Genomic DNA, 121,896 nt, shown 5'->3' on the forward strand with positions numbered 1-121,896 from the left:
CATGCACACAGAAGTGCTTGCACCCAGACACTGCTCATGATAGACTATGAGTTTAAAAATGCAACAAACATCCCCATGAAAGCATGAAGCAGCACATCACCCTGACAAGAATGGGGATGCCCGAACACATGCTGAATACACACACAAATCACACAGAGAAACCTTAGGCAGAATGCAGATACGCCTCTTCTCAAATATTCCAGGTTCTTTTTTAAAGCTAGCTGGCCTGACCATTGAGCAGAGTATGGCAGACTTCCTCAGGCAATAGATTCTGGGGTCCTGTGAAAGGGATGCAAATTGTCACATGATGTCCATGTCACGTATTGTCAGTGTGGGTCATCATGAACTCTCTCTCTATATATATTATATTATATTATATTATATTATATTATATTATATTATATTATATTATATTATATTACCCCCACCCCAAAATACATTCATTCTCTTCGTCTCTCCCTCTTACTCTCTCTCTCCTTTTTAACAGGATAGAGCAAGTGAAAAATAGACATCAAGCTTTGCATAGTTCCTTTGTTCAGGAGAGTTACATCACAGCTGTCTTAACCATCTAAAATCATTATGGTCTCGCGGCTGGCATATAAGGACAGAAGAAGCTCACAAAGTATATGCTCTCTATATAATAAGTGATGGGATCTACTCTATCTGCCTATGTTGAACTTCTTTTTTAAATGGAAGGGAAATAATGAGACACATTCATAGCATTTGAGTCCACGTTCTGTTTCTTCGCCATGCAAGCTCTCAAAGAAATGCAAAGCACCAGTTCAAAGGCATCTTTCCGAGTGCAACTGCAAATTCACGACATGCTGACACATTCAAGACTGGATACCTCTATTGGCAAGGCGGGGGGGGGGGTGAGTGCAGATGGGGGAAATAAAGAGAGAGAAAAATCACAGAACAAAATATAGCACACAATAATCTAGTACTTCAATGTGAGGTTTACTTCATTCATTTTGCTCACTGGTGGTCCCAGAGTGTAATGCGTACCGTAAATCTACTCAGTTTCTTCTGAGCAGCTCAAACATTACTCAGTGTAAATGATGCAGAGACTCAATGCAGCTGAATGTATAAATTGGATTGAAAAGTTTGACACACTGAATTAGATGATGCTATATAATGCATCGCTAGGCAATTGATATGTACATTATGTGCAAGGTTAACTGAATTGTAGCCTTTTCTTTTACATTATTAAGGAGCATCACCTTCAGCTCCCTGTCAACGTCCCCCCCCCCCCCCAGGATGCAGGCTAACATGCTTAGGTACATTTCTGCACCAAACAACAGATTGCAGGTGTGATCAAGATCAAGTCCAGTAGTATACTGTGGGTGACTGGTTCCCTAGAATTGGTCTGTTCTAGATGGGGTTGCACTCCCTCCGAAGGACCAGGTACATAGTTTCGAAGGACTCTTGGAACCATCTTTGACCATGAAGGACCTCATAGCCACAACAGCAAAAAATGCCTATCAACAGCTTTAGCTGGTGCACCAACAGTACCTTTTCCTGGACCAGGATAGCTTGGCCACTGTGACTCATTCATGTTTAAACTACTGTAATGTGCTCTGGACCATGGTACCTGGTGGACCGACTTCCCTTTCATTTTCCAGTAAAGGCATTAAGATAGAAGCCAGTTAGTCTTACCATGGTCTGGTGTTTATCGGCTTGTGGTGATGCAGAGGTGTTCCTCCCTTCTCTGCCACTTAATAGTGACCAATCCATCAGGTTACCCGCAGTTTCCACTCCATCTTATTGTTATAAGAATTTTAACTTTAAGAACAGGTCCCTGAGTTTGCTCCCTCACCCACCCACCTCCCTTTTCCCCATGATTGTTTTTTTAAATTGATCAGAAAGATGCTCTGGGAGAGCCCTTTAGATGGAAGAGTTGTCCATCCATTTAAATACTCTTAAAATAAATACATATAATAACAAAAAAGTGAAAGCAGGCTTCAGATCACTTCGTTGTCAAGTGTCTTTTGAGTCAAAAGTGCAAACAGACCAAAGAGAGCAGACAAGTCCTTCAAAAATACATTTAAAATTGCCATTTTTCGGTGATTCAAATTATTTTAAGTCTTTCAGTGATGATCTGCAGTCATTTTAATATATATATATATATATCCTCTGTTATTACTAGCATTCCTCTTCTGATCCAAAGCTGATTGTAGTTCTGGCTCTTAAATCTTTGTACTCTGCAATGTTATTAAATATTAGACTGTAGTGTAATTTGTTTTCTAACTGCTTTGCTTAGAACTTTGCTGCCACTCACCACTAGGAGTCTTTTAGCACAAGACTGGGAGCTTTAATCATAATTTGCTCGACAAAAAATGCAAAATTAAAGAGAGAGAGGGAAGAAAGTTGACTGTTAGCAGAGTGCGTGATTGATAACGTTGTGTAATTTGGGGGCATTTAATATTATAAACTGAATGCTTCGCTACTCCAGCCTAATAGTGACATATTTAACATTTTAAGCCTGCATATAATAATTTTATGGGACAAAATGGATATTATTATTAGATTATACTGTGGCACTTTGTCAAATCCTTGTATATGAACATAGCACACAGAGGGAGAAAAACTACAGCCAAATAATTGCAAGAAGCAGATTTCTTTTGAGAGCAGCAATTAAGTCCACCCCTTATATCTTACTAGGTCATTGAATCATCCCATAGGCTTCAGGTTAATGACTATTATAAAGTAAGGTATCTGTTGCAATACTGAAAAGTCCACTGACTGAAAGAAAGGGAAATACCATGGCAAAATTTCAAGAAGACATATGTGAGCTTCACCTGGAAATGAGTCAGCCCCACCTAGTATGGAAAGATGGCTGCAGCCCTGACTTAGAGGGAAACATCTACCATACGGTTACAGCAGTTCCATGCTCAGGGGCGGCCCATCCCATGGTGCAACCTGAGGCAATACAGAAAGGTCCCAATCCTCCCCACTTGCCACCCATGTTGAAGCCTCACTTACCAGGTTTCCGTGGCTGGAGTTTCCAGATTCTGAAGAGATTTTGTGAGAGCCCGGCAAGGTCATGTGGGCACTCCAGAGGTCTTGCACAAGCTTCCCAAAACCCAGTAAGCAAGGTGCTCTGACTTGCTTACCAGGGTCTTGGGAAGCTCACATGATCTTGCAGCCCTCTTGGGAGATCTCACCAGAACCCAGAAGGTGCCAGCCGCTTCTCCTCATCCACAGAGGAACCCCTTGAATTCCACCACCTGAGGCAGCTGCCTCAGTCTGCCTCATGGGCAGGCCAGCTCACAATACCATTGTGGTAGCCCCACATCCGACACTGTCTCTCCCTGCAAACAAGCAGGGATCCCTCTCTCTCCGCCTCTTATCCCAAAATGGGTGCTAGCTGTTGTGACCCAACAAAGCACTTCACCGGCTGCTGCTGTACTATGGGCGTTCAACATCCAAGAACACCATAGAACAGGCTTCTTCAACCTCGACCCTCCAGATGTTTTGAGACTACAATTCCCATCATCCGTGACCACCGGTCCTGCTAGCTAGGGATCATGGGAGTTGTAGGCCAAAAACATCTGGAGGGCCAAGGTTGAGGAAGCCTGCCATAGAATGTTCTAGAATCCAGAATGCTGCCCCAGAGCCATCCTCCCCACACCAGCTCTGCTGTCCCATGGTGCAAGGGTAAGGAGAGGTTGTGGCTGCACAGGGTCGCAAGTGGAACCAATCCTGCAACCCCACAGGCACCCATGCAGCTCCAATCTTTCTGCTGCCCTGCTCCATCCAGGTAAATGGCATACAGGTGTCAGGTGGGCTCTGTGGTGCTGCCCCACCGTTGCTCAAATTGGATTGGCAGAGAGCATTTGGTGGAGCAGAGAGGAGAGGATCCCTTATATAGATAGGAAATAGCAAGAATCTAGGCAGGCCAGTGTTCACCTTACCAATTTAGGGTGCTTACAGACTTCAGACCTTATATCACAACCTGGTCAGTCAGGTTCTATTTTTCTGTGTGTAAAGTTGGCAAGTTAGTGTGTACCTGTTCCAATTTTTTTCAGTCATGATAAATATAGTGGTACCTCAGGTTAAGAACTTAATTTGTTCCGGAGGTCCATTCTTAACCTGAAACTGTTCTTAACCTGAAGCACCACTTTAGCTAATGGGGCCTCCCACTGCCGCCACGCTGCCGCTGCACAATTTCTGTTCTCATCCTGAAGCAAAGTTCTTAACCCGAGGTACTATTTCTGGGTTAGCGGACTCTGTAACATGAAGCATCTGTAACCTGAAGCGTCTGTAACCCGAGGTACCACTGTATTGCTATGCTGCTATCTGTCCCCACCAGGAGGTGGAGCTTGACCAAATTTATTGGGGCTGTATTTCCACTGCCCTCCACTAACTTTTCTCATTCTGGGCATGCAAGCATGTATTTCTGTACCTTTGTGTAGTAACCTTCAGCGAGAGTGTCCCAGACAGTGCACAAGAGCAAAAATTAGCAGCCTTACTGAGCCATGTTTCACAATGAGCAAAATTGACAGTTGTGCTATTTGTGGTCAAGGAAATGTACATTTCCAACGTGTATTTGTGTATTGTTGTTTTTTAAATCATACCTAGGTCTTGTGAATGATAAAGAGGTCTTGTCCACATCTTCCTCTTATTACTTAAAAAAAAGAAGTCCCAATAGCTCAAGATTATTAAAAGCCTGTTATCTGTACCACAGGTACAGTCTCCCAGGTAGTCTTCCATATTTACCATGTGGAGACCTTGAGGCGATTTCTCCTTCAAAATGGCATGTAGCTTTTCCTTCCTTTGGGATTGCGGACTGCCAGAAATGAAATAGCAAGGTTGTGCTCAGATGAACAGTAAACTGACATAGGCAGTGCTTTATTCTGGGGGTACTCAAGGCTATGCAGTACCGACACCTCTTCTTTTATTTGTTAAAAGTGTGACACTTGCTGTAACAACTTCATGGTGAGTACCAGCACCTTTTTTTGGAAAGGGGGGGAAGCACTGGGCGTAGGGATGTAGTGACAGAGATCATCCACCAAAATATCACCACATGTGACGAACCACCCTCAAAAAATAAAATGAATATAATAGCACAAAAAATGCACCAGTAATTACTACAGATGTACAACGTGTATGTGTGTGTGCTTAACTTATCAAAATTCCAAGGGTAAGGAGGAATCTGGATTACAGTGGTACCTCGGGTTAAGAACTTAATTTGTTCCAGAGGTCAGTTCTTAACCTGAAATGGTTCTTAACCTGAGGTGTGCTTTCGCTAATGGGGCCTCCTGCTGCCGCCGCACCACTGGCGCGCGATTTCCATTCTTGTCCTGGGGCAAAGTTCTTAACCTGGAGCAACCACTTCCTGGTTAGCGGAGTTTGTAACCCGAAGCGTCTGTAACCTGAAGCGTCTGTAACCCAAGGTACCACTGTAAATGTAAAAAGAAATCAAAAGTATGGGCAGGCATTTTGAGGATGATGACATCACACAGATGCTGCAATAAAAGCCGTGGACACAAGCAGCACCAATTCCACATTAAACTTCCATCTGAAGGCATCCTTCCTTACCTGCGTATATCATGATGCAAGGCAGCTCTAAATCCAAGTTACAGCTTAATTACAAGCGAATGCAAGCCTCAACTTTGAAAGATTGGAAGGCTTTTAGAGACAGATAGGGAAAAGAGAGTATTCATAAGGCTAATAAATACTTTTCCACTTCTCAGAATAACTCTCCTCCCCTGAGGACTTTTTATGGCGCTGCACTCCAGATGATGGAGATAACAGATGACATGGCATGAGTTTATCTTACAGGAGGAACAAACCAGGGAAACATGATCTATTTTCTTTATAACTTTACCAACTTCTTGTAGAGAAATACCTCTTTTAAGCTAGGTTGAATGACCTGCTCGTCGGAACGTGTGTGTTTCAAAAGAACAAATATAATGCTAGTCTTTATTTTACCAACTGTGATATACATTGTTAATTTTTTTGGTAGAAAAATATTCAAACTGGTAATCAGAAATTCATGAGGCTATTTAAATATTAAATGTGCTTTCACAGAGGCTTGGGGCATTACCCCCACTTCACTGTCATCCAACGTACAACGATGAAGTGTACAAACCGCATACTGGAGAGTGCTAGATGTGCCAGCCCTCCAGCAACCTCAAAGGCCTGCTGCAGCAAAGCATCTGCTTAGGAAATAATAAAAAGGAAGGTCCTCTGAAGTGCTGCACCAACCATTTTAAGTACTGGTAGAAAAGCCAGGTTTGCACTGTCTGGTGTGAAAACTTCATTTTCCAGAGCACTCTGCAAGGCGTCTTGTCGCTTGCCTATTTGCTAACATCTACCGCCACATCTTTGGTAGAAGAAGAAGAAGAAGAAGAGTTTGGATTTGATATCCCGCCTTTCACTCCCCTTCAGGAGTCTCAAAGCGGCTAACAATCTCCTTTCCCTTCCTCCCCCATAACAAACACTCTGTGAGGTGAGTGGGGCTGAGAGACTTCAGAGAAGTGTGACTGGCCCAAGGTCACCCAGCAGCTGCATGTGGAGGAGCGGAGACGCGAACCCGGTTACCCAGATTACGTGACTACAGCTCTTAACCACTACACCACACTGGCCCTGGTAGCAAATTTGAGACAGATGAACAAATGAGTTAAGCCAACACACACCTCATACTTTCTGTTCCCTGTGTTAATAGGACAAGACGCTTAGAAAGGAGAGACAAATTGTCTTTCCGGCCTTTTCCTTGTCATTGGGCCATCATATCCTTTTTAACTGGCCATCCCTTGTCATTGCTTTCATTGCCCATGGTCAATGGAGATTTTAAGTAGACTGACTTCTTATAAAGTGCCCATCTTTGGGCTTTCAGCATGGTTTTGTTGGTACTGTGAACACCCAAGGAGACACAAGTGAGGAATAGAAGCATAGCATGTCCTCAGCAGAGGAAACAGACATGAGTCTGTATCCAGTCAATGGGGTATAGGATCCTGATCTCCTACCCATTGTTGTTGAGCACAACTAGTAGAATAGATGAAAGTTTTAAGGTAATATATTTATGCTCAATTTTTGCTCATTAATTTTGCTGCTAGTTCAAAAAAAGTCCTTTAAGATATCTACAATTACCTCTCGAATGAACAAATACTCTACTGTGTTTCCCATGCACAAGCAGGATTCAATGTAATAGATATGCTACAGATCTTTCCTCCATTTTGAAAGGATAAACAACATAATAAACCAAAGCTTTTCTGTTTTTGTTGATGTTTTTCTCTCTAGTGGTAATAACATCACATAGCCATCCAAATGCGTTGACCAGGGTAATAAATTGAAGGACCCAGAATATACAAATCACTGTCATATGTGGATCTAGAACTCAGACTTATGAAACTTGATTTGGGCATTTTAGAGATCTTACTGATGCAGAAGCTCACAAGTGAATCTAGTATGTGTTTCGGAGATCTTCGTAAGTGAACATTTCTGGAAGGATATCATTGATAGAATCAACGCAGGTTCATCTTTGAGACAGGAATTTTCACCTCACTTTATTTTAGGTAAAATCGTAGTGATTTGGACACTCCCCAAAGCTGCTGTGCTCTGGATTTTTAGAAAATCACTACTGGCAAGACAAGCTGAATTATGGAGATCATTATCTTCAACCAGAATAGTGCCCTGCATTGAACATTTTTTAATTCTGCTACCCCCCCCCCAAAAAAAAATTTTATGTATTAGGGGAGTGGAAAGTCAGAAAGAAATCCAAATAATTTGGGAAGTATTTCCAGTCATATCCCTCTAATTGAGTGTTAATCTTTCACACATTATGTGTCTCTCATCTGGTTATATTCAGTTGGTGGGAATGGGCAGATATTGGTCACTCTTCTTTCATGTATGTGGCATAGCAATGTCTCCAGGATGAGTGGGCTGCAAAGGAGCTATTGACACGCATTGTGTGAACCAGATCACAAAGCATCAATGTCACCCATTTCAAACGTGCATGCGACTGTTCTGAAATTATGAGAACTCATGTCTTCCACTCCAACCTTTTTTGTTTGTTTTTTGATCCCCTAAGGAAGATGCTGTCAAGCATGTTTCCCCCCTCAAAGGATCATGGGGCACTGCAGTCTGTTAAGAGTTGCTGGGGATTGAAATTCTGTGTGAGGTAAACCACAGTGCCCAGAATTCTTTGGAGGAGGAAATGTGCTTTAAATGTACTTTAACAGTATGGTGTGTACACAGAGCCATTCACTTGCAGTAGAAATCATCTAAGGAATACAAAGGTGAACGCAAACATAGCATTTTGGAAAGGTGCTGTTACACATGTGTCTTGATTTTGGTCCTTGTAGGGCAGGCTTCCTCAACCTCGGCCCTCCAGATGTTTTTGGCCTACAACTCCCATGATCCCTAGCTAGCAGGACCAGTGGTCAGGGATGATGGGAATTGTAGTCTCAAAACATCTGGAGGGCCGAGGTTGAGGAAGCCTGTTGTAGAGTATTTTAATGTGTGTCAGAGCAGAAGGTGAATTGCTATGGCTCATGTTTGTTTTTTTAATGGAGGGCAAAAAAAGGGGGGGGGAGAAAGGAAAACAAAAGGAGAGATTCAGAAAGGTATAGCTGATACACCATCTGCAGTGCTCATAATCGAACCCTTTATTGTCTAAGGTACATTAGACTGCAACACTGTAGAAAACCTGTTAAGGAAAAGAAACAGATTGATAGAGGTAGTAGAAAAGTCTCTGTAACAGTCAGAAGATGGCTTACAAAGTGTGTCATGCTACAAAATTATCAAGTTTCCTAAAAAAAGGGGGGAAGCTATCTGAAACCCAAAGAACTAAATAAATAAGAACACAAATCATCCTAAGCACTAGGGTCTAACTGAATTAACAAATCGATACAATATGGATGATAAAGGAGGAAATTACAATGCTTGGGATTCACACGTGAAAACGGCTGCTCTTTAATGACTGCTCCCCCTCAGCCTCCCCATTTCTTGTTTAATTAAGTGAAAATCTCATTTCTGTGCTATACACAGCATATAATTATTTAAACTGATTTCCCCTGCTGTTGTTCTTCATGTAGCTAAATTATGATTGTAAACTTTGCTGATTAGTACCCTGGTAATGGCAGTGACAGCACTTTCTCTGCGTCAGACAGTCCTGAAGTAAACAGTCTCCAGGAGGAGCTTTTAAAGTCTTAATATTAACTAAGATCCTTTCATATCAGCTTTCAAAAACAAAAAACAACCCATCACACACACCCCCAAAAAACCCCGTCAACAACAAAACACAATCAACCAACATAAATAATTACAGCTGTACATGACACTCATATAACTTTTGAGGGACAGAAGGGTTTTTTAATAACTACAAACACACAAAATAGGCAAAGCAGCTACCTTGGTGCATTCCTGAATCCTTACCTGTTTGCTTTAAACAAGGAAAATAAGTGCTTGATAAAGGGGAAAGTAGCACTTGAGTGTGAATCCCAAATTGATCAAGTGTTAATCAAGACAGAAAATGAGCTGATTGGGGGGGGGGTGTCTTGAAAGTGGAGTGGGGTACAGGAAGGGGAGGTGAGTGTGGAATGTGTCTATACAAATTTCTGCAAGATAACTTCAAAAGACAGCAGATTACAATCACTTATATAGGCATTTGCACAGATATTCTTAGCTATACCAGGATTACAGCAGACATACAGTTGGTGTATGAGGAATCAAACAAAAATCCCAAACCAGTAAATTGCATACAAACGTTTCAATTGCATTATCGTCAGCAACTGTAAAGCAAGAACGGTCAAGTAATCTGCAATTAAGTAGAAACCCAAATCAAAGAGAGACAAAAACAAAATTAGCACAGAAAAAGTACACATTTAAAATTCTTTGTGTAAGAAGCCCATTTACTTCAAAGACAGCACTATCCCATTATTTGTAGAAAGTAAACGGTTGCTCTCGATCAGTATTAAAAGGTTAGCGCCATTTCTGTACATGTAAAATTATTGCTTTTTTTTGAAAAATATATTTAGCATGCTAGTTTTTTAAAAAAAATCCTTTTTCTGCCTTTACAAAAATGTTACAATTTAAAAAAACCTAGTAAAGCTTCTTTTTTTTGCAAAAAGTTTTTCACAGAATATTTTTTTTCAAGGCAGCATTTTTATGATGATGATGCATAAAATTATACGTGCAAAATCTGAAAATCTGAATTATTACCATCACACATAGTGCCATAGCAATGAAGGGAAAGAAAAATATTTATACCTGTGGAATTTATTTATTTTTAAAAAAATGAATTGCAGACACTGGATGGTTAACAACCTGCAACCGCACCCTTACCTTGAAAACCTGCATTGAAAAGAACTACTGTAGAAGAGGTATATAAAGCTTCCTTTCTCTCCCCCTTACCCCAGTGATTACCAAGTACAAGACATGACACATTAGATGAACACTGACCTGTCACCACGAAAGAAGCTATTCATCTTTTTTCTCTCTCTCTTCAAAATGTCACAAGGGCCCAGAAAGGGTAACTGGCTTGCTGCACAGAAATACAGGCACATAAAGTACCCTAAGGGCCTAGGTCTGCCTGAACTCTTATCTTTCTTTCTTTTCTTTCTTTCTTTCCTTCTTTCTTTCTATTAAAAGCATACAAATCAGCAGCTTTAAACAGCTGAATCATCCCCCCCACTCTTTTTAATTTTATTTTTAAAAAGCATGCACATTTCCTTTGTGATCAGGTCACAGAAAGTAGCACTGAAAGAAAGAGCAGGATAAACAAACAATTAGAAAGGCCCTGAGAGTAAAACAAAACAAAACACAGAAGCCTGTTTTTCTTCTTCCTCTCCTTTTTAGTGTTTGACTAGCCATTTTCTTTTCTTTCTGAAGTGAAAAGAGAAGCATTTTTAAGAAGTGTTTCAATTTCCATATTCACATACTATTAATGGTGTGCAGTCAAGGATAAGCCCGCTGGCAATGCAAGTGGTCCCCAAACTATCGTGAAACAACCTCACTGCAGAATGATGGTCTTTCTCTTTAGTCCCTTCCGTCCTTCATCAAGCCTGGCTTTCACAGCACTGAATGACTCCTCCATTTTGCTTTCTTCCTTTTGGGGGGGAAGGGGGAAAGTTGTGTCCCCCCCCCCCCAGCATGACAGCTAATGGCAGTTTCATTAATCACTCCATCCCACATTCCCAAATCCGTGTGTGTGTGTGTGTGTGTGTGTGTGTGTGTGAGAAAGATTCAAGCAACCATGAGAGAGGATTTTGTTGCAGTGCTGCCCTCCAAATCATATAAAGTTTAATTTTTCCAGTGTCTGAAAAAAGTTATCTTGATTAATATAGATGCCTTGCGCCACCAGAAAGCTTGCCAACGCCACTGTTTGTTATAAAGGAAATAAGGAGCTGTGGGGACTGATTAGTATGTCAATTTGTATATATCTTCTGCAGCTTCTTCGTTTATTTTAAAAATGATTAACAGTTCGGAGGCATCGCTTTCCAGCAAAGCACAGAGCACAGATTTCATTGTAGCACAGTTGCTCCTGGGACCGCATGCTTTGCAAGGAGGTTTTCCAGCTGTTCTTCCATAGGGTTGTGAGAATAATTATTTGGAGGCTGTAGGAACCGTCGATCAAGGTACTGGCTGTTGTCAAAAGGAACCCGGTGTACACATTGGACATGCGTCTTTAGGTTCCCTTTCTGAGAGGCACTGTATGGACAATATCTGCACTGGAAGGGTCTCTCGCCTAAATGGAGGGAGAGGGGAGATAGAACAGGGAAGAGGCAGAGCATTTTATTATTCTTATTTTCTCGTAACACTTTTTTTTTATTATTCTTGCTTCCATTTCTAGGCTAGCAGTTGAGCAATCTCACATTCTTTACTGGCCCCAGCTACCTTTTTATTAGCATTATGCACATTAACGTTGACCTAATACATCACAAAGAGTTATTTTTAATCATCTCCAGTGAGAGCACAGCATGTCAAGTTCCTATAAACTCTATGACATACTAGAATAGCAAATAATAGTGACTGAAGGAGCATTTAAGAAAAGGTTAAGAATAGCTAGAAGAAGGGGGGAAAGACCAGAGGAAGGGGGAAGCAAAATTTTACGGTAACTGAGGGGATTTATAAGTAAATGATAGGGTAGTTTTTAAATTGCTTTTGGTGGCAGGACCAGATTGAAGTTCATGTGAGCTGAATAGCGAACTATATTCAAGGATCCAAAATGTCTTACGCCATACTACAAGGGTGAGGAAATCTTTTTAGTTCAGGGACCACATTTCAGAGACAGACTAGTGAAGATAAATTTCACATTTGTGCTGTAGGCTATTTTTTACACACATAGAGACACACAAACACACTGTTATCTGTTTTTCATCCATACAACCAAGAGGCATTATAAGAGTTCAAGGATACTTTTCCAGCCAAGCGAAAACACTCAAGTTGTGAAGCAGGGCCAACAAGGGGAAAGGTCTGAGGGCCAACAAGAGATGTTTTGAGGGCCACATTTGGCCCCAGGGTCTAAGATTTCCACCCGTGCCAAAATACCCCATCTTCCAAGCACAGAAGCATGCCATCTTCCCCATCCATGAATCAATACATTGATACAGTGTAGATAGTTATTGGATTCTTCGTGCCGGACAGCCTGCTAGTAATTTAGAATTTCTCTTTTGGCTTAAAATGTAATCATTGCTCATGTGACAAGATCTACCACATGCTTGGGTGAGATTTTAAAGGAGCCCTAAGAAAGCAGGTTGGGTTCACTCTGTACACAGCAACTGGGGAACCCATGGCTCCCCAGATGTCGATGGGACTCCCAAATCTCATCCGCCTCAGCCAGCATGGCCAATGGTCAAGGATTATGGGAGTTGTAGTTCAGTGTCTGGAGAGCCACAGGTTCCCTGTCTCTGCACTGAAGGGAGATCCCAAAATTTGGTCAAATCCCTGCACAGTATAACGCCTCAGCCTCCAGGAAAAAGTATACTTGACAAGGATTTATTTTCTGGCGTTGAAGAATATAGTGGAGGAGGACCAAACACCTTTTAATGGGAAGAGCACATTTTGTTTAATGATCTGTTTTAATGGCAAGTTGTTTTGATCCTGTGTTTAGGACCAACCTTATTCCATTCTTATGGGGATATTCATGCAGCCGCAACAGACACACACACACACACACACACACAGAGAGAGAGAGAGAGAGAGAGAGAGAGGCTCAAACCAAAAGTGAGAGTTTACATTCACATGCAGTTTGAACTGCACAGGAAGCCACTTCATACAAATGGCTTATCCACAAAAAACAACCCTCATGTCGCTGTATTTCAAGTGGCCCCCCACACAGCTGCTTGTTTGTGTGAATCAGCCCTCCGCTCTCCTCTTTTAACGAAATCTACTGATTACGGTCTCTCTGCTGGCAATAAGATCTCTCGTATCAATATGCATAGTATGCATAGTATAGATTGTCTGCAACAATCTATTGCAGGGGCAACCCGGCCAGATAGTTGGAGTGTGAATAATAAACTTATTATTAAAATTATTATATGTGTTGAGGCGACGGCTAATTACACAGATGTGAGCGGCAATCGAAAAGTGTCCCTTCCTGTAAAAGAGACCTTATGGTAATCGTCAGATCAAGCTAGGTTTGAGAGCATAGACTGTATATATGCCTCTAATAAGCTAGGGCAGCACAGCCCTCTGCAGTGGTGCTTGATTTGTGGAACTTATATTTGTGGAATTTCCCCTCTGAAATACTCTTATAGTATATCCTGGTGGTTTAAATCGGTTGCTATGCATTTTTAGCTGTGTTTTTTATTTATTTGCTTCACTTATTTTTTTGACCCTTGAGTTTTTTATTTCGTTTTATAGAACTGCTTTTGTGATTTTATTACCGATGTTGCTGGTACTTTATTGTGTTCTGTGATTTATAATTATATGATGTATTATGTACACTGTCAGGTGTGACAAAAAGCAGCATAGAAACCCAATCAATCGATCAAACAATCCATATTTTTGTGCCCTGCTCTAGGATTGCCTGTGGCAATGAAGAGTGGGTAACAACTATTTTCAAAATAAAGTAAACAGATATGTAAGAGTTTTGACCAGTTTCCATAAAAGGAAAATTACCACCATGGAAAAGCAGAAGGGGCTGTTCCACACCCAAGTAAACCTCAAAATAAAGTCGCGATGAAATGGATGCCTCCAGCTCTCTGGCAATGGCATTCTGAGCAGCCCTGTCCGAACAATGTGGCTTACAATCCTGATTGCTAAAGCTCTATGGCACAATGCATCTTATGTTCATACATTAACCTTAAGCTAAAGCCTTGATGAAGGGAAACAGACCATTTTAAATTAACACAACGTAAGACTCAACATCCATGCAAAAAGAACCACCATTCCCAGTAAATTTCAAGCCGTGCCTATGGCAGTCCTGGGAAGAACTAAAGAAGAGCCTGGGCTGGTTGACATAACGTATTAAGCATCTCCCCTTTGTTAATAGATTTAGGGAGAGAAAAGCATCCTAATTAAGGCCGGCCTAAGATTCATGGCATTTACCAGTCAAATGTCTGCTGTGAGTTGGGAAGATTTGCAACAAAATTAAAGGGGTGAAACAGGGAGGGGGAGCAGCTGTACAGACTGCAGTATATTTGAAATGTAGGAAACGGTAACTGAGTGAAAGATGTGATAAAACTTATTTAGTTGGTTGCTGGATTCCTTGCAGTAAACTGAGAAAGATGCCTTATATTTTTGCACAGCTACATCATGCCTAAGAGATAGGCGAACAATTTCAAGAGGTGATGCTCATCGTTAAATTAAAAAAGAGAGAGGCCCTGCTATCTCTCTCTCTCTCTCTCTCTCTCTCTCTCACACACACACACACACTCTCACACAAAATATCGTACTGAACTGGGCTACAGGTGCACTAGGGAATATGGGAAGGAAGTCTGTGGTGGGAGGGAAAAGGAACAGCTTGATCCAGTCTCCCTGGATAAGAATTGCCAGAGAAACAAAAAAAAGGGAGAAGAAAGAGAGAGCGATGGAAGAAGGGACCTTGGCCCGAGGGTGTAATTAGGTATCTATGTGGGACAGCCATCTTCGTCAGTGACTCCTCGGGAAGGCTTGCCCTACAGGTCCAGTTGTAATTCACCCACAGAGGAGAATTAACACATAGCGGAGAAACATGAAAGGGGTTAGCAACTGTCCCACAACATAAGATTAGCAAGAGGGCCAGGAGCTCAGGCAATGAGTGGGAGGGGTGCACAATAATTCTTCCCTAAGCAGACCACATTAGTGGAATTCTCTCTGGGTACAATACTGGAGAAGGCCATAGCTCAGAGCAAAGCTTCCCCACACTTGTGTTACTACGATGGGAACAAAGCCCTCAGTGCTAAATTAGAATATGTAATGATATTGTGTGAATGTCTGCATTTCCATAAGAGAAAGTGCTCTAAAGAAGCAAGAGGTTTTTGTTTTGTTTTAAAGGAAGTTTGAGAAAAAGTTTCCCTGTTACACGGAAGAAGAGATGAACTGCAGCCATTACAGGATGGGAGGCCAAGGTAATACTAAAGCTCCACCAAGAGATAAAGATGCCAAGTATCTGAAGCTAGTTTAACTGGCTCCAGACCAAATGACTTCAAATCAATTATTTGATTGCATTGCTCATAAAAGCTGCCTGTCTGTTTCGCAAGCAGGTATTCAAACAACCTCCAAACCAAATGGGGATGCTTCTGATTAAACAGCATGCTTTTGCCATGGGAATATGGAAAGCCACTGTGGTTATTGCGGTTCTTCAATATTTTGCCCCTCACAGCTGCCAGTGAGTTTTAGAAACATCACCTTAAATTTCTTTCTGAGATCCAACCTATACAACTATATTATTGGCATACTTGGGTGGCTGGTTTGTTTTTTAGGAACACATTATCATGAATTACAGATCGTGGTGTCATGATGCCCTTAGACACCTTCCAAAACTAGGCTAAGCACAAACATAGGGTTGTATCTAAGGCTAACCCTACTTGGGAACAGTGAAATGTGTGAGTCTACTCTGAATAACATAGCACTGGATACAACCAACAGTGAACTGCTAAGCTGACTCAAGAGAGAACTACCCTATACTGTTACACTACATAAGCTGCCACTGAATCTCTTGGAATTATACAGAAGATGCTGGGGTGTATCTCTTGGATTCCACATGGCTTATTTGCCACACAAAGTTTGGGCTGCCAGTGCAGTTATGGCAGCTTGATGGCCAGCAACCAGTGTAAAGGATGGTGGCAGGTGGGTGGGGGGAAATAAAGCCACCAATTTGCTATGAGCAAATTGACCCGTTTACAGATGTGATAATAGGGATGAGTTAACTAGCACCATGAAGAAAGCATGGATCAAGCAAAGAACTGAACTCTTCTTAAAGAAAACAAAACACTGGTACTCTGAAATTCTTGTCTGCCTGCAAAAATCAAACTATTAAAAATAGCAGGCTTGGATGCAGGGCAGCCCTCTCCACATGGAACGGCTTCTTCATGGAAGGGCTTATCCAGCTCACAGAAGGGCTGGTGACCCAGCAAAAGCTCACAGAACAGAAGGGGGTGCTATTTGCTTTTTTCTGTAGCTTGCAGGCTCCTATAGTACTTCCCATATTTATCCACCGGGTCCTCTAACCCCCCCCCCCCCAGTGGAGTTTTAATGCTGCATACAGGGAGCTGCATGGTGATTTGGGGGAAGGAGAAATCAGCAGAAATGGCATTCCCTCTCCCACTTCCATAAGTCAGAACTGGTTATAGGATATCTAGATCTAACCAGATCTGGATCTGGTTTTGCATTTTAATTAGCTGGAACCAGCACTTCTTGACGCATCTTTTCATTTCTGTTTGTGCCTTAGATAGCACTTCTCTTAAAAATTTATTCTACATTGTAAAACAAAAAACCCAGCAGTAAATAAGTGCAAATGAATCCATACACACAATAAAGTTAGTGCAATGCAGAGTAACAAGAGAGGCATGAAAAGTGAATCACTGAGCAAGTGTGTTTCCCCTTGTACAAGGGAACTTCCCCTTCCTCTCTTCTCCCCATGCACTCCACCCCCCCCAAAAAAAGATTAGATTTTGAGGGTGGGTGGGGGACTGCAAAGGAGAGGAGAGAATGTGGAAGTTAAGATGCACAAGCAGAAGAGCAAGCATTGGATACAACTCTGTGCAGACCCAAAGCAATTCTCTCCTCTCTTCCTCCGAGAAATCTGCAGAAGAAATTAGAGATGTTTCTGTGTAAATATAGGCAAACTCATGGTATTTTTAAAAAAAGTTTATGATAATGAATGGCTGAGTGGATGGACTTGCCCACATTCAGCTAAAAATTAAAGGGTGCCAAGATGTGGTCTTCTTTGCTTCAACATGTCAGTTGAATCGTCTGTGAGCAAAAGGAAACACAAGCAGTCCAATCCAAACAGGATCTACTTGTTCCTTTACTGTACTATAATATTTATAGCTGTGTAGGTGACAAATTAGATTGCCATTTATTTGTTCATTATGCATTATTTTGATTAATGGAATTCTTGGGCTCAATCTAACTATCTTTAAAAAAAAAAATTGCAATAAACTATTAACCATAAGGCTAAAAAAGCCAAAGAAAGCAGGCATATTATTCCATATGTCAATGAAATGTCAAAAAGAGGACTTTTAGCTGAAGATACCAAGGTTGGTAGCTTCAGTATTCTTTAGATTGCTACCTTAGCACTAGTACTTAACACTGCAAAGGAAAATTGTCAAGAAAAGACAAAATATTTTGTAGTAATATTTGCCTGTGTTTTCCCTTTGATCACATTTTTCTACTCTTTTTCAAACACATGAAAGTCTAGATGTATGATAAAATGTATTCATCTCTACAACCAACCATTGAAATGTTTTCTACTTAAGAATGTTTAGGCAGCTAATGATTTATTGTGAACTTCCTCCCCACCTAATTATCTTCCAAACTTTTTCATTTTAACAGTTTTTGAGAATATGCCTATTAATTACCATACTGTAAACATGGTATATTTTTGTACGCCTTTGGAGTTTTGTGGTAAATGCCAGGTTATTTTTTATCTAATCTACAGACTTCCTCAAACTGTTACTGACCAGTCCCACTGAAAGCAGTTCAATAGCCCAAATCCAGAACCAAATATGTACTGCATTGTACACATGGGACTCAGCTAAACAGCTGCAAATAAAACATTCTAAGTGTGTTGTAAAGTGCATTACAGTGGTACCTTGTTTTACGAACTTAATCCGCTCTGTAAGTCCGTTCTTAAACAAAAAACATTCTTAAACCAAGGTGCGCTTTCCCTAATGAGGCCTCCCACTTCCACCATTCAGCTTCCGTTCTTAGACCGAGGTAAAGTTCTCAAAGCAAGACACTACTTCTGGTTTTGCGAAGTTTGTACATCAAATCATTCTTAAACTGCACCGTCCTTAAACTGAGGTACCACTGTATACAAATGTGACACTAGATGGTGAGCTATGGCAAATTCAATATATTTTTCAAAACTTTTTTTTAAAAAAAGCTTTTTCACAACATTTTTATATGCATCTAGATTCCACCATGGAGGTTTTGGCATGTGGAATTTAATCATATTAATGGAGGTGGAAGATTTCCCCCACATATTTTCACATCCATGTTCATTCTTTAAAGTGTGAGAGCAAAGCCAGGGTAGATATCTAAGTTTCTACATCAGAGCGTGTTATTTATTAAACCATGACTAGCATGGCTAGTTTCTGGTCTGGTTAATGAACTATGATTAAGGCACTAGGCTGTGTTCAGCTGATCAAATGAAACCATGATTTATAGAACATGGCTTAGGATTACATGTGAACCAGTTGAGAAGTTACTGCAGTTATGTTCTGGGATTCCATGATTTCAACCAATCTCAGTTTATTTCCATCACATAAAAAGTAAAAATTTTGCATTATGCTTTGGGACATATGCGTGTTAAAATTGCTTCAGAATGATTGTATTGCAAATAAGAGAAGATAGCCTCTAATGCAACACAATGGAGTTACTGTGGGAGGGGGCACCTTCTAAATCAGTTTCTGTTCCACCCATAGACAATTTCTTGGAACATTTTCACGTACGGCATGAAAGTTTACTTTGAACCTCTCCCACACTACTTATGTGCACATTTGAATGTGGTATAAAGGTAGAATGGAATGTGAAACACACCCATTGTAATTATATTATTAGACTTGATTTACAAACATGAGATATGCAAAGACAAATGTAAGCTCCCCCCTCCGCCCACCGATCCCCTTGTGAGGCTTATGGAGGGAGAAGAGAAAGAGAAACATTGGTTGCATTAGCTGCATTCCATCTGCAAAAACACTGGAATCGACCCATAGACATTTACCAGCCTTTTAAGATGAGGATTAAACTCATCTAAAAGACTCTAGTTCAGTTAAGCAATCACAAGTGACTGTAATTTAATTGGTTTCACAAAACTGACAGTCTTTTTCAGGTGTCATTAAGCTGGATACTCATTTCTTTTAAAAGCCAGTATCTTACAATGAGTCTTGAATGGGCCAGTAAAGGACTCAGTTCTGATCACCTGGGATCATTTCCCTACATTCTGAAATGTGGCAGTGGTACAATTATATCCACAGTGCTAAGAACCACCAAACCTTTACTGAAAACCATTTTAATCTTTCTTTCCAGAGCTATTGCTATGGTATGGAGCATGGAGAAAATCTGGAAATCATGGCACTGCCATAACCAGAACTGACCTTGCTCCAGTGTCCTGTATAGTTATTTCTCCAATTAAGAAGTTTATAACAGGAAAACAATGGTGTTACCAGCATGCTGGAGGCACTGAGATCCCTTCCCCACCCCTGAGAATGAACTAGAAGTTGATATTGTGGATAAAGTGCACTTTTGTCTATTGCAGTGAAAAAGATGAGAGTAAACACAGTTAACGTATGCATTTTAATTAAGGACACGGACAGGGCAGCGGACACATATGGGAAATGGAAGGACAGCTGTGATAAAACAAGAAATAGAACTGCTGCAAAAGGTCCATCACCTAGAACTAGGATCCCCAATGTGGTGCTTCATAAGTAACATCATAAGAACATATCCTTGTCCCCGCCATGTACCAACCTAGATGGACTCTTTTTGTCCCTCTAGTCCAGTACTGCTCTTCTCAGCAGCAGTATCCTTCAAGCATCTCAGAGACTTTTCATATCACATTTTGACTGGAGGTACCAGGGATTTATCCCAGGTCCTCTTCCATGTAAAGTTTGTGGTCTGTCAGTCAGCTGTGGTCTCTGCCCAAATTATCGGGTTGGCTATTGTTTGAGATAAAATGGTGGACATAAGAGACTTGGGACTCAGCTACATTAGTAAAGAAAAGGTGTTTTAAATGTGTTATAACACTGTGACACCAGATGGCACTGTGAAGTTCCATCTTTCAGCAACATGATTTCCCATTATGAGGTTCACAATGCATTTTCCCGAATTTTTTTAAATGTATCTAGATCCAGCTCCAGAATGTATCTAACGCAACACAAGTGTCCTTCTCTTCTTACTTTTTAGAGGTGTTTAACTATATGAATTACCTGCATTTAGAAGTGTTTACCAACGATTATTATTTTCACTGCTTTGAAAGTTTTCCATTACCCCATGGACATTCCTGACAGCCATTGAGGAGAATGGAAACCTTCAATGTGATGCTAATTCTTCCCTTGATGAACATTTCCAAATGTTATGGGCAGGATAGGATGAAGTTATTTTCAAAGGCATCCCAGAATCAACATAATATACGCACAGGTCCATTTCCTCATGTGTGTGCTCAGGATCAGGGCATTGCAATCTCTTGTTCCAGATCCTGTGCAAGGAATCCTGGGTGCAGTTCTCCAAGCGCTACTGCCATGCTGAAACTCATGGTGGGGATGTTGTAATGGAAAAATTGATAAATTCCTCTGATAGCTTATTCAGTATTTGCCTGAGTGTGTGTGTGTGTCAGAATTTATTTCTGTGCTAATAAAGGATCACATTCAGAACTTGAAAAAGCAACTGAGCTTGCTTGCCCTAGATGTTAGGTCCAGGCTATGCATGGATGGGCCAATGGGAACTAGGTGGTCTGGAACTGACTGGAAATAAAAATGAAACCAAAAACACCAGGGAGGAAGAAAAAGCAAGAAACATAACGTCCAGGACAGCATTAGTGAAAATAAGGAAATTTAGAGGACAGCCAGGAGCTTGTCAAGAGAGGAAAACACACCACCACACAGAGTCCACAGAGATTGAAAGATAAGCGTCTTTCAAAAGATAGGAGCTATATAATACTGTGATAGGAATACTCTTCAGAAAAACACGGGCTATGGATGTTGCTGCATTTCAGAAATTAGAGAAGTGGGCAGATATGCACTGAAAAACTTATCTAGCGAAACCAGGATAGCAATTTTATATGCCGTTACAAAAATTACCCTCCCTCCCTTCTCAATATATTTTTAGCAATTTTGTTGACATTTGCTAATAAATTGTCTCATTTGTGTAAGGCCTTTCCACAGATTTTAGCATCTAAAACCAAACACAGCACGGTTATTGTTTACTTACACTCTTATCTAACGAGTCAGTGCTTTACTGATGAGTATCACGGTGTAACTTTTTTTTTTCTCCCCAGCTACCACATTAAAAACCAAATACCCAATTAATTGTAAAACATACTTGTTTTGGGGCGTCTGCGGAGGTGGTGTGAACGTCAGTACCTCGGAGTCCATTAGACTCAAATACCACTGTGGGAACAAGGGGGCTTGTTAACAGATTAACATTCAAGCTTCGTTAGTGCGCGTACAATATTCGAGTCCATTACAGATTAAACCACATTTGGGGGAGGGTGGGGAAAAAGCAGAGACACCAGCTCCTCGCCCGTAGCCGGAAAATACCAATTTACCGTAACACTTACTGTAAGAGAGTGTGCTAATGGCAGCCTAAGGCCATTGCCCTTTTTAATTCAGACTTCAGTGCTGAAGAAAGCAATCACTGACAACATTAATTATCAGTGTATGTGTAAAGGGACCCTCTTCTTGAATTACTTACCATTTGGCCTCTGTCATTTTGCATCAGACTGGCTTATGTATGCATCATTCACACTTCTCCAAAAAAGAAAAAGAAATATTTTTTTAATAAAAAAAACCCTCTGCTAGTCTCACTGTCTCATGTAATGCTATTAAGGTAACTTGACACACTAGCAGCTTCAAGCTTGCGACGTTCTCCAAATCACACAGCTTGAAAAGGGCTGAGATTTAGAGTTTTATCATTGTCCAAATAAAATAAAAAAAATTAAACCCCAGACCTCTTTCAGTCTGCAGCAAGGAGACAGCAAAACAAAGCTTTATGTTTGGATCAAAAAGGTTCTTTGATTTCAATTTGTGCTGATGGCAAGAGAATTCATTAGCATATTCATTCCAGAGTATTCTGCTCTCTAATTAAAGTGGTGGGTTTATTTTAAACACACACACACCAAAACCTTACAAATAAGCTTATTTCAATTGTGCTGCAGTGCTATGCCAGGCATGTGGGGAGGGAGGGGGAATTGAGTACCTGAAAAAGAACAAGATCAGCGCTAATCAAATATGAAATTAAACAAAATGGGGAATCTTTCTCTTTACAAAAATCAAAAATCAGGTTAGCAAAGGAAATTAAGAGCAAGGCGAAATATTGTAAGTAAGGGCTTCTCCCACCCGCTTGATGGAATGGTAAAGAAAAATGTACCTGTGTGAGACCTCATGTGAGTTCTGAGGTGGCTTGGTTGGGTGAAACCCTTTCCACACTCTACGCAAAGATAGTCTCCTTGGCGTGTTTGTGTCCTAAGCATCCCTATGGTGGAGAGAAGAGGGGAGGGGGGAGAGAAGCGAGGAGTAAGGGAAAGTTGAGAAGAAAACATTATGCCAGAGGAAAACATCATTAGTATGTCTAATGTGTCATTATGTGAGGCTACCTTCAGGCCCTGGATGACAACTGTCAGCCTTCATCTAGGCACCGGCTGACAGGCCAGGCACACACAGGACGGCAAGGATGCATAAATTACATTGAATTAAAAAATGCTCCCCATGATGTGCCCGCACCAGGACTGGCATGTCAGGTGTGCGCTTTTCATAGCAGCTGGATCTACTTTTCAGCCATCACCCAGCTTTGTCAAGCAGTACATCAGGCAAATCAAAGTGACTCCAGCGTGGCGGAGACAAGTCACATGGATAATAGGAAGTGAGTAGAACCAGAGCCCGACTGTCCCCCCCAGGCTGCAATACCTTGGAGACAAATGCAGAGTGAGTGGAGCCATCACAAGCTGATCAAACCTTTAGCCCTGCCTTACCTGCCTGCTGGTGCTGCTTTGACCCCAGAGCTCTGAGGCACAGGCGGAAGACATCTGTGAATCAAAGTGTCATTACGGACATTTGGAGATAGTAGCAACGCAGCAGTCCTCTGCCAGCTTTTGATAAACATGTTTTCTAGGCCATTAGCATTTGTGGAAAAATGACTCAAACCTCTTCTTTTTTTCCAAAGGTCAGTTTACAGTATCTGACTTAAAGGGCTGGTCTTTGTCTTTTACGGCTGATCAAAAAGGACACGTTTGACTTTTATTGGGTTATTTATTTTCTCAAAAATATTTGAAGCGTCTTCTTTGCTATTTTGGTTAGGCAGCATCTTCAAAAGGGGTGGGAAAAGGTTTTTATTTGCCATTAGCATGTCCTGCCTTTTAAAAGAAAAAAATCATTTAAGGGGCTGTTGCTGAAAATTTTGAACCCATCAAAACGCTGCGGTGGTGAGGAGGAGAGGAGGATCAAGGGTAGAATAACAGAATTTATCTTTTTAATTTTCTTTTATGGAGAGACAGAGATATAATTAAAAATAGGCATCATCTGCCTTGGCACATTGAAACTGAAAATGTATCATCGTGGAACATCCAAGTGGTAGAAAAGCCATCCAGACATTACAGAAGTAAACACACATGTACGCATTAGGGCAGTGCTAATTATGGATCGCTTGTGGCCAACAAACCACAGTCCAAAACCATGGCTAGAATTTGGCCTGTGAATTTTGTCTTCACCCAAATCCATTATCCTGTCTTAATCCTAGCTCATTCTGGTGCTCCAACCCAGCTGCCCAAGCTGGTTAGAGAGAGGCAGGGGGAGGCAGGGAGCTGCTCACATGGGTAAATGATTTCTGCTGGCCCTTTTCCAGATCTTCTCTCTATCCCCTCCTCACAGACAAGACCCGCCTCTCTCCCCACCTCCAGTCTGCATTTCTTGCTCCATTGCAGCCTTGCAAGGAAAACAAAACAAAATCAAGGGATGGCAGGCAATCCAGAATTCAAGCTGAAAGTAATAACGGACTGCAAAACTCTGTGGGTGGGTGTTAGGATTTTAAGACTTTTTAAAGGGCAAAAATTCTCAAATTTTTCAAGAAGGGGTAGAGATGAGGCAACATAGAGCTGCAGTATCCCTTTTACAAGAAATAAATAGTGCCACTTTCAGCTGCGGCAGAGGTACGGTATGTGGCAACAACATCTCACTGCAAACAGAAAGGCCCAGTGGGAACTATGCCGCATCATGGCATGACTTTCAATAAAAAAGGAATGGCTGTTCCTACTGGCCATATCCAAAGTATATTCTAAACCCAGTTCTCAGAGTTTGGTTCCACTGGGAGAGGCATGTGCAGAATAGGGGTTACCCAGTGAGTTCTGAGGACCTGGATTGTAATCCGGGAGTCAAGTGGGGACAAGTTGTGCTTTGAACTCCAGAAATCTGCTTCACCAAGGGGAAGCAAGGCCGGCTCTACCATGAGGTAGAGTGTGATACCCGCCTCGGGCAGCAGATGCTTTGGGGGCAGTGAGTTGACAGAGCTGTGTGTGCATGTGTCGTGCAGCCTGTCCTACACCCCCTAAACAAGCTGTTCTGCATGGATTAAAAGCAGGGTGCGTTCTGAGGCACTGCATTCACTGTAAAACATGAGCTTCACGGTGGACAAGCTGTTATATAAACGGCTCACCAAAGAAAGTTTAGAAACCACTGCTCCGTGGGGATCTCATAAATGTGTGTATGAGGTGTATAAATAGTGTATATGAGGTATTTTGAACCACCTAGCCAGACTCAAAGGCTACCTTCTGAGGCCCATCTCTGGGTGCTCCCACCAAATGCAGGGGAAATAGGCAACTGCTTTTTAGTGATGTCTCACGGATTGTAGAACGCCTATCTCAGATATGCTCATGTGGCCCCCAAATGTTGGTCTTTTTGGCGCCAGATGAAGACTTTTTTCATTCTGCTAGACTTTTTTGTCCTTTAATTTGAAAAGTATGTTGACGCTTATAATATCCTTACACTGCTACTCTTCACTGTTGTTTTATCTGTGGCTTTTAAAATCAATTTTAGATTTTACTTTATGTCTTATTATTATATTATGGTTGTTGACCTCCATTTTGTGAGTTGCCAAAGGAGCTTTAGCTACTGGGCTGTACAGAGAAAGCAGTTAACAAATGAATACATACACAATGTGCTACATAAATATATACTATTATCTCACCACAAAGCAGTGCTGGAGGGCAGAAAGCAGCCAATCAACTGGTCTTAAATCACACAGAGGAGAAACACTATTAATTTATAACTAATGTTAACAATCCCTTTGCAAAAATCTGGTTATATACCTTGAGAGTGTGTTTTGTCAACCGTTGATGAGAAAAAACATTCTCAAGGTTTTTATGCACAAGGGTTTATGCAGATCACAATGACACCTTTGTGGAATTATCTCTCAAGATAAATTATATAATATTAGGAGTGTATATATGTATATAAATATTAGTCACTTTTATTTACATAAATTTCAATTTCTCATCATACGTAGGAATTTCTGTGAAACCACATGGGGAAATTACCATGCTGCCAGTGTCACATTTAATACTATGATAGCAGTAAATAACACTAACAGTAAAATAGAAAAATAACCTCCACAGATTTGAGGCCCCTGGTTTTTGTTGTTCTAGTTTTTAGAAATTCTTAAGCAAGCATCAAACTGCTGAATGCCTGACATAATACAAATGCTAATAGCTTGCACTGATATTCTGGCAGTACTTGTAACTATTTCTCTGCGGGATTGGGAAATCACTGTGTTACTAGAAGGAAACAAAACTGTGCACTTCTCTCCTGAGAATAGAAGGCCAATTTAAAATGTAAAAGCCAAAGCTCCAAACCTGCCCCAATTCCACTGCATACTAAAGCATTCATAAGGGAATCATCTACTGGGGCCAATAAAGCTCTACTGCAAAAGAGAAATAAACTGAATATTCAAAATTAGAAGATGAATAATGCTCCTGCGTGTGAGAGAGAAATACAGAGAGAGAGAGAGAGAGAGAGAGAGAGAGAGAGAGAGAGAGAGAGAGAGAGAGAGAGATTGTATGTGAACTACAAAAAAGCATTCTTTGCTTACAATGTAATATTGTGACCCACGCTGGCAAACACATGCTAAAATAATTTCAAATTTCTACTAATTATAATCTGTGGGTTGGGTAGAACTATAATCACTCAACTATTCTTCTGATTGAAACCTGAATGAAACTACTCTTGTCCAAGCAAATTTAGTGTGTCTAAATATCAGCACCAGCACTTGCTTCAATACAGAGATCAGAAAAGACAATGAAAGGTAAACTAAAACACAAAAGCAACCATTTGAATTCCTAGGATTTGTTCTTGTTGTTGTTGACAAAAATGTGTGTGAATGGGGAATGCAATGCCCAATGAGTATGCATGAAAGTCTGGCAATAGAGTGCCAACTGTGCTGTAGGAAATATCCTAACAAATAAACATTTTGCAATTCCACCCTACTTTTAAAAACAAGGTAAAGGTAAAACAGCCCTCCTAATTCATTTTAACAATTTTTACATTTTCTCACAAACTGAATGTCAATACTGGTGTTCTGAAACGGGTTAAAAGGCTACCTAAAACCTTTCCTGCCCACAGACTATTTCCCACTTTCCTTTCTTGTTAAGAATTTATTTTTTTTATGATAGGCCAGGAGTATCTAGTGTTTTCAATCTAGATTAGGGGAGCATGTGAAGTGCCAGCAGTAGGCAGAATGGCCAGTCTAATGGCCAAGGCTGGATCCTGTGATTAACAGCTCAACATGGCACACATATCCCAACTCCAGGAAATTAAAGGGTGGCCTGTGGCTAAGAAAAATTTCTGTGCCCAGATCCAGAAGCATGGGTGCACCAGCAAGTCTAATGGCATCATCATCAACTATCTGGTAGCCATGTGTGGTTGGAGCCTGCATGGCCTTTTCTACTTGTGGGAAGCTAGAATATGGAACTGGTGGGGGGTAGAATTTGGGAAACATTACATGGGGTGGGGTGGGAGTAGCCACAATATGGCAGTATAATCAGCAGCCAGGAGTCACAAGAGCAGAACCCAAACTGTACCTCTTCCCCATGCTGTAACTGACCATTTCAGAAATGGGGCAATGTTGCCATGGAGGAAAGTCAAAATGTAGGCTGATTCCCATGCCTGAAGTTTCTGGTGTTATTTTGCAACATGGGGGAAACTGTGTAGCAGTGGTTCCAGAATTATGAGTGGCCCATCCTTAAATAAGTTTTTTAAAAAAGCAAAAAAACAAGCTGTGTGTTTTAGCCATAATTCCTTATAGTACCCACCAGATACTGCTCTCCAGCCCTTTCCAAACAATTGCTAATGACTCTGCTGTATTATTGCATTCTTTCACAACTGTCAAAAAGTAAAAGCTCGTGCCTTACTCAGGACTATATTTGTATCCACAACTGTCCAAGGTCATTCTTTCACCTCTTTGGTCTCCATTTTTTGGAATACACTTCTAAAAGCCTTTCTACTCAATAAAGGTAAAGGTACCCCTGCCCGTACGGGCCAGTCGTGTCCGACTCTAGGGTTGTGCGCTCATCTCACTTAAGAGGCCGGGAGCCAGCGCTGTCCGAAGACACTTCCAGGTCACGTGGCCAGCGTGATGAAGCTGCTCTGGCGAGCCAGCACCAGCGCAGCACACGGAAACACCGTTTACCTTCCCGCTATAAAGCGGTACCTATTTATCTACTTGCACTTAGGGGTGCTTTCGAACTGCTAGGTGGGCAGGAGCTGGGACCGAAAGATGGGAGCTCACCCCGCCGCGGGGATTCGAACCGCCGACCATGCGATCGGCAAGACCTAGGCACTGAGGTTTTACCCACAGCGCCACCCGCGTCCCTTTCTACTCAATAGACAGGTATAAATGAGGGGTGTTGAGATGTGTGTGTGTGTGTGTGTGTGTGAGAGAGAGAGAGAGAGAGAGAGAGAGAACAGAAGGAACTTTTCTAAGGACATCTTTTAGATTTATCTAACTAACAGTTAGTTAAAACTTTCTTATTTAGCCGGTAAGGAATAACAGCTATATTTAGCTTGCTAAGAGAATTAGCAATGAAAAGCCTTAGGATTCCTCAATGGATGTTTACACGAGGGCAATGAACAAAAGGAAGCAGATTTCCGTATTAGTTTATACACACAGAATCCCATAGGAAAGTCAAATCCTTGAAGATGAGGTACCTGCTATTCCCTCACCCATTTACTCTCTTCTCTCATGCATGACCATCTGCATCTGTTGTTTTATTATTGTCTTTATGTCGTGAAATAACTCATTGTACACAACTCTGACATTCCAAATAAAATGGGCAGGATAAAATATATTTTAAATAAAACAAATAAATAAAATGTGTCAGTTAAGCTTCAGCTTGGAGAAAAGGTATGCTTGGTATTAACATGAGGGACAGCACCTCAACAAGCCTAGCTTAGACCCTTAGCCTCCTAACTGAGCACATGTACCTCTGCCTCTGCTCCAGGGCTTCCTTTGCCACACCACTTTTTAAGTGTATAATGTATGGCTGCCCCAATGATGGAGGATGCTGCCATAGGTAAACCACCATTGATTTCTCTTTGTTGTTTTCATACAGTGGAAAGATTTGGAGGCATGCAATATATTCAAAATAAAGCACCAATAATGGCACACGGTTGCTAGTAGTGATCAGTGATAGATTTTGGAAGTACAAGGACATGAGACAAATTTCCTATTTTTATTTCCTGTTTTTATGTTGTGAACCGCCATACTGATGAACAAACAAATAAGGCACAAACTCTGGCTCTGCTGGTAAATCTGCATTCTTGCCCTACTGACACCCCCCCCCCACACACACACACCTTAAGCACCAACTGTGCTCCCTATGACTTTCCCTTACTCTGCCTCCCCCCATTTTTAATTCAAACCCTGAATCGCAATGCACAGCCTTACCAGTGCGTTCAATAAAGCCTGTTCCCTCAAAGACTCTTCCACAAAGAAAAGAAATATAAAAAATCTTAGTTCTTTGCACTGAAGACTAAGAACATTTGTACATCTACCTTCTGCTGAGAAACATGTGTGTAGATGGAACTTTCACCAGGATCAGCACCAGAGAAAGGGGAGCATTGGCACAGTGCTGTCAAGGGGTTCCCACCCTCCCAACACCCCCTCATCCCTTGGGCCAGGAGCTGAACTTGGTTCACATTCAAAGGCTGCTGAAAAGTATCCAGGGCTGGATCTACACTGACCTGTCTAAAGTTATTTGAACTGTAAGATATATTGTTCTAAAAGGTCACAGAGCATACTTGTAATTTAAATCCTCTTTCTTACCTTGTTGTTGGTTTATTTTTGTCAAAACACTGCTAATTGCTCTGCAGCACCCTCTGGTGTCGCATTTTAACAACAAGAATGTTAAAAGCAACGCATCATTTGTCCCTCTGCATTACCACAACCCTTCCTTAACATTTCCTAACATTAAAAACATAAGTGTAGATCCACCCCAGGATTCTGGTGCAAAGGGCAGTGAACGATGGCATGGCCAGCTACACCATTGAGCGTCTCTTCTGAGCCCCAATTTCCAAATTTTCCAAGCATCATGTTCTCTAAAACGTATGTTTATTGCACACAAAACAAAAATGCCATGGAATTTGCACCAATAGAATTCAACAGGACTTACTCCCAGGGAACTAGCTGGAGTAAGGTTGGGATAGTTAAAACAGGGGGGGTAATCTGTTTAAACATGGTGATTAATACACACCGTTTTCACAAATCCAAAATGTCAGCGATAGTCGTTAACTTAGCAAAATACCATGGAAAAGCAGTTATTAGAACTCTTACCGGCATGGTCCACTACAGGGCTATTGGCACCCCATGTTTGGTAGAGAGTGGCGAGATCCTTGGGAATGGAGGTCTTAAAGATGTTCAAAATGTCCAAGCACTTCTCGTGTCCTTCCGACGGTGGCTCCTGTTTGGTGGAATGTACAGGTGGGAGAGGCCCTGCTCTGTTTGGCTGGGGCAGCATCAGAGGACTTGCTCTGGACCCTGCTGTACAATTGACCAGGGCCCTTCCCTCGTTCTCTTTCTTGGTGTTTGGATCTTGCTGAGCCACAGGTGGGTCTTCTTGCACAAGGTATGGCTCAGCTTTACACGGGGGGAGGTACTGAGGCGGAGAGTAAAATTTGGCCTTCCCTGGTTCTGAAGCGCAATGCTTGCTTAAAGGGACAAACCCAGCACTGACTTGGGGAACGGTATACTTCTCGGAGAGTTTGCTGTTGGAGGTCTGTGAGTTGGGTTTAGAGACAATCACCGGGGAAGGCGCCAAACTTACGCCAAAGCTCCCTGCCTGCAGCAACTTGGAGTTTGCTTCATATTTTGCTTTCCCTTGGGGCTGTTGGGATACTGTGCTGTTTTGCTCGTGGGTGTGGTTCAGTTTGGGCTGCCTGTACCCATCAGTGCCTGATGACCGTGGAGCATAGCTACCAGTGGGCAGTGGCGCATCCTTCTGCATAGTCCCAGGCTTAGCAGTCATAGCAGAACCAGAAGAATTATTTTTAGATCCCGGCAACCCACTTGGCACCTGAAGGCGTGTGAATCTGCTGACAGGCAAAGGCTGGCATTCTTTACCACCAAGAGCAGGAGGGGGTCCGGTGCGGCCACTTCGTGCCATGAAAACGGCGTTGTGTTTTATACTCTTGAATCCATTTTGAAGAACCCAAGGGGGAGCCACAGAGTTACAGCTGACCTTGTGACAAATTCTTTTGTGCATCCACAGGACTTCTGGGTAATAGGTCTTATGACTGCAGTAAGGGCACGGGTGGACAATCAAAGCAGCCTGTAAGGTTGAGGTAAAACTCGTATTGCATGAATCAGCTCTGCTTGACTTCTCACTTAGATCTAATGGAATCTTCTCTGGGAAATCTGCACTGTCAACTAACACAGAGTCTTCACACATATCAGGAGGATTCTCCTTAGAGCCCTTGCCCAGCGGGGTTTGCAAATCTAGTCTCACATCAGAATACGTTGGACAGAGTCTAGAAGCAAAGTCAACAGTCCTACTAGAGCAAGGGAAATTGTGGCTTTGCTGAAATGCCGATTTCTTTAAATCCAGGGAAATTTTGCAATCCACATATTTTGGAAAGGGTTCTCTGGTCTTGTTTTCTGGTATAGATGCCACCAAAGACAGCTCTGTTTTAGATTCACTGGCATTGTTTTCTCTTGTAATGTTTCTCCCATGGTTGAACTGTAGGGTTGCCAGAGGTGCTTCTTCAGAAAAACTGCAGAGGTACGGCTTTTTACCTGGAAGGCACACATAAAAACAGAATTACTATGAAGAAAAACACATGCAAGATGCAGGTTTTCTAGATAAATATCAGAGAATGGGGAAAAGCTTCTTTGGGTTGGACAAATTCACAGCATGCCACTGCAGCCCCACTGGTGGGTGATTCTCATGCACACAGTGAGCTCCCGCCCTCCACAAGACTTTCCAACCTATTGCTTTCAGCTCAAGGAACCACCACTGAAAGGAACTGGGAAACATACAAGTAGTGGATTTCTGTGTGCACTGCTTATTGCAAAAGTACAAATACCCCACTGACACAAGCCTACAGTGAAGCTATCATCATCATCATCATATCATCACTACTATTCTTACTACTAATACATCTGTTAGTCACTTTATAGAGAAGCCTCTAAGTGACTTATTTCGATAAAATGCAAACTGATAAAATCAAGTGAAAACCAGACACTTTAAAGCAATATGCAATTCCTAAAATGGTCATCCCATTACACAATCAAAATGCTAAGTCCTTCCCCACCCCACTAAAAGATGAGCACCAAAGAAGAGGCTTAGCTACTGAAGGCCTGAATAAACAAAAAAGTGTTGGCCTGGGACCTAAATATTTATAATCATGGTGCCAGATGGGTTTTCCTGGGGAGAGTATTCCACAAGTGGGGAACACATCACTGAAAAGGCTCTTTCACATTCTTGTGTTGCCAGCCTCTGAATCTCCCATGAAAGGGGTACATGAAGAAGTATCTAAGACGATGGCCAGAAATGAAAAGCAATTTGAAAATCGTTGCAAGCTAAAATTGAAGACCAAAGAGCAGTTCACAGAGTCCTATGGGCTCATTTTTCCTCAGGGCAATTTTTCACAGATACACACCGGCATCAGATAACACGGGGAACATTCTGTGTGGGCAAATGATACACATACTTTGCCAGTGATTTCTGCAACCACGGTGACATGTCTGGGCAATTCTGTAATTGTGGACATTCGTTCTAAGTGTACCAAAGTATTCCTGGTTCAAATGGTATTTTCCTAAATACCATTTAGGAAATACCGACCAGAGAGGACAGTTCACTCAGAGAGAGAAACAACCCAAAACACATGAGCCAGTCCTAAGGTTGTACTTACTTTCCTTTGTATAAAACAAGCCCGAAGGATGCCCCCAACCAGCTCACAGGTCCTTGTATGATCAGTGGAAGCAGTTGGTCCTGGCAAGTATTAACCACTCTCAATTCCAACCTGATAATTGCCACCTGCCCAGATTTTAACTTGTCTGAATTAATTTTAGAATGTATTTTAATTAATTGATGTCTGTTTTTATGTATATTATGTTGTTTTTATGATGTTAGCCACTTTGAGCCAGGCCTCGGCCGGGGAGGGCGTGATACAAATAATAATAATAATAATAATTATTATTATTATTATTATTATCATCATCATCATCATTATTACTTCTGTTCTGCTGCTCCATTTCTAGTAGTGGGCAATACATTCCTTGAAGGCCAGATTTGCTGACCCTGTGGCTCCTGCTGCCTGAGGAGGTTAGTCACCTCACCTTGCCTCATGGATGGGCCTGGCCCTATGGCTGGTAATATTCATGTTCCACATATATTCCAAGTGCTTAGAACTACTGAGATTGCAAGAATCAGATCGTAAGTGGTCTTTTCTGTATCTGCATCTGCTCTCTGCATCAACTCTAAAAGCAAGTGTTTTGGAAAGTCAAACACATCACTGTTGCTTAGTATAACTTTGGTACCACAGGCATTGTTCCAACCCTGCCAAATGTGATCTGTTTTAGGCTGAGTGTGGGTTTTTTTTAAAAAAAATCAGTGTCTCAACTTCGATTTAATTTGGCCTCAACTCCAGTTCAGGCAAAGAGCCTTAAGCCTTTGTTTAATTCTGAGTAATTAGCTTAAAAATAACCCATGGATTTGCTGTCTAGCAGGGTTGAATACTCACTCGGTAAAGATCATTTTCTTTTCAAATTCTCAATGGGACAAGGTCCTTTGTATTTAAAGTGTTTTTTCCTGTTTTACAAGAAGTTAAGACTTCCTGGAAGCACATGCCCAGCACCGCTAGTTAAATCGACACTTGGAATCAAAAGAGCTGCCAGGGATTGTGAAATTTGACACTGCACATCTGTGTTATTTTTAAAGCACATCTGTCGCAGTTAAATGTTTTGAAGAATTCTAAGTCTTTCCTACTATGGTGCAGTTAGTTTGCTTTAAAAAGCTAAATAATCAACAGAAGTAAATAACTAACACTCCCGGTCAACTGCAATACAGTAGAGGAGACTGACCCTTTCCACTAGGAGTCATTAGTTTCAGTAATAAAGGCTTCCTCTAGACTTTGGTGCTACAGGGTTGGGAAATCACCTGTCATTAGAGTGACAGACAAGAATGGCTGAAATCCTGTACACACTTAGCAGCCTTAGAGCCATATGATTCCACTGCAATTTAAGCAGCTTTAACTGTGCACAGAATCATAGCCTCCCATGCAGATCACAAAAATATAGACTTTAAAAACTCACTAATTTCTGCCTAGTACTGTATGCTTTTCTTATTAATTTCCAAAACAACTCTACAGCTTCAAACTATTGGCCTGGATGTGTGTGTACTTCTTGCATGCTCCCTAATTTAAGAAAACTCTGCCAGTAAAAAAATAATAAAAATAAACTAGCATACAACTAACCAGCATACGCCCCACTTTTGTGCTAGTTTTTTTTTTACTTTCAATGAGTTTCCCTGTCCCCATATGAGAGAGTCTAATCGGATACAATCACAACTCCTCACAACTCCACCATCTCATTTGCCTGTTTGTGTAAACTAGGCCTCAGGAATCCAGCTGTTCCAAGTAGTCTTTTCCACACTATTTCCACATTCTGAATTGGCTCTTGATTTATGATTTTAATGTCAATATCTGGACTAACATGGTGCCCTACAGATGTTGTGGACTACAACTCCCATCAGCATGGCCAACAGCCAGGAATGATGGGAGTTGTAGTTCAAAATTGTTTGCAGGGCACCATGTTGGCTAACCCTGATCTAGACGTTTGGAGGAAACCAGCAGCTGAAAAGAATGCCATGTTTTTTTATATGGTAAATTATCAGCTTTTACTGAGGCAATTTATTCCGGAAAGATCTTATATGAGAAATGCCTTGATACTTCCCAAGCCAAAGCCCCCCATTTTTCCCTAACTCCCACAACTCATCCTTGATGTCAAGTAGTTGCTGGAGGTGCTGCAGAGAATAATTTTTTAATGAACTATTTTAAGTGTGCCCCTGGTAGTATTACTCAGAGTTCTCTTTATTGACCAATCAAGAGACCTACGAGCAGAAAAGAGTTGATAATGAAACGGCACAGGGGGAAATGTACTGGCTTGCAGCATGTGGAAGTTTAGATTATTTTAGGAACCAGGGTTTAACTATATGAGGCTAAGAAAATCTGCCTTGTGAGGGATACAATTCTGGAGTGGGTGTGGAATTTTCCCAAGCCACTTTTAGTAGGATACATTTAGTAGGATACATCCCCACACTCCAACTTACCTACTAAGGCTGATTTCAGTATTCAGACACTATTTCCATAATGTCAGTCCTATGACTTTCAGGTCATTCATGCCAATGGGCAAACTTACTCAGCGGGGAAACCCAATGCTACTCATTATGCCCAGACAGAGGAACAATATATAAATCTTTATTACGGTCCAAAGACCCATAGAACAATTTCAGAACAAAATACAGTTAAGACCGCCAACCACAAAAGAGAGAGGAACCGAGGCGGTCATTTTGTTTTTTCTCAAGCTTGATGATCTTTGTTTCTTTCAACTTCTGAAAGAAACTTTGCCATGGCCAGTGTAATATCATTAGACCTGTCATCCAAAAGATGTTTAATATGAGAAGCTTCAGATTTTCCCGGCAGATTTGCCAGTAGGGGTTTGATCAGTTGGTCCCTTGCTTGCTTGTACTGCCCACAATGCAGTAAGATACGCTTCATGCAGTCGACGTCCTGAGAACATAGGTAAAGGTAAAGGTACCCCTGCCCGTACGGGCCAGTCTTGACAGACTCTGGGGTTGTGCGCCCATCTCACTTAAGAGGCCAGGGGCCAGCGCTGTCCGGAGACACTTCCGGGTCACGTGGCCAGTGTGACAAAGCTGCATCTGGCGAGCCAGCACAGCACACGGAAACGCCGTTTACCTTCCCGCCAGTAAGCGGTCCCTATTTATCTACTTGCACCTGGTGGTGCTTTCGAACTGCTAGGTTGGCAGGCGCTGGGACCGAGCAACGGGAGCGCACCCCGCCGCGGGGATTCGAACCGCCAACCTTTCGATCGGCAAGCCCTAGGCGCTGAGGCTTTTACCCACAGCGCCACCTGCGTCCCACACCTGAGAACATAAACAAAGCCTATTCTGATAAGGGATGCCTCTCAGCCACAGATTACATGTGATCAAGATAGCAAGTTGCTATGTGAAATGTCCCAAAGCCTTTGCCTCAGGGATTCAAGGGCGGTGTCATAGCCCAGATGATACAAGAGGGATGGTGGCAGTCCAATCGAGGTGGCTTTTCTGGCCATAGTTTTCAGCCATGGGCTGATAAACTTGACAGAGGAATAACTCATCAAGCTACATCTGTAGGACTAGGTATGCCAACCATTGTTCCATTGCAATGCTAGTGCACAATACTTTATGAGATGTTGCAGAGATGCTGGAGCCATAGAAAAACACTTTGAGAGATTCCACAAACATACCTACTGTATCCCTTAGCACTTTTTATGTGTGTTTGTGGTAAGCCACAATCTGGTGCAACCTGAAAATTACTAAATGCTGCACTAAGCATTTAGGGAAGATTTACGGCAACCTTGCTCATCACAGGATAATTGTAACTATTAGCTATCTTAAACCAGCAGTTGTGGTTCAAGCTTCCTTACCATGTGAACATAGTTACCTGTCAGCAAGGGTAAGCTTGAAACATACAATCAGCTAAGGTGGTGGTTACAGTCTTGCAGGACGGTGGTTCATATAGGTCACCTGGCTAAATGGGATGCCTGAATTGTGACTGGGGTTCCTGTTGCACATGATATTTAATCAATCTCACACCACCCCAGCTTCCTGCTTAAATTGATATTGCACATGGTTTTGCAGCATATTTGGCTGCATTTTTTTACTATGTTCGCATTTTTAAAAACAGCTTGCACACAAAAAAGGAGGGGGCTACCAACACAGTAAATGCATATAAATAATAACATGTTGTTAGACACTATGTTTCTCAGGGTTGTGGTGTTTATTGCTTGGTTGGCGCTGTGAATAATTTGACACTGCTGCTTATAATGTAGAACATATAATGTGCCATTATCTTTTACTGTGTATTACACATGCACACACACACACACACACACACACACACACACACTATCACACACACAATTCACAACAACAACTTCTAACATTTTGCATTTTGTGGATATCATGTTATACACTAGGTTGCTTATTATGTCACTACGTTGTAAATCGCCCTGTTGGCTTTTGACAAAGGGTGGGATGTAAATTTCTTAAATAAATAAATATTAAATAAATGAAAATCCAAAGTGGGCTCTGATGACTTTTAGAGTGACACACTGATGGAAGCCTAGTTACGTCAAACAAGTTGGGCCTAGGCTCATTTTACTGCTCAGTAAAAGTGAATGAAAAGAAAGTCTGACCTACTTAAGTGTAATGCCACAAAGAACCTCAGAAGATTTCCTAGCTGTTGAACAAGCATTTCTGCTTTGTATTACATGGCTTTTGGTTATTATTACATTTTATTGCTAGACCTCTGGCTCTGTTTTGATTGGTGATGCTGCCTGCAAGATTTTATATTTTGCTGTGTTATCTCAGAAAATGGGAAACTAATACAGATGGCTTTTATTGGCAGCATGATATTAAAAATGAAGGGCTTTAATGCATCCAGAAAACCTGGTTAATACTTACATGAATCTTGGATTTTAAAATATAAAAAACATAAGCAAAATATTGTAAAGATATCAGATTACCCTAGTTGCCTTTCAATTCTGGTTGTGTTTGTTTGTTTCCTGTCAGTGTATTTCTCCAAGTATACATTTAAAAGACTCTAGTTTGTTCCACTTTGCTGAAGACATGCTTCTAATTTATTTATTTTTTTAATCTAAATGCCATCTAATCTAAATGTAAACAGAAGCTATCATTTTCGATAACTTTAAGCAAAATATTTGGAATACAACTGGACAAAAAAGGAGGGTGTGTTTTAAATGTGTTTGTCTTTCCTTTCCCCTCCCCAATGCAAATGTGGAACCAAATAGTCAGTCTTAACATTAAGAAATTAATGTTTGGGCATTCAAATTTTATTTTTAATAGAAGGGAAGGACATAAAGGTTATTTTGCTCAGCCCCTTGCATTTAATAATAATTATACTTTATTATTTATACACTGTCCATCTGCCTAAGTTTTCCCAGCCACCCTGGGTGGCTCCCAACAGCATATTAAAAGCACGATAAAACATCAAAAACTTCCCTACACAACAGCATCCATATATAACATGTTGGACCACTCAATATTCAACAGCATTATAGCCCTCACCTGATACTCATCTTTAAGAAACCAGAGAGAGCAAAATGAGTCCGGTTAGCTTACCCAAGTCATTATAGAATGAGAGAGGAGATACACAAACAACCTATGCAAACTCTATAGCAGCAACAGAACGCCTGTGGTTGGTTGCATTGCTGCTGCTTACCAGGAAGTAGACAGTGAGGTCAGCACAGTGCAAAGGCACTGGTGAGAGCACTTGATTGGCTCTGCCAGTGCGTTTGCACCACACTGACCTTGTACTTCTTGGTAAGCATCAGCAACATGACAAACTGGGGGTTGAGTGAGTGCAGAGCCCCGCCATGCTACCCACTACGTGTACTGCTCTAATACTGAGAATAACTCAGCAAGTCCCCAAACTAATCAATCACTTTTCACTGATCTAGACCACTTTTAACTGATCAGAGGAATCAGTATCATTTAATTTTTTTAAAACTGGACTTCATTATGAGAAACAACGCCGCATCCGAAAAGCCCAATACCTTCTGATCTTGATTATGATCTTAATACCCATATTTTGATGTTCATCTTGATAAAAACGCAAGCCCAACTGAGATCTATGAGACTTACTCCCAAGTAAGTGAGTACAAAATTGCAGCCTAATAGTTAACAGCAATTGAAAGAAGAAATGAAGTTAAGAACGAACTAATCTTGAACCTTTCCCTCCAGTGAATCATAAATATAGGTATCCACTGTATAGCAGGGGTGGGCCCACAGATAGAAAAGGTCTCCATTCATCTTCTATAAAGACGGCATATGTTCTACTGCTTTAGCTGCCTTTGTTTATAGGATGTTTGTTTGATTGTACTGTTTTGGCACTGTTTTATTTCACAAGCCTGCATACCACTCAGATATGTAAAGAGCTAAAGGTTGAGTTAGAATTATTATCGATATTAATATTAGTAATAATATTCATACATGCCTCCATTCTACAAAACCACCTGTGCTATTTTGTAATTCACTATCCATACTTTATATAACCCTTGTGGAACTTACATCCAAGTACATTTTCTGCCTAAATTATTTTTGTTTCTTATTTTTTTAAAAAATACTGTAGGTATTATTTTACTCCAGTTTTAGGGTAACCAATGCTTGCTTCAACTATCCCTTTAAAGCCCCACAGTCCTTAAAAAAACAAAACAAAACACAATACTGCAACAAATGAGGAAAAACAGGTGACACACACAAAGCCAAAAGGAATTTACAACTCATAACATATTTGAATCTTAATCTCTCTAGCATTGTCTAAGTGGACACCTGGTGCTTGTGGAAAATAAAAAGCACTAAACTCTTACAATTTGGGCAATGGAAAACATGAATGGACAACCAGCAGACCAAGTCAATAATCTGTTCTGTTCCGGGCTGCAGGCAAGTGTCTGCTCCTTTGTTCCCAAATGCTGACTATACTAGGGTTGCATTCTGAGGCCACTGGGCTTTATCAATAAAATTATTTCATTTTCAAGAATAACATTTTCAGGAAAACGAGACCTTTCTTCTTCTTTAACATAAAACTCTGGAAATCCTTCCTGCAAGGAATTTCACATTACGGCTAAAAGTATAAATTTGTGAACCATGAAATCATAAAGGTAGGCATTAATCTTGCAGTCGTAACACTGGAACTGTTAGAAGTTGAAGAAAGAAAGGGGTACGGGGGGGTGGATAATGAAGCAGAAGGAAGCAAAGGAAGCTGTCCAAAGTGTGTGTGTGTGTGTGTGTGTGTGTGTGTGTGTGTGTGTGTGTGTGGAAAGCTGTTATTTACAGTACTGAAAATGCTAGTGAAAATGACCAAAATTAAAGCAACTTTATATTTGACTATTTCCTATGAGCTAAAAAAATACACACACTTGCTTTAGTCACATGATGCTGTACACAACTGTGCATTTCTTTCCATGTGGAAAAAGTGTCATCTGTGAAGTGGATCCTTATTGTGAAAAATCTACTAACACAGAGAACTGTATAAATGGTTCTTAAGTAAAATATTTGGTCTTCCCTTTGAAAAGCACAAGCAAAAGGAAGAGTTTAGATCCCTGCAAATAAAACGGCGCTCGGTTTAACAAATGCTGTTTTGAAATCAGCCACCAAATGTTCATATGAATCCAAATTACTTTTAGGCTTTTTTCCCAGCCTGTATTTATTTTTCTTTCCGGTTAGTATGGACCAAAAATGAAGTTAGAAAAGAGTAGATCACTTTGCTATCTCCATTTTCAGTCCATGAAAATAACCACAGAGGGAAGATAAGCTTCAGCAGAAAAACAACAACCATGTTTTATCAGGAAGTAGGCATCAATTAAAACTGCGAAGTCAAATTGAGAGGAGTGAAACAAGGAGTCTCTATTGGACCAACGATGAAAAAGGAAAGTTTACATGAGAGAGGAAGAAGTCAATCTTCTTGTCTGGAGACAGATAATAAGTACATCCGACAGCTTTGCTGAAGACAACACATTTTAATGGGTTTTGTAAATGTTACATCTGCATAGGTAACTGTTAAGTGTACTTAATGTTTAGTTTTTAAAAATAGTAAAACGGAATAATAAAATAATAAAACATAATGTGTAACAGCACGATGTTGATAAGCCTTGCTTTAGATAACTGCACTGCATTTTGCCTCTATTCTTTCTCCCCTCCTCTCCTTTCAACCCCCATAAAGTGGTGAAGGAGACAAGCTTGTGTTTTGAACTTCAAACGGAAAATTGTTTCCTGAACACTGTGTCTTGAAAAAGATAAGAGGCAAGGGTAGTATGGGAAGAATGTGCATAACTGCAGCTACATGTATCTAGGCTTAGTTTCTGAAGGGGTGCAGGGCGTGAAGGCAACATATCTCACCAGCTTTTTCTTGTTGTAAGTTCCCTCGCTGCAAGAAGCCAAGTTACAGGGAACCAGGCAGAGGGCATTCTCAGTAGTGGCACCCACCCTATGGAACACCCTCCCACCAGATGTCAAAGAGAAAAACAACTACCAGACTTTTAGAAGACATCTGAAGGCAGCCCTGTTTAGGGAAGCTTTTAATGTTTAACAGACAATTGTATTTTAATATTTTGTTGGAGGCCGCCCAGAGTGGCTGGGGAAACCCAGCCAGATGGGTGGGGTATAAATATATTCTTATTATTACTAAATTCTGAGGTCCTATTGATTTTCAGCCTTTGGCCAAAAGTTGATACAGCTTTCTATCATGCGTAAGGGGACTCTTGTGAGCTTTGTGCAGCTACCATACCAATCTCAGTTCTTGTAAAAACGAACCACTGGATCTTCTCAGATGACCTGTCACACTAGTTAATTCTAAAGGTTGAAGAAATACTGTATCCAGTTGCATTTCCTTTTTCCTTTCATCCCAGCATCCACCATTTTCTCCTTTGCACAAGAACTGAGGAAAAACAACGATAACTATGTGTGGCATAAAAAAAAGAAAGAAAGACAAAAGACAACCAAGCAGCAAACAGCTTTCAAGACCTGCTACGAAACAGTCCTGGTGACAGCCTTACTGAGATTGCCAAAGACATCAGCCATTTACTGGCAACTTCAATAAGCTCCTTTAAGAGCCAATGGGACAACAAATCTATGAGAGAATCCTCCTTGAAGCAGGAGAGGGTTCCACTTCTGGGTGCACTGACCTTTTAAAGTTTCCACCTCATTATAATGCTTTCAAATCGGGGCCTGGATTTTAAAGCTCACAAAAGGGGAAATAATCATTTTCTGCTTAACACTTTGGAAATCACAGAGGAAAACAGCACGTGAACAAACAACTTTTTCCTTAGAAAAAGGAAGTGCATTTTCCCACAATTCGTAAACAAGTGTTTAGTTTATTTTAAAAAGACAAAGAAGCCAAAAGAATTCAAGATCACCAGAAGAATGAATAAAGCCTAAAGAGGAAAGGAATGATGGCAGGCGGGGGGATAAAAGGAGACACTAATCAATACCAAAATGTCACATCAGATTTGTTCTAAAAGTGGAAGGCAACATTCATTTCACAAATCACCCATCAGAAAGATTTTTTAAAAAATAAAAATAATGCTGGCACTAATGTTTGAGTGAATGAAAACAAGAGCAATCTGAATTTTTGCCATCCGGTCTTTTTCAGATATATCCAAATCCCGTGGGGTTTTTTTTAAAAAAACCACCCCTAAAATAAATTCATCCACATGCAGTAGTATTGATTCTACCGCACACTGGTGAGTCATAGGGGCATGCAAAAGTACATTCATTTTAGTAGATGGGAAAGGGTATCATTCAAAGATTTCAGTGATGGGCTACATGCAGGATTCTTCCCAAGGATTCTGGCTGGGAATAGTAGGAGGGAGGGGGGAGAGAGAGGCCGTTTTGGAAAGCACAAAGAAAATGCTGAAGCACACTGCCACAGCCTGGCTCAAAGTGGAAGTTTTCGTTCTGGAGGGAGGAGAAAAAGAGAGAATATCACAGCTTTTTTTCTATTCCTAACCCACTTGCTAACCTGGGGAGAAGAAAAACATTGTGACAAACATACATAGCTGTCAACTTTTCCCTTTTCTTGTGAGGAATCCTATTCGGAAGAAGGGAATTTCCCTTAAAAAAAGGGAAACGTTGACAGCTATGCAAACATATGCTTTTATTTTTGCAGCATTTCACTTTCACAAATGGTGCAAAACTCTTAGATTGTACAGCTAATCATTTAAACATTAGAGAGCACAAGAAACTAACTGGCTGCAGTTCTGCTGCGTTTCTATCTTTCTCAGCCCTTCTTCGAGGCTCCAACAATTGAATCTGAAGTATAAAAAATAAAATAAAAATACAATGCATGTGCTCTACCCTTCTCCATCAGGAAAGTCCTGGTGCCTTCAGCACTAAACATTTCCTGGGAACGCACTGCGTTCTGAAGCGGGATATGCATATACTGGAATAGAGTTAGAGTGAAAAAGAATGGGACTGAGTCAATGAGATGCCACTACATATATTTTGCCCCTTATAAATTTGCCACATTATCTTTATGAAAGCCATGTGAACATTGATTTAAATAAATTAACAAGGAAGTAGTTGCTGAAATACATACATAAATAAAGTGCAAGAATTCAGAACATTTCAATCCGTTTTGTTTCAGCATCTACTTGTCTGGGTTCGTGTAAGTTTTAAGTGGCAACTCATATACTGTCCCACTAAGTAATCATATTAGTCAGAAGTATATCATCCAATGTTTCTGGAAAGTAAGCAGTCCAGGTCTATGTGGGCACTTAATTTACACTGCTTTGTATAAATTATGCTGTGTGTTCCTAGCACTATAACCTCTTCTGAGCCACTCTGGCCATGCTAAATTTATTCTAGGAAAGGTAGCTAAACGCTGTTAAGCTTCACAATTCAGAATCGTCACTCCATCTGCAAAATGGCTCTATTTTGTACTGTCAGGTGCTGTCCAAAGAAGCTGTAGCTATTTTATTAGCTCCTCTGGCAACATGGCTTAGAAGTGTTATATATCAAATGATCACACTGGGATAAACAGAACCTATTATTACTAGGCCCATACTATGTTAGTGTTCTCATCTGCAATATGATGGCAATATAGAATGTTTTCCTATGTGTATTTTGAAAGCACGAGATGATTTCAGATTCCCAAAGCAAAAGAACACAGTGAAATTCAGTTGTTATGTCACTTTTTGCTCTGGAAATACATTCCACCTTCAAGTCACATGAGCTGCTTTTCTTTTTTAAGTACACAAGTGAAGAAATACGAACAGAGCACCTGTAAGCAAATATAAAAATAGAAAAGAACAGTTAGGGAAATAAGTAAGTAGGAAGCTGATGAGAGCCACATTTACCAAACAGGTTCACTGGTAATCTCAAGTGATTTCAATCTAAAGTAGGTGACTATTTATGCTGGACAAAAATGCTGAGGTAGGAGAAAATTAACATTTCTACAGAAATGTCTACTCTAGAGGGAATGTTTAAGCGATACCCAAAATGGGGAAGGAGGATAGTTTCATTTCAAATTAAGACAGATTTGTTTACAATTCTGAATGAGAACACTCACATTCTGAAATAATAACTCAGCCATCAGTCATTAAATGAAATTTCAAAAATAAAGTAAAAACCTTTAACAAATGTGAGCTAATATCGCTCACGACATACAGTTGAAAAGGTTTCCAGATATTCAGCTAGGTTTTACTCACAGCAGACCCACTGAAATGAATAGACTTAACTTAGCCACGTTCATTCATTTCAATAGGTGTACTCTGAGTAAAACTGCCACCCACTGTGTGCACTCCTTGCATTGTGAGGCCAGGTCCCCTTTTGCACAATTATTTTACGAAGCAAAATCTTGCAGTGGAGGGCCAGCTACGCAGGTGAACATCAGACGAGTTGCTGAACCTGCCTTCTCACCTCTAGCAATGCTGCCACTTCCCAAAACCAGGCTGGGGCATGGTGTGGCCAGGCAAGGACCACACAGGTGCACCAGTAGGAGTGCCAAACTAACAATGACCATCCCACTACTTGGTACCAAACTCCTGCCACTGTGAGGTTCTTACTGGAGAAATTATAATATTCTGCATGTGTTTGTGTCTGCAGTTGGTTGTCTATTGCCAAAGAGAAAGCTTTCCCCCGACCCAAGGGAAAACAACAAGTTTTCCTTTTCTTCTGTGGCACCATATTTTGATAACCATCTCGCCAACCAATCACTTCACTTTAGGCCGTGTCTCTTTGTGGGTCCCAACTTTTCTACAGACTTAGGCCTCAAAGGATGGTAAAGCTGTTTACCTAAGTGCCTTTCCAGTCTCTGCAGTCTGTTTTAGGGCCACGTGAAGAGAAATGGAACGGCATATCATCCCACTGTATTTAAGTGATTATCAGACTTTCTTGCACCTCTCTTTAGCTCAAACTACCAGGTTTTAGTGTCTAGACCACATTTTTAGAAGCAAGGCTGCAATTCTGGTGAGGAAAGGTCTGGAGACAGACAAGCTTGGCAGAACCAACAACTGACATACTTCCCATTGTGTAAGCTGGTCTCCATAAATCACTCAGCTTGTTTAGGTGTCAGCGACTTCAAGGACTGCTGCAGATGTTCCAAAAAATATACAGTCATACCTTGAATCCTGAACGCCCTGGAACTCGGATGTTTTGGCTCCCGAATGCCGCAAACCCGGAAGTGATTGTTCCGGTTTACGAACGTTCTTTTGGAACCCAAACGTCCGACGGGGCTTCCACAGCTTTTGATTTGCTACTGTAGCTCCCTGCAGCCAATCAGAAGCTATGATTTGGTTTTCTAATGTTTTGGAAGTTGAACGGACTTCCGGAACAGATTCCATTTGACTTCCAAGGTACAACTGTATAGGTAAACACAAGGACAAACCACAGAAGAAGCCTTGGTTGCAGCTCATGATTAGTCTGGAGGAAGTTAAACCATGAAGTTAGGTTTGGACGGCACACTAAGTCAAACCATGGTTTAGCTTAACACAGAAGCAGAATGACCAGAGAAGAGTAAAGCAGTCACCATCATCTGTCCAGAAACCCATTCATTCAACCAGGCAAACAATATGTGAGAGGGATTCAGGTAGTGTTTGGGGATTGCTTTAAGTACAAGTTACACTTGCCTGATATCATTACACAATAGTGTTAGTGTTATGTTTGTTCGATTTCCACCCACCGTGACTGTATGCACTAATATGAGCTTGAATCTTGTAGCCTGTCAAGTCCACCCTTCAAGTCCTGATTGTGATGTAAAAATCTCCATTTATAATAACATTTGCAATTTTCTATTTGTATAAGCATAAAGCCAACTTTACAAAGGCACCAAAAGTTTTCTGCAATTCCCCTTCCAAATTGTTATCAAGCAACACTTCTAATGACTTCCTTTCTGAACATAAAACTTTTGTAAAACTTCATGATGAAGGATCTGCCATACACCAAGTATTTTCCTGTTCCTGAAAGTGATTTTTAGAGTGTGCACAGATTTTTTACTGCTGTTGCTATGGCTCATAAACAGCAGCAATTAACTAATAAAAAGTTGCACAGTGCCCAGATTCTTTTGTGGGACTAATAGTGTGCAAAACTTAAAATGCAGTGTATTTGTCGCTAAAAGTCTGTCATAAATAAAAACCCAAGATTCCTATGTATGTAAGATTCTTTGTGGCATTATGTTTCAGTATATTGCTGCAGAGTACAAAGAAATCATTGAGACACACTAGATAAATGTGACCTTGTAAAAAGCCTGGCAGTGCATTTTGTTAATTGTGTGTATGCACTGAAACAGTTTATTACCATTCAAAAATATCAAGGAAGTTAAGAATTAATTTCTATTTTAAAAGTAGTATTCCTTTTATGATAAGTTTTTTCTTTTTTAAAAAAAAATTGCTAAATGACTGCAGTGCATGCCTCTGCAGGAGAAAAAAATTCAGAATATAAGCAATCTTTGTTAAGAATGTAATACAATAAGACACTGACATTCATTCAGAGGGCAGCTGCCTCAAATTTATTCAGCTGGAACTGCACTGTACCCAAAAAACCACTAGATGGCACCTATTCACAATTTATAATCCAAATTGCAACATTTCCCTTTGCACGGTGTGTGGTCCTAAGTCCCATCGAAACACAATTGAAAGTATGTCAAGCTTTGACCAATAAGTGGCAACTAGAAGGAACCTGCATCTATCTTGGGGAAAAGCAAGAAACTCATTCAAAAGTAAAAAAAAAAAATATTCCAGCTATTGTTTCTTAATGTAACACTTCCTAATTTAATATTTCTCCATTTTAATTCTCCAAAGCCTTGAAGAAATTCGCGCAACCCAAACTACACAAAAATATCCTTGAAATGTATTTGCAATCTAACCTTAAGTCAAGCAAGAGAGACATTCTTGCCATATTCCAAATTACCAAACCTCCAACCTCATTCAGCCTCCAACCCCCTTCTCAGTTAAGCATTTCAGAAAATTACAGCTGATGTCATGGTTTAATTAGAAATATTGTACAAAATAATGATGTGCTGAAGAATACCCAAGCAAAACTAACAAGTTATATTATTTGGCCAGTCCCCTCGAAGTTTAAAAAAGAAATGAAATGAACAAAGCAATAAAAAGAAAGGAAGATTACTGAGCAGAAATAAGTAACAGGTTTGATTTTTGAGTGAAGGAAGTGTTGCTGCTGCCTTTGAAAGTTTTAGACACCTGACAGGTTTGAGGGCAAGGGCGTGGGAAGAAAATGGGAGAGGAAGATAATCAATAATGGACGACTGTGAAATCGCCCTGTGCAATGGTGCCTGTTTCTCTCTTGCCCCATTTACTGCAAAAACATCATAGCACTCAGGGACACTCAGCAAGTGTTATTATAAAGAACAGGGGGGGGATGCATACCATAAAACAGATTAAGATCCTTTACAAAATAAAAATCTCCATGCACACATCATGTATTTTGCCCAACTTACAATGTCTACAAGAAGCTCAAGGGAATCCTCCCTACAGCTAAATGACTTGTATCTCCATATTACTCCCATGAGAGTTTTCCCTTCCTCCTGTTTGGATTTCCTAGCAACATATCGCCAACAGACCCCTGATTCTAGTGCTGAGCTGAAGTATTCAGACCAGGGTTGTTGTTTTTTTGAGATACTTTGTGGGCCTGTAAAAATGCCCTCCCCAGAGATTCCCCCCCCCCCCGTAGGCTTCTTGGATCAAGGGACATTTCTGTTAAGAAGGCAGAGGGATGGGAGATGTGCCATAATAAATACGAGGTGGCAGAGGGTTGCATCAGTCTTTCTATTTTAAAAAATCTGTTAAAAGCTTTGCAGTGGTTTCTACCAGCAGCTGAACTGCAAAGAGCAGCAGGGATCTCAGAAACATTCCTTGCTGAGAAATGGTGCAATGGGGGTGGGGGTGGGGAAATTACTCCCTAGCCCAGGGAAGGAAAATTCAGCTTGTTTTGCATCAGGTTCCAAAAAATCAAGTTCACTGCTTTGGAGTAATTCTTGATCCATCCTTGGCACTAGAGGCACAGGTGTCCTTAGTGGCATAGAGTGTTTTCTAGACCAGTATGCCAACTACATGGGACGCGGGTGGCGCTGTGAGTTAAACCACAGAGCCTAGGGCTTGCCAATCAGAAGGTCGATAGTTCAAATCCCCGGGACGGGATGAGCTCCCATTGCTTGGTCCCTGCTCCTGCCAACCTAGCAGTTCGAAAGCATGTCAAAGTGCAAGTAGATAAATAGGTACCGCTCCAGCGGGAAGGTAAACGGCGTTTCCGTGCACTGCTCTGGTTCGCCAGAAGCGGCTTAGTCATGCTGGCCACATGACCCGGAAGCTGTACGCCGGCTCCCTCGGCCAATAAAGCAAGATGAGCGATGCAACCCCAGAGTCGTCCGCGACTGGACCTAACAGTCAGGGGTCCCTTTACCTTTATGCCAACTACAACCTCTCCTGGACAGTCTGGCAACAAGGATCCATGCTCTGGTAACACCTTGTTTATACAGTTATTATGTATTATGTATTGCACATGGGCTTATCCCTGAAGATGACTTGGAAGCTAGCAGAAGATAAACAGCCAAGATGACCTTTGACCTTACTAGGCTGCTGGGAACACATTCCACCAGTTTTGAGATCTACACATGCCCTTCATGATGCCTTAGGGAACACTTTCTTCCATATCAACCAGCCTAAGTCCACTGGGCCCATCACCATCATAGATCAAGTATATATTTCCCATTGGTTGTGTCACCGATAGGGAACGTCCTGTCAATGGCTTTCCATCTGAGAGCCACTATACTATGGTTTGTTTTGTAAATATCAAAAGGATGCTGTGCCTTGAAAGGAAGTAAGCTGGAAAAAAGCTTTCTACCTTGTAAATGTGATTACTGTGGACAAGTGTATAAGGAAATGTTCACACATGTAACCAATTTGTTAGCTAGATTCTTAAAGAAAGCCAATACAGAATGGGGAGGGTACAAAAAAACAACAAGCAACTAAAATTACTCTCTGATGTGTGTAAGAAATAATAGGTTGCACCCAATGTAAGGGGTAAGGTAAGGTAAGGGGACCCCAGTCACAGATGACTCTGGGGTTGTGGCGCTCATCTCGCTATACTGGCTGAGGGAGCCAGCATTTGTCTGCAGACAGCTTCCAAGTCACGTGGCCAGCGTGACTAAACCACTTCTGGCAAACCAGAGCAGCGAACAGAAATGCCGTTTACCTTCCTGCTGGAGCGGTTCCTATTTATCTACTTGCACTTTGACGTGCTTTCAAACTGTTAGGTTGGCAGGACCTGGGACCGAGCAACAGGAGCCCACCCCATTGCGGGGATTCAATGTAGCTCTGAGTTAAAGTCACTTAGCGATATACTTGGTCCACCAAAATGCTCTGTGCCAGCAAAATGTTTTTGTGCAAGAGAATGCAAAAGCTGCTTGCTGGTGGCCTTTTGCACAATAGATTGTGCAATGGGTTTCTGGTGGTGCAACTCTTGTGTTAGATTCCTCTGTTGCACAACCTGAAGACTCACCCATTGGACAACACAAAAGCCCTTGCGCTAGCAGACCAAGAACAATGGATACAGCCCAATATGTTATCTAATAATACTTCATTCTTGCTCAAGACTAAAATGGGCTGAGAACTTCAGTCAGTCAATATAGATACTGAATGCCTTCTGCACAGAAAGTGTAATGCAGAAAAAGTGGATCAAAGCTAAGTAAAAACTTCACACACACACATGCTTTATACAAATATTCTCTCATACTCTATCCTTATTAATTTGATTGTGATTTTGTTGTAAAGAGGAGGGAATCTCTTTATCTTAAACACAATTCAGACCGGCTTGTAAAAAATAAATTAAAATAAAATTCTTGCTGCCATAAAAGGAAGAAGACAAGGACGGCCATTGAAAAGCATGTCTAGACACAGCTTTGTGTATGTGGAGCTGCGGGTACCATTTTTGGTGGTGCCATTCCCAGCCATTCCCACCCCAGTTGGGTTCCAGAGAATAGCACTGAAGAACATCATTTGGCTCCATGGCACTTAAGCTTGGGTTCATCTTGTCCCCGATATTGTTTAACATATAAAACCACTGGGTGAAGTCACCTCATCAATCTGCGTGTGACACCCAGCTTCATTTCTCTATACCATCTAAATGAGGTGAAGTTGTGCAAGCACGGAACGTTTTGCCTTTCCCACCCAAACTAGGCTGCTGGAATGAAGAACTGAGCCAAAGGACCCAGCTCAGTTCTGTTACAGCAAATAAATTTCTAGGGTCATGATGTGCTTAGATTCACCCTGTTCTTTAATTCTACTGCATGTCTGGCTCTGCTTGGTAGATCTTGGGGTTCTACGAAAAATGGAAAAAAAGGTTGGATCTACTGACATCTGCTCATATTGACATAGACAATAAATGGGTGAAATTTCTAAATGTCACTGAAAGTTATTTTGCTATCATCCCATCACAGTTAAAATTATTTTTTTTCAAGAACCGCGCCTGTTTGCTCTCGCATAACACCTATAGCAATAAAGGCAGATTATTCATTCACTAGGAACAGCAAAATATTTTCCTGCTATCCAGCTAATCTGTTCTTTAAGGCAAGAATAGGGCTTTCAAAGCTGATCTTTAGATTCAGATTAAGCACTGAGCTAAGAACAGCAACATGGTATTTCTTTGCCAAAGAAAATGCGGTAGGTGTTTTCTGTCTGCACAGATAGAATCACTTCACAAAATACCAAGAGCAATATCGTTGTTTCGCTTATCGCTACCGTGGAAGCAAAGCAGAAACCAGCTAGAAAGTGGGGGGAAATGAAGAAAGGCACCAGAACAAAAAGTCTTGGTATTTTATCCCTTTGCACATTGAAAGAAAGTGAGTGGGGAGAAGCTACACTTAAAAAACAAAATGGAAGATCTTCTGTTTGGGAATAATGAGTAGTCAAGTGGCCAGTGTATGGTCTGAAGGCATATGAGCAGGGATGGGTCTGTTTAGTGGATGGGTGACCACCTAGGAGCTATGTGTATTTTTTGTTATTATTATTTTTTATTAAATTTATATACCACCCTTCATCTGAAGATCTCAGGGCAATTCACAGCAGAAAAACACAGGACAAAAGCACAAAATGAAAAATTAAATGAAAACCAAACAATAACACACACACCCTGGCACAAACACATTTAAAAGGATATAGAATATTAATCAAGCAAAGACTTTGTTGAAAAGGGATGTTTTCACCTGGCGCCTAAAGATATATAATGCAAGGGCCAGATGAACTTCTGGGGAAGAACATTCCTCAAATGGGGAGCCACTGAAGAAAAGACCCGTTCTCATGTTGCCATCCTCCAGACCTCTCATGGAGGAGGCACATGAAGAAGGGCTCAGTTGCTGATCACAGAGTCCAAGTCAGTTTATATGGGGAGAGGCAGTCCATGAGACATTGCGGTCCTGGACTACTGAGCTCCATGATCAAAGAAATATAGGACATAAAGATGTGAGATGATGAACAGAACTGAACAATAATCGGTAACGTCTGCTTTACATCTCAGTGTTACTCTCCAAACCACCAAAACTAGTGACATATAAGGAAGTTTATAAACATACACAAGCCAAGGACCACTCCTTGGGCAGAACCAAGCAACACAGCTTCCTCAACTTCAATTCAAGTGTCTCTTTTAAAAACAAAACAAAAAACCACTACTTATTCATCAGTTGCAGAGCTTGAGTGAACTGCTGCTTACACTCTGCAGCATATGTTATATCTTCAACCATATACCTGTAGCTTGCAAGCTGAATAAGATTCACGAGAAATGGGCTAATGAGATACAGATTGGGAAGTCATAATACTTTAAATGATAGCAGATTATACTGTAATTGAAATCTGCGAGAACAGTCTAGATGACATTTATGATTAATGTAAATGATAGCAACCTGGTTAACTTGTTTGACCAGTTATCTTCTTATTCTCTGGGCAAGAAGTGACAACATAACTTAGAAACTGACAGGCATCAAAGGATAATGCCAGGGAGAATTTTTTTTCCAACTGCCAGCAATCATCTGTAGCTATTACAATGCATTTAAAATTCACAGTCAGTGAATTAAAGATGACAGTATCTTGAGCAGTGACTGAAAGCACCCACGCTCTAGCAGTGTTACAAATTCAGAGGCATGCGGGTTACGATATTAGAACAATATCTCAGGGAAGTCAGCATCACTGAAGTTGTGCTGAGCAAAATGTTTGAATTAAAAATTACATTGCCTAATACTGCTTGCGACAACTAGACTGCACTGGAGCATTCAGACAAGCCTTTTGGCAAGTTCTGAGGAAGAAGTACTGAGAGGAGCTACGGGAGGGCATAAAAGCTTGCCACATATCAGAAATACAATGCACAATATTTCTGTTGTGTAGTAATAAGGAAGAGCAGTGTTAGCTAACCCTTCTCCTAACCCCCACATAATCAATGGAGCATATATCCTGTGCAACTCTCTTACAGAGGCTGTATCAAAAATTTGCATCTTCAAAGGAAGGCGACAATTTAGTGCCCACACCAAAAAAACAAAACAAAAAATTGTCTATGAGGGGAAATAAGGCTATGTTACAGTATATGCAAAGCACAGTGGACATTTTGTAACAAAGTGATATTTTGATCAAGAATGAGAAGGAAAACAACTAGGATTCTTTTCGACACTACACTGGCTGGAAACCTAGCCTGAATTTTCAACAGTTTTCAAAACAGAGAGCGAACATTTAGATCATCCAAATTCCAAACACTGAAATTGCATAGGTCAGAAGGTTGACACTAGCAAAACTCCCAACACAAATAAAATTGGGTTCAGAAGAAAAGAAATGGATAATTGTGCGTAACTAATAATGGGTAGATTGCAAATGGACACAGTAAAAGCAGCCTAAAATATATTGTAAACTGACAGCCAGGCAGACAAACCAGCAAAGAGCTGAAGCTCAGATGTTCCCTTCCTTTCTTGCTTATATTAGATATGTCTGTCAGGGCGAGTGGATTACATTCCATAGCTACAGACTACAAGTCAGGCTACAATAGTGGTTTTTTGCAGAATCATTTTTCCGCTTTGTCTTCAGGCAAAACATTAAAATTCAGCTGCCTGTTTTAAAATACAAACATTTTTTTTAACTTTAAAGAGTGCAAAGTCTACTTTTAGTATTAGTCTAGTGAAAAGGCAGCCCTCTTTATAGCTCTTTTTAGCTTTCAGCTTTAGTCTTGCATATAAAGACAGCTGGAGATTTCGGAAACAACACTTATTACAGGCAAAAGAATGTTAAACATTTCACATCTAAGTATCAATGAAATGCTATATTTACATTGATACTTAGATTATTGTTATATATTCAGGATAAACATATTGCACCTGGGTTATTTTGGGACGAAGAGTGTTATGTAAATTGCATATGCAACACAATGCATATAAAGCAACAAGCACAATAACCTCATTTTATAGAGTAAATCAATGACTATCAGCCATTTAGAGCTTGATGGTGTATGTTAACAATTATTCTATAGCTACAGTAATCAAATATTATAATGATTGCTCCTTCTAGCAGTAAAATCAGTGATATGAGTCAACAAGACTATAGCCAAAATGCACCCATGCTTGCGGGAATGCCAAGATTCATACTAATACACATTTTTTCCCTTTAAAAAACTCTACGGGATGAAAAATCAAGCAGCCCAATGAGAACTGAGTATGTTCAGTAGCCACAGTATGTAGAATGGTGGTAAAGACAAGAGAGGGTGGATTTCGCGGAATGCTTTTCTTGGGCCAAAAGGCCAGACTGGAACCCTGGCAGGAACCTTCCTTTTAGGACATAGGATATGCTGCAACGTTTTGTTGCAGCTCTCGTTTGCTCCTCCTGTTAGAGAGAGAACTTAGTTATTCAGCTGGAAAGACAGACAGGGCTGACCATTAAAAAGTTAATGGTTTCTGTGTACTTGGGGGACCCTGCTGGCATGCAGAAAAATATTATTCAGCAAATAAATAAAACAAAACTCTAGTGTGTTGAAGGCTAAGCATACTCAGTGGCATCTATGAGCCATAAAATGTAAAAGCCAGGTGACCATCGGCTGAAGTTGGGGGAGGAAAATATGGGGGGGGGGAGACTCGTGTTCCTAACTGCTTTACTGTGATGGAGAACATGTGGACCCCAATATATTGTTCAACACCAACTCCCCTCAGCCACAATATGGCCGGTGGTCAGGGTTGATAGGAGTTATAGTCCAGCAGCACCTGAAGAGCTATAGCAGGGGTCAGCAAACTATTTCAGCAGCGGGCCAGTCCACTGTCCCTCAGACCTATATATATTTGGGGGGATGAACGAATTCCTATGCCCCACAAATAACCCAGAGATGCATTTTAAATAAAAGGACACATTCCACTCACGTAAAAACATGCTGATACCCGGACCATCTGCGGGCCGGATTGAGAAGGCGGTTGGGCCGCATCCAGCCCCCAGGCCTACCCATGTGCTATAGTTTCCCTTTTCCTCTGACTGTCCTTAACTTGTAAGCACATGTCATGATTCTTTAACACTCTTTGAAATGGCAATTGGGGAAACATGATTTCATAACACCTGAAAAACATTGATCTGCAACTTTCTAATAAATAGAAAACTGGATAGTAACAGACTGTAAGAGAACAATATACATTTGGCCAAGTGACAATGGTCATAAGCAGCAGGTGGCTCAGACCTAATGACAGTTAGCTGCCAGAAAGCAGTAGATAAAGCCAGTCAGTCCTTCCTTCTAGATTAAGCTGCCTCAATGTGACAGTTGCTATTTTCCCCAATCACATAAGAGGGTTTGAACTTAAAACAGCAGAAAATCTAGCAGGCACTTGTACTGTTAGGTCTCTGCGACTCAGAAGCACGGTCACTGAGGTCAACCCCACAGAAGCCCAACATTCTGGAAAATGGCTTATCTCTTTTGTTTAATGCATTTATCATTATGTGCTCACAGTGGCATACCTGGTTTTCCTCCTCCCCATTTTATTCTCAAAGCTACCCCGTGAGGTAAATTAGGCTGAGAGACAGTGAGTGACCCAGTAAGCCCCATGGCCAAATAGGTATTTGAACCAGGTCGTAGTCCAAAATTTTGTCTTTAAGAGAATAAGACTGCTTGATTTAAGGAAAAGAGGGATACAATTATCTTTTAGACCACATGTAACATATATATTTCCAGTTGAGATTTTAGGTTTAATAAGGTTTACTGGGGTTTGATTTTTACTCAACCTTTTGGTGAAACTTTTTTTCCCTTTTTTAATTACATTTTTAAAAATAATTTTATCATGAAAACAAATGAGAAGTGAGTCTCTAATGTACTGTTCTCTTTTTATTCCAGCTAAAATAAAATAAGAATGTTATAAAATATAGCTCTGATTTCACATTAACCATACTGTCAGAACGTGAAAATTTATAGGAACTTCAGGTATGCCTTAATAGAAAAGTAAATAAATGCCTTCCCCCGCCCTCTTCTGGCAGTCATCCCATAATCAATTCAACAGTAATCAGTTGTGATGCTAAACTAAGGATTACTTCAGGTGGGGGAATAAACTGGATGAACAGATGGTTGCTAAGAAACAAAAGGCCCCTACTAGCCAAATAGAAAACAGTAAGTTAAATACAAGAATATGTGACAATGAGAAGACTAGAATTATCCATGATGGCAATGCCTTTCATTAAGACCACTTCTGATTGTTCTGCCACTTAATTCTCCAACATAAAACCGCCTGAAACAGTTTTATCATAAAGGAAATGGGAAAAATTAATCCCATTTCCTCTTTTGCCCCAAAACATATTTTCCCCCTTTGTGAGGCGACTTTTCTAGCAATGATTCACGAGTCATGAGGCACTTCATTCACTTACAGCAAGTTGTGTGTGTGTAAAAATCCAGTGCTTGAGGAACCAAAAACACAAAACCATTTGGGAATCTAGTCTCTTTGTGCTCTTATAGAAATGCTGATCCACTGTAGATTTATGGGCTAGGAGAGAGAATTTACACTGAAGGGGAAAAAAAGATGGATATGTTTTTCCCAGATTAGAAACAAAGAAGCATGAGAAAATTCCCTCATGCTTTCCATTGAAGGAAAAGCTGGGGGAAAGAAGTAACTGCCCAATTATACATTGCTCATCTACCTTAACACTGACTAGCAGCTCTGCAAATTGTCATGCACGGTTCCCATCCACTTGCAGACCTGTTGAGACCTTCTGCACTCAAAGCACGTGCTCTCTGAGCGAAGACAGATAAAACCGTTTCCTGCTGGTGAAGGTAGCTTGAAAACATTTGTTGTGCGGCATTTCATGAGAAAAGTGTGTGTGTCTGTGCGTTCATTCAACTATATCCACCATGCTTAGAATGTACAGTGGTACCTCGGGTTAAGTACTTAATTCATTCCGGAGGTCCATTCTTAACCTGAAACTGTTCTTAACCTGAAGCACCACTTTAGCTAACGGGGCCTCCCACTGCCGCTGCACAATTTCTGTTCTCATCCTGAAGCAAAGTTCTTAACCCGAGGTACTATTTCTGGGTTAGTGGAGTCTGTAACCTGAAGCCTACGTAACCTGAAGCCTATGTAACCCAAGGTACCACTGTATGCCTATATTCAGCCTACTGTTAATATATGAGCCTTCCCTCCCCATAAGATTTTTCTGCTAGTAGCTACAGTTATTCTCATGCCGCAGTGTGAAATTTACCCAGTCAATGCTAATTGCCTTGCTTAAAAGCCTACCAACTGGTCACAGGCAGACATCGCAAGCTCTGCACCCTAGCTGCTACGGTGCCAGGAAAATTGCCTGCCATTTCACCCAACCCCCTACCCACACAGTTCCTAAATCCTCTGTGCTTGTATCAGCAGGAAGACAAACAGATCTGCACAGCAGCTATCATGCATTCCCTCCACTGATATGTAAATATCAATTTAATACTAGAATAATCTCAAGCAACCATTGAGTAATTCTTCCCACATGTCATTTTTAAGGCAAAGGTGCATATCTGGCTGTGTGCCAGTTTGAATTCAAAAACTTTGGTCTGCCGAGGTTATAGGTCAAGTTTTTCATAGTATTTATATAATGGCAGATGCTCAGTTTGATTTTGCAACCCCACCCTGTGACTTCAACCATAATCATAAATCTAATTTGTCCACATGTATGATTTCTAGGATTAGTTACCTTGCCTGACACTGTATGCAACAAATGCCAGCTTTTTGGCTGTATCCACATTATTAAACTGTTATTAGGTATGCCATTATTAATGGTTATAGAAATTATATTTCCAATGTTAAAGGAATATGTTTACTTGTTACAGAGGATTTTTTTTCAGTGTTGCTTCTTCCAATATTTTATCGTTAAGGCCAGAGTAGATAACTTGAGAGGTCTCCTGATCCTGTGAAATCCATACAGGATTAGTAATGACAAAATTTTATTATATTTAAGAATAAAAACACTTGCTTATTTATAGGTAAAACATGTGCCAACAGCATATATATATATATCCACAATCCCACTCCATTTCCTCTTCCACTTTTGGAAGTCTCAGAAACAAACACGAAAAGCTGGACTGTGACCAAATAAATACTTAGCAAACATATTTTGTGTACAGAATTAATCTCAAAGGACATTATACTCTAGAATGAATTTGGCAGACTGAGCATCTTCAGTGGGATTTTTGAAAGGTACATTTTATAACTGAGTGGACCAAAGAAAGCCAACTGAACTGCAATATTCTTTAATGACAAATTAAACATTATCAGTTGAACATTAAAAAACAACAACACATATCTCCTAAACCTTTTATTACAGAGCCCAACCCTGATGTGATAAGAAAATCATGGCTTTACACAAAATAATGCCAATTTTCAATTTCTGGTAGCCAAGTGTTTTTGGCCAGGTTCAGAAGTAATGTCAAAGCAAGCTTTGTGATTGAAAAATGAACTTGCGTGATGAGCCTTGGGCTTGCACACCGCTCCTTCTCCTTCACACATGACAAAAACTAACCACAGTTACCATTACTTACATATTTAGAAAACTGATATCCTCCTTCGTAGCTCCAAAAGGCTGTCAAAGTAGTTCACAAAAGAGTTGAATGATAAAATTATATTCATATTCCAGTGTAGAATCAGGAAAAGAAATAACATGGTGTCCGCATGGTGCCAAGATTACTCAGTGGTGTTTCCTGCCATCTTCTGTGGCCTCTCCTTGTGTTGGCCAATGGCCATTGCCTACCAGAACTCCAGGTTCCTCTAAGTCCTTTGAGGCAGCTGGAGCTTGTTCAGCCAATGACAGAGAGAAGCCTTTATTTACTGGCCATTCCCAACAGGTCTCCTAAGACAGTGGAGTGGGACTGAGTAGATATAATTTACGTAGGCCTGTGCCACTTAGGGTTACTTAACAAACCAGAATATCAAGCCAAAGTCTGGTCCTCATTCGTTTTAAACATGAATTGAGATGCAACTTTGGCTGCATTCACATGGCAGCTGATTCCATTTTCACAAAGTTCCCCTGTTAATTCCACATTATAATTGAGTTTTCTCACAATTGCAAAATAATATTTCCATATTATTATTCCCATATTATTTGCAAAATAATATTTCCATATTATTATTCCCATATTATTTGCAAAATAATATTTCCATATTATTATTCCCATATTATTTGCAAAATGATTTTTTATCTTTAAGCAAATAATACAGTAATGAGCACTAAACTGGCACTACATTCCACTATAGTTCTGGAAGTGGCTTCTGTGTTGTGGCTAAACTCAAAACTTAACAGACAAGGAAAAGTTCTAAAAATGTGGTTCGGCATCAAAAGAGGAATCATTAAGTAAAGGGATGCAAAAATAAAATCTAGCAAGAAAAAATGTAAATAATATTTTTATCATTTGTTTTTTAGGTATTTGTAAAACTACAGCTGCACAGCTATCATAGATTATGTTCCATACAAATACCCTGTCAATCATTCACAGACCACTGCTTGATCATGCACCTGCGATAGTCCACAAATATTCCAGAACACTTGTAATAAATGGCAGCCTTGTTTCCTTGCCACGCACAAAATTACTAGAAGAAATATTAATTTTGAACAGTGTATCCAGAATTTTTTTCTACTATGCTCTTAAAATTTTAACCAAAAAAATCACAAAAGCTTAAAATAAAATGAAACCATCCAGAGTTAAAGAGATTTTTCTCAAACTGACTAGCTTATGAAAAGCTTGATGCAAAAACTGAGTAGGGCTTTTTCTATGCAGTCGTACCTCGGAAGCTGAACTGAATCCGTTCCGGAAATCCGTTCGACTTCTGAAACGTTCAGGAACCAAAGCACAGCTCCTGGTTGGCTGCAGGAAGCTCCTACAGCCAATCAGAAGCCGCGGAAGCCCCATTGGACGTTCGGCTTCCGAAAGAACGTTCAAAAATCGGAACACTTACTTCCGGTTTTCGATCGTTCACGAGCCGGAACATTCAACTCCCAAGGCATTCGGGAGCCGAGGTACGACTGTATGAGCTAATGCACCTCTGCAGGTGTCTTTTACCTTTATAGTGTGTGGGGGATGTATGCGTGTTCGTGGTGGGAAAGGATGGCAGAGGGCGGAAAGGATTTTGTGTATATCAGCCCTGAAAGACAGAATGGCGAGAGTCAAGTTTCTCTGCTATGTAACATATTCTGCTGTAGTTACCTACACCTTTCCCCATCCTTGGCAACGGTGTGGGCCTGACCCATTTTTACTCAGACCTTCAACACGCTTGTCCTGTCCTAACCATGATTACAATGATAAATAATGCATCGATATCCTAATGGGCTGACGTAACGGGAGTGTGAATAAATGGAAGCACAGTAAGAGCTTTTCATCTACAATCAGAGGAAACGGTCAAATCCCATGCATCTCCATACGCTTCCAGCACATCTATCAAACAGTATTTGAAGAATTAAAATTAAACTGAAATGTAAAGTGAGCTTTCAGCAGTTTAAGTAGGGAAAATACTGTTCAAATTGCAGTACCCTTGGTTTCAGCTCATGCTAAATGCGGAGTCATTATTTTGATGTCTGAATGCTAAGCAATAGGCCTACACCTCTGCCTTACCTCATTCCTCATATTTGAGTCATTTGGCCTTTGTACAATGTGAGAGTCCTTGAAGACTAATCCTGCTAATGTGTTCAGAATTAATTTGGGTAATTAAGAGAGGGCATCTTTGCTCCCTACTGTGGTAGTCACTCATAAGCCTTAGGATCTTTTCCTCATGCATTGCATGGCAACAATCATGTGCTATTTTAATATTATTCCTATCCATCCAAAGGAGTGAAATGTAAGGATCATTTAAAATCTACATGGAATCAGCCAAGGCATTTCCATGGCTCAGATAGATTAGGATGGCTGGAATTGAAATTCAAATGCTAAAAACTGAGTTTCAGGACTGTTATTTGAAATTTGACATTAAATCCATTATTCAATTAACATGTGCTGTGTTTTCAGACACTGTAAGGCTGCCATTGACTTTGAGGAAACCAAACCATACGCAGCTATTACAAAAACAACCAACACTTGGCGAGTTTTCTAATTAAAAAGGGTACCCCAGGGAATGCGAAACAACAATGACAAAGCATGTAAACCAAACATACCTGTCCACTTGTCAATCAGGGCAAGAAAATCCCTCTCGGCCCTCAGGAAAAGTGACCTACCAAAGACCAGTAGGTCCAAGTGAAGGGTGCATGCGTTGAACTGCCTGCCTGCCCCCAGCTAACCATTATTCAGGCAGAAACCAGACATCTCTTTTCTACTGAAAAGTCTGAAATCTTGCAAAATTTTGACACCAAATCCTCTCTCGCACAATACTCCATTTAAAGCCTTGCTGTGCAAGAGCAAAAGCATTCATCTTTTTTTCATCTGGCAATCCTCAAACACAAACACACATCCACCAACTGAGGAGGTATGCAAAAATGAAAATTGTATCAAAGATGCAACCAAAAGGATAATCCCAAATTGTGATGTAAGAGTGGGGAGACAAAGGAAAAAGGATAAAAGGAAAATCACAACTGTTGTAGGTATTTTCTTCTGCCTCACCGCTGTTTGGCAGCCAGCTGTCAATCACAACAGAAATGCTTGCACAGGCAAATTCATTACTTGTGGCTCTGTCAGAAATTGCGAATTAGCTGTCAAAATCTGATCCTGAATTTTGGACATTTGACTTTAAATATCGTCCACAATCTGAGACTGCATTTTCAACATTTTGACCAGAATGTGGCCATTGGTCTTCCACTGAGCACATCTATATTGTGTTTCCCTAAACCTCTCCTTTTTAAGGGGCTTCTGGAGCAACTGAGCTATGGCTCTTCCCATATCTAGTTGGCAATTGAACATCTGCATCAAGGAGAAACATTCCTACTTGTGTATGTTCCCTACACAACCCTGATGTTTCAGGGGTTAAAATCACACAAAGAACCTACATGCAAGAGCCTACAGGTTGCCAGAGTTCAACCAACGTGTGGAGGGATGTGGATGCAGAAGCAGCAACAGTGGTGGATGGGCCCACCTGGATGGAGCTTATATTAAAGAGAACAAAATACTGGTGCTCTCCCATAATTCAGTCTACTTCTGTATCAGTCTTGCTGATATTTCTGTGTGGTTTCCTACACTACCTGTACAGGAAACCCAAAGAAACATTAAATACATGCATATATTTTCAAGGTCCTTTTAGTTCTTCCCACTAAAAATGCTTTGGTAAGGATAAGATAAAAATGAACTCTTTCTCGCTGAATGTTTTTTTTTGTGTGTGTGTGATTTAAGTGATTAATGGCTCCTATAAGGCATTTTTAGTTGAGATTGAATGCAGTAAGAGGGGGAGAGAAAGAGAGAACCAAGGTCAGTAAAAAACAAAACAAAACAGAGCAACAGCTGTTAGCATCTGCTGAGGTAGCCCCACTGTAGCTGTAATGAAAAACCCAATATAGTCTTATTATTTGTTTCTTTAACAAGACAGACTTCTTGGGGGCTGGGAGGGGGATCAGCGTGGCTACAAAGAGTAGTCGTATGATGAATCCTATACCCTTCTGAATTAACTAAAACCCTAAGCATAATCCACAGAAAGTTAGGAGTGTTTAAATTCCATACATTTTCATGGGAGAATCATAAGATTTTTATTGCTTGCATGCTCTGTCTATGTGGGTCAGGGATCCCTGAGTCTTAGCATCATTCAAAATAGCAGTAATACAGGGCTGCATTAGAAATGGAACTTTTCAAATCCTAACAATAGACAAATCATATCTCTGTCAGCCTGAAAATGCATATCTAAATTTATTTATTTACAATATTTATTTATCACCTCTCATTAAAATAACACAAAGGCAGTGTACAATAAGTCAATTCAATAGAAAACAATACAGCACACAATAAATGTACTCCATCAAAAGCAACATATTACAATTATAGTATCTGGGAATACTTCAGATGGTACAGGGGGGAAATGCATATGTTTAATTAGATGCCCCAAATCTGCACAATCTTCAGACCATCTTACAAAGCCCCCTAACACTAAAATGTTCAGAATTCAGAATATTGTACAGCGACCTATATTTCATTTTGTTGTTATAGATAATCTACTGAGAAATGAAGCGAAAAAGCACAAGATGACCCAGTGCACATACTAAAACAAAGGCAAACCATAGTTAGGGCTGAATGGACGAGAGTGCAGATAGTTAGAAGAAAACTCACAATATATATATAACACACGTTGAAGTGTGTGTGTGCGCTTTTATATAGAAAAATTGCAGGCAGCTGGATACGTCAGTTCCTAAATATTTTGAATATTTATTCCAGACTTGTATGCCCACAAATACGTGGTGGGGAGACATATTCCAGTCCTGGACAGAAAACTCAACTGTATTTTTAAGCAAACCTACAAAGCTGTGAAATAAGAATTATGAGTTGTGCCTTGGCCAGCAACATTCTAAAGCTAAAATTATGGAGTTATAGAAGATATAAATAATATGTAACAGTATGTAATTCCTAAAAGTCCATTATTTATAGCAGCCACCAAATAAAGCATTTCCCATCACCTCCAAAAATGATAAACTAGACAACCACAAATGAATGGAAGGGGGGTGAGTGAGAGAGGGGGAGTGTGTGTGTGTGTGTGTGTGTGTGTGTGTGTGTGAGAGAGAGAGAGAGAGAGAGAGAGAGAGAGAGAGAGAGAGAGAGACTCCTCTTCTCAATTATACATGATCTATGAATAACAGCATCAAAAGGCTGCTTCCAGATGAGTCCAGAGTTGCAACAGGACTCAAGAGAATAAGACACTTCTATGGTGTCAACTAAAGAGCCCCATACAGATGAAGGAGCTCACATGCAAACCTGCATGTCCCGTCTTAAGTAATGATTTTTCCATTGATTTCAACATGCAAGGCAACTCTACTCATGCAGTTCCACTAGCTTGCACTGATCTGGCACTGACATGAAGCTTTGGATTGGAGTCAGCATATCTACTTCAACATGTTAACACACCTGAGTTAGCACATTTTGACTAACTTGAGTAATCATGTGCTACCTACATAATTAAGCCCTAAAGGCAAATGCCAACCTGAGGGAAATACAAGCTGAATTGAAACCTAGGCATGTCTCCCGGTGACTCTGAATTTAACTATTTGTGCTGGTAGTCGTTTAAACAGATTGAGTTCCCAGTAACTCAAGTTTTACTTCTCTGGCTTTGTCCTGGACCCAATCCCAACCCCACTACAAAAAAAGCAAACAGGTCCCTAAAATGCAGTCAAGTGGTGTTAAATCTCAATAGGCAGGCAGATCAATCCTATACAGTATTCACATTACGCCAGGGAGTCAAGGAGATATGGACCACAGCTACATGGGAAGAACAATGGATGTACTTTGAAGCCCAGAAGGGAAGACACATACAACCAAAGAGTACAAAAATGGTGAGGGAAAGTTACTACAAAGGCTCAGAGTTGAGCATTGACAAGGTAAAAAAGGACACCTTCTTCAGTATATGGTCTGTTTTTACTTATTATACAAACAAGAAAGAGCATGAAAGGTCTCAGCCACCAGCTTTTGCAGGAATAGGGACCATTCCTGACTTCTTCCATTCCCTAATATTTCTGTTATAATATCTGGTTGTTATAAATTTGAAGTATACTAAAATTAATATAGAAGGTGTCATGATCCCTTCATAAAACCAAAATTGACTGTGATGCAATATATAGTTTTTGCCTCGCTTTCCTTCCACTTTCTTTCTTTCTCTCTGGGACTCATTTAAATGTATTGAATTGTTTGCATTGTGTTTATTAAAATTACTAGCAAAATGTTGTTGTTGGTTTTTTCAAAAAAAATGATGGCAAAATGGCATACATGCACCGTCATCCATACAATAAAGAGGAGCCTGTTGGGTCAGGCTAATGTTCTCACCGTGGCCACCCAGACACATGTGGGAAACCCGCAAGTGGAATCTCAGCAACACCTTAAGAGCATAAGAAAAAAAATATATCCCTGGCATAATATACCCAAGTGTTACCTGCACACAGAAGGAGCCAATGAACTCACAGTGAACTACAGCTCAGGTTGGAGAGGAGGGCAAATAAAATTCAACAATTCTGACTAAAACAACACTTAAAGACCACTTTACGACCACTAAAGATTGTTCCAAACTAAGATTTTTCTAGAAATGTCAGGTGTACAGATTCAACTTATTGCATCTCTAATTACAAAATGAGTTTTCCTTTCGCTGTGAAAAGGTCAACAGCTAGAAACACTGGCTTGTTCGTTAACGAGGAAACCACAACAGCAGGTTTCACACCACAAAGCCTTATGATAAAATTAAATATGAGCAAAAAAAAAAAAAAAGACTTTGGTGGAACTGTTTGGTTAAGATGAAACAGAAATGGCAAAGGCAATGAAGATGCAAGAAAGAGTATGAGGTGCACGTAATTAAGAGTTTACTAGCAGCCTCATACTCGGAGTTGCTCAGGAATTCTAGGAAACCCAAAAAAATCAGTGCAGTTTTGAAAAGTACAGCACACCATCTCCATTCAAAAAGATATCCAACTGTCTCCAAATTTAGAATAAAGATGTGCTTGCTGATCTCAGGAACCATCATGCAAAATTTCATCAAGATATCTTAAGGGAACGGACAAACAGCTTTCCAAAATATATAGGAGATTCAGACCAATGCATTTAATTACAATCTTAATTGGGGGTACTGTAAAATAAAACAACACACTAGCCTGTAGCACATGTAGCTCACGTGTAAGGCAACAATGCAATGAGCAGGGAACGAGGCCATACTTTTAGCTCTGCCCCTGACATTGTGTTTGCTTCATGTAAAACACAGGTGCTGTTCGCGATTCTGTGCAGGAACCTCAGCATGCAAGTTCCTGCTCAAATGAAGAGACATGTGGTAATACAGGTGTCCCAATCTTGCAAAGACTCTTGTAGGAGCTCGCTTGTCAATTCTCACACAACTGTGTGCAGCATACGGTGGCTGCAAAGAAGGAAGTGCTATGCTTAAGGTGAGGGCTCAAAGCGTGCCTCAGCTCACAACTTAGGTGGAATCTACACACATATAAAATGGTCTGAAAATGCTTTTTAAAAAGCGTTTTTAAAAATGCATTGAATTTTCCATAAGGCTCACCATTGCCATGTAGTGTCACATTGTATACTGCAATTAAAGCACACTTAAAACGTTTTATTTGCAGCTGTATAGCTGAGTCCTTGAAGGGATGCGGGTAGCACTGTGGGTTAAACCACAGAGCCTAGGATTTGCCGATCAGAAGGTTCGCGGTTTGAATCCCCGCAACGGGGTGAGCTCCCGTTGCTTGGTCCCTGCTCCTAGCAGTTCGAAAGCACGTCAAAGTGCAAGTAGATAAATAGGAACCACTCCAGCGGGAAGGTAAACGGCGTTTCCGTGTGCTGCTCTGGTTCGCCAGAAGTGACTTAGTCATGATGGCCACATGACCCAAATGCCAATAAAGCGAGATGAGCGCCCCAACCCCAGAGTTGGCCACGACTGGACCAAATGGTCAGGGGTCCCTTTACCTTTACCTAGCTGAGTCCTTACTTAAAAGGCTGCTGGTCTACACACAAATAATATGGGCATAGGGATTTTGTGTTTTCTGCGTGCTGTGGAGTGATTTCTCTATCACCTGGCAACATGCAAAACATGAGTGTGCCCCTAACAAAGACTATAATCAAAACACATTGGGCTAAACTGAATAAATTATCAATCCGTGTGCCTCAGAGGCTCTCTTCACTCTATAACAGCAGCATTTTATCCTCTGTTTTGCCCTTAAAACACTTTGGCAACACACAGTCTGGCTGACAAACCAATGAACCCACTATATCTCACTGAATTCCAGCTAATTCATTTGTGAAGTGAAGCCCTACATTTTAAAGAAAGAGGGAAGGGGGGGAACTATTTTGCTCATTGGTGATTGCTTTTTCATAAGAACTGGTTCTTAAAATGATCTATGATTGTGACAGAAAGGCTTACATAAGGTAATGCCTTTCGTAGTTACATTCATTTAGTTTGGTAGAACAGGTTAGTTTAACAACTAATTTTAGCATAAATACATCATACCCTTAATTGCTGATGCTAGTAAATATGAGCTTATGCAAACAGCATGAGGCACGTCAGGCAACACCAATGTTGCTACAGTTCAGAAACCTTCTACTGCTGTTTTTAGTGTTTAAATCATTCTATAACTTGTGGATTCTATCCAACATCAGGCAACATGGAAGAGCAGACCTACTTCAATTAATTTAAAGGAATATAAGATTTCACAGATACAATTTAAGGTACACACATGTGACAAACACATGTCTGCAAATGGTGCGTGATACATGCACACTCCTCAAGGGTTCTGATTGATTTCTGTTCTTTATTAACCTTAGTTTTAAAAGCAAGCCATGGTTTACTGTACACAAGCAGCATGCTGGTGTGTACCACTGAAAAGTTCTTACTCTGCTCCTCTCTTCTTCCTGCTACCACCCCCCTGCTGGATGACAAACCAGGGTCTGGCTTGTTGTGGCACATGAATACAGCTCGTGCTTTGCTTTCTCCAACAAACCACAAGCACAAACCTTGGTTATCACTTGTGGCTCGCTTTGGAGAGAAACAAAACAGTAGGACAAGTTTTCGAAGACCGTGACAAGCCAGACTCTGGCGAGGAGTAGAACCTTTTGGCAGCATGCACCAGCATGCTGTTCATCCACATTAAAGCACAGTTTGTTTATAATTAAGGTTTAATTTGGCATGTGAACCAGGCCAATGTGTGAATTGCTCTTCAATATAGCAACAGTCAGTGTTATATAAATTTTGTTCTGAACTGTGCTGATTACTACTACAACGAAGCTCCTAACAGCAGGCTAAAACTCTCAAAACTCTAATCAGCCAACTCTCAGGGGACAAAAATGTCAGTAGGAAAGCACTGTTTAACCAAAAACAAAAATATAAACAACTTGTAGGAAAGAAATTCTCTTCTCTTAGAATCTAAGAGAGCCTTATAAACAAAGAGAAATAAACAATGCAAAATAATAAAACAACATTGTACAAAAGCAGTCACAGTAGTGTTTCTTCAAATATTTACATTGCTTCTATTTGGAGAATAACTTGTTCCATTTAACCAGAATCAGACTCTGAGGACTGCAGTAGTCCAGAGAGATTAATTACATCGTTTCAAGTTTTTCGAACAACTTTTGAAGGCACAGTACCGAGAGAGAGAGAGAGAGAGAGAGAGAGAGAGAGAGAGAGAGAGAGAGAAGAATGCACACTTCTCTCATTGATAATTGTTAGGCAATCTGAGTGCTTTAGGTTACATCAGCATAACAGGACTGCCACCAATTATTGAATCAAGAAGAGTATTGCATAAATGGGAACAAGATATCCTGTATGTGGTGATACACATTAACTGATAACAAAGACCATGATATCGTTCAGAGGCACTGGCATCCTAAATATGCTTCCTAAACCTTTTGACATAAATGAAACTGGATTCAAACCAACACTTCTAAGAAGCTAATGATACATTGTGACAGCACAACCCATTTGGTATAATGATAGCAGTGTTGAATGCCTATTAAAGGGGTGCTCTAAAATGGAATCATGGACACATATTCCCACCTCCCTTTTCTATATTTTAACTACTCTTTATTTATTTTATTTATTTTTTAAAGGAAACAACTCAGGGTTGCTGCCATCCTGTCCATTTAGTTCATTAAAAAATTAAAAACCAGGCAAATTCAACAAAGGCATGCTACAATTTCCTGTGTAAGATTTACATATGACTGATTCTCCAGGCAAGAATTAATGCCATGGTTTCTTAGCACAGTCAAAGTAGCTACTACATAGTGGCTTCAAATCTTGGATTGGCAAGCAAGATGCAGAAGCTAAACTGCAAATGAGAAGAGAGAAGGATCAGCAAGGATTCCAGCTACTTGCCATTCCCTATGGTTGGAAACTATCCCATTTTAAGTTGAGGATTCAAGAATAATAATTATTCCAAATCAGGAACCTTGGTACGTTTAATCATATACAAGGTCCTTTTCAGAGAGACACACAGCAGTGCTGGTGCAGTTCAATGCACCAGGCAGGATAAGTAGGTATGTGGGTGAGGCCAGTTAGACAGGTCTTTCTCACCCAATTCACATCTCATGAGAGGGACTGTGCTCATCTGGTGGGAAAAATCTATTGAAATGGCATTCTTTGTTTTTTAACTTATGGATGACTTGTGCATGTTCCCCAATAGCCTGGAATCACACCGAATGCAAGTGGTTCCCACACTGCTCTCTGTGGGTATGTTTGTTGAATTTGAAGGCGACCACTTAAAGGAAAACCTATAGTGAGGTTAAAGGCATTGGAAGTTGAAGTCAGACTAAGTTGGGCACCAAATGTCGCTTACATTAATCATGACTAACATTCCACAATGTTTCCACATTTCAACAGGACCTAGGTTCAACTAATTTAATCTGGATAGAGCTCCCATCAGCCCCAGCCAGCATGGCCAAAGGGAAGGGATGATATGATATGGGTGGCTGTCTTTCATGGATGCTTTAGCTGAGATTCCTGAGATTAGTTAGACTAAATGACCCTTGGTGTACCTTCTGACTCTACAATTCTATGATTCTATGAGTTGCGGTCCAGCAACAACTCCGAGGGATACTCAATGTTTCCTACTTTACCTGTCAAAGGTATTTGAAAAGCTCAAGAAACAGCTCTTCTAGCATCGCAAGAAAGGAAGCAAAATACCAAAATGGGGAAAGGAAGTTGTTAAAAAAAATTGCAGACACTTACGTGGGGGTGGCTCTTGCGTTCCTTCCTCTGAACTATCCTCGGGCCCCTCCTCACCCACTCCAGAGGTGACTGAATCATCTGGGCCAGAAGCAGAACTTGGTGTGCTCGGTCCACTGGCAGACCCAGAGTCACCATCCTCACTATTTGATCTATACCGATCTTGCTGAGCGGCCGCCACCCCTTCACTGCAGCTTCTGCGGTCTTTCCTGTGCACACGGGAATGAAGTACCATTTGGTGATAAGTGCGGAAGATCTTGCCACACTCAAAGCACTCTGTGGACTTGTTCTGAGACACCCTTCTGCTCTGGCGCGAGGACGGCCTATACTCCAGGTCTTCTTGGCTAAGCATGCAGCTGTCTCCCGACTGCACGTGGCTGCTTTTTTCTGAACGCCCACTAGTACAATTCTTCTTTTTCGGATTGCTGGACGAGCTGGAGGAGTCCTGCTCTTGTTTGCGCTTCTCTTGGCTGACGAGAATATATTCCCTTTTGTCCCTGTCGTAAGTGACGTCAGCATCTGCCAGGACTTCGTCCCATCCTAAATACTTCACGTACTCAGAAGGCTCTGCAACTTTTCCTTTGGTAGCCAGATGCCAGGCCTGGTAACTGTTGACTGGATCCAGCTCAGCTACTCTTTTTCCTGAATGGCCCCTTGGAGTGCCATCAGTCCCTACAGATGGCCTTAGTTTCAGATACTGGAAGAAAAACTGCTTTGCAACAGGGGGGTCCCTGTCAACTAGCCTATCAACTCTATGTTCACTGCGGGCTCCTTGAGACTTGCAATGTACAGAATTGTGTGCTTTTAGGCTTTCCATATTTGTAAACAGGTTTCCACACTTTGTACAAATTTCATACAGGGACAAACCAGTCACAATCATCTCTTCTTGAACGACATCATTAATAGTGGCTATAGGCTCCGAATCATTTTTTGGCTTGTTTTTGCTCCCAGATTTTGGGCCATGGGATTTCATGTGGTTTTTGAGAAACCAGGGCTCTTTAAATTTCCTGCCACAGATGTGGCATCCGTGGTCAAAAGACCCCCTATGCTTTTTCATGTGAGCTTTGAGGAACCAGGTTTGACTAAAAGCCTGCCCACAGACTTCGCAAGGAAACTCTCCTGCACTCGACTCAGCCTTGCAGTTCTCGGCATTGTACGTTTCCCCGTTTGGAATCTGAGTGGTGATGTGGTCTCTTTCTATGTGGTTTAGCAGAGTCTCCTCTCTTAACGTCATGTAGTTGCACAGCCTGCATTTGAAAGGTTTGTGGACCTGGTGTATGTGCTGCTCCAACTCTTTCTTACCTTCAAACTTGTTTTTGCAGAAGGTACAAGGAAAAGTACATAACTTAACATCTTCTCCAACTGGTGCTTCCTCTGAGGACTCCTTCCTGCTGCTCCTGAGCAAGATCTTGCCTTCTTCTTTGGGAGATGCTCCGTTCAATATCTTGTTGCAGGCAGAGGTGCTTTTGGTAGGGCTAGTGCAACCATCAAGGCCTTCGGATACTCTCATCTCACTGAGCTGTGCTTCTCCTCCCATCTCCACTTCATTCCCCTGACTAATAGTGCCTGTCCTGTGACTCCGGATGTGAATCTTCAAGTTGCCCTTTTGGGAAGCTCTGTGGTCACAATAAGGACACTTGTATGGCTTCTCCCCTGTGTGCTTCCTCATGTGCTGCGAGAGTGAGCTCTGGAAAGGAAAACTTTTGCCACAGATGCAGCAGCTGTGCAGCACAGACTTGTTTGCATTCATATCACTCTTGTTCATCTTGTGAGGACTGGAGGCTCTTCGTAATTCCATGTTTGCGCTTATGCTACAATCCATCTGCACCGCAGAAGCATCAGTCAAAAGGGCAGAACCCTGTTCCGGGCTGGGAAACTGGGTTGCTTTTTCAATCATGCATTCCTGCTGATGGAACCTTTATCTCTTCATTCTCATATTTGGGTTTTCTTCCAGCTGCTTGAAAGCATTTGGGATACAAACATTCATTGGCGTTTCTTGAGTCAAATAGCAAGCAGGACCTGGAACCAAAACAGAAAACAGGACACGGCATTACTAAATGCAAAGCATTTCATTTCCTTTTGCTCCCTTTGCAATAGCCCCCTGTTAATATTTTCTTGCCATCTTCACCAAAATGTTACATTTTCACCAGGCTGCAGAAAGTCTGACTTTGCATTGAATATTGTCATTCACAAACTGAATGTTCAGTAGAGGATTTACATAAGCCTACTTCCATAGTAGTTGCAGACACGGGCAAATAGAGTATGTGTCTGTATGTTTACTAAAAATAAGAATATAAGTATCAAAAAAACCGTACTTTTTCTTTCTAGCCCAAACAAAAGTGTGTGTGTACATAATTTCGAGTGAATAAGCCCTTTCTCGAAGGAGCTGTAATATTTTAAGTCTGTGGCTTTATGGACATGTATAATTTAATGAAAAACAGCCAAACGTTTGTTTGCCTAGAGATAAAGGGTTTTTGTAGAGTGCAGCACTCTATCCCTGTTGACGGTAACTTAAGCATAGCTGCTGAATGGAGACAGCAAAGAGTGCATCAATTTTTTGTTAAAGCAACAATGCAGTTCAATAAGATTTTTATACAGGCCAATTAAAATTAACAGTAACAGTAATACCTTATTTAGGCAAATGTTGATGTAGACTTGGAAATCTTTACTAATACCAAGAAGGATCCATGGAGCATTCAACAAAACAGGGTTAAACTGTTTGAGGCTGAAATCCTTCTACATTAGTTATTTTAAACTGAATTCAACAGGAGCAAAATTTTGTATTTTCTGTAAAAGTTATTGAAGGGTAGAGATGGCTTAACTTCTGCTGTGCTCATACAGACTGGAGGCCTGCACACACTTCGGCTGCTTAAATCCCACTGCACGGGATGACAAGCATACTTGTACTACCTTCTGACCATAAGTATAATCATGTAAAGCAAAGTTTTGTAAGGATATCTTGACATTCTGTTGTGCTTTTTAAGAAGAAACGAGCCCTTCTCTTTGCTGGTGAAGAGACATCCTGTTCTATTATATTACAGTCACCAAGTTATTAACATGAATGTGTGAACAGTGCAATGCATCCAAAAGATTTCAAGATTGGTCAAGTATCCAGGAAGAGAGAGTTGCAAATTTATGATCAGCCAGGGCTGGCACTAGCACCTTGCATCCTTCGAAAGGTGACAGAGTCTTCAAATCCAATCAGAACCCAATCCCAATGTCCATCCTGGACCCCATTTAAAAACACCATAAATGTTTTCTGCATGGTGTTTGGGCTTCCTCAAACCTGCACCTAATTCTGGAATCAGAAACAAAGAATACCACTTGCAAATTTTGACCATATTCCACGGCTAGTAAAGACTCCATTATTAAGATGGTCTCATGAATATCTCTTCCTATATTGCCCAGTTCTATGCAATGCTGAACAGCAGTGGACAAAGACTACTGCTCCATTCAGTAGCGATAACTAATCTACTGCAGCAAGTTATCCAAAGCAGAATGTTTTCCCAGTTGTTCAACTAGCTCGAGTTCTGGTTGTTCTGGTTTATACGTACAGCATATCTTATTGGTGGCAACCTCCTTTTCTTCAGAATATGGAATAAATTTAGCTTCGCCTTTAAAAAGTTGACCTAGCAACCACAGCTCACCACGCCCACTCCTTTACCCCATCAACACTTAAGCATGCATTTCGTTAAAAGAAACAGTGAATACACCCATTCTGTTTCACTTACTTAAATTTATTCTCATATATAAACATGTGAAGAACCTAGGCTTTCAACAGCAGCTTAGCCATGCACCCTTGGCCTTGGAAGAACATCTGCTCAGACAGGGGACTGTAGGGTTACTCAAGCAATGAAGCAAGTTTAAAAAATAAACTTTCAGTTCTGATATGAGAATTTAACATTTTGCACAGCAATCCTCTCACCCACCGCACAAGAGGAACACCCAGCATGCTCTGAACAGTTCAAAAAACTGAAATGCACTTTCGAAGCTGCGATCATTCACATGCCTATTTAGAAATACATTGCACTGAACCCAATAGGACCTATATTACACGACTGATATGGCTGTCCTCAGCCCCTCCAGTGCGCCTATGGCTGCCCTAGAATTGAATCCCAGGCTTTGATATTCTGCTTCAAACCATCTGTTGCAGTGCCCCTTTCTCATCACCAAAGGCAGTTCACATTATCGGGGAAATAGAAAACGATGTAAAACTCTTAACACGTAACACATTTGGAATACCCAATCCTTACCTCCTTGCTCTGACAAAAATCCTGCAGAAAGGCTCTTCTTTCCTTCTATTGTGGACAACTTAATTCACTGTTATACTGCTTACTTCCAAAGGGAACACAACTGTTCAGTAACACTGGAGCAGCTAAATGCACAGGGGCGGGGAAGGGGTGCCTATCTTTAAATAGTAAGCATATCCTTGAATTCACAGGAAACCCTAGCAACCTGCGTCCTTCCAAGTAAATGCAGGCAATAGGAAAAAGTCAGCATGACATTGCCTTGATTTTCTTTTCCCCAAACCATTGGAACAAAAATACTGGCAGTTTAAAATATACATATATAGAAAACAGACAAAAAAAAATATGTTTTGTTAGTTATAGCCACAACTGAAGCATAAGTTGTCAAAATAGAGGGGTAGAAGTGAAAAATGAAAAAGAGAGAATGCTACAAATAAATAAGAGGGGTTGAGCTCTTTAAACTGAAGTTACTTCTGTTTCCAGTGTTACTGAAGTAGATGTTTTCTTTTTAATTAATGTATCCTGTTTTACACTTTGGGATACATCCTTTTCAGATTTGCAGCTATTCACCCTGCATCCTTACTCTGAGAATCCTTTTCCATGGCATTTTCTGACTCACTCGCTCTCCCTTCTCTGTTCTAATGATATTTTGAATGGGCTCTACACCTCCGGAGAACATAATTTAAGCTGTTCTGAAACAGCACCAAAGACGATAACCCCAAAGAAGAGACAAAGCACACCAACAAGCACCTATATTAAGCAAATGCAGCCTCCTGGCCATGGAATATCTACAATAAGGAAAAGCAAGAAAAGAACAACAGTGATATGTCCAATAAAGCAGCTTATTTAGCATTTTCTAAAGGAGATCCATCTGAAGAGGGTGTTCTTGTGCACTTCTACAGGGTATTCTGAGAAACACAGACCCGTCCCCCACTCAGGACATATTTTTTGCGCTTCAGTATACTGGTCCTGTTTGTCCTCCCAGGGACAAAGAAATGTATTTTATTGGCTACACTGTAGCACTATAAGGAATGAATTAAAATACATCATTAACATCCTGGTCCAGCTTATCTTACTACCAGGACAAAGAGGCAATTCTTTGAACAAATGGGAAGAGGAGGGGAACTCATAACAACAATGAAGCACTCCTTGCCCTAAAAACCGCTGTTACAAGATCAACAATTATAAGCTTATATTCTACAGATTTGGGTCCCAAAGAGCCGTATGAAGTGATGCATTCTCTAAATGGGAGAGTAAGTACCATTGATGACAAGGCCTTGGGGCTTCTGCTGTTCTCAGACCAATCAATAATCCATTATGTCCAAACTACATTTCCACTCTAATATGAAGAATAAAAGGACAGCCAATATTAGCAGTTATTTCATGTACAGGAGGGAAAAATCAATGAAACAGAACACACAAAAATGCTACCATCACAAGGTTGAAATGAATGGTCACACATGGCATTGACAAAACCGTTTACAGTACCCCTTTACCAACCCCCTTTATTTCAAAAACTGTCTCTGCGCGAACATATTTCGCACACATGTGTTCTCACACGCAACACACAGACACCCCACCAAATGAAATAGGGCTTTCCAAATTAGTGCCTTACCATAATTGCAGGACAAAGGACAAGCACATCACATTTTCAAGTGGAGGAAACACAATTCTCCTTTTCATTTAATGTCTCTGTTTCTCTGAGCAAGTCACTAATATCAAACATCATATCCCAATTGCAGTTAGCAGTATGAACAAATCTTCAAAACACAATCTGATCTCATCAAACATGGTATGCATCCATCGTTTTCTGGCATACATTGACACAAATAAGCTATTCTTTCTTTTGTCAACATAGCTTTTTAAGTTATCAAATGAGAGCTAGACTAGTAGTAGAAAATCATCTAAATAAAGAATATTTAATCATTAGATGAAAAATATTATTGCTTAAGAGCATATAGTGTATTTCTGGTAATAAAGATTAGTAGCTGAAGCTGACCTCAAATGCAAACAGGTCGGGGACAGCATGTTATTGTTGGTAAGATTAAGAAAACTAATCAGCGAACATGAGTAGGTATGGAGGTTTTGCCAGAGATGTTTTGATTTTAGAATGCTAATATGTAAGTTGCTATTGGCAACTTTAGACTAAGGAGAAGCTGAGTGGCAACAGGTAAGAGTAGCTTAAGGAGAATTTGAGGGAAATGTGCATTACACATTTTAACTTGCCCAATCAAAAAATGTTCTAAATAGGATGCACATAATTAAAAAAAAATTAAATTGTCCTGAAATCAAATATCAATTAATTACAATACAAATGAACAAAATCACTGCATTAAAAATAGTATCGAAGTCTCTTCTGTTCTGAAGCTACCTAATCCACACAAAAAACAGTAACAACAAATAACAATGTTTATGTTGTCTCTTAAAGGCTTTACAACAGGGGTCTCCTGCCTTTGGGGGCCTGGGCTTACATTTGGAAATCTAAGCAACTGCTGTGGGCACATAAGAGCCACTTCACAAAGGAAAAACTAGCTATGCTCAAAACCACCACCCCCAAACACCCAAAACACAACGTGCAGTGAGGGTAATGTCTGAGAGCATCATGGTGCCACACTGAGGATCCCAACTCTGAAACAATGCTGATACCTATAGATAACAAACCTCATAGGACATCGCTATAAAGATCTGGTCTATCTCCCTGCTGCTTTTGCAGAGGAAATTTTATGCACCATCCTCACAACCTGAGAAACATTCTTCAATATCTGCAGGGCTTGGACAATTTAAAAGACTCCAAAGTTCGAAAAGCATTGCACCTAAGAGCCAGCACATCTCTCAATAAACTGGATGCAAATCTTCCTTCCTCTTTACGACCATTGGAAGACAGTAGCATTCTGAATCAGCTGAAACTTCCAAATGAGACCCATCTTTAGTTCAGCTGAGCATGAGCCAAAGCACCACATGTCATGTTCTTGCAATCGTAGGCATTTATGCTTTCTCCATTCTCACAATTCCCAGCAGAGGTCAAACCTATATAGTTCATGATTTAATCCTGGATGAGGGTGCTAAATTGGCCCAAATTGGCAGACCAGCTGGGAAAGTATGTCTTATTGGGTTCCTGGTGCAGCACCAGCACAGCCTAGACTGCAATTTATTTATGCCCTTCCTCCAATGAGCTCAGGGCAGCATATATGATTCTTCCCAATCACCCCATTTTATCATCACAAGAACCCAATGAGAACCTAGGCTGAAATAGTCACTTGCCTTAGGAAACCCAGTGAGCTATGTTGATAGTCTCCGCAGTACTACTCCAATCTGAGGATGGGCAACTTGTGGCCCTCCAGATATTACTGGACCACAACTCCCAACATCCGTCACTATTGGCCATGCTGGAGGGGCTGATGGGAGCTGGAGACCAGCAATATCCAGACAGCCAGATGTTTTAAAGCAGCAGTTCTCAACCTGTGGGTCCCCGGATGTTGTTGGACTACAACTCCCATCATCCCCCAATGGGACACAGCAAGTTGTACCAGCTGGGGTTAGCGGAGGCACTCCATGCTATGAAACCCCTTTGGACTTCCAGTGACAAAGGTGACAAGCCAGCAGCCCAAGCTGAGCACCCCTGTCTGCAAACCCACCCAGAACAGAAAGAATTGTCTTACCAACATTGTATTTCAAAACAACCCCTATGTCTACTTTGACTGCTATGCTGTTTACACTGGGATGAATTTGATTGTTGATTGTGTTGTTTTTAATTGTTCTTCTTCTGTTTTGTTTTATTTCACTGGGAACAGTAACGCTGAAGGGCAACACAGGGCAAGACAAAGCAGATGCCCAGGTGTGGATGTAACAAAAACCCAAACCAGGGCTTAGCACCAACTACCGTGAAGGCAACAGAACCAGAGGAGAAGTGAAGCAGATGCAATTTTCACTCTGCATTCAAATGGTTGGTTGTTCGCACGTAGAATTATCTACACGCCAGGCCTTTCTCGTGGACCCATTACAACAGAAATTAAGGTACTTCCACAGTGTAGAGTACTTCATGATGAAACAGGATATTAAATCATCCTATTACTGTTTGGAAACCCACATATTTCATAAGCATCTATATATACATGCAACGTTCACGAAACCTAGCTGCCCTAAGTAACAGATGGGACTTCTTTTTTAACCGATAAAGAGGGACAATTTGGAAAGCAATAGTTCCGTATAGGAAATAAAATGTGAAACCCAAGCTGACTATTTTGAATTTCAAAAGCTGCCAGGCATAGTAATCCCCGCAGAGAAGAAATCGAACCTGAAATCAAACCTTTCAGCTGTCACCCCAGTCCGGCTTATTTTGGTGGAAAGTCCTGAACTATTTATATGGAACTCTAGCGTAATACGGCACAATGGCAAAAAGAAAAGCCCTCTTTGCTTCTTGCCAATAACATTCCCAAACCATATTTCACCACCTCCATAAACTTTGGTTTATATGGGGAAGTAGCCGCAAACATATTTCAAGCCTCTCATTCTGTCCAGTGGTACAGAGATCTCCTACTGCTATCCTCACCTGCTATGAATAGATGTGTTTTAATTTTTCTGGGAGGCTGTTCCTGAAAGACAGTATGCAGAATGAATGGTACAGACAAGGTTATTTATTCAATGACTATGAAACCAAGGATAGAATCCCTCATATGTCTGTTCTGTAGAGTCAGCATAAACCTGACTATTTTCCTAGGGAGCATCAAAAGCAAACAGAGGTTTGCAAGCATTTTCTGTCTTCCATTTTCCATGTTGGCTTTACAAACAGAACAGAGAAAATACTGGAAGCACTCCGCATCCCACATTAGTTTGAGCTCTACATTTTATAGAATGTTTTGCCTTTCCGGTTTGTTAAAACTTTAACAAATTGCTGCTAGTCACACCAGAGAAATGGAGTCAAGGCAGAGTGTACAGTTATGTTAGAATTCCAGGCTCTTGCTGAAGCTGCTGTCCTCATGTGGTTTTAAATTATCCAGTATAAAACATCTGACATTTCCACTGAAAATGGAAAGCCAAAATTCCTAGCCAGGAATGTAATGTCCCACTGCCTTTTATTTTTCACGTAAAACATAACAGTACACCATCCATGATAAATGGCAATCAATTTTTAACCGACCGAAGGCTTTGACAAAACATACTGAAGCAGCTGCACATGGAGGCAATAGTGCATTCCAGAACCAGAATAATTTTAAAACAAACACTAAGAAAAATAAATGAAATCTAAGAGCAACGCAAGCGGTCAAAATAACATTAAATGAATAATATTAAAAGCACAGATTGGAGAAACTGGAGTTCAGTAGCTTAACTAGAGTTCCCGTAGCAATGCAGATCTCCAGCAGGCATTTGACTAATTTTAGCAGCAGTCAGAGAAAACACAGAGTCCATAACAACTGTGTTGCTACCTGCAAGACAAAAACAAGTTTTCTGAGCTAAACACATGGAGTTTACTTGCCCTTAGAGAGAAACAGAGCCCACACTGATGGGCATTTGGCCACATATTTTAGCCACATATCAGCACTTGGGAGTGTGGCTAAATTCTGTTTGCCTTTTTTTGGGGACAGGATGATATAGACAACCAACCTATCACAGGATGAAGGGTTCTCCCCTAGGGCAGTTTGTTTATATATACAGTGCAGGCTCAGATTAAGAATACAATCTGATGAACAGCATGAACAGATTTTCCACAAATACATTATCTTGTACTATGAAGCATCACTGGGACACTTCTCCATTGCCACCATATGTATCAGCGGGAGGCAAAGTCTAAGCTCTCTATCATGTAAATTGTTTAGGTTGTCCTGGGTTTCAGAATTTGTACCATAGCAATGCTTGCTCCATCAACTGAAATTGTGGGGGGGGTTGTGAATTTTAAGTACTATTTTATTTATATGCCAGAAACCACTTTGTGGGCACAATGTGACAAAAATGTGGTCTATTAGCAAGCACAATAGATGAATTATAGAATACATACATATCGATCACTAATAGCATTCTGAAATTTGTGTTCTATTTTTATACACTATATCTACAGGTAGAACAGGAGTGCTGAATATCACTTCAGATATCACTTGATGCCCAGGCTCTGAATTCTTGCTTTTGATTTAGAAATATTGCAGAAATCACCTCCAAATATATTAAATCTATTTATTTATTTAATTGCATCCCACCTTTCCCCCAAGAAGCTCGAGGTAGTTCTCAATCTCCCCACTTTATCCTCCAAACAACCCTGTGAGGTAGGCTAGCATACAATTGGGAAACCAAGATGGTTTTATTTTCAACCACCTAAGTGAACCTCACTGAATAATCAGGAGGCTGTCCTCAACTCAGTGCTATGTTTAGAGATGCAGGTGAAGAGGAATGCCAGAAAGGCCCTTTGTCAACTTTGGCTGATTTACCAGCTGAAGTACACACTGGAGAAGGCAGATCTGGCCACAGGCATTCATGCCCTCATAACATGATATAGTTGACCTTAATCACGTGCTTTATGTGCATCTACAGTCACAAAGGCCCTGCTCACAGGCTTGCCACGAAGATCCATGAGATCTTCTAAGGCACTAGAGACAAGGCCTTTTCAGTGGTGGCCCCATCCCTGTGAATGTGTCTCTGACTCATCTCATCTTGATGATTTGGCCGTTCCAATATGCTTTTAACTGAATTAGGTGGCTGGGTCTAAAATTTCATTTCATTATTCCAATGAGAATGATTAAAGTAGCATTTGGTTACCATGACTAATACAGTTAATCCTGTTATTTACAGGAACAAACCTTGACCCAGGTCATAGCGTGCAGGCATATGTTGTAGCTTTCTTGCAGAAGCAAAGAGAGGTGGACCTGTTCCCCCACACTGCACACCAAGCCAAGGGGGTGGTGCAGGGCGTTGCAACTATGACATGTTGCACATGTAGAACAGAAGGTAACAGGTGGGGGGGACAACAAATTTTGGCCTTGCACACTGAGGCTGAAATTTGAAAGACCAAACTCCATCCCAAAGCTAAGGGGTTTTTGGTCTAGTCAGTATCTGAATGGGCGGTTGCCTAGGAACTCTGTGTATGATATCTTGAGTCACATGATGAGGAAAAAATGATACACACAACTAAATTAAATAAATGAACAAGCAGGAACCAGTGTTCCTTGCACACGGTTGCCAGGAAGGGCTAATTTGATCTTATCCTGCACTGTTTTCAAACCTTTAGTACAGTGGTACCTCGGGTTACAGACGCTTCAGGTTACAGACTCTGCTAACCCAAAAATAGTACCTCAGGTTAAGAACTTTGCTTCAGGATTAGAACAGAAATCATGAGCGGGGGCGCAGCGGCAGCGGGAGGTCCCATTAGCTAAAGTGGTATCTCAGGTTAAGAACCGTTTCAGGTTAAGAACGGACCTCCGGAACGAATTAAGTTCTTAACCCGAGGTACCACTGTATCTCCAACATTCTGTATGTTGTAAGCACAACAAAGGGATACTTCAAGTTATTTCCTTTTGCAAAATGAAGGCACTACATTTTGAGTGCTCTATCCCGGAGATCTAAAGCATTTCTTTAAGTAACCTGGTATGTAAAATGTCTTAATTTGATTAAGCTTTTGGCTGCTGCACTGATGAAGAGGCGATGGTGCTGAAATACAATCCTTTCGCTTTCTTACCATTCAGACAGCTTTCATTCAAAAGTTTTAAAAATGGCCCTGTCCAACTTGATGGCATATTTGAGTATAAAGATAAGACCCAAACTTCTGCCTGCATGACCAGTTGATACTGGCAACTGATACTGGCTGGGCTGACCAGAGGAGGGTGGGTGGTGTAGGTGGTAACAAAACCAATGACGAACCCTATAATATGGCTTGCCTCTCTGCAATCTACTTAGATAACTGACCATTAAGAACTATTCTGAGACTGAGGGGGGTTTAAAAAATATATAAAACCCTATAATCCATGGGTAGCTCTCAAGATGGAGTGGACTTCAACTCCCATCAGTTCCCGGCAGCATGGCCAAGGGACAGAGATGATGGGTGTTGTTATCCCAAATATTTGGAGTGCACCACGTTGGCTATATCTGCTGTAATCCATGCATTTCTAGTGCCAATGTGACATTTCCAGACTATTTAGAGCGTTCCATCATCTAGTTTGTATGCATGCTTGTACCAGGGAGTGTTAAAGTCACTCTGGTGTGCTATTTAGAATGCTACAAACTAGTATTTTAGCTGAGGAAACAAAACAAAGCAAGTAGCTTTCTATTCCAATCACAGAACTTGAACTACAACACTAACCACATAATGCTATCCATGTCTACTCGGGAGTAAACCCCAATGCTAGCCCAGGTTGTTTGTTGATGCACATATTACATCTGTGCTGATGGAACTGCACTGGACACAGATTAACTACAGGGCCGTGTTCAAGGTCTTGTAACAAACATATAAAGCAGTGAACAACTCAGGACCATATTACCTGAAAGACCTGTATAGACCTGTAACAATGAGGAAATTTTACTTGTGGTATTGCGCCCTATAGCCAATGACACAAAAACAGGCATTTTCTAACATTGCCCCTGCCCTCTGGAATGCCTTTCTGCCCACCATACATGTTAGTTGCTTCATACATCTTTTGAAGAAATAGATCTTTTTGCGCATGCTCTGACTCATAAGCTTGGACCCTGTTATTACTGAATTCTTGTTTTCCTGATACTGTTTCATTGTTTTTAAGTAGTATTTTTGTATACTGCTTAGAGATTAGTATTAATATTAAGCAAGTTAGAAATGCTTTTAAAGAACCAATTGCTTAAATAGGGTTACTCCCAAGTAAATCTGTCGTAATCACTCACCTGTACCCACTCACCTGGGAGTAACACAATGGGACTTACCCTCTGAACAGACATGTATGGAAATGTGCTGTTAATTTTTAAACCTGTTGCACAATGAACAAGCAAGGATTATGCCATTGCTCACAGTGCAACCCTATTGATGTCTACCATAGAAGCAATTCCTACCAAGTTCCTCAAAGCTCATTCCCAGGTAAATAGGGTTAGGATTGCAGCCTTAGTTATTATGGGACGTTTCGCAATTCTGTTCCTAACATAAAATTGCCTGGCATTCTTTTGATACAGATACTGGCCATCACTATATTCATTTCTGAAAATAGGCACCCACAACCCTCCAGAGCAGATGGGAGGGGGAGCAGCGTGAAGAAAAAGCATTAACTGATTGGGCAAAAGAAAGGCAGCATGGAAGAGAATGGAGTTAAGGGGCAGATCATGTGGCTGCAGGGAGTGGTGTAGCGTGGGGGGTGCATGGGGGGCCAGCCGCACCGGGTGCAACATCTGGGGGTTAGGGTTAGGGGGCACAAATCCACGGGTTAGGGGGTGCAAATTACTTGCCTTGCCCCGGGTGCTGATAACCCACGCTACGCCACTGGCTGCAGGCGAGAGAAGACTAAGTTAATTGTTCAAGTGGAAGTACGTTCTGTTCACAGTGGATGCCACTTCTAACAAACTACTAAGTTTCACTCAGACCACACCCATTAATAGTAACAGACCTAAGTTATTATTATTCATGTCTATTAATTCCAATTGCTCTACTTGCGAGTAAAAATCAGCTGAATGCAACCCAAGGATTCACCATGGATGTCCTCAGAGATATCACAGCACAAGAAATATTGCAGCAGTTTGAATATATATGAATAATAATAAAAAAATCACGTTAGGAGGAAAAACTACACTGACCAAATGCTTTGATTCCATGCCTTGTGTATTATAATTATGGGCCATTCTATTAATTTGTCTCCTTTCTTTAACTGTGTGTACTGAATAAAAATTAATCTTGTGTTTACTTATTTATGTAAAAAATATACCACCTAATATAATATAAATCTAAGCGGTTTCCATAAAAACAATTTTTTAATGGCACTAACATTTCCTGAAAACTAGGGAAATAAAATCAAAACTATTTATCTTAAATTACACTGAGCAGTGTAGATGTAACAGCAATGTCAGGGTCCAGAAAGATCAAGCCAGTTAATTAACCCACCCTTTCTGAGTTGAGAAGAAAATCAGAGAGGTTTGGGGCAACATTCCATGCTTCCTGAAAGTCACTGAAAAGGGTCAGTCCTCATCAGACTGCTTTTTTGGGGGACAGGGGAGTTGAGTTTGTTTTGGGGCTTGTTTGTTTTTTGCTACTTGGGGTTCAGCCCTATTGCTTTTCTGTGGTCCAGTTTGGGGTCCAGTCTTGTTGGCACTCAACTATCCAAGTTTGCTATTAGAGAAAGTTATTATTATAATTATCATGGCCCATAACTGAGTGCACCCATTTTTCCCTATTTCCCTCTTATCAGCTGCCTTCACATAACCACACTTTTTAAGGAAAAAAATCTTCATGACTTCCCTACTGCAGTTCTAAAGACGATCTAGAGATTTGGTGTAAGCAAGTTTTAAAAGGAAGTTCTTCAAACTGTTACATACATGATACCCCTCCAGAAATTCTTCTAAAGAAAATTATTTAGTCACCAGCTTTTCACACCCAGAAAGGTTTTACAGGCAGTTTTCAGTTCTTTGGGGATCAGCTCCCAAGGGGAAAGGTCTCCATAAAAATATAAGTGTGTAGAAAGATGCTATTATGAACACACCCTGCTAGTTTGCAGCACTTGCATCTCACTTTATATATATATATATATATTTCTTAAGCTCACTACGTGAAGGTGTGTTTACAAAATAACCACATTTGAATTTGCTTTGTACTGAAAAGTATGATGTCAAAATTGTGCAATCTTCTGGAATGGCTTATAGAACTTCCCACGCAGTAGCAGCTCCCTACTTTTGCAGTGGGACACAATGCATCACGCAATATTGACCTTCCAGTAAAGTTGAGCAAGTTCACATCAAAAGGAATTATCAACTATTGCAAAACAGGTGGGGCTTATTGCTGAAATTGGATTGGGCTTAGAGTTGTGGTGGTGGTGGTGGTGTGTTTAAAATTGGTTGCAGGTTTTCCAGGAAGCATTAATGTTGTTGTTGTTGTTGTTGTTGTTGTTGTTGTTGTTGTTATATATAATATCACCTGACACAAAGCTGTGTTATGAGCAGTGCAATGTGATTTGGCTTTCCTCAAGATGCTCAAATATACCTCTTCCTATCCAAAAAGGTCCACTTACCCCTTGGTCCCTTGCCTCTAAAAAGTTGCAGAAAAAAAGACAAAGGAAACTTGCATAAGGCAAGGCGTTTCCTCAACTGCTGAAATGTTAGCACTGTTTTGGTGTGATCTAATTGTTGATCACATTATGGTACAACTTGTTCTGCTGCTTTTTGACAGCATACACTTAAAAAACAGTTACAGGTCCTACCATGCGCCATCAATCAATAATAATTTTTAATGATAGTGACCATTCTCCAAGTTTTTAAATTCTCCAGCATCAATACATCACCCCACCCCCTTCCACTGTAATGACCTTAGCTCAGGGTGGTACAAACTGCAGCCTTTTTTGGCAATCCTTGGCAACATTCAAGAAAAAAACATGCTGAAGCCTTAAAAAAAAGTATTGTTTGTTTCATGGAGTGCATACTTCTGTTTGTATTTTAAATTCGTTTAATAATTAAATATATTAATTGTATTAATTCTATATTTAATTATATATATTAATGTTAATGTATATTTCAGAATCCTAGAATCATAGCATTGCAGAGTCAGAAGGGACTCTCAGGCCTATCTAGTCTAACTCCCCTGCAATGCACGAAACTCAACGGGATCATACATGAGAGGTGGCCATCCAACCTCTGCTTAAAAACCTCCAAGGAAGGAAAGTCCAGACCTCCTGAGGGAGTCTGCTCCACTGTCCGATAGCACTTACTGTCAGAAATTTTTTCCTGATGTTTAGTCAAAATCTCCTTTCTTGTAACTTGAATCCATGGATCCTGAATCCTACTCTCTGGATCAGCAGAAAACTTCCATCTCCCATGTGTCAGTCCTTTAGATATTTGAAGATGGCTATCATATTAGTCTCCTCTTTACCAGACTAAAGTAAAGGTAAAGGTACCCCTGCCCGTACGGGCCAGTCTTGACAGACTCTAGGGTTGTGCGCTCATCTCACTCTATAGGCCGGGAGCCAGCGCTGTCCCCAGACACTTCCGGGTCACGTGGCCAGCGTGACAAGCTGCATCTGGCGAGCCAGCGCAGCACACGGAGTTCCGTGTGCTTTACCAGACTAAGTATACCCAATTCCCTCAGCCATTGCTCATAAGTCTTTGTTTTCAATCCTACATGGCCACTGGTGGTCTTTGAGGGAGGGGCAGGGCCTGGGCAGCAGACCAGAGTGCACAAGTCTTCGCGCTGGTCCGCCACTACAAGATTTAAGCCGACTGTGCCTGAAATCTCCAGCGCAATTGGCGGAAGAGCAATGCAAGGGCGGTTTGTGTGGTGGGTAAGGCATTGAGTGGAATCCTTAGTCCAACTCTGGGTATGTGACTTGGTGCATCTCCCTGACCTAAGGCAGGTACGACATCAGAGAGTACCCCAATAAAGGGGTATGGGTGGAAGTTTCTGTCCTGAAGCACAACAGTGGGTAGAGGGGCCATAGAACCTCCAATTGCAGCCTGGGCACCTTAGTTGACCTGCATCTTGAGGTGCTTCATAACCCAGGCATGCCTCTATTCAAACCTAAGCCTTCAGCCAGGAAGCTGATACAGGATACATGCCCAGTGCCTAAGCCTAAGCCTACCTGCACCTGTGATCAATAAAGTTGTGGCCCATTTTAATCCCCCAAAGTTGTTGTGTCAGTTTGTTCCATCTCAACTTTCCATTCACATGGGGCACACTGCACATGGGTCCAGAATGAAGTTTGTACCTGACATACTGGCTGAACTTAACTCATTAATCACTGATTAATAGGGAAACAGGACACAAAATACTTATAAATATATGAAAAACTGACAGAGACCATATCTATCCCTGGGTCTTTGTATAAAGGTTGAAATCCTCTGCACTACACTAACATAGCCTGGCTCAGTTTCTTACTTGCCCATTCACCTCTAATGAATATAAATTCCTTCTGAGCAACTCTGCCACACCCAATGCAGGAAGCCTGTAGAACTGTGAGTTGGTAAACTGTTTTGCAGGCTGGTGCACTATTCTTCTCCCCTTTTCTTATCTGCAACACTGCACACACTAATATTCCAGCGTGAAGGATTTCAGTGCAAGTATTCATTCTCAAATTCTTCCAGTGCTTTGCTTCAGGCACTTTTGCACAGGAAAATGGGGCTAGAGAGCCTACTGATTAGGGTCCCTTCATTCTCCAGGAAAGTTTCTAGCCTAAACCCCATAAAATTAGACATGCACATACTTTGTCTGCTTGTCCTGATTTTTCACATCTAACTCCAGTTCTCACCAAGAGTTTGCATATGGATAGCAAACAAGTCTGGCTCCATAAACAAAATCTGTGCCCTAATTATTCATTGTTAAAAACAGTGGACAAGACATTCACACCTGAAGAGTCAACACTGGAAGAAGAAGAGGAGGAGGAGGAGTTTGGATTTGATATCCCGCTTTAGCACTACCCTAAGGAGTCTCAAAGTGGCTAACATTCTCCTTTCCCTTACTCCCCCACAACAAACACTCTGTGAGGTGAGTGGGGCTGAGAGACTTCAGAGAAGTGTGACTGGTCCAAGGTCACCCAGCAGCTGCATGTGGAGAAGTGGGGAAGCGAACCCGGTTCACCAGATTATGAGTCTACTGCTCTTTACCACTACACCATGCTGGCTCTCACCACACTACCACTCTCACCACACTGGAAATGTCTTATGAACTCCAAAACTGCAGCAACTGATTTTCGTATTTGGAAACATGTGATAAACATGCCTGTCACCTGGTTGAGTATCTTATGTTTAAATAGTTAAAGCAACTAGAGGTGGGAGGGGATAATGCTGAACCGAGCCCCAAAATCATTCTAAAAGCTATTAATATGAGTTTAGGCTTCTTTACCAGACTTTCCACCCCCACCCCAAGCTTGCAAAACATGCTGTCACATTTTTTAAAACTCACCTCAACAACAAGGCCTTGAGAAAACACTTCAAAGACAAATAAGATTCAGCATTACTTCTCTTTTTAAAAAAATTCCTTAGGGGCTGATAAAGGTGTATTGGGACTACATGTTGCCACGTAAATTATCATCTTGCATATATGCCAGTGTCATTATAATGCTTGTGTTCTAAACAGAAGCTTGATGAAACTGAGTGTTCAGCTGTCTCGTGGCCACAAGAAACAAAGTACAGAATGAGATATTTGACTGCAATCCATACAGTTAAGGTGTGGTGATAAAGACAGAAGCACCTAATAGATTTTTACTTTCAAGCATTATATTAATTGTTTAAATATATGGAAACCTTATATATGGTAGCCAAAATTCAGCACAAAACTCTGCTTACAAACTAAGCTTAGCCCAGCCTAAGTCTTCATTGGATTGTACAACAAAAGAATAGCTTGTAATAATAATAATAATAATAATTTATTATTTATACCCCCACCCATCTGTGTGATCAGCTACAGAAACTTCTATTCTTTTAACTACTTCATGTTGCAGTTTTGGGTTAGGTAAACTGTGCTGGTAACTTACTCTCAACAATGTTGCTGAATGTCAGTTTTGCATGCTTTTTGGCTTTAGATTTCTTCTAAGTTTATAGGTTAACTCTGTACTGTACTTTGTATCTTTTTTTCACACTGTATATTTTTAAAATCCTTTTAATTTAAAAAAAGTGTGCAGCACATTACAACACATCCGTATGAACATTAAAAACATAGTAATTCAGATGATTTCTTCCAAAGATGCTGCATAATTCTACAAGGGCAGCATTAAGATGATACTTCATGCAACAATACTGTTACTTGTAAACAATGGCAAGGTGGGCTTTCCGCACATTAGCATTGAATAAAATGGTGGCTAGCAGTAGTGTCAGAACTACAACACAGTCTTTTCCATTCTAAGAATGGAATGTATGAAGTTACCCTTTCATCTCCCAAGATGAATAATTCATCTTCAAAACTGAGCATCTATACAAATCACCCAAACAGTGAATTAGAGTAGGGATGGTTGAGCAACGCATAACTGTGATTAGTTGAGCTCCTCCTCCTCTTCCGATGGGTTAAAGGGCAAAAAGTGATCCATAAATTTTAGGGGGGGGGGGAATCATTACTACTCTTCTTACTGTTACAGCACAAAGACATTCAAAAACAGGTACAAAACAAATGGCACATTATTACACATTATTGACACTGAGCAATGAGTTTATTCTCATGCTTGCCAGACCCACAACTGCAGCGCAGATCAATGTTTGACACCACCAAGTGTTTTACAGCCAGACTCAGGGCTCAGCAGCTAATTAAGGCAATGAACAATGTTAATATTGAACAGTTGCTAGGCTGTAATGTTAAGCTATATTGCACTATAGCAACTCGCACTGGAAGGACACCCATCTGTATTCACTCCCTTGCCAACTGCACTGGGTACAGCACCTTTCTGTGAAATGAAAATACTTCACACTCCCCTGAAATTAGCTACCCTCCTACATGCAAGCACTTGGCTTCGGCTGAAAAGCAGCAATGTGGGTCACTTTGCAGTTCCACGTAGTTTGCTCAGTTTATTTATTTTTTGAAGCATATGTTGGAGGCAAAATTCAGGCAATTTAATTATCACCTAGACAATCTACAGCACACTCCAAAACACCATGCAAAACACTAAATGGCTGCTCTCCCAAAAATATTGTCTCTAGCATGGAGTCAGTAAAGCATGGGACTTGGAGGCAAAAGGTGAACACAGCCATTCTACAGAATACCTGCAATATCCCCAAAGTCAAAGAGTTGTCACTAATATTGGATACTATAGTAGAACAATTGACTAGAACCAGACACGGTTTTGTAAAATGCAACTGCAAGGCTAAGTGCTGAAACCCAGTGTTAACATGGTGTTTTGTCATGCTATAATAAATTCATGTAAAAATATACAATTCTGCATGTTTTAAGAATATGGGCAATGTTGTTTGTGGTTCATACAGGTGTCACAAGTCATGCATTCATGTTTGGTTCAGTTACAGTCACAAATACATTGTCCTGTTATTAATTATAAAAACAGTATTTAATCGCACATTCTGCAGTGTGTGTGTTTATTTTCCTGGCATTTTCTGACCATTGCCTAATCCCACCCAGAGAATTTGAAGAAACAACATTCAGTGCCTGCACGTCTTTTTTATGTAACCCCGCATTCTTAAGACATGGATGGGGAACCAGTGGCTCTCCAGATTTGGCGGGTCACTACTTACATATCCCTGCCCTAAGCTTTACTTGGAAAACTATAAAATTCTTGGGACTCTGACTAGGTTAAATCAAGCTACACCCATTTTCATTTGGCCTCATCTGGTAATTTACCAAACACCATTTACTAATAAATAGAATTCCTAGGTAATCTAGAATATCTGTTTTTTGTACTTTGCTGCTAACATTTACACACACACACACACACACACACACAATTTATCTGGCTCTATGTGCAAGTTTGGAAAATATTTGTTGTTTGGAAAATATCTGTTTCTCTATGGAAGGAACACCGCATTAGGAAATGCTCAAATTATTATGACTGTTATTGTTCTCCACTGGCAAAATGCCTAAAGATGGAAAAGGTACTGTAAATATCCTCAAATGCCTTGTAAAACAAGACTTTTCAATTTTTAAAAATACCACACACACCCCTGAACTGAATTCTCTACCTAGCACAAGCAAATCTTCTCACACGTTGTCCAGTATGATGAAGCAAACATAGGAACGTAATATAGGAGATCCTTTCCTGATTGAGAAACACTCAGTGTGGTGTAAGTAGTTAGGGGACTGGGCTAGGGCCTGGGAAACCAGGGTTCAAATCCCCACTCACTGGGTGACCTTTGACCAGTCGCTGTCTCTTAATCTGACCTACCGCACAGAGTTTGTGAAAATAAAATAGGCAGGGGGGAAACCAGGTATACCACCTAGAGTTCCATGGAGAAATGTTGGAATAATGTAATAATAAATGAATAATGTGAATTCCTGCATTTTTAATGAAGGGTTCCAATTAGCTTCATAGGGTTTTTTTGTTTTTCCTTTAAAAAAATGCTAAGATGGAATAAATAGCAACTTAAATGCTTCATAGCCAAATACTTCACTGCCAAATACAAGATTCTTATTGGTCTGCATATATATTGCCATCAAGTGTATTCTAGCTTTCTTTTTTAGTTATGCCAAGAAAAACAAGCACAACTCAAGGTCAGGGAGAAACCGTTGTTCTTCAGCCTTATCTGAATTCCATTTCAGGACAACAAAACACAAACCATTTTAAACAGGAAATTCTTCCAAGAGTAATTAATTCGTCTTACAAGTGAATGTGAAATGTTGTGGTGTGTTGTTGTTTTTTTAAAACACCTGGCTTAAAATAACACTGAAACCACACTGCTCACATAGCTATTCTATTTAATTTAGTGGCTAAGTAGTCAGCAGCATATGTACTCATGTTGCACGCATTTCTCAAGTGTAGATTCTGATGTAGCCAAACAGGAGGGAGGTATCGGCAGGCTCAGAGGAAAGCACCATATACAGAAGCACCAAAGATAAAATGAAGAAACTTTATGGGGATCCTAACAGAGGAGAGAGAGAGAGAGAGAGAGAGAGAGAGAGAGAGAGAGGAGCCCCAATAGAGCTCCATGACGACTGAGCAAGTTCAGTGGACACAGAATGCAAAGACCCTTTAGAGAAAAATATGGGAAACTGCAGGGAGGGAGGGTATGGAATGGAGTATCCTAGAAGAGAACAAGGCATTTAGCTCAGTTGGTTAGAGCAGTGTTTCCCAACCGGTGTTCCGCGGCACACTAGTGTGCCGCCGGACGTTGCCTAGTGTGCCGTGGGAGTAGTGGCGTAGCGTGGGGGGTGCCAGGGGTGCCAGTCGCACCGGGCACAACATCTGCGGGGGGCGCGAGTCCAGAGGGAAGGGACAAGTTCCTTCCTCCGCCGGGCTCCCCGCCGCCACCGCCAGCCTTGCGCCCTAGCGCGCGCACCCCCCGCCGCCGCTGCGGCTGCGCTCCACTCACTGCTCGCAGGAGGAGCAGCCACTGCAGCAGCGCTGACACCGCCACCGACGCCTGGCCGGGCACGGGCAGCCTCCGCACCCCGACGCCGACGCCATCCCCTTCCCCCTTTTTTTCCAGAGCTGGGGGAGGGGGAGGTTTTAAAAGGGGGTCTTGCATTGGCGATCCTGCAGCACTTTGGGCCGCACGACGCGAGCGCGCAGCATGGATCAGCCACGACCCCACCCCGTGCATTTCCCGGGGAAAAGTGCTCCACGTGGGAGGCGCGTTTCCCCTTCATTCCCTCTCGTGCAAATCCTCCTTGGGTTCCCTCCCCCGTCTTTCCTCTCCCTACCTCACAAAAGCCTCACCTCGTCGCCTCCTCGCTGCCTCTCGCCTCCGCAGGAGCGTTTCCCTCCGCGGAAGAAGGAGCAGGGCGCTTTTGCAACTTTGCCTTCCCCGCCCCACCACGGAGCACATTTTCCTCGCCCCCCCAACCCCCGCATGTAGAATAGAAGCCCTCCAGCCTCCACGGTGCACAAACTCTCCCCTCTGCAACGAAGCGCTTTGTTGCATATCTTTGGTGAGGTTTTTAGGCAGTCTTGGTGCACCTTAAATCAGCGCTAATTGCGCCTGGACGCAGTATTTACTTCTGAGTAGGCCCCCTTCTCCCCCCCCCTAGCACCTGACGTTGCTATTCGTATCATCAGGTTTGTTTGTTGATAATTTAATTGTTTTAAAAGCATCATGCTAAAGAGCTCTCTCCCACCCCCAGACCCTTGGGCAAAACAGAAACACACACATACACAAACACAGAGATTGAGCCCTGCAGGTTTTATGAAATGAATGGATTCTGAATGCCTGTTTCAGTGGCTTGTCCGCCTTAGGCTGCTGGGCCAGACACCTGTTACACGGTGCAGTCCGTAAGCTGTGAGCGCTGCTACCTGCCGCCGAGACCACGTAACGACAGTCTTGAAAGACCTACATTGGCTCCCAGTACCTTTCCGAGCACAATTCAAAGTGTTGGTGCTGACCTTTAAAGCCCTAAGCGGTTTCGGTCCAGTATACCTGAAGTAGCGTCTCCGCCACCATCGTTCAGCCCAGACACTGAGATCCAGTGCCAAGGGCCTTCTGGCAATTCCCTCACTGTGAAAAGTGAGGTTACAGGGAACCAGGCAGAGGGCCTTCTCGGTAGTGGCGCCCGTCCTGTGGAATGCCCTCCCATCAGACATCAAAGAGATAACCATTACCTTCTATGCTGTTACTATTTTTTTATTTTTTTTTACATAAGTAAAAAGTGACTTTTCCCCATCTGGCATGGTGGTGTGCCTCGAGATTTTTTTCATGAAACAAGTGTGCCTTTGCCCAAAAAAGGTTGGGAAACACTGGGTTAGAGCATGGTGCTAATAATGCCAAGGACCAGTTGCATATTCCTGCCTTGCCAGGAATTGGACTAGATGATTATCAGGGTCCCTTCCTATCTACAATTCTCTGTTTCTAAGGCGGGCTGTAATCCGGAAAACGAACACTCCACATGGCAACAGTTTGTTGCAGGTCCTGCTTGTATTTATGCTTGTGAACAATGAAATTCATGGAACGTATTATTCATCTTCCACACAGGAATGGTGATTAGAAAGCATCACAATTTAAGTCGCATTTTGCAGAATAAGAAAGTGGGGTGTATTGGCATGGTTGAAAGAGGCCACCACAATTGGGTAGTTACTTCACACAGTTTGCCCATAAAGCTGCCTGCATATTGTGTTCCGAGGAGCCACCCATACAGCTTCTTGCACCCATGAATCTGGTCAGAGAATGGCGTATGTGTTGCCTGGTGAATGACTGAAGAAACTCTTCCAAAAACAAACAGAAGCCCATTTGTTTGGTGCTCAGAGGTTTTATACATAGATATAAGCAAAGAGAGAAGGTGGGCATGAAACAGCATGGATTAACCCTTATTTCTTCCAAAAACAAATCCCTGAAAGGATATTATTCTAATAGGAGAGTAACATAACTTTCTAAAATGAAGTCTGACCGGGGGGGGGGGGGATATTTTAAGCAATCACACTCAACACCAAAAAAAATTGTCTCAGCTCAAATTAAACACCAAAGCCCGTGTTCAGATAAGCTTCCTGAATATCTAAAAGATGAATACTTGAGAACAGAAATTCTGCTTTTTATGTGCTGTGGATCTGTAATTTATTTCATCCTGTTGCGAACACGAATCTACAATTCCACACAGGGCTTCTGCATTCACAGTGAGTACAGACAGACATATGCACAAGCAACCACTACTGAAGTGGGAAGATGACGTCACTATCATATAGCTGTTAATGATTTGGCAGCCCCTCTAAAAACTCTCCTGGACATAGAGACAAAACAGCTATTTTCATGATCCTTTTCACAGCATCTCAGGAATGTGTTTTCTGAAGATATCTTAAATGCTTCTGTGATCATTAACTTTAAGAAGAATGTTTGATTTGGGGGGGAGGGATGCAATGTGACAGAATACTATACATTCTGTTGGTTTGGTTAAGCCAAACATGCCCAATGGCATTATCTGATATCTATACCAACACCCATAAGTACAAAATACACAAAAATATTTGTCCAAATGACTATACAACTACATCAAGTTTATTTTGCGAATGGTCTGTTCACAGAAGCCTCTCATAACATATGTACATCCTATCTGTAACTTCATCCCAGCCCACAATTGCCTCTGGATACACAAATGAATTATTAACATTTGCCTAAGTATGTTTCTGCATTTTCCTTGCAGAAAACGAACAAATGAATATTAATGTTCATTACTAAAGACAAATTATCTGCTGGATGTGGAAAAGTCTAGCTACAGAGCCACCTGCATTCCTCCAAATATTCCAGTTATAGTTAATTTCCTGGAGGTTTTTCATTAAAAAGTTGCTGTTGCTTTGGTCAACGACAAGTCATTTTATTCAGAAAATAGTTAAGCCACTAACAGAATCATAAACAATAAAGACACATTAGCATACACCTCTATTTTTAGTTGCTGCTAGTCTGTCTTTAACAATGTGTCACGTTATACTATTTACATCAAGGTGGTTAGAAATTGGTTGAAAAACAAATGGTGATTATAAATGACTGAGCGCATCACCCCTCCTATTTGTTATGAATTTGTATAGATGGTTCACAGTCAGATTCTTAAGACATATAGATTTTCAAAGAGGCATGTGATATGATACAAGTGCAACTTTATACATGCACAAGCAAAATGACAATAGCCATGACAAAATGGAATTACTAATAGTGTAACAGAGACTGGGCAGTTAAATCTCTAATCATCTTAAATATAGGCTAAAACTAAAAGTCAAATTTAAGCTAAACTCTGGAATCAAGCAGATTTACTAAGCTTGTAAGTAGTCTCAGGACTGTGGCTTTCATAAGTAAACATAATTAGCTACAATTATGCCAAGGCCAACTCGACCAGCATTTAAATTAGATGAAAAATGACTTTGGTTCACATAATTTGGTTCTGAATCAGGATAATAAAATATACTGTACTTATTGAGTGCATTGAGGAAAAGGGTAACCAAGTTCCTTGAGGATAAGATAGTTCTGAACCAGAGCAAATTTTAAATAAGTTACTAGGTTTGAAATTCAAATGTTTATGAACATTTCTTGGCAGAAGCAGATTTAGGGGAGTGCGACTGGATTGGTCACAATGGGCATGAAAACTCAGGGGTGGCACAACTATAATAGAGAATGGAAGGTGAGAGGTTGGGGGTGAATTTTGGCATCACATGCTGAAATTTGAGACCCTCAAGGTCTGCAACTGCTCTTGGCTTCCTGTCCTATCCTGGTTGTCCTCACAACAGGAAGGGGCACACTCCTCCGACCCCCCACCCCACCCCGATGTGTAAACACACCAGTATATATATACCGTAATTACTCAAAACAGGTTTATTTCAAACCTGCCATAATTTGCAGAGTTCAAGAAATCTAATCCTGGTTCAAAAAATGGTAATCAGAACCCTCCTTTATCATTATATCACTGCTAAATGAGAACTTGAAAATCTTAGGATTCATACAGGCAACATCAGCTGGTATCCTAATCTGTATACAAAATAAACATTTTATTCTCTGCTGCCACTCATAATTGTTTTAATGGCAAAGTTCTAACTAAGAATTTAAAGTGAAGTTAAGAGATTATGTTCTCTTAACTTTGAAACTGGCAGATAATGATGATGGCGATGGTGATGATGATTATACCAATAAATAAACATAATATATTTCAACACCCTGTTTCTATGCAGAGCTGGTTTCAATGAATTTAGGGCATGTAGGCAGTTGCTGTCTACCAAGTCAGACAGTGGATACATCTGGCTGAGTACTACACACTAACTAGTCATAACTCTTGTAAAGTTTTGGGCGAAAGTCTTGCCCAACTCTAAACTGGAGATGTTGTGGACTGGCACCTTTCAGTTGCAAATCACACGTTTCTGCCACTGAGTTAGTTATGGCTCTTCCTCTAATCCCTCCTTCAGCTCTCAAGAGTTACATTCCTTTCAGGCTTTTTGTCAACTAGCTCATAGCATGAAAGCCTTACATGCAAGTTGTACAGGGTTATCTCAGGCCACGCTGCCATGACTGCAGAAACCAAGAACTCACAAAACAGAAGGAGGACATTTCTTCCCAAGGATATTTGAAAAATGCAACATCAGGCTCTTCAAGGGATGTTTTGGATATTATTTGGCACACTAACATTTAGATAGATAAAACAATTCACATTTTGAGTAGCATGAAGGTGCAGGGGCACATTTCTCATGCTAAGTGAGATTGATGGCCTTATGACACTTAGCAACTAACAAACTCCAGGGCCTTATTTCAGAGGAGACAATGCATATATCCCATACCTCACACAGTGCTAGAGCATCGTATGTATGAAAAATCTGTGAAGTTGTCTTCAGGATCATCTTTATATCTAAACAAGGCCATACAATTCATGAAGATTATATATTACTACAATAACACACCTAAAAATAGACATACAATAAGCATGGCATCATATGTAAGAGACAAAACATAATCAGATGATTATTTCTTCATATATTGTTCCTATTTTTAATTTCCCTACTTCAGCAAGCATATGGTCATGTGATTCAGATATACAGTATCTATGAAGAGTCAGTGGCTCAGGAGTGCAATGCCTCGAGGACAGCCTTTCTCCATATGAACTAACCCAGACCCTGTGATCACCGTCTGAGACCTTTCTTCATACGCCTCCTTCATGAGAGGTCCAGAGGGTGGCAACACTAGAAAGGGCCTTTTCTGCAGTGGCTTCCTATTTGTGAAATACTCTTCCTAGGGAGGTTTGGCTGGTGCCATCATTATACACCTTTAGGCGCCAGGCAAAAATGTTCCTCTTTGACCAGGCCTTTGGCTGATTAACATCCTATATCCTTTTAATTGTATTTTGAGGTGGGGGGGTATTGTTTTGTTCTGGTCTTGGTTTTTATTGTGTACTCGGTGCTTTTATCTTGTGAACTGCCCCGAGATCTACGGATGAAGTGTGGTGTACAAATTTAATAAATCAAATAAAACACCCAAACCCCAACTTTTACAATGCCATTTATTATTATTATTATTATTCCCAAGAGGAGCCCATCAATCCCATGGCAGTTATGTTGCATTTTTTCTTATTGAGCCAATGCTTAACACAGGGGTTTGCTTGCTGTTTTTATATATATATGTATATATATATGTGTATATATATATATATATATATATATATATATATATATAATAATGAGCATAAATTAATTCTAAGGAATTCAGGCACCATTGCTCCAGCTAGAGTCAATGTCTTGAAAACAATTCCAAATCAAAGATGTATGCCGGGCCAATCATTGGAACTGTGTGCATTCTTTCCATAATGTGAATTCCCCCAAACCCACCCCATTAAGAAAAGGTATGAAATTTTTCTATTAATACCATTGACCCGAACATCTCTGGCAATACCAGTTCAAATATTTTCCGACGACAGTTGCTATTACTAACTGCACTGTTTTCTTAACCTGGCATGAAAACATTTCTCTAACATCCCTGTTAATGATAATATAAATTATGCATTACACATCATGACATTAACTCGCAGCATTAAAATTCATCTAGGGGGAAAAAGGGCTGAGCCTGAATCCAGCATCCCATCTATGTAGATTTTTTTCCTAGGTATCTGCAAATACACATGCCTCCTTTTCTCATAAATATATTAGCATAGTCATTAATTAACATGTCAGCAAGGGACCAATGTTAATCAACCACGGATAGAACTACTGCATCTACAGTTTTGCAGGTGCAAAAATGTATGATACATACTGCTGAATTCAAAGAGATACCAATAAAATGCTGCCGAGAGAGGTTTGTAGAATACAGAACTCAATGATTGCATCTAAACAGCATATGGAAATCTAATTCTCATCTCCTGTTCACCAATGCAAGAATAAGTATAAACTCACATCTTCAAGATGAAAACACTTGAAGTCGGCACATCTTTTTTAAATGCTGCACTACTGAAGGTATTCAGGGCAGGCACTAGAGACGTCTCGTAAGAATGGCTGACTTCACACCTACTCTGCCAACGGCTATAACAAGTCTAGCACTGAGGGTGAGCTGAGACACTGGCCAGTTCATGTGGGGTTCCCGCTACATGAATGTGCTGCAGCAAGTTACAGCTCACATACTTACACCTGTCCTTTCCCATCTTTTTGTGAAAGAAAAACAAATTGGCTATTGTAAACTCAACCCCAGTTTCCCATGGTGTTTACTCAAGGAACTGTGGTCTGTTTTCACTATGGTTAGGGACAACAAAGCAGGTTTTCCTATCTTGGCTCATTCCTCAAGTCTGAACTATCAAGTCTGAAACTATGATTATATTAGCGTGGTATTGGATAAAACAATTATTAATATTTTAGAATGATATCAATACATCCAGTTTCCTGCTCTGGCACACTAAAGAAGAAGAGAGGGGAATGCATAGATCTGAGGCTCGCTGCAGTTTCTTCATATACTAAGACCATTGTAGGTGAACTGAGTCATAGCTACCTATCTATGAAAAGTCAATTCCATTGTTTACTACTTATCATTTAGAAAATACCTAAAACAGATTCCCATAGGTTTCTGCCATAGACCACTTCATGCAGAGCTATGGCCTGGATCGTTCTAAGATATTCTGCTCACTGAATCCTACTTCGTCCTAATACCAAAGTGCTTTTTGTTCCTAACTGCAAGATCTTTATCGTGAAATATAATCAGGACTTTAGATCCTTTTGGGAGCAAACATATGAAAGCAAGCCTTTCCAGTGGACATACCCAGATTTTAGAATTTCCCCCCTTGAGAAATTCATCACATCCCTCCCTAATGGCATTCAGCTCGCATTTGGCCTATCAGTCATCTGGTTTTTAATTTCTGCTGCTTGTAGATATGGATAGTGCTGCCTTTGTTGTTTAGTGGTGTTTGTTTCCTTGGAAAACTTGTATCCTTCCTGGGCTGAGTGAGTTCCAGCTACTCGGCCACATTCCCTTGCCTCAGGGGTCCTCAGTAGACTCTACCGTCTCATAGGCAGAGGATGAAGGGCAACACAAAGGAAGACCAAGGATTAAATAAGGAAATGCCACCTGAATAATACTGTCACCATAGGTTCTGATACCAGGCCTTACTGTGTGACTATTTTATTTGAGAGACTCTTTAGGCTATAAGGTGGGATATAAGTAGTCTAAATAAATAAATACATGAATGTTGGTGGTGTATTCTTAAATTAAGTTTTGCTGTATTTTAATGAATTTTCTTCTTATTGCTAACTATTTTGAGCTATGCTATGTTGAAAGGTGAGGACCTAAATATTCTGAATAAACAAGTCAATACCTTTGGAAATCTTATCCTCCAGCCTTCTAAATAGGCCACGTTTCAAACAATAAATGAGCACACATTTAGTGCTAGGGTTCTCATATGGGCAATGCTCTGCCAATGATTTATAGGAATGAAGTTGCCATATATATGCAAATATTCAGAGCTTGCATATATCTATATCTACTCTGGTAATAGTCTAAAAGGGTGTTTACTCATTCAAGCCAGGATCATGACAAATCGTCAAACTCACAGATCAATTGCTCAACATTACATGCACCATCACACTCTGTATCATACTTCAGAAAGAGGAAACCACAAACTGTGACTTCAGATTTATTTATACAATATGAGTATGTACAATTTTACCAAATGTAGGATGATCAAGCAGGGGAACCCTTTAAAACTATTGTAGAGGAGCTACATGTGAAAAGAACTAAATCTAGGTGTTGTTTTTCAAATGTCATTTTGTCTTGATATATTTGAACATGCCTTGCATAGAAATAAACTCGAAAATCTTAAAACGGTTGGAAGTCACAATGGGTAAAGACGTACCTAAATGCTTCCTGAAAGGAGGCCACAGGCCTCTATAACCCATATTTTTAAATGGGCCAAGGAGATAATAATGATAGGGCATTCGAATCAAGGAGTCTGATCTGACAAAACTAATTCCCTTTAGTGAACAAACACTGTGAGAGAGTGAGGAGAAGGAGGTGGCGTCAGATTATTTTATTTGAAAGCTATAACTCAACTCTCTCTCTCTCTCTCTCTCTCTCTGTGTGTGTGTGTGTGTGTGTGTGTGTATAGAGAGAGAGAGATAATACTTGTAAGTAGCCTAGATGAATGCTGCATTTGTAAAAAGAAAATGCTCTCCCCAGAGTCTCTTATACCATATTGCCTTAACTAATTAAAACAATGAAAACCTGTAACTCATAACTGGAAATATCCCATATCTTCTGCTGCAGCCAACAAAGTTTTGCCAGTTTATCAAAAAATTATATTGTCTTGCCTGCCTTCTTGGAATCTAAAAAAGTACAATGGTACCTCGGGTTAAGAACTTAATTCATTCTGGAGGTCCGTTCTTAACCTGAAACTGTTCTTAACCTGAGGTACCACTTTAGCTAATGGGGCTTCCCGCTGCCGTCGTGCAATTTCTGTTCTCATCCTGAAGCAAAGTTCTTAACCCAAGGTACTATTTCTGGGTTAGCGGAGTCTGTAACCTGAAGCATCTATAACCTGAAGCATCTGTAACCCGAGGTACCACTGTATGTACTTCAGTCATAGTTGCAAACTCCCACACTCTGTAATGTTCAGTGTTGTTAACAGTCTTTGCAGAAAAAGCATTCTAGCTGCAGCTAGCAAATAGGAAACTAATTCTTTATGCTCAGATCTAACTACTCCATTCACATAATTTAATAAGAAGACTGCTGGTGTAATGGAATAGCAGGAACACTGACAATTCAACTCCATCATCTATATTATATTGTGCCTACTGCGTGGAGGCCTCTGAAATCAAGTCCCTGAGCATTATCACAAAATGTTCTCAGTCATAGGGAAACAGCATCAATAGAATACTCACAATACAGAATCTATACGGGAAAAGAATGTTGTAAGTTTTGTTAGGATTAATACCCTCAGCCGTAGTTTAGGGATAGGAAATTCTATGTGTGGTAAGACTGGAAAACTGAGTGAAAAAACACTCCAGTGTTAGGGAAGTGAAAGTTCATGGAGCACAGCGGCAGAACAGCTAGAAGAAGGGTGGAAGAGGCAGCAAGAAAGAAAGAAAGAATAGAGGAAAGGTCAAGTGGAAAAAACAGAGGTTTAGGGAAAACAAGGTTAATGGGGAGCTGCAGAATGAAGGCACAATGAGATTTCTATGAAAGAAGATTTATGGCTAAGACATTAGCTGGAAGATGAATTTTATATACAGTATTCATTTGAAATAAGTCAGTTTCATAGCTGAAGGCTTGTAGTCTTTATCCATTTAACAATTTGAACATAAACTCCTTACAAATGGCCCTAAACATATTAAAACTATACCTTGCTTTTCTCAATAAATATTCAGAACCAAGCAACCGTTTGAAGTGAAAGCTATCCCTATTGCATTAAGCAAATTAACAATGCAAATGAAAGTATTGTCCTAGGTATCTTTAATTACAACAAAGAGACAAAACATGTATCAAGGTCCAGGCATGTCCCACACATACGTTACACTGGGCTCACTCCCAAATTAATGGCCATAGGATTGCAGCCTAAAATATATGTTAAGTAGATACAGTGACCAGATAATTTTAATGGTTCTAAAATTTCCTGTTTCCAGACACCTTCAGTGGTTTTCAATATTTATGCCTGTTATGAAATGTGCTAAATAAGCATAACTACTGCTGGGTGCATACTGCAATTACATAAAGATCCATTGTAACCATTTTGCCATAAGATGCCCATGCGTCCTAAAGAGAAGTCTTGCTCCCAGACACTAGTTTTCAATTCTGAACAGTTCCTGTGAAGCTGACAGAATTACTTCTAACTTTCACTGTTCCATAGTGCTAGAATTGCTTAATCTAAGCATACCATGAACATCTTGAGAAGGAGAGAACAGCTGAGCGAAAGGCCCAGTACAGTGGTACCTCGGGTTAAGAACTTAATTCGTTCTGGAGGTCCGTTCTTAACCTGAAACTTTTCTTAACCTGAGGTACCACTTTAGCTAATGGGGCCTCCCACTGCCACCGCGCGATTTCTGTTCTCATCCTGAAGCAAAGTTCTTAACCCGAGGTACTATTTCTGGGTTAGTGGAGTTATTTTGGGGGGGGGGGTATTCCCCCCCCCCTCATTCACTTTGTGACTTACAAACAATACTGAATTTATGAAGCACTCCTAACTTGTGACCATATCATCCGACAAATTAAAAGATCTGTTTATGTGACCTTCCGATTGGCAAGCCCTAGGCTCAGTGGTTTAGACCACAGCGCCACCCGCGTCCCCATCAGGGCTTACTTCCAAGTAAACATGCATAGGATCAGGCTGTGAGGCAGGTCTTATAGGCCTCGCAGGATTCCTATAGGCACTGCATAACTTTATAGTAGACACATGGAAAAATAAGCAAGGAATACCTTTATTCTTTCCTCCTTCCCCTTTTAAAAATAGTAATGTGCCTATCACTGGCTACTTGCCGTAATGGCTATGCTCTGCCTCCACAGCTGGCCAAAATAATACTTCCAAATAACACTTGCTGGAGACCACAGGAGAGGAAAGTGCTCTCATGCTCAAATTCTGCTTCGTAGTCTCCCACAGGTTAGCCACTGTGAGAACCGAATGCTGGATTAGCTGGGCCATTGGCCTGATGCTATTATTATGCTCTTAGGAAACTCACAGCTTTTCAGACAAATCTTTGTTTATTCAAAGTAAAATTAGTCCTAAAATAGTCCTAAAACTATTTAATTGGGAGTAAACCACACTGAATGCAGTAGGGATTGCTTCTGAGCAGACATAGGGTTGCACTATCATGCTTGCTTAAAGACCGATTAGCCATCCTCCTGACTCCCCTTCACACTTATTCAGAAGGTCCATTCATTTAAATGGGATTTACTCCAAATTATGTGGACTTAGGATAACAGCAAGCAATTGATGCATATATTAGGTTCTTAGGGTACTAAAACTTTTCCAGATTTATTTTCTGTACATTTGATTTCAGGTAAGCTGACACAAGGAGAGGGCAGATTAGACAAGAGGTTGTGAAAGACGGAAAGAGATGCATTCATAAAAGAGGACAGGAAAGGGGGTGGAACTGCAGGAAGGGGGAAAGAGACCCAGGTCCTCAGGGAGGACCTTACAAAAATTAATAAGCAGATTTTAGGCATGTCTACTCAGAAGTATGGCTCGGTTATTTTAACGATACTTACTCTCAAGTGAGTAAGCACAGAACTGCCACTAAGAGCATCGTTGATTTGGAATGAAAATTAATTTTAGTTGCTTTTTAAAGAGACTGCAAAATGGAAAGACTTTGCAAACTAAATGAAAAAGGTGTTTTGGAGTGACAACTATATGTTACTTCAATGAAGGAGAATATGATGAGTTCCTTCACACTTCATCATCCAACAAAGGGGCAACAACATCCTGTTGCCACCTATGATAAATTCTGAGGGTGAAATGCTGTTCATTTTGATCTCAGGCAAGTTGACCTTCCAAAGGGGCAAGAGTCACAGAGAGGTGAGTTAAAGGTGTCAGAGAAGGTGACACAAGATGGAAGAAAGTGAGCACAGTAAAAAGGAAAGCGAGAGAGAGAGACAGAAAGGCAGATGAACGGAAACAAAAAGAAGGTGAGAGAAAGGGTAGAAATATTTGAGTAGGTAATGGAAATGTAGAAGAAGGCATGAGCAGAGAGAGAGGCAGCAGGCAGATAGCTGGTGACAGAAAGGATCGTGAAAGAAGATGAGATGATAGCGAGTGACAACAGACAAAGGAAGCGCAAGGGGGAGGCAAAGATGGAGGACAGAAAGTGCACATAGGTAGGCAGAGAAAAAGTCACCAGAAGTGACAGGAAAAGGAGGGAAGTGGTGAAACTTATGGAAAGGAACAAAGTGAGAGAAAGGATTTTTTGGTAAAATAATGCAATAGTAATGCTCAATACTAGCCACAGACTTAGACAAGACTGTCAGAAATTTTAAAAAGGTTGAAAGGTTTGACTCACAATACTGTACATGAAATACTGGCTCATGTGTACTGAAAAAATATGCATGTCAGCACCTCAGTGTGTGATATGCGATGAGATGCTAGCATTACTAAGTATAAATCAAAAGTTAAAATGTAGAAGTGGGCCATATTCCTGTCTGGGAGTCAGAGGTGGGTCTCAGGTCTCGACTGGTTGAAGAGCACTGGTCTAATCCATGTTGCATTGCAGTTCTAGAGGAGAAGCTTCTGACACTGACTGGATAAGCTAGGCTAAAAATAAAGCTAGCTTGCAAAACATCATACTGTGTTAAAGCCATTACCTCATAGTTAAGAAGCAATAAATTCACAAATCATACAGAACAAAACATGTGTACTATTACTATTGAGTAATAAGTTATTTGGCAGCTACTTAATAAATTCTCACCCCCCACTCCTTGTTCGAAGCACATCTCAGAACATAAGAACATGCCTTGAGAGTGCTGGCATAAACAACGGTTGCTGTAATCAAACTTCAAGAATACACGGATAAATCAGCAATAGAAAATGTGTTCTCGGGAATCATATAGCCATGCAGATCTCCAGCGAAAGGCATGAAATTACAATAAAAAGCAACATGGATATAATTAAAACGAGGCTACCATCTGCTTGTAGAATAACTATTATATTGGGCACTACCTCTGAAAAGGCAAGTGCGCCTCAAACAGGAAGCTCAGTTCACTGAACTATGAGACAGGGCACTTGCGGGATGTCAAATGCCCAATGAAGTCAACACTTGCACCGAAACCACGCTAATGTAAGTTATGACAGTGTGAACAACTCAAAAATGGTTCACTCTGATCATTTAATATTTACACTGTAAAGCTCTAATTGCACGATTTCCAATTAAAAATAATTAAGCATGCAAAAAGAGGAGGTTAAAGTAAACATAAGCAAAGACCAACAGCCCAGACCTATGTGGGCTACTCTGAAGTAGATTCTACCACATCCAATGCAGTTCATTCCCACATTAAGTCTGCACAGGACTGTAAACATATTATCTTTGCACCACTGCAAAACTGTCATGCCAACAGAATAACGAAGATTACGCCGACTGAGTGGAGATCAGAGTTTTGCCATAAGTGAGTCATAACAGTTTAACCTAGCACTGAAAATGTATAAACATTTACAATATGTAAGGTGTCTGCTCTGAAAAAGGAATGTTGAGCAAGGTACAAACATTTACAGCATACTGAAGAAGTTAACTAAAATAAATGAGACTTTCTTCTGAATTTTGCTATCAGGCCATTAATTTTCCAGATTCAACATTTAACATTTATTTATTTTTTGCAATGTCGAACCAAAATATTACAAATCTCCAGCTATCGCTGCTCAAAAGTGATTCAATATAGTCCAGTGCACTCACAAAGACACTCAACTCTCTTTCTCAAAAAAGTTACTTCACGCCAGTGGTGAGGTGGGCAGTGTCAACCCACACAGGATCTCATTTCTCCCTTACAGGAGAAGTCAGTTTTGAGATCATCCCCTGAAGAAAGGAAGTACAGTGGTACCTCGGGTTACATACGCTTCAGGTTACCTACGCTTCAGGTTGCAGACTCCGCTAACCCAGAAATAGTACCTCAGGTTAAGAACTTTGCTTCAGGATGAGAACAGAAATCACGCAGCGGCAGCGCAGCAACAGTGGGAGGCCCCATTAGCTAAAGTGGTACCTCAGGTTAAGAACAGTTTCAGGTTAAGAACGGACCTCTGGAATGAATTAAGTACTTAACCTGAGGTACCACTGTATATGTTCCAAAAGCACCCATACAATTAGGCACTTCCAGAGAAAAACAGTTATTTTCCCTCTGCTTTTTATGCCACTCTCACAATCTGAGAAAGACATATGTATACCTTATGTATGTATGTATACATATGTATATAAGGCATACATATACCTTCAGGAATGCCAAAGTCAATTCCAGAGCCTTCCCCATCATGATGCAAGTAAAGACTTGCTCTCTTAACAGCAGTTCTGGAGCCTGTCACTCTGTTCCAGAATTCCCAAACGGTTTCCCTTCAGATATTTTGAACTACAACTTCCATCAGCTCCAGCATGACTGGCCCGTGGTCAGGGATGACGGCAGTTGCAGTCCAATACATATGGAAGGCACACAGCCAGAGAAAGCTGTTCTATTTTAACTATTACATTAATGGTAATAATCAGTGCTATTTTTCTAGAAAAAGTGGTGCTGCAACTTGGCCATGGACACTTCCTTCATGACAATGGAGCCCCCTGAGAGGTGCCGGAACTGAGTTCCTGTGAGTTCCCCCTGAAAAGAAAGCTCTGGTAATAATTTCAGCCATAAAATGGGGTTAAGAAAGCACTCACATATTTCTGAACATCAGAAGTAGTCCGTAGTTGGTCATCATTGTCAGAAGCAATGCATTACAATAACAGGTGTCAATAGCTCTTGCAATGGATGCAAGCAGTTATTGCCTTCCATGTAAGCGAAAACACACACATCCAATGACACCGAATTGCATGGCTCTGTCAAAAATGTGAACAAACTTTTTGACAAAAAACACAAGAACCAATACTAATTACTGCTCCCGAGAAGAAATACATCGCAGTTTGAAGCATGCAAACATATTTTTGAAAAAATTACCATTGAAATGCAAAGGTTTGGACAAGGTCTTTCTAAAGAGCCAGATGCTATTACAGCTTCTTGTGTTGGTGTTAAGATTAAGGCAGATCAGTGCTACAAATTTACTTTCCTACCAAACAGGCAGTATTACAAAGTACCCAATCTTGAAACAACCTGGATATATGGATAGAAAGCATGCTTAATTTACTTAATTCAAAACAGTGAATAAGATGAAACCCTGGTTACATTAAACCACAACAGGTCCTTTCACAACACAGTGCAAGATAGTAATCTTGAATATGATATTAACAGAGTGTGTGCAGCCATTAGCGCAGTCTCACTTATGACTTCATATGGATGGATTAGATGTAAACAGCCCTAAAATCTCTTGCATTACACTGTTTGGACAGAACAACAAAGGACTGACACTCTGCATCTGAACAGATCATGACAACATATAGAAGAACTAAAAGAGCAGTTTCTGTGTCCTTGAACAGGGTCATGAATGCATCTCTCAAATTGGCCTATCTGACAAATGAAAAATAATGCTGCTTTTGATTTCTCCTTATTTGGTTCTGATATTGTTGTTATTCTGGTAACTCTCAGAAGTAGAAGATATGGGAGAGACATATAGAGGTGCATTCAACTAACCTTTGCTTAGATCTGACCCACTGAAATTAAGTTCATCAGGGTTATTAATTTCGATAGGTCTGCTCTGAGTAAAAGTTAACTGAACACAACCCAGATACAGTGCGTGTGTATATATATTATATGTTGTAAATTGCTTCTGGATGCCTCACAGGAGAAGATTAAAAAATGAAATAAATAAATAAACACAATATTAGCACCTGAAAGTGTACAGATTGCTCATTTATGTCAAGTGAATTGTGCCTTCCACACCTCAGAATAAAATAAGCCCTGAGATGTTGGAATAAAATTTGAAGCAAAGATTTAGAACGCCGTGGTTCTTTTGATCTGTTCTTTGCACTGATATTAGGTCTTCTTAAATCGTAAGAGACATACTTCTGGATTTCTTTCTTATTCTTTTTTAATGAGATGATATTCACTGACACATATGTAGGTACTGTGGCAGATTTAAATGTTACTGCAATCACCACAGGACCTGAATAAAATCCTGCCATCTAGAACCAGTAAACCACAACAGGTTGTTGCAGTCACATACCTAGTACTAGGGCAAGCTTACATCCCCTTCTGCCTTCTTCAGAAGTCTGTCTGGCACAGTACTGTCCATACTGACTGGAAGCAGTTCCCTGAAGTTTCAGGCAAGGGGACATTGCCAGCCCTACCTGGATTAAAACAGGGACCTTCTGGTTTCAAAGCAGATGTTCTACCACTGAGCTGCAACTCTTACCAAACTCCAGCAGCCAACCAAGATACCTTCTGGAGCATCAGTAAGATCATTATATATAACAGGTAAAGAAGTCAACAAAGAAAACAATGGTTATTCCTGGACTGACCTAGTCAAGTATCAGATAAGAATGGCTGAGATCCTTTAAGGGCACTTGCTGCTAACAACCACACATTATCTCACTGCTCATAGAGGTGCTCCTGAGAAGCTTCCCTATTGAAGTGAAGGGTAGAGGGAGACCTCGCTGTTGCTTTCTTGCCCCATCAGCAGTATTCATTGGTCAAGGCTACACTTCCTAGGAAATCAGTTGAACTTGTTCAGACCTCTGAATAAACATACAAGCTTATGTGTCATTATGATCATGTTGTGTATATGGATTGCAGACCAACCTGTGTATACAGTCCTGCCTCGGTTGTCGGATGTAATCCATTCCGGAAGAGTGTTTGACTTCCAAAACATTCAACAACCAAAAACTGAAAGCGGAAGCCTCAATACAATAGTGAAACTCAAAGGGGAAGCCATGTAGCACATTCGGCTTCTGAAAATCATTCGAAAACCGGAGCAGTTACTTCTGGGTTTTCAGCATTTGGGAGCTGAGACGTATGATAATGGAGGCATTCAGGAACCAAGGTTTGACTGCGTTCACTTGGAAGTAAGGCCCTCTTGTGCTCAGTGAGGCTTACTCCTAAGTAAGTGTTGTACTCTGGAATTACTGTAGGTGCAGAGCCAATGAAAAACTTGCAAATCAGTCTGCTTCCCAAGAAGATTCACTTTCCACCACTGAAAACATGTGAATTATGCATTTTTTCCATTTTGAATGATCTTAATAATAATTATTATTATTATTATTATTATTATTATTATTATTATTATTTATTATTTGTACCCCACCCATCTGGCTGGGTATCCCCAGCCACTCTGGGTGGCTTCCATAGAAACCAAAAATACACTAAAATATCACACGTTAAAAACTTCCCTGAACATAATAACTATCCATACATTGCATAGCCACAGAGACTCATTGCACATCCCTGTAAAAAGCTGCATCTGATGCCCCAACCAATTTATGCTACTGGGTTATCATCTGGTTAGTGATTACAAACCGTTCCCATGCCTGATAAAAGGAAAATTAACATTTCCAATCAGCTAAACATATAAAATGCTTAAGTTGTGCACCCTGATTTAAAACGTTGTTCTCCGCTAATAATCCTTTTTGAGTTATCATTGCTTATTTTTGAATTATCACGGCTTTGTTTTTCTTGACACATATAAAACACCCCCCGAATGCCAATTCACAAAGCATCATTAATTTAGGGAATTCACTGCCAAAAGATGTGGTGATGACCACTAGCTTGGATAACTTCAGAAGATTAGGCAAATTCATGGAGGATACGTCTATCAATTGTTATTAGATATGATGGTTTTATAGAACCTCCATGCAGCATACCACCAAATGAAAAATGCCAGTTCCTGAACACCTACTGCCTTCATATGGGTTTCTTAGAAGCATTTGTTAGGCTACTGTGGGAAACAGAGTCTGATCCATTAGGGCTCTTTCTTTTGTTCCTAATGTTGTGCATGCCAGATTGGAAGAATATACTCATTTATAAAAGGGACGCGGGTGGCGCTGCGGGTTAAACCTCAGCGCCTAGGACTTGCCGATCGCATGGTCGGTGGTTCGAATCCCCACGGCGGGGTGCGCTCCCATTGCTCGGTCCCAGCGCCTGCCAACCTAGCAGTTCGAAAGCACCCTCGGGTGCAAGTAGATAAATAGGGACCGCTTACCAGCAGGAAGGTAAACAGCGTTTTCGTGTGCGGCTCTGGCTTGCCAGAGTAGCTTCGTCACGCTGGCCACATGACCCGGAAGTGTCTGTGGACAGCGCTGGCCCCCGGCCTATAGAGTGAGATGGGCGCACAACCCTAGAGTCTGGCAAGACTGGCCCGTACGGGCGGGGGGGGGTACCTTTTACTCATTTATAGTTGCCATCAACTTTGAATTTGAGCTTTATCTAAACAAATCTTCACCTGTATGCATTAAATATAATCTAATAAAGTGTTCAAATGATTCAGTATTTAAGAGGGGGGGAAACATGCTGGTGGTGTATATAGCTTTCAGGGATTAAGGCCCTGCAAATGAATGAGAGGCCTCTTAACTTCATCTTTCACATTGTCTAAGGTCTAAATAAAGGCATGCCTAATATTAAATGACTCAGAGTAAAACAAACAGAACTGAAGATCACTTTATTACTCAGAGTTTACTCAAGATGGCTATGGCAGTAACTCTTGTGAAACTGAAGACGCCTCCTTGAATAACTGAGCTCTAGTACTAATTATGCCACCAATGTTCCTATGCGAGCTCAGCCTCCAGTTTTATTAGAAAACCCATACTGTACATTACTCCATTCCCTCTCTCCTACCAATCTGACAGAGAGCATTCAATTATATATATATGCAAGTATCAACATGACATCTTTCAGATTTTGATAGGATACAATTAAACATCATACTGACAGAAAAGGAAGCAACCTCGCAAAACAAGCTTCTCTTCTCCCTTACACAAACACAAGAAGATAATATGTATCTAGCCGCTGGAATATTTATGTTTCATCCTGTGGACTGAGTCATCCTGTGGACTGAGCTGAAGGGCTGTTTCTGTTTTTATTATTTAGCTGAGACACATCATGGGTTGGGAAAACATTTCGTGGGATTTGTTTCATCTCTAAATTCAGCCGCTCATTACACAGCAGAGGAAGCCTGCCATTCCATACTTACAACAATGTAAGGCCTGGTGTCAACTTTTCAACTCCTTTGTAAGTTGTTAAGGCCTTAGAACTCCGGAGAACACTCTGTGCAGACCTCCCTCCCCAGTGATTAAGATGCAACATGACTTAACAACAACAACAGCAGCGACTAGTCTCTCCCATTTCAATGAACCAATGCATATTTAAGTCAATACGCACGGGCTTTGGATTCTCAGCCACCCACTTCTCTGAAAAAGCCCAGAACAAGAATGAGAGTTCATCTAAGACCTGCAATCCGCGATCCATCCTTCTCCCTTTGTTATGCAGACCTGCGCTTGCCTTCATCTCACGCCCAAGAAATACATCTGGGTTGCTAAAGTTTCATCTCTTTCCAGACTCGAGTGAGGATCTCCTGTTTGGGAAACCACCACCACCCAGTTCCCCCAGTGCCCTCTTTCCCCAAGGAAAGCTTCCCAGCGATTGGAGGCGGTGGGGTGGGGGGTGGGGTGCAGGCGACTAATCCCCCGCTGTGCGGCATCTTAACTATTTATCTACATCTGTGCATGCTGCATATTTCCCTTCCACCCACCCAGCCAAACCATTGCACCTCATGCTTTCCCTCCTCCCTCCTCCCTTTTAAACACTTGTGCAACAATTGCTGCGCTCGCCACGCCTTGCGACGCTCCCTCGCTGCTCTCCCTTTTCGACAATAACAAAACTCAAGTTGAAAATAGAAAGCAATTACCTCCCGAGTCAGTGTCCTCCGCCAACCGGAGCCCCACATAATCCAAGAGGGCAGCGCTCTAACCTCCAGAGCTGCTTGCTTCTCCTCCTCCAGAAATTGAGCCTCGCCTGGTTTCTCAGGGGCTGCAGCGGTCTCTCTCTCTCTTCCCCCCCCCCCCCTGCCCACCTCCACTTTTCTTTTCTTTTGGGTAGCGCCTTGACAAATCCTTTCTCTCTCTTTTTCTTTTTTTGCCTTTGTTAAGGGTTAGAAGTTGAGCTGTGCCTGTTCTCTCTCTCCCTCCCTCTCTCTCTCTGCCTCTTTCACTTCTTGTATTACAGTTACATGGCTGTGTGACGTTTCTGGCTACAGAAAAAGGGGGAGAAAACAACTGAGGGTGAGAGCCGCCTGCCAGGGCGAAGCTCCTCCCTTCTTCGCCTCTCTGCTGCTTTCCCCTCCCTCCTTCCTCCAGACTAACACACAGCAACAAGCTGCTTTTGGGGTGGGGGGTGGAGAGGAAACAGAGCTCTGGCTCTGTCATTCACAGGTATAATCTCTACCGTCCCCCAATCCTTGCAGCTCCAAGCCCCACTCAAAAATCTCAAACATCAGTTATTATCCTGATTATTACCAGTGTTGGGTTGTCGGAGGGGGTTTTTTTTGCTTCTCCTGGGATAGTTAATTGTAGTCCCAGAATATAATAAAAGCTGACACTGCCACAGTGGATAGGGCAGAGCAAAGACACTCCTGCTATGCTGCTGCACCTTGAAACGACCCTACCTTTCTCCCACACTGGTGCCAATGTCGCTGAGGGGGTCTGCCAGGCATGTCTGTAGTAGTTCTCAGAAATAATCCTAAAAGTGCACTTCCCCCTACGCATGGTTGCTCAGGAGGAAGTCCCGTTGCGTTCGATGGGTTAGCGTACAGAGGACAGAAGCCTCGGCCTCCGACCCTAGGCTGTGCATTCTGATTCAGAAGATGTTCCACTGGAGGAAAAAATAGGGTTTACTTCTGGCTTACGCATGCATAGGATTGTGCTTGTAAGTGCACTTTTGAACCACTATTTCTGCGCATACAGAGCAGAAAGCAGAACCTATATTTCAGCCAAGTAGGTTTTCCCTTTTTGCATGGCAGATGTGGGAAATGTAAATATGCTTAAACAGGCTGGTCCAATGGAGGTTTTTACACACACACACACACACACACACACACACACACACACCCACCCTGCCCCCAGAAGCCCCGGGGATTTCAGCAGAACTTTCTCTCAAGAAGTGCATAAGTCTACACCAGTGTGGTGTAGTGGCTAAAATGTCGGACCTGGAAGACCAGTGTACAAATAATTGTTTGGCTACGAGACTTACCAAATGACCGTGGCCAGTCGGACTCTCGGTCTGACCTACCGAACAGGGTTGTTGTGAGAGGCAACTGTTATGCCACCTTGAGCTTCTTGGTGGAAAGGTGTGATATAAATGTAATCATGAATAAATGGATATACATAGGGCCTTTTTTTTTCAGCTGGAACTCACCAGAACTCAGTTCTGGGCAACTCTCAGATGGGCACCATTGTAATTATAAGAGGACAAGGGAGGCACTCATGGTGAGCCCCAGCACCTCTATTTCTGGAAAAATAGCACTAGGTATACATTTGGCTATTGGTGTCAAGCAGGAAAACAGACACCACCACTGCTTACACCACATGGCCTGAAAGCTGCCATGGCTTGTTCTGTAACATGAACAATGTTCTTGCTAACACCACAGTGTGTAACAATGGGTGCACGCCTGACCTAATAAAACAGAGGGGACTGGTGACATTGGAGTTCAAGGGGTGAGGACTATATTCAGTTACTGCTCGCCTATGGCAACTAGCTGCTGAAATATTGATAGATCTCCCCCACCCACTCTGGTCCCAGGTTGAGATGGAGAGAACAAATAGGAGGAAACGATTTAAAAAATAAATAAATCTGGTTCTTAAAACTATGCCGCTGAATAGCAAAATGTTCCTCATGTGAGGTTTTGTCCTCTTTAAGTTACACTCTTTTTTTTTCTTTTTCAAAAAGTTAAATATATGGCTGCCAAGTGAGTTAATGAAAAACCCTTTGGTAGTTAACTCATTTAGCATAGCAGCTATGAAATAAAGTATGTGGCACAAGGCCAAAGCATAAAGGACTCTTCTTTGAACCTACTCAGGTTTCTCTCTAACAAGAAATAGTTCTGACCATCTTCCGAAAGAAGTGGGCAGCTGGCTTCTAGACAAAAGGGCGAATTTAGGCCTTCAATTGTCCATCCTGCCCCTTCACCCAAATACAGATCATGGAAAAACCCAAGAAATCAACCATTTATCCTGGAAAGCACAGAAACCTCATTTGCCCCGAACAATCAATACACTAACAGGCAGTATGTTCCTCATACAAAACCAGAATCAATTATAATATTGATATAACAGGAAACAAATGAAATCGCAAAGCAAAGAATTTGCTAAGCACAAAGCAGGGAAGGATACATTGCAGCTATTCATTTTTAGGGTGCAATCGTATACTTGAGATTTGCCGTAGGAACTGGCAAAGCCATGCTACGCAGGCAGAATGCCAGATGGGCCGTCGCCCTGACAGATATGTAGAGCACTCTGCCGGCAGAGCCGTTCCAGGATTAAAAAGGCCAACATCAGGCAGAGTCATGGGCCACACAGGGAAGAACTACAGACATCATATCCTACAATCCTTCAGTCCACAGGCACATCCCCATCAGTAGCACAATATTACATCAGTGCTCAGCCTATCACAAAGAATCCACACAAACAGCTGAGATATCAGTGGAAGGGGGGGGGGATTTAAGCCACCCCTGCATGGACAATCACTCCAGTCACATCCTCATGGCAAAGCATAGGACCCATTCATAGCACACCGTTAGTAAATAAACCCCACACAGAGACATCCTAAGTCAGCTGATAGGGTGCATGGAGCTATGTATCACTCTGATCCAAAGTTAGAAACTTGGATATATAAGCTAGGCACCAAATGGCTCCTTAAATCAGGGTTACAGTTGCCAAAATGGAATGAAATGCGTTCCAGTTGTGCAGATAAAACCCCACCAATAAAATTCGAAAGGATGCACTGTTAGTGTGTGAAAATAGGCAAGATCCAAGGATCCCCAGATGGTGGAGACATCAGGCACCAGGTGCCCGCACATCTTCACTTGGTTGCAAGTGACTGATAGCCAGGTGCAAAACACGCCTGGCGAATTTTGAACGCTGCTCTGATCTCATGTTGTGCCCGCTTACAGAGCTCACAAGGGAGAACTCTGCTGATGGAAAAGATGACAAAAGTAGCAGTTTGCACAAAACAGACAGACCTCACAACACACATGAGATCTTTCAGCCCACTGCCTAGAACCCTAGCAGGTAACTCACCATAGGGGTCCAAATTCCTATCACCAAATTCCACTCCATCCCACCAACGACTAAGTAAATAAAGGGGGGAACACACCCTGTAATGTATGCCTGCTTCAAGTGTCTCCCTCCACCACATCCCCTTTGCTATGTATGACTACATCCGTCTTGTCTAAATTGTACAGCTTTATTTATAGCAGCCGCACTGCCTGCTGCCTTTTACATGATGTTCTCCTGCCTCCCAACAAGGCTACCTGTTTGCAAAGGCCAGGCACTCCACTGCAACTATTGCCACTGCTGGTGAGACACTCAGGTGCACTTTTTCCTTACAGGATCACAACCTGGATGCATGGAGTAGGACAGGAAATGAGCACCACACATATGGGAGCCCACAAGAGGGAGGTCAGGAAGGCTGAGGAAGGAGCATGGGGTGAGCACTCAGGCAGCACCAGTCACTGCTCTCTCTCACCTGCTCACAAGCACCCACTGTGCATCCCTCTACAGAGATTATGCTGGAGACCTGTTGGCTACTGCTTGATATTCTCTCTTCTCTTATTTTTTAAAAAATCATTTTATTGGTTTTTAGGTAAATATACACAGAACAAACAAGTAACAGTAAAAAACCGAATACAATATTTGTCTTTTCCTTGATCACCACAGCTAAACAGGATCCACCCCACTCCCCATTTTGCACTCATCATGATCAAAATCCACTCCATAAGCTGCAACAGTGACCAGCATCCTCTCAGGGGTTCCTTGTTCTTGACCTGCAGAAAAGCTCTATTTCAGACAGATGCAACAGGTGAAGATGTCCTTAATATGGAGCTACTACCCTCATGTCTGTGTCAAGCCACTGTACAATCCCTGCTGGGGTGGCTAGTCAGACACACACACACACACACACACACACACACACACACACACACTATGTACTTTCCTTCCAGAATCACCTCCATACTGGATGCTGTTCAATAAGACTTTGTCATTATCATACATGTTGTTCCTTTGGGCTGTATCCAATACTAGTCTAACTCAGAGTAGACCCATTCAAATGAATACACAGACTTACATTGTACCATTGATTTCAGTGGGTCTACTCTGGGTAGGACCTAGCTGAATACAACCCTTTCCCGCTAGGTCTAGGAAATTGTAAAATGGGATCTTTCCATGGGCATAGCCAGGATTTTTGTTGGGGGGGGGGCAGGACTTTTGTGGGGAGGGGGCAGAACCAATGTGATTGGTCAGTTAGTTAAGTATTTCTATTGTTTTGCTTGATCTGTGGGGGGGATTCAGCTACCCCCGCCCCCCTTCGCTATGCCCATGGATTTTTCCCTAACCCCCTAGAAAAATCTGACTCAGGATGGTTCTCTAAAGGAGACAAAGAGCTTATGGACTCTGGCAGAGGCCTCCCCCCCCCCCCCACTGCCTGGACCCCGAAGGGCCTAACCTCTCAAGGTATGCAAGTGGGATGGGCATTGCTGCCATGGTGGGCGTAGGGGGAGTATCTTGCAAATCCACAGCCTAACATAATTGAAGCATAGTATAGGATTGCTTCTTCCATGAATGTGCTCATTGTGTGGTGTGGCATTCACAAAGTATGCTGCCTAACAGTCATGCTGTTGTGCCATGATGGTTAAATCTGACATTTGCTAAAGCGGACTTTTAAATTTAAATTATTTTTGAGCATTAAAAAAAAACAACCACTTGGTGCAGAAAGAGTCGAGAGGGCACTGCCTGATTCATTATTATTATTTGGCTACACAGCTGTCTGCTTTGAAAACCGTGAAGAAATCAAACAAACATACACTCATTATGTTACGGAGGTGGTGTGAATCTGCAGTACCTTAAAGGCCAAAGAACAACAAAACCGTCTTTAACAGCAATGGGCTTTTAAAGTGATATAAATAATCATTCTTGGATTGGAAATGGGTGGAATTTCTGGATGCACTCCACCTTTTTCTCCCTTCAGATAAGCGAGTCTGCCACATTGTTCAAATACACCCATAGATCATTTTATACTTCCTTGCCTTCAGCAGGTCTCAACTTGATACTTAAAACCAGCTCCTTAACGATAACTCTCTATTCACTATTCGAGTTTCTGGTCCCAAGGACTGGATTTTAGTTCACAGCAGATGGGCGGGGGTGGTGGGGGAGGGAAAGTATTAATTTACCTATCTCAATACTGACGTATATCCCAACAAAGACAGATGCACGTACAGAGAGAGAGAGAGGGAGAGAGAAACGCAAGGGCACAGCACCGCTTTCCCGAGCCTGTAATGTGGAGTTGCAATGCAAAGGCAGTAAGGAGGGCTGGAGCTGCTGATTGGACGGTGGGTCTGCCAATCTTTGCAGGAGGGCAGAGTCAAGCGAAGCAGAGCTACTTTGCATCGGTGTTTCCCATTCTTCTTTGCCACTGTGTGTCACATTGTGTGAACCCCTCCCCCCACCTCTCCCAAAAATAACACCCCACTGTTTAGGAAGCAACAAACATCCCTATCCATTGAGGAGTTGGTCTCCTTCACCATAAACACTGGAGATGGAAAATATTAATGCATCACCTCAGTAGAGAAAGGAAAAAACGAGAGTTGGAGTCTGTAACACACTATTAGCTGTAAAGCAGAGAGAAAAGGAGGGAGGAGGAGGAGGAGGAGGAGGAGGAGGAGGACGGGACCCAGAGGTGAGGTGAGAGGAGTTGTGTCACTCCATTGAAAGAGGCTTTGACCTTACATTGATCTCCTAAAGTCCCTGAATCCATTACTATTATTACCATTACTATTATGATTTTTACTCTTGCAGGTCAGTCAGTTGGATTATAACAGCACCCCCAACTCTTGTCTAATTTGCGAACTCATTAGTCTAATTTCATTATTTAATCATGCGCCAACCAATCGAGCTTCCTTAAGAAAGGACTGACCTATTTTTGGCTGGAGATAAACGATCATGTTAACAGATGTTAATCTTGTAATCTGTTTTCCTGTAAGCACTTCGCATGCCCGCTTTTTAGACATTAACAACAAGAACAACAACATACACACACACACACACACACACACACACGAAAAGGGACGAATTGACGTCACTGTTCAATACTCCGGTGGTTTCTTTTTTTAATAGAATTGGGGAGGGGGGGGGAGAAAGAGAGAATTCGCCCCCTATGCTTTCAAAGACATGAAATCTTTTCCCACTTTATAAATGCTGATTTGTTCTGCCTCAACTCCCACGGGCTTTTATTTGCATTTCAAATTCCACAGGTTACACAGATCGCTTTTTACACACACACACACACACACACACACACACACACAATGTAAACCAACAATAAGGCACTGAATGGGGATTGAGAGAGGTGGGGGCAGGGGGCTACATCTGGATTAGATAAAGACCATGCATTAATAGATCTCCAGAAACGGTCTAGAAACAACAAGAACAACAAATATCCTTCTACATCTAGATTCCAAAAGCTGGGCGGGGGGGGGGGCTGAATTTGCAATATCTTAGATCCACCCAATACTCATTTTCCAGAGCGTCCTTGTCTACTGCTGGGAGTTTTTCAGCGCTTCTGGAGCAAGATCTTTGCCGCGGGGAAGTGGGCAGCATTTTCTAGAGCGCTGCAGCTGCAGAGGGCAAGCGACCCGAAAGCCAGAGCACAAAATTGGGACCATCTCCCTGTCACCTTAACCTGGAGGAAAAACGCCTCCTGCGCCCTGAGACTTCTTGCAGCTCAACTCCGACCCCTCTAAAGTTTCCTCAACTTGTCGAAACAGCTTGATTCAAATGACGGTTGCAAGTATTATGCTAATTCTGGGTGGAGATGGGAGGGGCAGAGGAGGAGGAGGAAGAGGAGGGTTTCATAGGACAAAATGTCTGCATTATTTCTCTTCTCTGCACCCCCCCCACCAGTCCTCTCATCTCTCCCCCCCCCCTTCCCGGTATATCCAATGGGCAGGACTCATCTCCGGGATTGCCCTCCAAGGACTCCCTTCCTCTCCGCCTAATTTACAGCCCTCAACTTTCCAGGATAAACTATTCCTTTTAATTCAGCTGATGGGAGAGGATCGGGAGGGGTTGGGGGGTGGAAGTGAGAGAAGTGGCGAGGGGAAGAGGACACACACACACACACACACCCTAAGCAATAAATCAATCCAATCTGCAAATACCCTTAATAATGTAAGTGGCTCGTTCCCAAGCTGGAAAAGCATCGTCTCCCTCCCGCAGCCCGCAAACATTTCATTTTTAAAAAAGACAGGCAGATTCCTTTCTTGCATGCCTGATCTCCTCCCCACCCCCCTCTGTACAAAGTCCAAATGTTCACAGTTTAAAAAAAATTACATATAGCGACAATCCATTCAGCCCCAGCAAAAAAATAAATAAATCATCTTTCTCCTCCTCCTCCTCCCTCTCCCTACCCCCCCACCCCGCCACCCCTTTCAAAGAGCCCAAAGTTATCGTTTCTGTAAAAAGTCCCTTCAATTACCGAGCGAGATTAACTATTAATTGGAAACGCGAAGTTTTTCCCACGGGCGTATTAAGAATATTCTCATCTCTCTCCTGCTCTTCCCCCCTCTTTCTGATCCCCTCCCATCTTCTTCCTCAGCACTTAAGAAAGAAAAAGAAAGAAAAAAAGAAAGAGGGAGGGAGTGGAGAGAAAAGAATGGCTTAACAATCTCTTCCCGATCCCCTTACCTTCTTGCAGTTGAGGTGAAGCGATTTGGAGAAGGACACAGACAAACAAGAAACCTGAAGGTGAAACCATGCGCTGAAGGCAATAAGGAAAGAACTGCACATGATTCACTGCGCCAGCTCCACTCCGGCGAGCAGCGAGGGGGGCGTCTCTACACCCCTCGGTGCCAAGCCCTGGGCAAGGGGTCCTCCGGCTTCAAACTTTCCACCGCCCTTTAGCCCATCTGGGAATCCCTTGCGGGCTCTGGGATGGAGGGCGACGGGAGGAATCCCCCTCTCCTTTTCCTGGTCTTTTTCCTCGCAGCGTATAGGTTGACGTCTTCCCCCAGCCGGGCGAATGGTCTGTTCTATATTAAATGCACACACTGTCTACTATTGTCTCATCAGCACAAAGTTCTTGTATTATGCGGGGAAAGTCTAGATAGCCAAAAGCGAGTCACATAAAAAACAATTATTCCACTAACAGGACTGATTCATTAGCAGATCTGTTATTCATCTCTGCTTCAGCCAAATGACTGCATAGATGGGGATTACAGGAAACTATATATTCACATACTAAGTATGCAATTTTGTATAATTTCGACTCTCTCGCGATAGGTATCATGCTGCTGGTATCTCAACTTTGAAATAAAAACATTATTGCATATTGCATATTCTTCTTGTTAAATTGTTGCTGTTGTTATTGTTTAATTCAGAGACGTCTGCTACAGACAACTTCTACATGAAGTCTTGGTTTGACATTTGCTGCGTGTGACTTTTCTGGGTGCATTAATTTCATCACAGGTACATTCTGTACTAGAATACCCACACACAAATTATATATGTACAGTAATCTCATGTGGCAATGTACTGGAAGCTGAAAGAGAAAGCTATGCACACATGCTCGCTCCTTCTTAAAGGTATACATTGTTTAGTGTCAGAATGAGACATTTATCAACTATGAACTCAGTTTGCATCACAGCTTTTTAAATAAACACGATTGTATCATTGGGTGTTGTCCAAAACATATCAGTCACAGTGTGCATATACAGGACAAATACGTGTGTGCTTGTATCATGTGACCGTAGTCAACAAGGTAGAGTAGACCCATTGAAATCAATGGACATGATTCATTTAAAATAATGACTCACTTAAGTCCATTGATCTCAATGGGTCTACTCTGAGTATGCCTCGGTTGACTACTATCCAATATGTTTGGCAATGGAATTCCCTAAACAAACATGTTACCCATTGAGAGGAGTCATAATATCTGAAGTGGCTTACTCCTGCTCCCCCCCTTCTTTTAAATAAGAGGCTGTAAGAAGAAGACAATACTGCTAACTAACAGTGGAAAGAGTTGGAACTTCTCAAAACAAATCCATTTGCCATATACCTTTAAAAATAAATAAATAGATAAGCTCTAAAGTTTATCTCATATTTTCCAGGATGCTTTCTAAAGCTCACCGCAATTGCCCAAACATGCAGCTGATATATGTTGAGCCTCAAATTAATTGGCTGAATTGTGGTCCTAGGTGCTGGATGTGTTGAGGGTATGAATGGAGCTTTGTTTTAATCTTTGCCTAGTACTGTAGTGTGTGATAACTGGCAAAGGCAAAATTTTTGAGGAGTGTTGATTCGATCTTTCCATTTTCCTTCCATTGCATATTCACCCTCCTCCCCCCTCCTCCCTGCCCAACCATGATTACTAAGCACTTACTTAAAAGGAACATGCTGTCCAAATCTCTTCAGTGTGGTTCTTTGCAAGCCAGACAATCAAGGATGCCTCTGCTTCAGTTTAAACGGTTACCTAGTGCTGTGGTATTTGGTGCACATAACATTGGGAGTCTCTGCATAAGCCCTCTCCAGCTTCTTCCCATTTTCGACAGAATCTACTCCGGCAGCAAGCAGAGTCGCTGGGGGAGGGGCGTGCATGCACGCTGTCTGTGGCAAATTGAACTCATAAATATAAATACTTAGAGTCAGGGAACACTTGGAGATCAAAAACAGGGGAGAAGAAAATGGAGGGAAAGTTTGTAATGAAGAACACACAAAAACATAACTATGTATGCTGTGTACAATTGATGATCTGCGCTAATTTGAATAGCAAACATGTTAAAGGTCATTGACAATTGTTGCTGGTTTCAGCATGAATGCCCGAGT

General features: G+C 41.2%; 1 protein-coding gene across 5 annotated transcripts; it reads right to left on the reverse strand.

Moving 5' to 3' along the window:
- Positions 1-8,566: 8,566 nt before the first annotated feature.
- ZNF516 (zinc finger protein 516) lies at positions 8,567-120,049 on the reverse strand. 5 transcript variants are annotated; one of them, XM_077933206.1, is made up of 6 exons: positions 111,714-112,054; positions 69,375-71,390; positions 30,127-31,584; positions 22,681-22,785; positions 21,634-21,701; positions 11,500-11,692 (listed from the first exon to the last, which is right to left on the reverse strand). In XM_077933206.1, the coding sequence occupies exons 2-6, from the start codon at positions 71,266-71,268 to the stop codon at positions 11,633-11,635; spliced, it is 3,585 nt and encodes a 1,194-aa protein (XP_077789332.1). In that variant the 5' UTR covers positions 71,269-71,390; positions 111,714-112,054; the 3' UTR covers positions 11,500-11,632. The 5 variants fall into 5 exon arrangements, with proteins under 5 accessions (XP_077789329.1, XP_077789328.1, XP_077789331.1 ...); XM_077933203.1 differs by lacking the exons at positions 21,634-21,701; positions 111,714-112,054 and adding an exon at positions 119,761-120,049 and having other exon boundaries at positions 8,567-11,692; XM_077933202.1 differs by lacking the exon at positions 21,634-21,701 and having other exon boundaries at positions 8,567-11,692; positions 111,714-112,055.
- Between the last annotated feature and the right edge of the window lie 1,847 nt (positions 120,050-121,896).

This window comes from Podarcis muralis, chromosome 8 (assembly GCF_964188315.1).
Source record: "Podarcis muralis chromosome 8, rPodMur119.hap1.1, whole genome shotgun sequence".
In the NCBI taxonomy this organism is placed as follows: domain Eukaryota; kingdom Metazoa; phylum Chordata; class Lepidosauria; order Squamata; family Lacertidae; genus Podarcis; species Podarcis muralis.

Excerpts from the sequence above, each read along its gene's own strand:
- ZNF516 (XM_077933203.1), bottom strand. The coding sequence starts at position 71,268 with ATGATTGAAAAAGCAACCCAGTTTCCCAGCCCGGAACAGGGTTCTGCC. Across the intron at positions 31,585-69,374 it reads AACGCAAGAGCCACCCCCAC|GTAAAAAGCCGTACCTCTGC; the intron begins GTAAGTGTCTGC and ends TGTGCCTTCCAG. Across the intron at positions 11,693-22,680 it reads TCACATGAGGTCTCACACAG|GCGAGAGACCCTTCCAGTGC; the intron begins GTACATTTTTCT and ends CCCTCCATTTAG.